This window comes from Alligator mississippiensis, chromosome 3 (assembly GCF_030867095.1).
Source record: "Alligator mississippiensis isolate rAllMis1 chromosome 3, rAllMis1, whole genome shotgun sequence".
Classification (NCBI taxonomy): Eukaryota; Metazoa; Chordata; order Crocodylia; family Alligatoridae; genus Alligator; species Alligator mississippiensis.
In genome coordinates, this window is record NC_081826.1 from 291,051,738 (window position 1) to 291,195,916 (window position 144,179).

At 45.7% G+C, this 144,179-nt stretch overlaps 1 protein-coding gene and 1 long non-coding RNA gene across 3 annotated transcripts; both read left to right on the forward strand.

The window, feature by feature from the left end:
- Positions 1–1,499: 1,499 nt before the first annotated feature.
- Positions 1,500–21,410, forward strand: LOC109285260 (uncharacterized). The gene is made up of 3 exons (XR_002092946.2): positions 1,500–1,568; positions 10,882–10,910; positions 21,031–21,410. It is a non-coding gene; the product is annotated as an uncharacterized LOC109285260 (long non-coding RNA).
- A 4,761-nt stretch (positions 21,411–26,171) lies between these two features.
- Positions 26,172–97,158, forward strand: ST8SIA5 (ST8 alpha-N-acetyl-neuraminide alpha-2,8-sialyltransferase 5). 2 transcript variants are annotated; one of them, XM_014594140.3, is made up of 8 exons: positions 26,172–26,368; positions 48,962–49,069; positions 63,710–63,802; positions 75,605–75,691; positions 78,640–78,784; positions 82,024–82,136; positions 85,441–85,533; positions 86,772–97,158. In XM_014594140.3, the coding sequence occupies exons 1-8, from the start codon at positions 26,238–26,240 to the stop codon at positions 87,238–87,240; spliced, it is 1,239 nt and encodes a 412-aa protein (XP_014449626.1). In that variant the 5' UTR covers positions 26,172–26,237; the 3' UTR covers positions 87,241–97,158. The 2 variants fall into 2 exon arrangements, with proteins under 2 accessions (XP_014449626.1, XP_014449627.1); XM_014594141.3 differs by lacking the exon at positions 48,962–49,069.
- The last annotated feature ends 47,021 nt before the right edge of the window (positions 97,159–144,179 follow it).

Below are 144,179 nucleotides of genomic sequence, written 5' to 3' on the forward strand. Positions count from 1 at the left end.
CCCAAAGCTCCTCATTTATCATACTTATTCTACATGATTGCTTTCTCTGTAAAAATTTAGCCGCATCAATTTTTTAAACACGCGATGTCCCAATATGTTGTCAAATTTTAGGACTCTAGTCTCTGAATCCTGAAGTTACTATTTTGAATCACAGGCTCTAATGTATAAGGGAGTTTGTGTCCTTCAAGGTGACCTTAGCTGGCTTTATTAAAAGGAAATCCACCTGATGCCATTAACAGCACTCTACTGGATTAATGGCTGGCATCTTCATCAGAAAGACTTGTTTACGCCAGGAGTTTCTAGCGATGTTGTTATTTTGGAAGCTGAAATTTGTTGCTGTTGCCCAGCAGAGTTTAGCTACGCTGCGACATCAGGTTCTTAGTGACCTTGCATTTTTTCCTCCAATTTTCCAGCTGGCTGAACTAAGTCACAGTAAGGTCAGTGCCTTGCTCAGGGTCAGACTGTGGGTACCTGGCTCTGCTGCAGTCAAAATACAACATCTTTTTCTTGCTTCCAGGTCTTTTGCTGTAACCAGTAGAAACACAGTCTTATATGCTCTGGCTGAACAAACTGGCTGGAAAATCAGCCTAAGCTTTTTAAAGGTAAAATATAAATATAAATTATGGATGATGTTGTGATGTGGTCTAAAAGTTTCATCAGCACTTGTTTGGGAAAGCCATGAGTCACTTATTCAGGCCATTCCAAAAATGGACCATTAAAACCTTTATGCCTCATCAGACCATCACTTAGTCTATAAATGCCACCTGTATTACAAAAGAGTGAAGAGTGAAGCTACAAATGCCTCAGAGGGTGTTTCAATTTTTTTTTATTAGTGTTATATTTTATAATCTTCTGCCTGTAAAGCCAGATGCTTTCATTACTATGAAGCAAACTGTGAAGGCGTAAGGGAGGTTAATCAAAACATCACCTGAAATAGCTTTTCTACCCCTGAAATGTCACAGTATTTTAGTTCTCCTCCAGAGTCAAGATGAATGCTGCGTATCCCAGAAATGGGATGTGGTCAATTCTGCAGTACATGGGCACAACTGCACAGGTGCAGATAGGCAGCTTTGCAGGCACAGGAGGTGTGGACAGAGAAGGAATGCTCTCTTGGGCTAAGTGCAGACATTTGTGGGTGGGGGAGTGGTTAGGGGGAGGCTAGATTGGGTTTAAAATGGCCACCTGATGTAACTTAGTTCACCCTGGGTGGGGACCTTGCACTCAGGCCCGGTGTCAGTGATTGGAAATCAATCTAAACCCATAAGCGTACAGAAGTTCCACGCGCAAACTTGGTCTAAGATAGACCTGGATCGATGTAGTATCAAACTTACTCAATGTAGGTTAGACTGGGCCATGGGACTTCTGCACAGTTACCTGCAGAGCCCCAGGGCTGGAAAAGTCTCTCCACTGGCCCCAGCCCCAGGACTGTGCTTTTCACACCCCTCCACCTGGCACTGGGCATTTATAGTCCCCCTGCCAGCCCCTCTCCTCCCCCTCAACCTCCATCCTGCATGCCACTCTGGCTGCTGCTGGTTTTATCGGTGTTTGCTACTGCCAGAGCTGAGCAAGTAAGTACTGGTGGAGGGAAAGGCAGTAGGGATGGGGGTGTAGGTTCATTGTGGGAGGTGGGGGGCTAAAAAGAGCACCTGGTCTGCCCCCCAACCTTCTCAAGGACCCTATGAGCCCCCCTGATCCTGCCCAGTCCCCCTGCAGATGCCACCTGCCCCCCCATTCCCTTGCAGATGCCACCTACATCTCTGATCCCACTGATCGCTCCTGCAGACACCACCTGCCCTCCCATCCCCCTGATGACCCCCCAATCCATCCAAGACTGCTTGTCCCCCTGTCTCCACAACCCCCTCCCACTAGCCCCCCCATCCCGACTTACCTTACATGGATTAACCATTTTGAACCTGATCTAACCTCCCCCTAGTCCCCCTGAATGTCCACACTTAGTCTTGATGGCTGCCTGGAACTGAAAGAAAACAGTGAGAGGTCTGAGATGGAGGGGTGTCCTCAGGAGTCATCTCAGCAGAATTAGATTTGTCAAGTTACATAAAACATTTCTCCAGTCTCCTCTCCAGGGCTCAGGGTGCCTCTGTCACATGTTAAAAAAATACAATTGAAATAACATGATAAAAATTAACTTTTCTAAGCTTGAGGCAAGACAAAGAACCCTCTGGTCATAGATCCTGACAGTCAGGGGAAAAACAGGTCTCGGTGTACCCTGGATAGAAAACTGGCTTGATTATTGGGCTCAAAGGTTAATAACCAATGCCTTGATGTCTAGTTGGCAGCCAGTATCAATTGGAGTGTCCCAGGGGTGGTTGGTCCTGGAGTTGGTGTTTTTTTTAATATCTCCATCAGTGATCTGGAAGATGGCATAGAGTGCACCCTCAGCAAGTTTGCAGATGACACCAAGCTGTGGGGAGAAGTAGATATGTTGGAGGGTAGTGCTAGGATTCAGAGTGACCTAGACAAATTGGAGGATTGGACCAAGAGAAAACTCATGAAGTTCAATAAGGACAAGTGCAAAGTCCTGCTCTTAAGATAGAAAAATCCCATGCACCGGTACAGGCTGGGGGCTGTCTGGTTGGGCAGTAGGTCTGCAGAAAAGGACCTGGGAGTTACAGTGGACAAGAAGCTGGACATGAGCCAGTGTTCCCTAGTTGTGATGAAGACTAATGGCTGCACTGGTAGAAGCATTGCCAGGAGATCAAGGGAAGTGATCCTTCCCCTCTATTCAGCACTGGTGAAGCCACATCTGGAGTCCCGTGTCCAGTTTTGGGCCCCCCACTACAGAAAAGATGTGGACAAATTGGAAAGAGTCAAGCAGCGGGCAATGAAAATGGTTTGTGGGCTGGGGCACATGATTTATGAAGAGAGTGTGAGGAAACTGGGCTGATTTAGTCTGGAGAAGACAAGACTGAGAGGGGATCTAATAGCAGCCTTGAACTCCCTGAAGGGGGGTTCAAAAGAGGATGGAGTTGAACTGTTCTCAGTGGTGGCAGATGACAGAACAAGGAGCGATGGGCTCAAGTTGCAGTGAGGGAAGTTTAAGTTAGATATGAGGAAAATTTTTCTCACCAGGAGGGTAGCAAAGCGCTGGAACAGGCTGCCCAGAGAGGTGGTGGAATATCCATCCTTAGAGGCCTTTAAGACCCAGCTAGACAAAGCCTTGGCTGGGATGGTCCTGCTTTGAGTAGGGGTTGGACTAGATGTGACCTCCTGAGGTCCCGTCCAACCTTCATTTTCTGTGATTCTACCCAGGAGGCCTCAGAGAAAAGAAGTCCTTTGTAACAACCCAGAAAATAAGAGTGAATTACCACAAGCAGTCCTCCCTCTTGAGAACGTCCCATGGGCAACTCTCATGTCTTCGATATCAAGGTTATTTCCAGTTCAGGATCACAACTGTGGCAGCATGTCATGTGGGAGAGAGACTAGCTTTTCATGGGCTGCCCAGAAGGCCATGTCCAGATGAGTGTGGCCGTGTGGCATGTTCAGATGTTCTCCGTGCTGCAAGAGAGCAGCGTGGAGGGGGTTTATGGGGCCAGGGCTTAAAGAAACCCATGGAAAAAAAAGCAGAGTGGCGCATGCGATGGCAGTGTGCACCACCCAAAGCCGGAGCCTGGCCATCCGGAGCTGCACTCTGCTGCTGGCCAGGCTCCGTGCGGCAGGACGGCCGGTGCTGCAGCCCCAAGAGGACCCCAGATTGGGCTGCTGTGGTCAGTCCAGTGCTGGCCTCAGCCTCCTCTACCTCCCACCAGGGTAACTTGCTGCACACCAGAGTGGTCTCTGGGCACAGGTGTTCCCCAGGGACAACTAGCAGCAGCAGCATAAGAAGTACACCACTAGTCGTCCACGGGGAACCAAATGTCTACACATGGCTGGATGTGGCCAAAGAGGTTAATGAAGGACCTAACGCTCCCCACCCCTTCAGTTGTGACCAAGGTGACAATAAGGAGACTGCTGGTAAGGCTGCTTCCCAGGCAAAATGGGGGTGATAGTAGGTAGAGAGGTGATGGTGGTGGTCTCAGGAGGGTTTAGGTGGAGATGTTGTGCAAAGAACCATGCAGAGACAAGGATTGCCAAGCTGGGGAGGTAGGAAAAGGGAAGCCAAGAAGTTGTTAGGAACAGGAGGGAGATCTCTGATGCTTTCCAGGGGTTGAGTTTAGTGTCTCTCCTTTGTAAAAGGAGAAGTGCAAGCCCTTGTGTGAAAGGGGTTGAGTGTTGTATTCTCCTTCCACGTAGTGAAAAACAAGATGACTTAAGTCACTGGTGTAGGTAAGAGTGCCACCTTTCTCACCAGCATAGAATATACTGTGGATATAAAGTAAAACTATGAATCCGTTCCCAACTCAACAGCAAAAAGTTGAACCTTAGCATCTCATAAATACATTCAAATATCTCACAATGAGGACCAGTGAGCCAGAGGTAGGGAGAGGACCCAGGTTTGGCATACAGTCCTCTGGACTATGGGCCATGACTTTGAACTTCCTGTTACACCGAGGAGGAGTGCTCCTAAATTATATAAACAGAAGGGTCTCGGGCAACGACTGTTATGCCAGATCTGGGGGGGGGGTGTCTACCATGGGCAATGAGGAAGCCCTTTGGTTTTGATGGAGTCCCAAGCATGATTTGAAACCAGGCAAAATGGCAAAACCTGTTCTGTTGCAACATGCATCTTCTGCAATGGGTATTGGCAGAAAATCAACTGTGTTAAAATTCTGCCTAGTCCCTGGTGATTCCCTGTGGTTTGTCCTGGTGATGCACAGGAGAGCAGAATTTGGCCAAAGAAAATATTGGGTAACGATTCAGCCTTTTTTTATGTTACCTACATACACATTCGTAACAATGTGGTTGCAGATAATGTGCCTTTTCAATCAGACAGCTGCAGGAAATCCACTCTATTTTCCCTTTCAAAATAAAAGAAGTCTTCTTGGACAGCCACTGACATCTTTCTTTCTCAAAAAGAGCTTCTCAGAAAAAAAATGTATTGTAACATCCTCCCCCAGCCCTGCCCTGAGAACCTAGCATGTATTCCCATTGTACAGAAAAATGCAGCACGTTAACATTATCAGGGAATGATCTCAGGGACAACTTCTCTTCCTACTGAAGTCAAGGAAAGTTTAGTCACTGTGAGTGAAAGTCTGTCGTCCTTCATTGCCCACCCAGAGACACTTGCGGTGAATCAACTGGCTTCTAATAGCGAGCACACCTCCAGAGCCAGCTGCTGAGGAAAGTCCTTTCCACTAAGGGGAGGTGGCTTTCATAATGGTTTCCCGTCCAGATGGGATCAGGCAGAAGCAGCTGCAGGCAATGCCCCCAGAGGAATATTACAAAAGTACAATTAAAAATAATCAGTCAATGCTTTTATCAGCGCTGTAATAAACACAACAAAAATAGGTGGCCTGAACTGACCTTTCTGGATACTAGTCCTGTAAGGTGTTGTACGCATTGCAGGCACTGTTCAGAGCCCTCTATTCCACTTGACTTCAATGTAGGTTAGAGGGGCTTTGCTTCATGCAAGATTTAGGTCCTGTGATCATGACCCAGTACTGTTGACTTCAAAGGAACCAAGATTAGCTCTTGTATCGCATGCTGTGATCTGACCTTGTACCACAGAGTCAGGACGCAAAGCCTCCTCCCCACCGTGCAAGCCTGAATTGACATAACACGATCCTGATGCTGTTGCTACAGTTGCTTGCAAATCAATATATAGGCTTGTGTGAATATAAAAAGGAGTTGATTGGGGCCTCGCATCAGTCGAGGTGTAAAATTTGGCCCAATGATTGGATTTTATAGCAGCAGTATGCTTAGATTCTGGCCCAGATTCATCTCTGGCATAATCTCAATTACATCTGGCATCGACTCTGTCATTAAGTACTTATTATTAGAGAGTCTGTTTCTATAAAACCTCTGAATGATGAAGAGGTTGAATATTCCATTTGTTAGCAGCTGGCATTTTAATTTCTGTGCTTGAAGTATTTATAGCAAGCATGGCTGTGTACGCCAGGGCACATGGCAAGGGTGTCCAGACTCTAGCAACCAACTTAGCAAAATGGGACATAAATGGTATACTTCAGTGACATATTTAAAATATTTTTTTTAAAAAAGGGGGGTTATTTCAGTTCTCCGGAGACTGCCCCACAGAATGAGATAGGGAACCTTCATACAGTCACAGCCCTAAGAAGTATAATAGTTTTATCCTTGGTTATACCTCTCACTTTACAGGGTGGTTATCCTTCAGGATGGGCTAGGTCCTAAAATATTATCATAGAAGGCTAGGATCAGCAGAACTATACTACAGTTCCTCAATCCACTCACAGACCATCACCCTAAGTAGCTGTCACAGAGCCTGAAAGAAAAACCTAGTTACTCAGCAGAAAGCTTCTCATAATTTTTTTGTTGGTGTTCCTGGCTTCTGTGGTACTTCAGTGCAGCAGCCTGGAAATTCACTGGTGGCTTTGCTGAAACTAAAACATAGATGTGTTTGGAATAAAAGCCTGGATTTGATAGTGCTTCATAGGGTTTTTCAGATATAAAATCATAGAAAAATGAGGGTTGGAAGGGACCTCAGGAGGTCACATCCAGTTCAACCCCCTGCTCCAAGGAGGACCAGCCCCAACTAGATCATCCCAGCCAAGGCTTTGTCTAGCCGGGTTTTGAAAACCCCCAAGGATGGAGATTGCACCACCCTGTCTGGATAATATTGTTCCTTCCAGTTGTGAGGAAGACTTTGAAGTGGCAATTTTGGGGATTCCTTGGGTTAAAGATCCCCTGTGAACGCAGGGGACTGCATTCAGTGGCCCAGGGGCCGTTTCCAGTTGTATGTCCCTATGTAAACCTTTTTTAGAATAATAGTTGACATTGCCTTGCCAGATAATTAATGGCTCACCTCTTCCCAAATCTTGCCTTTAACAATGTCCAGGACTAGATGCTTCAGAAAAGGTGCTAGAAGAAGCCCCATGACATATAGTTACAATAAAAGTCTGCTCAAAAGGCAGTTTTAAGCCTGAATCAGGAGGGTACTGAGAGTGCAGACAGATGAACAGTTATACTGTTTTAAATATTTTAAATGTGAGGGGGGACCTAAACGGTTCAGCAGTGCATGTCAGCTGGTCCACTGTGACTGCTTCTTTTGTCTGTAATTCAATCATAGAGAAGTAGGGCTGGGAGGGACCTTTGGAGGTCATCTAGTCCAACCCCCTGCCTAAGGTAGGATCATCCCTATCTAAACCATCCCAAACACATCTTTGTCTAGCCTGTTGGCAAAGCTACACAATCACCCCTGTCACACAACGACAGGGGCATAGTATTTTAACCTGCCACAGGTAAATCAGGGGGATACAAGTGGTCAGTGTCATGCTGCTACAAGAGTTGCAAATACTCTTGAGAGATCCCAGGAAAAGGTTAATGCATCTCCTGCCCCACTACAGAGGAAGGCAAAAACCCCTACAGCCCATACAAATCTGACCACGGGGTAATTTTCCTTCCTTCCACTTACGGTGGAACGGGAGTAGACAGAACAAACAGGCAAGAGTTACAATGGTTTCAGCCAAACTGTGCTAAGTTCCCCTCTCCCTTTAAAATGGTATAATTGTCCGTATCTGTACACCCTATGTAATTGCAAACATTATTCGTCATTCAAATATGCAGTCAAATGGGTTCCTATATTCCAGTGAGTCTGTCATCTTGTGGCATTGATTTCCAAAGACTATATAGTGTATACACAAGCCTTTTCTTTACCAGTTTCAAATGTATTCACTTTTCATTTCAATTGCATTCTGAATTCTGTTAGTGCTATGAAAAAGGAGCAATAAATTAAGACACACCTGTCTGTGATTACTCTTTGTATCTCTTTCAAATACATAGGAAAATATAAGGCTCCCAAACTCATAACCGTGTATGTTGCTGAGGAAAACTTAAAAAAAAAATCAATTAATTGCGAAGATTCATGTAATTGTGAGAGCATGAGGATTGATCATGGGAGGGGAGATTCATAATGGTAAAAGGAGTGCTAACAGCGAAGGGCTGATCCATATGACAAGTCTCTAATTCATTTGCTGGCTGCCATCCCAAATGGCCTTGACAATGCCTGAAAACAAGACCCGAGTACTTACAGGAAAGTGTGCAACCAATTCGGTGACAATGTCCCTGGCTTCTCTGTAGCACTGTAGTGTAACAGCCTAGAAATTCAGTGGAGCTTCACTGAAGTTAAAATACTTCCAGTGAATTAAATATGAAAGCAAAATGCACAATCAGTGCTGTAGTCCCACAGCTCTTTATTTGGATACAGCATAAATTCAGCTTCAGGTTTGATACTGCAGCCGTATCATAGCAGCTGAAGGATTTATCCATTTACACTTCTGTATGTGGTTCCTGTGTGTGCATATCATTCTCCCCTGCTTGTGAGGTAGGGAAGTGTCTTTATCCCCATTTGCAGATAGGAAACTGATGTGCACAGAGACAGACTGACTTTCCCAAGGTCATGATAAGAAATCTGCAATGGAGCAGAGAGCAGTCTCCTGGCTTCAAGGCTAGCACTATCTTTGCTTTTAGCAGACATTAGGCAAAGCAATAATTTTGTACCCTTCTGGAATAGCAGTTGCTGCTTTTGCCCTTTGGGGTTTGGAGTTAGTGCACAAAATTGATCTTTCTGCTAAACAGTTAGCTATAAAATAATGTTAATACTCTGATTGCCATGGCTTGGTTCCAGAGATAACAACCTACTAAGCTGAGCAGGGCAGTTTGCACTACTTAGGCTGATGTGGGCAGTAAACTGCTGCACTGGATTATACTCACTGGGCGTTTCTACACGTGCATTTACGCTGTCTTAAATTTACTGCACAGCAAGTCACTGTCTAGTGAGCGGGAATAGCCTGGCATCTACACATGCAGGCGTTAAAGCGCATTAACGTTGTGTGGACTGACTTGGGACTATAGTTAGTCTGAAGTCAGTCCACGTGCACAGTGCTACTGCGCAGTCACGTGTCTACACATGCCTTACTGTGCAGTAACTGATCGGGTGTAAATTTGATACCTGCATGATGTAGGTATCAAATTTATGCTCAAATCAGCGTAGGTCGCCATATTTACTTCACAGTATGCACGTGTAGTAACATGCCAGTACCGCGCAGTAATTTTGGGTACTGCACAGTAAATGCACACAGGTAGTCATGCCCACTGGGTGTGTCTACATGAGACGCAAAGTGTGCAGTAGATTAGTTCTACTTTAGCGCTTTAGCGTGTCATGGCAAAAGCTATGCTATTGCGCCAATGCACAGTAGAATTAGTCTACTGCACATTAGCATCACTTAAAAAGCATGCACCAGTGCTGCTGCACAGGAGCACCGGTTACTGCATATTTAATTAGTACCTGTTAGTACCACAGTGCATTAAGGCATGTGTAGAGGTGTCCACTGTGCATTGCCTAATTTATCTTCACTGCAGGATCTAGAAACAATATTTTTAATGAAAGTTTAAAGTCCAGAGCATAATTCTGTGGCCAGATACAGATTTCATGGCTGATGACATTCCTTGCATATATCAGAGAAGGATGAAGTGCTGGTCCTAGGCTGTGGCTGCAATGAAGTCAAGGTCTTGTTTAATATCCAAGGTCAGTGCCTGGTCTCTGTACCTTCCAGAAGAGTCCTTGCCCCTCAGTGTGTGTGTGACTGTTTAAAAAAAAGACATTATCTGTTCATGTGTCACAGCCCTATGGTTATAATCAAACTTAGGTGAAGGAGGCTGGCCAGCTATCACTTCTGTGCCAATCAACTCCAAGGTCTCATCAGCTAGAAGGGGCTGTATTGAGAGAAAGGATGTGTTCATGTTTTGTCTGAGGGCCAGGCATGCTGTCATCACAACCACAGTTTCCTCTGAACCAAACCCACAGTGGGTGTGTCTATACATTCATTAATACGCTATAGTTACTGCACATTAGTACTTGCATAACCAAGTACTAAATCAATGCACAGTAACTAGCGCTGCTGTGCAGTAGTGCTGATGCACGGCTTTTTACAGATGCTAACTGTGCAGTAGCTTAATACTAATGTGCAGTAGTGTATTAGTAAGGGTTTTGCCAAGCACACTACTGTGCAGTGTTATTAGGCTACTGCGTGTAGATGCACCCAGTGATGCATAAGGTGCTGTTATGCATGTGTTGAACGGTCCTGATTCTCTACTCCCTTGTGTCTTGTGCTGCCTATTACACTGTGTAAAGTGGGCCAAAATGCACTAAAAATGGGTGTGATGGAGTGGAGCATTCAATTCGGTAGTGTTATAAACTGACTTTCCACTGGTGTGAAGGACACCACCTGTTGCCCAGCTGCAGGCCAAGGGAGAAAAGGGAAATCACACAGGGCTGGGCCTAGAGAAAGATATGCATGAAAGCTGGGGGAGGTGTAGTACTTTGCAGTGTCTCTTGCCATTCTTCAAAACGCTTTTCCCAGCATCCCCATTTCTTCTAGTTCCTCACTGCAAAAGTTCCATCAGTTTAGACGCCTGCTCCCGGACTGGCATATAAAGATATAGAAAAAAGTGATGATTGTATAGCTGTTAAAGGATATTGATACAGGTGGTTACAATATACATGTAGAAATGCAGTTGCTTCATCCAGGGTCAGAATTTGGGTGATTTAACCTGCTCGTGGCCACAGGATCAGCATAACAGCTGCTATGTTCTCCCAGGAGCTCTTCAGCAGTTACAAATGTAGGTTTGTTCATACCTCAGCTTGCCTCACCTCTTCATCAGGTCCCTGCCAATGGGCAGCCATGAAAAAGGCATAATTCCCCAATGAATGATTGCTCCCTTTGATTGGACAATTAGCTACTTTGCTTCTGGAGGGAGATGACCTTAATGTTTTTGTTTCTTATGCAGGTAGCAGCGCACAATGGAAAAGCCGCACGGTAAGCCAGCTTCCCCCAGGGAGAAGTACACCACTCAGCCAACTTTAGCTGTCTGCTTTGTGAATGAACTGGAGGGGTGTGTAATAGCTTTATAAGGCCTACAAATAGTGATTGCTTTTACTATCTCAGGAACTATGTTTTTAATTTAATCTCAAGGGCATTTTCTTATGCCATGTAGTCATGTTTTGGCCTTGAATTTCCCTTTTAGACTAAAAAAAGGGCACAGTTCATCTGCTGAAGCAGTGCGTGGATACAGAATAAGGATGCTAATTTTTCTAATCAGACACCCTCCTGAACGTTGGAACAACTTATGTTTCAAATACAGGTCCAAGAGATGTACTATTGTATGCTACCTAACTGCTAAACGCTGTCTTCAAGTGACTCTCACTGATTTCAGTCAGGGTTAGATGTGCGAACTGGAGAACAGAAAGGAGTTTCTGGTAAAGATCTTATTCAGAAGGTGTATTAGGTTACTTTTCCCCTCAAACAATAGTAGAAATCTTGATAGTAACTAGTGTCACACAGGTGTGATACAAAGGGTAGGATATAAAGGGCTTAATGGCTCCTGTGGATTTAATTTGATGAGGCCAGATTTTGGTTAGAGACAAATTTTCTAAAATATTTCCAGCTCAAGAGGAAGAATGACACTGTCTGGGATTTCCAAAACCATCTGATAGTGTTAGGCACCTAGTTCTCTGTGAAAACAATGGGGATTAAGCACTTTTGATTAGCAAGCACCTGATTTACTGGACCAGTCATATTGGTGCAGATTGTATGAAGCTGTAGTGTAGCACATCTCTAGCAGATATCCCAGTTATGCCTGGAAATAACCCCCAAGTATAATTTTGCAAATGTACATGCTATAATTTGTAGCATTGGAATTGGTGTTCCATTTTACGGTAACAGAAAATAATTAAGTGAGCTGAGGCTCAGATCTTGCCCTATCCTCGTAATCTTAGTGCCAGGACCTGTGTGATCAGTCACTCTTCGCTTGGAGACATTTTATTCTTAAAACATCCTTAACACCAAACAAATGGGCTTCCACTAGGCTTGAGGTCCAGCTTTGTCACCTTGTTCACCAAGGGCCAAAGCCTCTCTAGCACTTATACAGCACACAGGCCGTGTCTACACGTGCATTTAAATGCACCTAAGTTTAATGTGCATTAAGTGGGTTTTGGCAGACGTCTACATGTGCAGGCGTTAAAGCACATTAATGCTGTGTGTCTGGACTGACTTGGGACTAAAGTTAGTCCCAAGTCAGTCCAGACACACAGCGTTAATGCACTTTAACATGTCTACATGTGCATTAATGCACTTTAACTATTCGCACCTAAATTTGATACCTGCACTTTAGCCTACAAATTTAGGCACAAATAGCCTAAATTCACCAGTTTGATGTGCATTAAGGGTGCACACATGTACATGTGAACACTTAATGCGCATTAACTTAGGTTAATGTGCATTAAGCATCATGTGTAGATGCGCCCACAGAAACAACCTAGGGCTGAATGACAGTCATCCAGCGAGGGTTGGCAACTTTTTGCCACTGCAGTCCAGAGCTTGGGATCCAGTCCTCAGTCCCAAGTCTCCACCTCCTGAAAAGCCCAAACCACTTGCACAAAACCTCACTGCTTATCCCCAGCCCCACCGCCAGCAGTGAGGGGAAGCACAGTTAGGAAAGAGCAGCAAGGAGGGCTTCAGAGGGGATAGGAAGCCTGGTACAGCTATGTGCTACCCAGTCCCCTGGGCCACCTCAGTCTGGGTTGGACCTTTGAGGACTAGATTCAGCTTCTTCCTGGGCTAGATACAGCTTGTAGGCTATAGGTTGCAGATCCCTGATGTACAATGCTTAAGCTCATCCATTCACTGCACTTAGGCCTTAAATAACAATAGACAATTCCACTGTCCAGATGCAGGAGGGAGCCCCAGGGCAGCGTGTGAACTACTTGGCCTGCATAACAAAACATTGCAGGGATTCAGACTGTAAAACCATGGAGCGGACATTTGGAGACATTTTCCCATAAGACCTGTTCCCTTTTGGGAAGGGGAAGAGAGGCAGCAAGAGCCAGGAGTGGTGGGGAGGGCAGCAGTGGCGAGGTCTGGAAAAATTCCTTTCCATTGCAGCCTGTTGCACTGTGAAGCATCTCTCACCACCTCTCATGCTTCAGTGACCTGCTAGTTATTTCACTGCTGTTAGTTTATGCTGACTTTATTGTCATTTGTCAAGGAGGGAAAAATGCAGCCCACAAAATGCCATCCCACTGGGAATTGGTTACCTGCAAGACTCTTTTAGCTATGTTGTGACAAGACAGGATCAGAAAGTGCCAGGAGAACTTTTAAAAAATTTGCTGCCTTCATGCTAAAACAAGGCTTAATTGATTGCAAATTGCTCTCAGGCTGACAAGCCATATTGCTTTGCATTATCTTTTATCAAGCTGTGGATTAATGTGAGTTAAAGTGACTGAATTATAGCGCTTCCCCCCCTCTCCCCCCCCATGAACCTTCCTACCCATTCCACAGTGAAAACCACCCACAGACCTCTTAGCTCCAGAGGAACTGCTGGATGCAGCTGGCATGGGATGTATAGAACTGATTGAAAGCGGGGTTTGAAAAATAAGAACTATGATGGAAAGGCTTAAAGGCACAGAAATATTTGGCAAAAACTCTCCTGGCTAAGCAATATGATCTGCTTTCCTTTGCTCAAACCACAGCTCGCCTGGGGCGGTGTGTCCTTGTCAAAGGCATTTCTGTAATGCCTGCTTAGGCAGCACTTCAGCCTGTAGCCCAGATGCATCCCTGAATGTTGGCTTAATAATGGGTTGTGGTTACCATCATTCTGACTCTCATGCTGTCTTTTCCCTTTGTCAAGTTAAAAAGAAAAAAATAGCCCACACACCACTAAAAATGGCTGCAGTCTCAATTATTTAAATAAATGACATGTTACAGGCTCCCCTGCTGACTAAATAGCAAAAGGGCAAAAAAACATTTCAGGGTTGTTTCCATGTTGCTAAAGGCAGAAAGCATTTCACCAATGAAACAATGCTGGTTGCTGCGCAGTATTGGGTGGAAGTAAGCTGCTGGGGTATGTGGGATATGGCTCAGGAGAGCTCAGTGTTGGGCTTTCTCCTTGGCAGCAGGTCACAGATTTCCAGGTCAGGCCAGGGGTGTTTTCTGAGTCAAAGACTGTGCTTGATCCCATTGATCTCAGAGTTAAAGGTACTGCAGTCCCCTGTCTACCTCTCCCGGTACCAACCTGGGTGGAGTAGTAGATCCTAGAAACCATGACAAACTGGAGAAAGAAGAAATCTTATGAGGTTCAGCAAGGATGAATGCAAAATCCTGCACTTAGGAGTGAACAATCCCATGTAGTGATACAGGCTGGGAACTGACTGGCTAAACATCAGCTTTGCAGAAAAGATCCTCATGATTACCATAGGCAAGGCCCACCTGGCTAACTAGTAGCCCCTTTTTACGGGGGCTAATGGATGAATGGAACAACTAAATTCTTGGGACAACTAATGAAAAAAACAGGATAGGAATGTCGTGTGGGTCAAAGGGTCAAAACATGAAAATAAGATAATAGAGGAGTTTGAAACACACCATTTCCAAAGATCCCGAACTACTGTGAGTTTAACTCTCAGTATGGATTCTGATTGAAACTGGACCATAGAACAGGTCACTCTGTAGGTGCAGAGAGAAATTACATTTCTCATGCGATTGGCCCCTTGAAAGTGCTCTACAGCTGTGCCCAAACACAAAGGCACAGCTGGAGAGCACTCTGATCGTGCAACAAATTAACCCTCAGTATAAGAGGGTTCAAATGAAGATGCTTCAAAGCAGAGCACCTTCATTAACTTGTGTTTGCTCCAGTAGCTGGGCTGCTGTAGCCCAGCCCCATCCCCGGTACTGTCTCAGGATGGGAGGGGGAGAAGGCAGGGGAGGGAGGTACATTTTGGGGTTTGTGCCCATGAGGTGAGGGACTCCAATCCATCTACCCCTCCCCCCCCTCCAGTGCAGCTGGACAAACCCCAGAACAGACTTCCTTGCCCTGTGTATTCCCCTCCCATCTTGAGACAGCATGGGGGAGGTAAGGAGGGTGGGAGATAGGGAGGGTGGGACTAGGGGAAGAGGCTGCAGACAAGCAGCCTCTCTCACTGGATTGACTCCAAATTTTAGCTCAATCCTCCAACCTTTCTATGAAGCTCCATGAGTTAGACCAGGGAGCTGCACTTCTGTCTGTGCCTTGTGTGCCTCAGTTTCTTGCCTGTAAAACTGGACACTATACTTTTCCCACCTTTTCTATTTTGATCCTATACTCTTCAAGACTGGGTTTTTTGCTATGCATAGGTACAGTGCCTAAAACAATAGGGACCTTGCCTATTTGAGGCCTTCCTGTGTGACAAAAATGCAAATAAAGGGATAAGAGCCTACAGCTGATTCACAGATCCATTCTAATCCTGCAACCAAAGACCCAGTAGGGTTCCAGTTTGGCTTGAGTGAACAGTCACTGTGATTGTGTGTGCAAGTAAGGCCTGGCATGATGGGTCTAACTAATAAATTGTGCTCAGACAATACCCTATTAATTGGAAAACAGGGCCTGAAGTTGTGTGTTCTAACCATGGTGTTAAGTAAGGGGAGACTTCTTCCTTTTAGGCCAGTTTCAGTGGAAACTCTGCCAAGCTTCTACTGAACAGAAGGACATGAAAGTCCAAGAAATATATTTTTGCATGGGTGGGAACTGTTCAAATCTACAAAGAACAGATGGAGATTTTTAAAATTGACTTCTGCCTTGGACTGAAAACTTAGGAAATGGGATTGGTTTATTTAAATATAAATATTTAGCTTTCTAATACAGTATATATTGGCTTAGTCTAGGAAATTAGCTCATATGTGGTCAGAGGTCAACACATGATGTCTTCAGCATATGATTTCTAATGTCATGTGAATGGTATAATGGAGTGGCCTGAAGGAGCAGTCTGCCATTCAGTGATCATTAGGCAAATCTCAATTACGATGGGACAACCGTAGAAATTCAAGTAACATGAAGCTGATAAACCTTGATTCAAAGGAGATCCAAAAATTAATTCAACATGATGATGAAACAGGACCATAGTGACTTTACTAGAGGCAAAGTCATTTCTAATATCTGATTTCTTCTTCTGACTGCTCAAATGTATAACATCTGATTGTTAGACACTCGGTTCATCAAATTTTACTGGTTTCGGGTGGGGGGGAACGGGTGGTGGGCACAAGAGGAGGAAAATACTATTCTATTCTCCCCCTCCACAAACTTCAATTACTACAGTTCACTGAGGGCGCATCTACATGAGACATTTACTGCATGGTTGACTAATTAACTGTGCAGTAAACGTCTCGGAGTCTATTAGGGCATTGGCGATGCGTAGGGGCTGCATGCGGGTGCATGTGCACCCCCTGAGCTTGGCAATGCACACCCTGCAAAAAGGCGCCATTGACACTGCCGGCGGTGCCTGTGGGCAGTTGCTACTCGCCACTCCCTCCTCGCTGCCAACACCTCTGGCGGTGTCTGCAGGCGGTCCCCACTCACCACGGGTCACTGCCGAGACTGCCGGTGGTGTCTGTGGGTGTTTGCCAACCACTGGTCGGCACTCACCACTTCCCCACCCCTCCACTGCCTGTGGGAGCTCACCGCTCGCTGCTGCCACTCTCCCGCTGCCGACAGTGCCTCCACCGCCTGTGTGAGCTTGCCATGCCACCCCAGCCTCTGGGGGCATGCGGCATTCATGTATTAGGGCACATGAAACTAATAAACTCCACAGCAGGGTAGGACTTGTATTTACAAGTCAGTTCAAGTTTGTGACCCGGTTCAAGTGCTGATGTCTGGGTGCACGTGTAAACAGTGCACCTGGGAGCAAGAAACTGCAGAGCAATAAGCTCTGCAGTTTATTGCTGCGCACTAATGTCACATATAGATGCTCCCTAATACAGTTAAACATGTTCAAGGTCAGATCTTAGCCATTTTGTTAATCGCACCATGCTTTAGATATATCAATAATCCTGATTTAAATATCCTATGATATGAATGAAAATGTGTGTAGAATATTACAATAACATCAGAACAAATACACTATAGGCTCTTTGCTTGTGGAGGCCTGTTAGATAATGCTTGGTTCTAGCAGTAGTCCTGATTCTAAGTTCATCATACTAGCGATGTATTCCAAATGGAAAAGGAAATGGGAAGAACATCATCTGATATGTAACAAGTGCAATCTTGGCCCCATTGAAATCAGTTGGAGCTTGCCATTGAGTTTGGTAGGTTTTTAACCAAATGCTCTGAGCCAGGTAACATAGGTCACTGATTGCCATGCCCTGCAATGGTACCACATTCACTTAAGTGGCCCCTCTCTGTAAAGTGTTTCAGACCCACACATATAACATGCTACATACATGAGAAAGCTCTTCAGTACTGCGAGGGTCATGTATAAGTATTTGAAGTTGTGAATACCTCTCAGACATCTCAGTCATTGACGGCTCAATGTCTAGTTGAGAGGAGGTATTAAGAGGGATTCCTCAGGCATCCATCCTGGGCCCAGTATTGTTTGACATCTTCATTAATTATTTGGACAATAGGATTGAGTGCACATTTAGCAAATATGTAGATGACACCAAACTGGGTGGAGTTGCAGACACTCTGCAGGGTAGGGCTAGGAACAAGAATGACCGGAATAAACTGGAGAAATGGTCCAAAGCCAAAAATGAAATTCAGCAAGGACAAGTGTAAAGTTCTGCACTTGGAAGGGAATAAGCATGCACAAATACAGCCTGGGGAATGAGTGGCTAGGCTGCAGTACTGGAGAGAAGGGTCACAAGGGACCATGAGTTGAATATGAGCCAACAGTGTGCTCTTGTTGCAAAAAAAGCCAGCAGCATACTGGCTGTATCTACACCAGATGCTTTACTATACAATAGTGTATTGCACAGTAAATTTACTACCCACATATGCAGGTAGTAAATTTACTGTGCAGTAGATTTACTGTGCTGTAAAGCCAAATAGCATTTATTGCATGTGTAGATGCACCCACTGGGTTGTATCAAAAGGAGTTACAGGTAGGGTGGCCAAAATCTGGAACCAACTTCCCAGGGAAGTGGTCCTCGCCCCTACCTTGGGCATATTCAAGAGGAGGTTGGATGATCACCTGTCTGGGGTCTTGTGAACCCAGCATTCATTCCTGCCTGTGGCAGGGGGTCAGGCTAGATTATCTGTTCAGGTCCCTCCTGACCCTAGCTACTATGAAACTATGAAACTATGAGTGTCACCAGGAAATCAAGGGAAGTGATTCTTCTACTGTACTTATCACTGAGGCCTCACCTGAAGTACTGTGTCCAGTTTTGGGCCTCACACTTCAGGAAAAGTCGACAGATTGGAGAGAATCCAATGCAGAGCAACCAAAAAAATTAGAGGCCTGGGAAGCCTGATTTATGACCGGGGATCTGGGTTTTCTGTTCACCATGGAAAAACATGGTAAAACACAGATTTTTTTCATTTTAAGGAGAAAAACCCAGATTTTCTCCTTTAAAGGAGAAAAATGCGGGAAACGTTGGGTTTCCCCTAAAAGGCTGGCAGAGTTCCAGCCTGCATGAGGCTGGGAGGAGCAGGACAAGGGCGATCAGGCAGGAGGCACCATGTGCATGTGCATAGGTACATATGCACGTGGTTGCCAGGCAGCTTGGAGAGCAGCTCCTGCAGGTAAGTCTGGGGGAGCAGGGGTGGGGAGATTGAGGTCCCCACAGGGAGGGAGGGAGGGAGCTGGGTAGGGCTGTGGCTGGGGCTGGTGCCCAGTTGAGATGGTGCATGGGAATTGAGGCCTGGGCCATGTGTGGCCACCAGGCCTGGGTGGGGAGTGGGATGAGGCTGTAGGCAGCTTGTCCAGGGGGTGGAAAGGGGCTGGTTCCCCAATACTACATGCGCTCCTGGGGCAGGGGGTGGGAGGCATGTGCCCCCTAAATTTGAGCTTATGGTGAAGGTAGGTGTATGCTGCCTGCTGTGGGCTTGGGCTCCCCACCCTGCTGCTCTTCTCTCGGGGCCTCCGTGGCCCAGCAGTTGGGACCCAGTGCAGCAGGGCAGAGCGGGTCCCAACTTCCTGGGCAGGGAAGCTTGATGCCACCACCTCAAGCCCCACACAGCCATGGTGAGGGGCCCCCTGCCCACCCAGCAGCAGCAGGAGGCACAACTCTGTGCTGCTACCCCTGCTGCTGCCAAGCGGGCAGGGGTCCCCTTTCCATGGCAGTGCTTGGCAGTGCTTCCCCAGCCCGCTCTGCCCTCCCATGCTGGGTCTTGCCTGTTGGGATGTGAAGGTCCACGGGGGGAGGGTAGCAGGGCAGGGAGCTTGAGCCTGCAGTGGACAGCCCACCCCCACCCCCCATGGGCGTTGTTCTGGCCATGCTGCCTGTGGGGTAGGAGGAGCCAGGATCTGCACTTCACTCTGCCGCAGCAGCTACTGCCTCCCACAGGTGGGGGGCTGTGGACCTGGGTCCCTGGCCCCATAGCCCTGGCAGCTGGGGGCCCCCTCTTGCAGGGCTGGGGGAGGCAGGGGGCTGTGGGTGGGGAGTGAGGGGTGTCAGAAGGGCCAGGAGGCTGTGGGTGGCAAGTGACCTGCAGGGCTGTGGGTGGTGAGTGACAGATTTTGGGGTTTTTATTCAGAGAATTTGCAATTTTCATCAGAGAATTTGTAATTTTTAAACAGAGAAAACCAGAATCCCGGCTTATGAAGAAAGTCTGATGAGAAGAGAAGATTGAGGGGGGGATTTGATAACAGTTTTTAAATACCTGAAAGAAGATTACAGAGGATGGAGATAGGCTTTCCTCTGTGGTCGTAGAGGACAGGACTAGGAGCAATGGTCTCAATCTGCAGCAGAATAAATTTAGGTTAGAGATTAGGAAGAATTTTCTGACTATGAGGATGGTCAAACATTGGAACAGGACACCTAGAGACATGGACAACTGGTGCCTCCTGAGTCTGGGGGGGCACCAGATTGCCGACTGGAGGGGTCCCCCAGCGGCTGATTGCCAACTGGGTGGGTGGTCCCCCAGCAGCTGATCACCAACTGGGAAGTGCACTTCTGGTTTTGCAGCTGGCGCTTCCAGGGGGTGCACAGCTGACCTAAGGGGGTGCACACGCACCCATGTGCACCCACTACGTGTCGCTAATGCCTAGAGAAGTTGTGGAATCTCCATCCCAGGAAATTTTCAAGAACAGGTTAGACAAACACTTGGCTTGGATGACTTTTAGTCAGGGATGATCCTGTCCTGAGCAGGAAACTGAACTAGATAACTAACTCCATGTGATCCCTTTCAGCTCTACTTTCTTATGAGCCCATACAGCACCCCAGCACAGGACCCTAATTTTGGGTGCAGCCTATACTGGGGTATAAAAGCCCTATCTGGGGTATAAAAGCCCTATCTGGGCTGCATAATAAACAAGCAACTGCACTTGCTGAAATAGATGGCGGTTGTCAAGTGTGAGGAAAGAGCTTGGTTAGCTCAGTGCTGGCTGAGGAAGGGAGATTGATGAGCTGTTCTCGTTTCTGGAGAGGAGCCTAGCTAGATCCAGAGACTGGGTAGCTGGTCAGGGGCTTCCTGAACCATTTGGATTTTTCTGATCCATGAGGTTAGTACAACTAGGTTGACAGCTGAGCCCAGAAAGCAAGCAGATGAATATAATTTGAAGGGCTGAGAACTAAGATGGGCTGAAATAAAGACTCCTCTGGTTGGTTTTGCCTTCTGACTTTGCTTCCTTAAGAGGTACTTAGGGGGAGGGTAACTGAACCTTCATTGTTCCCTGCCCAGAGGCCGAGCCATTAACCAGCAGATGGGGCTGGAAATGCTGTTGGGAAAATTGAAGTGAAGTAGTTCCAGCAGTCTGAGAAAAAACTTTCAGGGGAATAAACCGCTATTCTACATCCTCTGAGTTTCTTTTCTACCTAAGAGGACTTTTACAATATTTGATTCCTCCTCAGCCTGAAGAAAGGAGTTTGTGCCTGAAAGCTTGCAAAGAAAGGAATTTTTTTGCTATGATGTAGTTGGTCTAATAAAAGATATAGCTTCTGAACCAAAAGCTTTGTGTATCTCTTTTTTTCTCAGACCAACACAACCACAACATAGATCCCTCAAGCATGGAAGATATTGTGTTTTAGCTGTTTTGGAAAAGTAAACTTCATTGCTAAACAAGAAACAAGGATTTTTCCCCTCCCTGTCTGCCTCTAACATCAGACACCACCAGGGAAGATGACAGCCTAATCTACACATCAGAAAGCAACACTCACAAAAGGACTCAGGGATACCCAGAGGAATACACTTCTACTCTCTACATCTGCTGAGCAAAATGGAGTTTCTTTGCTACCTAAGAGGACTTTTACAATCTTTGACTCCTTCTCAGCCTGAAGAAGGGTGTTTGTGCCCAAAAGCTCGCAAAGAAAGGCATTTTTTGCTACTATTTAGTTGGTCCAATAAAAGATATTGCTTCTGAGCCAAAAGCTTTGTGTATCTTATGGTTTCAGCAGGCTTTCCATGCACTGTTGCAGTACAGAAAATCATTTGTTGTATACAAACCTAAATCTGGTCTGCAGAGTAGTTATAAGGAAGTGTAAGACAGCCTCTGTAATAAGCTGCCATTAATGGTAAAAATCAGTGACTATTGCTGATGAATCATGGCAGCAGCTGCACTTGAGCTTGCTACTCCCAGCCCTTACTGAGATCCCCGGTGCGATGTGAGCATGACATGTGGTTCACCCACAGACAGGGGCTCATGGGTGAAGTCGCATATGACTGCCACATGAAGGGAGCCGCTTTCATGCCAGCTCATGAGTGATCTAATAGACATGTGATCTAATAGACATCCAGTATAGACACCAAATGCTTCTTCTAAGTGATCTCCACCCAGCCAGGCAGTTCCACAGCTAGAAGACCCAGAACTGAAGTGTCTTTTGGCTGCTGTTCATGGACTTCCACAATACAGACCATGGGTATTTGTGGCTTAGCTGCACCCTTTCTATTAAATCCAAGATACAGATAATGTAATGATGTGGGATTTATGGTACCCCTGGGAACAAGATGTTATACTCAATATTAGATTGTGCTACTGTATGTGGTTTTGTCTGCATTCTGTTTAATACTGGTAAGTGCATCCTTCATTTTAAGAATTTCACATTCAGTGAGTGCCAACGCATATACCTTTGTGACTCTGCTTTGCAGAATCAGGCCCCAGTAATTAGCACAAGGGTAACACACATTTAAAATAGTCTTCACTTAACCCTACTGTTTCAGAGCCCCATGGGATCAAACATGTTGCACTGGAATCTCTTGCATTGCGGGTTGCTCAGGTATAGTGCAGGGATGTCCTTTGACATGTGTGACAGTCATGAGCAGTTCAGCAGAAGGGCCACCAAACTGGCAGAGTGGCAAGAGGGAAAGAAACTCTTGAGTTTTTCTTAATTTTGGGATGGCACAGTTGTGTAAATCTGTGATTTTGAGTTGCATGTGAAATACTGGTTAAATATAAAGCACCTTTAAAAAAAAATTCTACCCCAGATGCTAGGTGCCCTTGCTTTCAGATAAAGTTAACATAAGTGCACAAGAACTGCCATGTACTGGATCAGACCAGGATCCTGTGTTACACAGTAGATGCTGAAAGGGAGAGTGAACTGGTTATGACCCATGGTTTTCTCCACTGTTCCTCTCCCGCTTGCAGTTTCCAGCATTTAAGATCATTATAATCTACCTGGTTCCTTCAAAACTCTTCACTCCACAGGTGTTAAGGACATGCTCTCCTTTTTGGATGGTCTTGATGTTCCACTAATTAAGCTATCCTTTCTTCTGTAATTCTCTCGTTAGCTGTTCCTCTGAATGTAGCTTCTATTTCACAGCTGTAGGATGTTTTTACCTCTAGCTAAAAACAGTAATTTGGGTGTGGAAACGTTAACTCAGCTGAACATCAACTCAGGTGCAGAAATAACTTTCCGTGAAGCACTGGATGTACTGTCAAGATGCCCAAGAAGGCTGGATTTTGTTTTATGAACCTGAAAGAGATGTACATTTAATTCTAATGAGAGCAGGACTAAAGAAAGAACAACTTTTGATTATTTTTTGCCTAGTTTGTTGTTTTTTATACATAATATAAGACACAACAAATAAACACGCATTCCAATAAGGTTATATTTGTTTTTTGCTTAGATCGTGGACCCTAGTAAAACGTCTTGTTTATTTTTACCTGGAAAAGAACGTGTGTCATGTTATATGTGGTGATGCACCACACCATTTGCACCCCACTTTTCAAAATCCTAGATCCACCCATTGACACTGTCTACAGGTCACATCAAAGTCCACAAAACCTTGTATGCAGCATGGCTTTTATTTCAATGCATATGCACAATGCAAAGTACTGCTTTCCAAAACACGGGATGTGTTTCTTGTTTTTTGTATGTTACTTTTTAGGCATAAATGTATAAAAATTTAAAGAATTGTATCCTTCATCCCAGAAGCATAAAGATGGTAACAGTTGCAAAAGCCAAATGTTCAAAGGGCCTCTGAAAACAAATGTGCAAATAGACGATTCTGCCAGCCATTCACTATTTTGCATGCATTTATGTGGCTTTTCTGCTCCTGCAAGGATCCTCCAACAAATGTTGCAGGCATATTGTTAAATGCCCTTTGAAAATGTGATGCTAGACATATTTCTTTGTTCCTAATTCTTTTGCAATGTTGCAGTGCTGGCTGGAAAACAATAAGCATAGGTTTCATGTTACCAGGCGCAGTATTTGTGCAAGATTATGTCTGTCACACAAAATCTCTCTATTTATTGTATGTTTCCAGTGCTTCCTGGGCACAAAATTCTCCTGAGAGTGTCAAACTCACACAATCCTGTCAAGTGCCACATTTCCCTGCTATCTCTGCTTTCACAGATGAAGGTGAAAAAAGTCAAACCACTCCTGAGTGACAGCACACATATTGATGTTGGGAATAGATTATGGCTGCTAATGCTGGTATTTAGGCTAGGATCAGGAATAAAATAATGGAATTTACTAGTTTGGAGCAATAAAATATTGTGTAGAATGGTTTCTTTTTGTGTGTGCTAATGCTACTCACTTTGGGCATTTGGTATTACAAATACAGAGAATATTAGGATTGGCAGAATTGCAGGGTCTCTCGCCCACCTAGGATGCTGAGATTGCTACTACCCCCTGAAATATATAAGTGGGCAAATTCTGTGCTCTGGTGGCTTGTGCAGTTCTGGAATATCTTTGCCAAAGTCAGCAATACACATGGATATCAATTTGGGATAGCAGCAGAATTCATTGCAATGACACAGTTTTCTAGGGGGCATTTTCAAAGGCAAGGAAAAGCAATTTGCTTGGAAAATGGATGGGAGCCAGTTTCCCTCTCTGTGCCTTTAAAAATATCTTCTAAGCTTTACAGAGAAGAGCTGACCCTGTATCACTTGAGCTGTCAGCCCAGTGCTCATGCTGACCACAGTGCTATTATATCAGTGATTCCCAACCAGGGTACCATGGCCCCCTGAGATTCTGCGAGAGCCTTTTAAGGGTGTTGCACAGTATTAACATGACTAGGTGTGCAAACACCCATACATGATTCATAAGACAAATCCAGAGATTTCAAACAGGAATCCACAGTGTCGACCATTCTGGCATGTTATGGTTTCTCTGGGGTTTTTTTGCAATAGGAAAATCAGTTTATTATTTTTCTGTAGTCAAGAAAGAACAGAAAGCTAGGTGCTGGCATTTTCTTAGGGGCCCCTTGAGTCTAAAAAGGTTGAGACCCTGCACATTATATTATTGCTAAATAGAAAGAGGGTACTGGTTAGATCCCAGCTAGATAGGAGAGGGGTCCTGGTGCAGAACAGGTGGCTTGTGATATAGGCTTCAGTGAATAAAATGCTAAAAGAAGCATCTTTGGTTCTGTGGTTGGTTGACTCTGACAGGGACTCACGGGCGGCTGTGACTTCATTAAGCAGCTATCAATATGTGCATCCCTCTAGGCAGAATACAAATGAAAACATTCCTGTCATGTATTTTTGCGGTAAAATATGAAAGGGCCAAGATGAATTGTGGATGATGTAAATTGTCAACTTTTTACATTATGGGGCCAGTACGACTTTGATTCAAACAGGCCATGATTATTAGTATCTGTATTTTGACTGTGCCTAGAAGTGGCAGCCGGGCCCCTAGCGTGCTAGCTCTTCACTAGCACAGAATGAGAGGGCTCTGGCCCATAATCTGCTTGGGTTTTCACTGCATTTTGCTGCCCTTTGGTACACTCGGCCAGGACACGCTGCATTAACAGGATTGGAAACCAAGGAGCTGCAGTCTCTTGTCCTGAACGCGGGCTCTTTGTTGGGGCTGTTGCGGACGCTGAAACTCCCTTGTCTCTCTGATCCCAGACTGAACGAGCTGGGCTGGCATGAAAAAAAAAAGCATTTTAGGCTTCCTAAACCTGCCATCCCAGAGGAGACCCCTGCCGGGCCACTGCCAGTCCGGCTCTGCATAGGACCTAGACTCCTGGCAGCCCCAGGCGAAATTTGCAGGTATCAAACGTAGGCACAAATAGCGCATTTGAACGACACGCATGGTGCACACACGTACAGGCGCACCCTTCCCGTGCATCAACTCAGACGAAGGCGCGGTAAAGCGCCGCGTGTAGACGCACCCGCAGAGACACCCAGGCTCCTTCTATTCGCTCTCTCTACTGAGCTGTGGATACGACCAATGCAGCCTAGCGCTGAACCACTTACAGGCACTTTTGGGGTCGCCGGCCCCTCTTTGCTAGAGATAACCATAACAATAGTAATAATAATACAAATGACCATTTTCAAGCCCCCCGTTTGCCTATGCCTGGCCCTGCTTAGGACTCAGCGGCTGGGTCTCATGTAACCCCAACCCAGGCAGGAGGGGGAAAGGGCTGGCTGTGTGTCTGCATCCCTCCCTCCCTCCCCCTGCCTGGGTGCCGGGAGCGGGTCAAACTCCCTGCTTTGGGAGCGGGGGCAAGGCACAGGTATCCGATATCCCCCCTCCTCCTGCCCCCCGCCAGGCACAGGGGCGCCGTCCTTGAAGCGGGATGCGGTGACCTTGCCGCGCGCCGCCTCCTGCGGGCGGCCCCGCACCGCTCCCTCCTCCCGCATCGCGCCCGCCGCGCACGTCTGTCTGCTCGCGCTTGCGCCGGGCCATGGCAGCGCGGCGCCCCCAGCCCGGCTCGCAGCCCCGCCGCGGCGCAGCGCCGGGCCGGGCCATGGGGCGCGGGGCGCGGGCGGCCGGCGGCGGGCGCTAGGGGCTGCGGGCATGGGCTACGCGGACCCCTCGTCCAGCAGGGACCTGCTGGGCAACAGAACTTTGTTCTTCATCTTCCTCTGCGCCTTCGCCCTGGTCACGCTGCTGCAGCAGATCCTCTACGGCAGGAACTACCTCAAGAGGTAAGAGGGGCTCCTCCTCGGGGGGGAGCTGCCCCTGGTGCTGCCCTGGGGGCGTCGGGGAAGCACCCCTCTCGCCAACAGAGCCCGCTTTGGCCACGCGCCTGCTGTCCGGGGCCCCGCCGTCTTCTCTCTCCTGTCCCGAGGGCTGCGGAGGATGCAAAGCGGTTGGATTCGGGCTCTGACTTGTTAAGAAACTGCTGCTGTTTTATTTTGATTTTGTGTGCGTGTCTGTCTTGCTGTGTCCTGGCTGCTTATCCCGGGCGCTTGGAGCAGCAGGGTACCGCAGGCAGGTGTAGGTGAACGGCTTGCTGCTGTGGATCGAAAGGATCGCATGGGTTCACCCCTCTGCTCCCTCCCCCCCAACAAGCCACTTTTCTTCCAGTGCTCAGTGGGGCTGCCTCCTGTGGTAGGCTGCTGGTTTCCCCCCTCCCGGTGAAATCAAAGAAGGTTGAAGGAGCTCCGGATGTGGCAGGATCAGGCCCTTAGACACTGATTATCTTTCTTTCTTTGCTGGGGGTGCAGTCACCGTAATGCACTTTCTGGCCGCTCTCTGCTATTCTCATTCCCTTGTTGTGCTGCAGTGAGTTATGGCTTGAATTTGCCTTTATAGTCAGCCAGCAAAGTTCACCCTCAGCTGGTTTTCTCACACCTCTGCTCTCTAATGAGAGCTGCAGAGATCCCCCGTTCCCCCCCAAAAGTTGTCTGGTGTTTTTCTGACCCTCCATGACCATGCTACGCAGGCCCTAGAGTTCATTTATAGCATGCCCCCGCTGAGAGCACGCTCCAGCCAGTGGCTTCCAAGGACATCTTCCATGGAGAGGAAGTAGGATATTTATAGTGGCAGCACCGCTTGCCAAGCTGGAGCTTTCGGATGCAGGGTAAATAGGAGGCGAGATACTTTCCAAGATTCAATATGCTGCATGTTGTGCCATGGTCCGTGCTAGGGCTACTGATGCTCAGCAAAAACAGGCCTCCTGGATTTCTCCCAAAGCAGCCTAGGGTAATTAAAGAACTTGGAAATTGAGCCCCGTGACTTGGAGTAAAAACACCAGGTTTTAAAAGCATAAACTTAAGATAGGTGTCTTACCAGAATGCAGTCTGGCCCGAGAGGAATAGGAAGGGGACCACCAAGATAGGAAAGGTGTAATGCTGACCACCCTGGAGATGGCAGGGGGGAAGGTCCCCCATAAATTCTGGGCCCCTCCAGGAAAGCGATTGCCATCACATGCCTGGAGGCAGAGTGCCTTCATTTGCTGCCTTGACTCTGGCCTGGTTCTCAAAAGCTGTTACTGAGTGAGTCCCCTGCTAGCAGCATGGTAGCATGGGCCAAGGAGGGTGGGAGAGGTTAGCTTGGATCCCAGGTTTGCTCCCTGTTGTGTCTCCACCTGGGTGGTGCAAGGGAGGGGAGCCAGCCAGGTGTCCACCTCTCTTCAAAGTCCCTACTATGTGGAGCAATAATGGACTTGAGGATGAGGAAAGAGACCACACTGCAGAAGAAGCCATCGTTACTCACAGAAACTCAAGAGAGAGCCCAGGCTTGCCCCAGGGAACCAACTTTCTTCTCTTCCCTGTGCCAAACAGATGCAGAAACTCAAGTCTCATGAAGAGGGCGTGCAACAGGGAAGCAAAACCAGGGGCATGAGTTAGAATCGAGGGAACAGATCTGGCAGGCCTCACGTGGCTACCTAGCACAGCGAACGTTGGGCTTCATTGGGAGTCCTGCAGGGAGTGCCGAGCCCCGGGGGACTCTCAAGAAGAAGAATGGCAGTTCGTATTCTATGCTTTTAGGACCTGATCCAAAGCCTGTTGAATTCAATGGAAAAGCTCCCTTAGACACTGGAAACAGCCACTCAGTGGTAATAGCTGCATCTTCCCTTGTTTTTACAGTGTTGCTAAAAATTGGAAGGCTATATCCTGTCCACTTCCATCCCAGAAGTAGTTCACTTTAAGGAGATGCATCTGCTTGCCCTAGGAAGGCAGGCCACAGTCAGCTTGAGGTCTTTCATGGGTGGGTTAAAGTCTAACACACGGCTGGAAAATTCCTCAGGAGAGGTGATAAAGCAAGAAACAGCAGCCCCCTAGTAAGGGGATAAAAAAGCAAGTGGTAATTAGGCTTCTTTAACACAGGTCCCTGGGGTAATTATTTTGATTGGAGGATTTATAATACAATTACAAATATCCTCCCTCTTGATCTGCCGACGTAGGGTAAATGCTGGGGGCTCCTGTTCAGACCCCAGACTGCAGCCTGCTGGAGCCTGCGCTCTTGTGCTGACTCATCCTTTGTGGGATTTTTTTGTTTTTGTCTTTGGAGTCTCCTTCTCGGCTGAGTCGCAGCTCCTTCGTCTGGGCCAGAGGTCGCAAGGAGCCTGAATTCTGGTCCTGCGTGGCTGCCAGGACGTTCCCTGATGTAAGGGAACTCCCTGACAGTGTCCCCGGTGTCCCCGTCCCATAACTTGTAGCATAGGGACATGCTGTGAGGAAGTGGGCAGAGCAGATGTGAGAATGGCACTCGGTGACACCCATATTCCAGTAGCCAAGGCTGCTAAATAGTGGCCTTCTAGGTCTGGGGCAGAAGTGCCATAAACCAGTTTGACCTAAATCAGTTAAGTCTGATGCTGCATTTAACCAGGTTGATCTTAAACTGGTTTTGGCCATTTTGAAACCAGTTTATGTGCGCTGAACTTCTGTTCTGTTACAGCAGTGGTCACCGACCAGTGGATTTTGATCCACTGGTAGATCTCAGAGCCTCTTGGAGTCGATCCAAGGCTGGGGGGTGGGGTGGGGGGCACTCTTGGAGTCGATCCAAGGCTGGGGGGGAGGGCTGAGTGCCCCCGTGTGTGCACATGTATGCCCCAGCCCAGCAGGTCAGTCCATGGGGAAGGGAAGGGGCAGGGGCTAGATTGAGACCCCAGCGGTGAGGGACAATGTTGCAGAGGCAGGAGCAGGGGTAAGTCAAGTGGGGCCCCGGCTGGGTGGGACTTACCTGCTGGGGAGGTGTGCCTCCGAATAATTTTTATTCCCTCTGCCTCGATCTGCCCCCTCCTTCCCTCCCTCCCCACAGACTTACCAGCTGGACAGGGGTGGCAGCACACGATAGATCCTGGGTTGCTTTTAAATGCCAAAGGTGATCTCCTACTTAAGAAGGTCAGAGACCACTGTGTTACAGGTTTAAACCAATTTCTGATCACTTAAACCAGTTTAGGTGTAACTTCTGTCCCTAGCCCTAGGGCCTGACTCCTGCACTGGTTGGGGAAGTCAGTGGTGTTGGCACACAAGTAAACAATGGTTTTTGAACGGTGACTAAAGAAATCAGGCAAAGCTTTGTCTTGAGCCTCCATCGAGAAACGTATCTATAAGTTTACCAGATCATCGCGTGGTGAGCAAGAAACAGTAAACTGCCCTGTGGGCATAGATATTTAAAGGCTTTATGCATTTGAAGTGAGCATCAAATGTCATCCATGTATACACAGAGGAACCCTTTGTTTACAATCGTCCTCCTTAAAACAAATACGACAGGGACATTTGGCACTTCTGCAGCATCATGCGAGGAGGGGAAAACAGTTAACCAAGCCTCACAACACTTGCAAGAGGTCAGTGTGTTGTTATCGGCATTCCCACCGAGTAGGAAATGGGGTACAGAGATACAAACTGGCTTGCCTAAGGTCACCCCCATGAGTCAGAGCTCCCGACTCAGTCCTGTCCCGTCTTCGCTCCCACCCTGACGTGAAATAATATCTGGGTGAAATGAAACACCACCAGCTAATCTCTGAAATGACTGACTCCTAGCACATTACTGATTGAACTGCAAGACAAGCTTTGCTTCAGGTCTGGTTTCCGGAAGCACAGAAGAGTATTGGAAATCACAGATGACAGCACCCCAAGTCCCTGTCAGTTCCCCGGTTTGTTAGGCAGGTCTGTCCCACTCTAGACTTTATCTAACCCCTCTTAAAAACTGTCTGTACTAGTGGCTGCTGCTACTTTATTAATAGGCGGAGTATATAAGGGTTCCTTTTTCTGTAACACCACCTATTTGTTATCACTAATAGGAGAGAGTGACATATCCACATAATACAGCCTGCCAGGGAAAAGAATTGCTGGTGGCTTCGTTGTCTGTTGGCGTAGCTGCACTGACTGCCACAGATCCACACTGATTTACCCCACTGGAGAATCTGGCCCCTTACACTACATTGGCTGGCCAGCACAACTCCTTGTGTGCCAGCAGCAGTGGGAGCACACGAGCCACCAGCAGCCACTCGTGTTATAACTGTGTCATCGAATGCCAGCCTCTGGGCTTCAGGGCACTGCTCAGCCGCATGCTCAAGCTGAATAAACGATCGCAACTCCCTAGAAATTATGTTAAAGGGCTGCGCGCCGCTTGTGAAGTTCCTTACCATCCCTCCTCCATCTACCTTGCTGCTAACTTTGAGCTGACACATGTAAGTGCAGTGCTCATCACCGTCATGGTGATGGTGAAAAATGGAGAGGCCAGATTGCTGACTGGTGTGAAGTGGGGTGACAACATTGACGCAGGGAAACTACAGCAATTTTCATGGTCCATGAGAGCTACATCAATTTATGATTATGATTCAGGAATGTGAATCTGGAAAGCATCCATGAGATAAGGGCTCACAATTCTCTGTTGAAATAACCATCACTCATGTTATTTCAACCCCCAGATCAGCAGATATGTCACAGGCACTTTTCCTTGATCAGAGCTCCAGGATACACAGAGAGGGCTTTATTTTTTAATGAAGTCATGCTTTTAATGTGCATTGCCAATGTGGTGTACTTTTTAGGGTCTAAGTATTTTAAATAAACCTATTTGGGTTCACCAAAAGCATGTTGGAAAACAATTCTGAGAAATTAAAAACCATGATTATTTTTTTGGTGTTTATAGGTAATTCAGTAACTTGCAGACATTTAAGAATAGATTAAGCAAAACACTGGAAGTTAGACTATCGAGTAGGCAACAATCCAGTGCTTTCAGAGACCTAATAGATCTGCTATACATGAACAGCCAAGTAGATTTTTATCCATCTTGGGCAAAAAACAAGCCCAGGAAACCATAGCCCTAAAGTGCTAAAGTTTGAGGAATAATTCAGTGTGTACTTTCTTTAGGGGTCTTTAACCAGATTTTGAGTTCCTTGGGTTAAAGGCAGTAAGTAGAAAGTATTACTACAAAGTTGTTCTTATGTTGTAATAGTCTTCCAGAAGGTGATTTTTAAAATGTAAGTAGTAATTAGATAACCAGTAAGAGGAGAAAGAAAAATACAGAGAAACAGAAAAAGTGGGAAACAAGGAAAAGGGAGTGAAAGTAGGGAAGAGAAAAAGGCAGAAAACATAGGAGAGTGAAAGTAGCCTGAACAGTGTTCTCCTTATATTACTAATAGTATTGCTTCTGCAGCAGGACATTTTCTCTGACTGTATTAAATCCTTATGTTAAAAAATCTCATGGTTTGCAAACAGTGGGCAGTTTTAGGATCAAGATCTAAGTGTTCATAGCACAGCGTAAGTCGGCTAAGATAGAACGTGGCAGGCAGGCTGTAGTATCTTCCCTTAGAAGTCATTTCTTACTTGCGTTCCCCCTGCCTTTTTTAACTGGTGTTGCCAGCTGCTTTACATAATGTTTTTTCCTCCATGGACCAAATAAAAGGAGAGCGATCACAAATACTTGGGTTGTGAATTAAAACTCTGCAGAAATTTGCAAATGTTCACAGCTCTATCCAAGGCTGCAGCTGAGATTTTATAGTTAAAATGTCTCACAAAGCAAAAATCCCAGCCCCAACTTCAGTGGCTTGCACAGGGCTAGAATAATTTCTTCTGACTCATCGGTTCATTTGCTTTTAAAAAGAGAATAAGAGCATAATGGCAAAGGGTTTTTAGAGCTGTAGCTGCCTAAGGGCAGGATGCTGAAGTCAATGGCAAAATTCTCATACACAGTGGTGGGAGTAGAGATTGGCAGCGAGAACCTTCTGTTCCGTGTACTTTTGGGTGATTTTATTCACAGCCTTAGTATCTTATACGTTTCTTTACTGAATTGTGCAAACCACGCATGGTCCCTGCCCGTGTCCTCTACTTCAGCTGATTTTTAACGTTCAGGTTCTTGCATTGTTACACCGGCTATGCCAGTCGGGATAAACTGGCAAATCATCATGCAGGAGCCCAGTACTCGGTGCGTGTGTTACAGATCCTCTACGGCTCAATATAGAGAAGGTGCCTTGTTACAGTCCCAGTGCCAGAGGCTTGCTGGGCCCTTTAGTTCGGTCCGCAGCTCAGTCACCTGTGGGTTGGCTACGACCAGGTCATGGCATGGGACTGGTTTGGGTCTGCATTGCAGTGGGCCTCAGAGGCACAGCTTCCTCTGAGCAAAGCACTGAACTCACTGCAGAGAGAGAGGAGAGAGAGAGAGAGTGTGTGTGTGTGTGTGTGTGTGTTGGCCAAGAAATACTCATCAGATGCACGCCCACCTTCAGCTCGCTGATTAATACAGGAACAAATTCAATTCAGATTCTGATCCCTGTAGTGCCCACATATCCCCCCTGCCTCTTTCCTTAACTGCTGCTCCTGTTGGTATCTAAGCCAATTGTCAGTCCGTTCAAAAAGCTGGTCCTGATTGCTTAATAACTGTGGGGTAACTCTTTCCTCTGTTATTTGCAGGCAGACCCTAGTGAAGGCATTTGGACTCACCTGCATGCAATTAGACAGATCAGTGACATGCCCCTTGCAAACTTCCAGTGCGCAGGAACCCTGAGTCAGACCCTCCCCCCCAAGTCAGGAAATTGGCTTAAAGATCAGGAAATAATTTTAAAGCTTTTATATTTATCATTTGCTTTCTCTTTTTGGAGCCATTAAGTTTCAATGTGCATCCACCTAAGTCCTTACAAGGGTGCGTAGTGAAGTATAGGGGTAGGCAGTGAGGCCTGGTTCACACCTTGGCTGTGCTAGGATTCACAGTCTAGGTGTTCCCTCAATTGTCTTGCCTGCAAGGCCCCGTCTAGGAGACTTTTTCTGAACATGAGAGATGGAAGCTGCCTGCCCTCAGTGTCTGGATTCGCTCATCCTTGTCTACCAGATGGGGTAATGCAGCTGCCTTTCCATCCCCTTTCATTCCTTTCTCTTATCCTTGTGATTTTCTCTCTGTCTCCCATCTCTTTTTCCCTGCCCCATGAGTCCCCACTACTACTGCTTCCCTCCCAGTCTCCTGTCCCTGTCCTCTCTCCACATTCACTGTACATTCATTTTTGAATGCTTGGGGAGTGGCAACATGATTCACTGTTGCCAGCTCTTGTGATGTTGTGCTTTTTTATCACTTCATTAGGTGCCTTTCTTAAAGCCCTAGAGCCTGGAGTCATGTGATTATGTGAGACTCTCAGCTCTCATTAAAAAAAGAACTTCTATTGCTCATGCTGATTGTTGAATACATGAATGCTAAGCACTCAAAACCCAGAAGCTAAGAAAGGATTCTCATTACCATTACTCTAATCTTTTAATTTATGGTTGGGGTCCTGACTCATGACACTTGAAAGCTTAGAAATGACAAGGCAGCTTGTTCTCATGAATGGGAAGTTATACATTTCATCCACTGGAATAGTAATCTTCACGGTGCAGGAGTATTAGCCTCTGCAACCCCAGCTCAGGTGAGGTGGCAGAGAACAGGACCTAAAATTAATCATCATGTTATATCACTGGGGTCAGGAGCCGTACTATTGAGAACGGTGCCTTCATGGGCTGAGTATCTTAGTTAGAGGTTCTGGGTTGGACATTGCAGAGCTCTTTTAAGCATTAAGAGCTAGGTCCGCAAATAGATTGAAGTGCCTAACTTCCACTCGAGGTGCCCACGTCCAAACCTTACATTCTCAAAACCCTTGCTCATTTGTTGCCTAATTTTGAAGGCACCTGAAATCCTGCAGTTGTCTGAGTTTCCCCCACCAATGTACTCTTGGTATGTAAGCTTTTATGTGCATCTACCTAAGTCCTGACAGGGGTGGGCTATTTTGGGATTCACTATCTACCACAGATGTTCTTGCCTATGAGGCCTCCCCTAGGAGGCTTTTTCAGAGCCCCTGTCTAGGAGGCTTTTGTTTGTTGGGCTGGTCCTTACATCGTAGGAATGGAGTTTGTCCGGGAGTTTTACCAGTATCTCCATAGTTAGTGCACTTGCTTGACATATGGGAGACCAAATCTTATCCTCCCAAATCCTATTTGGGAGACCAAATCCTATTCTGTGTGAGGCAATTTGAACCCCAGCTCACAGTCTTCAGGAAACTACCCCATCTACCAGGCTGTGGGTGTTCTGGCCTGGGACTCTCCACTTTTTTTTCTGGTGGAGCTGTTGAACTTTGCATGGACTATTTAAGTATTTATTGACAGAGGGGTAGGAAGCCAAGATGAACCCCTGAGCCCAGTGAGCACCCTAACCATTATCTCTTGTTCTTTCTCTGGGCTAAGGACTACCTAATTATTCCAGGCAGAACAGAACAGCTTCAAGAGAGATTGAGATTATGCTATCCCGGCATACCCAGGGGCTTGATGTGTCTTGATGGAGAGATGGGCCTTCTCAGGCAGCGGAGAAGATTTCCCATACCCCATGTTGAGTGTTTTAATCACTGGGCTAATGGGGAAGAAAGCACCACCCTCCCCTAGCTGTGTTTTGTGAGGAAGGACCAAGCTGATTTAGGCACTTAGTATGAGAGAATGCCAAGCGGAGTTAGGTGCTTCTTTTCCTCAGGGGGATAAGGAGTAGGCTTCAACCTTCTTGCTAGCCTTTCTAACCGGCTCCCTGTCTGGTGCAGAGCCTTTTGCAGACCCCATTGTGGAGGACCTAACTCTCTCCCTGTCTGTTGTATGTGGAGCCTCAGAGCCTGCCTTTGGGTAATTTATGCCTCTTGTGCTCTTGGCTAAAAAAAATGTCATGCGGTTGCCTTAACACAGCTGCTGGGCAGAGCCAGGGCCACCCAAGACAAACATTCAGATGGCGGCCGACCCCATCAGCCACGCAACATTTTGCTGCAAGTGGCTTGTGTGGAAGTGGAGAGTGACCAAGGTTTTCTCTTGGGATGGCCGTGGAGGGAGTATTGAAGTGCCCCCCAGGCCCTCTGTTTGGCTAGATGGGAGGGTGCCTGCGTAGGAAGCTTTGCTGCAGAGCACTGAGACATCCACGTCCTTCTATGGCTCCAGCTAGGAGCAATCGTTGCCCCCCAGATACCATTGCAGATCTCTGTAGTGCTCAGTCAGTGTCTCTTGTTCTTGGCCTGATTTTATTTTCCGGATTGTTTTTACACTCTTTGAACTCCATTCAGTCCTAATCTTTGTGCAAAGCTTTGGATTTTCCTGGTTTGATTGTGCCTTGGTCTTACCCTTGATTGCCTTTTATATCTCCTCTTCATTTTTTAATTCAAGTGTAGCCGTTGCTCAGCAGCCTGTGTAACCCTTAGGCACGCTGTGGACTTAACTTCCCTTTTTTCATGAATGCCCTGCCGGCTGCTGCTTTAATCCATTCTCTTTTGTTCAGCCTTTCCCCCATACTTCTGTAATGCCCATCATTGTCCTTAGACTTTCTCTTTGTCATTTTGAGTCTAGGCTTAATTACACCTTGTGGAGGAAACCATCAGAGATTGAGCCCTGTCTGCTGTGCTGAGACCCCAAGTGTCTCACAGAACATTTTATAAAAAGGGTGGCTGGGGTCTGAATTTTTGAACCCAACTGAAAACTTGGGAAGCCAGCTTTTGGGGTCCCCCAAACTGGTGGAAACAGACCATGCCCTCTGGTTTTATGCATGAAAGGGCAGACTATGGAGGAGGGTCAGGGGACTTCATGCTTTTCAGCACATAGAAAAGCCCACCTGAGTTCTCCATGCAGTTGGAGCTCTTGGGGCCGTGCTGGCACCTAGGTAGGTCTAAATGAGCTACCTTGAGTACATCCCGACTGGTACTCCATTTGCACCATCATATGCCAAGTGAACCAATCATATGCCAAGTCCATAAACACTGGATCCAGTCTGCACTCATTGACTTTGGACATTGTCCTCTGAAGAGCCCCACCCGGTTTATTCCTTTATTTTAATGAACACTACTCTTGGTGTTTCCCAAGATCACATACCTTTTCAGTTCCTTTTCCCACGGTTTCCTTTTGTTCAACCGGCTGATAACTAGCCAGCTGATGAGGAAATATTGATTGACTGATGACCGACCTATTCTACAACCAGATTTTAGCCATAAAACTTTCTTGGGGTTGGCCCAAAGCACAGACTGCCTTCATTTATCTTTCTGACAGTGAATCTAAAGTAGGTGGTAAATTCATAGGTGAGTTTTTTATCTTTTCCCAGCAGTCTGGAGTCTTGTAAATCATATGGTCAGCCTTGCCCCAAGTGGGAAGTTAGATCATTGAAACAATCGGCTCAGTAAGTGGTTAGCGTGTAGCAGTGTATATTAGTGTGGCAGACAGGAATATATAGGTGTAGGCATCCAGATTAAACCTGGCTTTGGCTTGCTTTACCAATGGGTGGAGCATGCTGTTAAATTAGATCTGAATCAGTTCTCACTGAATATAAATGTGAATTTTACCTGGGACTTTAATGAGAGGAAAAGCATCCAGTCAAGGACATCAGCAAAGCATAAGATCATCTGACATATTTCCCTGTGTTGTGTAATGTGGGATGTACACGTCTGAACAAATCCTGAACAAAATGGAGCCACATTAATATTTGACATCATTCTGGTGATTGCAGAGATGTCACACAAGGGCTATGACAAGCAAACACATCCTTGTGTCTCCCTGCTTTGTCTGCCTTGCTATTTTTCTGCACTGCTGTGCCTTGATGGCATATTAAATGATGGCTATGAGCATGAGGACAGATAGCAGGAAACTATTAGAGGGGTCATACAGCATGCCTTTCACTTGTCACATAATTTTACCATTGAGGCCACTTAATGATACCACCCAGTGAATGTCTTCTGCCTTGACTGTGCCTGTTGTGTTTATCAAAGGGCATTCAGAAATAAAATGACTTCGGCCACAAGTGTGGGTAGGAGTGCTGCCATGCTGCACTCCTACCTAGCTCTGAACAATTTTGGGATGTAAAGTAAAGTTAGTTGCCATTAGTTGCTGTCAGTAGATTTGACAGAACTAAAAGTTAGGTTGGACTCTAACAAGCACATTCAATACATATTTTATACTGCCAGTATTGGTTAGATGGCAACGTGTCATTATTAAATGTTGCGTGGACACTTTTATTCACAATATGTAGGAATCAGAATAACAAGCCAGTCTGAGGTCTTTTTATATCAGGTCAGGCACCACGTGAAACCGAACAAACATTTGGATGGCAGTCCACAAAGCAACCTGCCTCATGGCAAGCAAAGTCTGATCCCTGCTCTCCTCCCAGCCTTTTTGCCCTGTCTCTGTCTCCTCCTATTCCCTCTCTCCGCTGAGCTGTGGATATGACAAATTCTCCTTCCCCCTTTTTAGTCTAAACCTAATTTCCTCTCTCTGATCCATTTAAAATGGCCGTTTCTTAATCCTTGTCTCAACCATGTTTAAGCATGCCACGGTTTATAATGAGTTTATTCCTGCTCCCCTCTCTCCTCTGCAAATGGAGAAAGCGTTGCTTTATTTTACAGATGTTCAACCATGTGATGTACCTAAAACCAAGCAGGAAGCTTGCCAATGAGCCAAGAAAAGCATTTTTTATTTTCAGAGGGTGAATTATGACTGTTAACTAATGAATCATCCCCGCTTCGCTGAGGGTAGGAGTGATGATTCCTAACTAAGAGAGTGGGAAACTGAGGCACAGAAAGACAAAAGGGGACAACTTCACAGTAATTCCAAGGTTGCCCATGAGACGCAAGCCCTGCTGGCTCAGCCCCACTCTGCACCGTGAAGAAATGTCATGTGGTCACACCCAGCACCGCCCTCAGGAGGATGCCCGAGGCCAAAATCCCGAGTGGCTCAAGACACATGCCAAAAATGAAATCCATGACATTTTTGGCAGCTGGCATATTCAGACCAGGAGCAATTGGGCAAGCTTGTTTTTTGGTGATGATTTTGGGATCATCCCCATGGCCCAAAGTGGTGGTGGTGGCAGGTGGGCGGATGGACTGGGGGGAAGGAAGGGAGGGTGGCGAATGGGTGGGAAGGTAGGCAAACAGCAGGGGAAGGGTGGCAGTGGCGGCATACAGGGGTCGGGGAAGTGGGAGTGCTGGGGGGGAGTGATGGTAGTTGGCTATGGGGAGTGGTGGTGACGGTGGGAAGGAGCAAAGCGGCAGCTGGGTGGGAGTGCAGGGCCCATGCTGCTGCCCCAGAGCCAGCAAGGACCCAGCACGGGGTGGCAGGAGTGCAGAGCCTGGCCTGGCAGGGGCATGGGGTCTGCCTGGCTCCATTGTGCAAGGCTTACATGCAGTTCCCAGGTTCTTCACTGGAGCCACGTGCCTCTGGGGGGAGCCCCACATGATGGAGCCAGTGGCCTGGCCTCACTTACTGCTATGTGCAGGTCATGGGGCATAGCAGGGAGCTCTGCACTATGGATCCGGGCTGGCTTCACCCTCTTCCTGCTGCCCCAGCTGAGCCCCATGGTCTGCACTGCCGGCTTTATCATGTGGGGCTCCCCGTGCCGGCGCAGGGCTTGGGCATGTGAGCCCTGCACGATGGAGCTGGCAGCCTGGCCACGTGCAGTCCTGGGGTTCACTGGGACCACACTCTGCCGGGGGGCTCTGCCTGCTGGTGCTACTTAGGGCAGGGGCTGTGTGCAATGGGGGGGCATGTTTGTAGGGGGGGGCTCCAAACATACACCCCACCATACACATGCACTCTTCATCCACAAACCCCATACACATCAACACCCACACATCCCCACAAACACATCCTCTACAAATCCCCGTAGTTCCCCACATACCCTTCCCCCCCACCAACTCTATACCCACCCCCACAGCTACCTGCACCCCCATCCCTCCCCACAAACCCCACACACACATCCACACACACCCCCACACCCTACCACACAGCCCACCCCCCCCACACACATACACCCACAGCCCCCCACATCCCGATACCCACCCACCCATACCCCTCCACAATTAGGGTTGCCAAGTCTGACTGAAGCTATTCTGGGACATTTTTTCCCCCAACATGACCTAATTGTACATTCAACACATTCACAACATTAATCTCCCGGATTGCTTTCAATAGTCAACGGGAAATCGATGCTAATTCCAGTAGACTCCCGGGCAATCGGGGAGGGTTGGCAACCCTACCCACAATGGCTTCATTTTGAGCTATTATGCAGTCACCTCTAGATACATGACACAAACCCACACAAATCAGGACATGAATATTTTTATTAAATAAAATCAAAACGTGATTGTAGATGTTTGATTTTGAGAATATAATTTGTTCTTTTTCTGGTGCCAAGATAGCAAACCCCCTTCCCAAAAGGAGTACTTCTAGGGGCAAGCAGAGGGACTTCTGGTGGGAAAGGTCAGGGGTTAGGGGCAGGACTTTCAGTTCCAAGTTGGCGACCAGGGGGCGGGGCACCTGTCAAGGTGCACAGCTACCCTTGTGGCCCTCAGTGTCTCACCAAAACTTGTTAAGCGGCCCTTCAGCCTGAAATAATTGCCCAGTTCTGGGTTAAGGGTTATGTCTTGTGTTGTGTTAGGGTTGATGGTAGTTTTTCTAAGAGGTTAGAAAAAATGATGAATTTCTATAGAATCGTTTGGATAGGGATCATCCTGCCTCGGGTGGGGGGGTGGAGTAGATGACCTGTGGAGGTCCCTTCCAGTCCTATTTCTCGATGATTTCTTTGATCTCAGAGATGATCTAGATGTACCCAAAGTGGCACTTCCCTATGATTGCATGGCATGTCAGTGGCAGAGTTCATGTTGGAAACTACTTGGGATAAAGACCATCTTTTGGGCTTGCATTTATACTGCCCCTTGCATGCAGTGCTCCTACTCCATGCCTCGTACGCAGAGGCACTTTGATAACACTAATTATAAATAAAGCTGGGAGGGGGAAAGCCAAACCTTCTGGCTTCTGTTCCTTTTGTCTGGCTACTACATAATTCTGCCTCGAGCCAGGACCTGACATAAGAGATGTAGAGGAGAGAAATGAGGTCAGGATGGAAGTGAATATGAGAGGAAGAGGGAGGAAAAGAAATTGATAGTTAAAAAAAAAAAAAAGAAGGGACAACTCATTAATTTCTCTCAGTGTTGTTGATAAACTGCCTCTCAGAGGACAATCCTTCTTCCCCGGACATTTGGAAGAGGAGCATCCAGCAAATGTTGGTGCTGCGCCCGGCCAGCCCATCTGTGAGATCAGCAGATTGAGTCAGATTTCAGGCTTGCTTAACGGCACGCATTTCCACCGGGTTTGCTCCATTTATGCTTGCCTCTGAGTTTATTCTGTCTGCCTGTAGTATTTGCAGCATGGGAGATAGTCCAGATGTCAGCCTGACAATTTTTTTTGTAAATTTTCCTGTCCTTGAGATGAAGCAAGGTGAACTGGAGGTTTCTTTTGATGAGCTGACATTAGCGGTAGATGCTTTCCCCTGCCTATAATTTGCTGCTCACTTCTCCTTGGAGGTGGAGAAGGGCCAGCACATCCTTCATTTCCTTGTCTTGTTCTGCTCCACGACGTGTCGGGGGCAGACCATTTACTATCAGGCCGATTCTTTTGCAGAAGCCGCATAAACAAACACGGCCGTCAAGTTATTTAGGGGGTCAGAAGGCCACCTACGGCCCGAAGAGCCTTCCCTCTTCTCAACCAGCCACACCTGGTTCAAGCGCAACTTTTCCCTGTTTACTTGCAGACATATTGTACCATCAGGAAAGCAAAGGAACAGCCCTGATCTCTGTAACCCAGTGTGATGGGAACATGAATCCTAATCACCATAGCTTGGTTCATTCACTTTCATTGCTTATCTTTGCAATACAGATCCTATAATAATTTGTCATCCTCTGCTACTAAACCCTCAGTCCATGCAATACTTGTATCTTGTTCAGATTATCACAAGGGGCTTTTTGCTAGTCTCCCTGTTGCTTTTTGACAGCTGCTCTTGACAAGCCCTCCAGAATTACACTGCTGGTTAATTTTCTGTTTTCCCATTATTCTTGCATTCCTCCAGTGCTTATTCAACTGCACAACCACCGGCTCAGCTTCCGATTAGGATCAAAATAGTCCTTTCCGTGTTTTCTTCTCCTAAAACTTGGAGCTGCCTTTGTTCTTACAGGGACTAACTTGTGGTACTTTCTGGTGCAAAGGTATCGTACTCCTTCTGTCGATAGGGTCAAATTCTGTGTTTTATTACATCCATGAGCCAGGCAGAAAAATCTGTACCATGTGCTCCCCTTCTTTCACCATACAATGCTCACTGGTGTCCATGGGGGTTTTGCACAGAGACTAAGAATACAACATAATACTTTTGTAGGAACTGAGTTTCTAGTAGTCATTTTATGGCACCTGTTCAAGAATTTTATTGTTATGTTCAGTGTTATGCATTGGGGAAACATGCTAATTTAAGGAAGAAATGACATTTTTGACCACAGATCCGTCTCATCCAAGTTCCACACAAGAATGATTGGAGGGGGTTGTTTTATGAATATTTTCCGTTTTCTGTTTAAATTATAGAGGGGATTATTATTGCTGCCCTGGCTTCCCCCCCTTCCAAACACTCTTTTATTATTTCTTTTTCTCTTCTTTGTGCTTGTTTCTTTCCCTCCCGCCTTGCCCTTGCTTCCTTGTTGAAACACTCGGATTCTCAGAGGCTTCCTTTACCTTTTTCCACGTCTACCTGCTACAATGATCAACAACAAAACAGTTAATGCTGATGGTTTAAAGCCTGGCCTGTAGGTTTTAGACATACTCCAGTGTGATGCTGTTGTTTCAAATTATGTGCAGACGGGGGCAGATACCACTCCATCAGTTAGCAGTTGCCTCATGTTAGCACAGTTTCCTTCACAGAAAGGGAAGATAAGAAACTTGCTTTCCTTTAGGTGAAATCAAAGATACGTAAGCACTGGCTTAACTCTGAGGCAGGTGCTCTTGGATAGCTATAATCCATTATTGCTGTAACTTGCAGGAATGGTTTATTTAGAAATGTAGGTATAACCTAGAGAGGTGGTATAATCTCCTTCCTTGGAGGTTTTTAAGGACTGGCTTGACAAAACCCTGGCTGGGATGATCTAGCTGGGGATGGTCCTGCTTTGAGTAGGGGCTTGGACTAGATGACCTCCTGCGGACCCTTCCAACCCTAATTTTCTTGTATTTATTTGGTGAACCTGGCTCCAGCAAATACATTACAACAGTCTCTTTCCAGTCCTGCAAACCCACCATCATGCAAGTAATCCTAGGACTGTTCAGTTCTCGAATATTTGCCCAGCACAGCAGTCGCCAATGCTTTATGATGGCAGAAAAGACTGGAGTGGCCCAGTGTAGGTCCTGGGTTGACTGGTGCTAGGACCTAGCCACCCCTACTGTCACGGCTTCTCCCTGCCACCTCTTCTCTCTGCAACCTGGCTGCAGCAAAGTGTGGCACAGGAAAGCTCCTTGCCGCTAGCTGCCTGGTCATAGCATGGGTGGTGTGGCCCAGGGGAAGCCCCTGCTGCTGACCACTGCTGAATCCCCAGCTCCGCGGGTCAGATCCAATGGCTCTGCAGGCTGCATCTGACCTGCAACCAATGGGTTGCCAACCTCTGGTCTGGCAGGTGGTTGCATGGATCACTTGGCCTTTGAGGGATTCTGACACCTTACTTGGCATTCTCAACTGTCCTTAACCTTAAGCTCAGCTCACAACCTTGTGGCCCGTTCTTCCCATGTAAGGGAGCAGACACTTACATAACCCCCTTTAGATGTCTGCTTCTGTTTATTAGATCCCTTCTCTGCCATTTCAGGGCTGCGCATTTTAAGCCTTTCGTCCTAAGACATACTCATCATTCCCTAAAGTTAGACTTGCTGATCTCTTCTTGGATCTTTCCCAAGATGTACGTCCTCCTTTAAACTTGGGGCCTCAGCTGCAGCAAAGAATCCTCCAAATAAAGGAGGACGTTATGGATTGGAACGATAATTTCCTATGCTTCATGAATAGACACCTTTTGTCATTTGAGCATTTCTGCTTCTCTCCCAGCTTTTTATGAGGAGCGGAGATGCACAAAGGGGGAGAACTTAGCTTCATATTCTGGAAGTGCTGCTCAGAGTTGCCAAATTTAACCTGAAGTTTAATTTTGAAAATCACAACTTCAGCTCAGCTCTCTGAAGTCCCCCTCATTCATATACTGTCTCTCCCAAGCCACTGTTAATTCAAACACATTAGCAATGACAGAAAACCAGATGTTTTTGACACTTGTTGAAATGTAAATCAAAATCTTAGTAGTACAGAGTTAAGTGCAGTAAATAATGAACTACACTGGGGCTTTTGGAGGAGAAGGAGTCTTTATTCCAACCAGCATAACATTTAGGGTGGGTCAGAAAACTTTCTCATGTTTGCTTCACACTTAATATACCACACAGAAAGAGCCACTTTGGGGTAAATCATCAATGAAGCTGCCTGTGGCTTCCACACGTAGCTCCATTGAAGATGAAAGGGCTGCTCAGATTAGCACCAGCTGAAGACCTGGCCCTTGGTCCCTCCATGCTTTCACAGGACTGCACATGAAAATATTGTGCAACATTGCCTTTCCCTGGAGATTTCATAGATTTCATAGATATTAGGGCTAGAAGGGACCTCAAAGTTCATCAAGTCCAGCCCCTGCCCCAGGGGCAGGAAGTCAACTAGGGTCAAAGGATCCCAGCAAGATAAGCATCCAAAACGTTTCTTGAATGAGTCCAGGGTAGGTGCCTGCACCACATCTGGAGGGAGTCTATTCCAGGCCTTGGAGGCTCGGACAGCAAAGAAGTTTTTTCTTATGTCCAGCCTAAAATGGTCTTGTAGGAGTTTATGACCATTGGTCCTTGATTTTCCTTGGGGTGCTGTGGTGAACAGATGTTCCCCCAGATCCTGATGCAGACCTCTTGTGTACTTACAGACAGCCACCAGATCTCCCCTGAGCCTATGCTTTTCCAGACTGAAGAGTCCCATAGCTCTCATCATAAGGCCTGTTCTCCTGCCCTCTGATCATGCGCATGGTTCTCCTCTGCATGCTCTCAAGCTTCTCCACATCCTTCTTGAATTGTGGAGCCCAGAATTGGAGGCAGTACTCCAGCTATGGCCTCACCAAGGCTGAGTACAGCAGGACAATGGCATCCTGAGATTTACTTGAGAAGTATCTATGGATGCAAGCCAGAGTTTGGTTTGCTTTACCAGCTGTGACATAGCATTGGTGGCTCATGTTCATCTTGTGGTCAGTCATGACCCCCAAGTCACTTTCAGCCGTGGTGCTAGCAAGCATGGAACTGCCGAGCCTATAAGTACGATGCAGATTTTATTTCTCGAGGTGGAGTATCTTGCATTTATTGGTATTGAACGTCATCAGGTTTGTGTCCTCCCACTTACTAAGTTTATCCAAGTCAATCTGGATCACTAGGCTGTCCTCAGGTGTGGACGCTATGCCCCAAAGTTTAGTGTCATCGGCGAACTTAGCCAGTGCGCTTCTGACACCAATGTCCACATTGTTGATAAAGATGTTGAAGAGAACTGGTCTAAGGACAGAGCCTTGGGGGACACCACTGGTCACGGAGCGCCATAATGACTCGCTGCCATCGACCATAGGCCAATAGGTGCATTCGCAGAAGACATGGCGCAGGAGATTGTCAAAGCTGTTGGCAGACTACCCACTAGTAATTTCTAACACTTCTGCAGAGTTCCCATGGACTTGCGTGATTCTTCACCTCGGAAGAAAGGGGTAGGCTGTTGTTGCAGGACCAGAGCCTAAGGCAGCACTCCCCCCCTCCCACTCCCCCCCTTCCCCACTGGATCTGCTGTATTTTAATGTGATACATGCAGAAATTAGAATGATCTCTTTTGGTGCCAGGATTTTTTGGTGGTGGAGGGAAGAACAGCCAAGATAGACTGATTTTTATATTTTGGTTTTTCTTTCCAATCCATGGTGTAATGAATTGCCTATTAAAAGGCATAAACCTTTCTTGGTGCAGGCATAAGTGTCCATGACTTGTTCTCTGGCTGATCCAATGAACAGTGAAGGGTTCAGCAGAAAGGCTAAGGAGCGCTTTGCTGCAGAACAGCCTGTAGTTCATGGTTACAGCCCTCTCCAAGTGATGTGGATATGACTCCCCTCAGTCAAGTGTGGAAGTCAAACCTGGGATTCCCATGACCTGGTGTGTGCTCGAATCACTAGTCTAGTGCAATGGTGCTTACAAGTATAGCCCATGGAGCCAAGTCTTTTGGGCCATGGGGCTCTCCACCGGTCTAGAAATTTGGTGGTGGGGGAGTGGTGGCAGCTTTAATTATCATCACTCTGGGTGATATCTAGAAATTTGGTGGTGGGGGAGTGGTGGCAGCTTTAATTATCATCACTCTGGGAGTCACGTGGCAGCTAGCACTGCCACTGCTCCTCCCCTGCTAAGTTTTGGGACCTGTGGGGACCCCCATGGACAGGATGACATGGTCCATGTGCCGGAGGACTGGTGTGTGGGGCTCATCCATGACTGGACCTGGCATGTGGCCCTGGACCTAGCATTCGGCCTCAGCACTGGTACATGGGGTTGGACCTGGCACATGTCCCAGACTTGATGTGTGAAGCCGGGCTCTGGCCAGACCTGGCATGTGGCTTCAGATCCAGTGTGTGGGGTCAGTCCATGTGCTGGATCTGGCTTATGGACCAGCTGTACCTCACTCATCTGGCACTGGAAAGATGCAGTACCATGGGTCTAGTGCATAAAAGTACATCCCAGCGGGGAGCACCACCACCTCCGTTTTAAAAGAAAATGGCAGGTGCCACTGCAAGTCATGTGCAACTGGCCCAACTAGGCACGTGCTAAGAGATGCTGCTGGATTGAGTCCCTTAGGATTAGTTGGAGCAATGCCTCCTTTATAGCTCCTGATTGGGCTTAAGTGGGAGTATGTGCTGAGCTGCACCTGGCCCATTCAAGGCTGAGGTGCTTCTGTCCATGTTCAAAAACTGAACTTCAGGTGCTTGGGGGATTTTAAGGTAAAGAACTGCATGTAGGCTTTCAGGGTCACAAACTTGGATTGAGGAGGTTAAATTTCACTTAAATTCTTTTTGGGTCCGGCCCTAAGTATTAACTCATTTCTTCGCTTGATAATGGATCCCTTTTTAGTGAAAATCGGCTTGTTCAGAACTCAAAGTGGGTCTACTCTGAGCAACGACGTGGCTTCTAGGTATGAAATGTTGACATTTTTGGATGATAATGTTTGTAAAAAAAAAAACCCCAAACAAACCCAAAATCTGAGTATTGGAAAATTCCCTGAACACAAAACTGCAGGGGAAGACAGAGAAAAAAAACTTTTACCATTTTCTCAGAGATCTGCTCCCATTTTCAATTCAGAGGGGTCCCAGATGGACCTGTTTTATTCTACATCTTTCAGAAACTTCGGACAGCTCCAGTAATGTTAGAAACGTTCTTCTAACATCTTCTAAATGTCTAACATCTGCAGCAATAAGTAAAATTAGATCATTGAAAAGGTACAACGTGTGGATGAACAGTGTTGACAAATGTTTGCAAAACATTACGTTTTAGGGGGGAAGACATCAGATTTTGTTAAATCTTTTCCTTTGAAAATTTCTCCTTGGTTGTAACGCTAGGGTGTTGGGTCAGTAGTTGATGTCTCCTGTTCAGTTGCGAGAGTCTGCATTTGCCATCGAGCGAATGCTGCTGTATTCGCATGGTTCCCAGTAGCCTAGAGCACATAGAAAATAGATTAGCAGTGACAATGCGATTGGACTCTATAGGAGACTCGTTAGTAAAGTATTAACATACTATACTAGTTACATGTGTACTAGCAGCTGGCAATCACCTGCTAGTAGGCAAATAAAGAGAGTCAACAGTAAGAGCAAGCCAGATACTGCAAGACCAGCCCTGTGAATGTTTCCCTCTGGCTGTTTGGTTTGATCTCCTTGCTCGCTGTTTGCACCAGTGGGATTTTATGCACACGCGTGTTTGGAGGCTGGCTGTTTGCCTCAATGCCTGCATCAGGTTGTGCACAAGGGTGTTTCTGGCTAGACAACAGGGCTGGTTGTTCACCGTGCGCTGTTCATCATCCCGTGAATGACTGCGACCACAGCACCCAGGTTAATTCAGTAGAAATCGGTGTCAGTTATCCAACTGGGATTCATTAGTACTTTAAAACAACAATGACAATCAAGGGAGCAAAGAATTTGCCTGCCGATTTCTTCAGTCTGGAACAAGCAAACTACTACCGTCTGGCAGAGAAGCACGTCAAGTTGTCCTCTTTCTCAGCTCTGGGGAAGAAGAAAGCCCTCAATTTAACATGCCCTAATGGGCTTCTCTGCTTCACTGCGTGCTGAGATAATAGTTCTCGCTCAGACCAGTGAAAGGAGATGAACTGGTAACTTTAACCAATCTTGCCGTAAACCAGACAAAACCCTACGCAACTGTTTCAGTTTCCCTTTATTTTTTGATTTATCAGCTGACAGTTGTGTACCCCTAGACTGTCTAAACCCTTCTCCTTCCAACCAACCCAAACTAGTAACTATTTTTTACTGAGCATTGCCAACATCAAGTATTAAACATTAGAGCCTCTCCCTGTCCCCTCCCCTAATCACACACTGGGCTTAAAAAAACATATTTTTAAGCCATCAGTGGGAGTTCTCTTTCTATGCCTTTTGGTTTTTTCAGTGCTTACATGAACTTGGGGATCATGTTCAAAAACATATCCTTAGAACCGTGAGAGCTAGAAACCTAAAAAACCCCCAGGAAAGGTGAGATCCTCCACAAAATTACCTAAGTCCCAGATCCCAGATTTAGGGCTTCAAGGAAACCACCTTTGATCACCAGACTTGCAATAAGATTCTGAAAGTGGGCAACACTAAGGAAAAAAGTCATCACAAAAGTGGATGCATTTGTTGAAATGTTTCAGTTCTCCAATCAGAGAGCAAAACCAGTATCAAATGATTTGGGCAAGCAATCGGAGATCATGAATAATGGCAGGAAGTGGATCTCACGCTGTTTCCTAGTGTGCCCCCCAAACCAGTGAATGTACTTGGGTTCTGTCATTTTTAACAATTCATTTTGGCAGTAAAATTGCACTGTTTTTAATATGTGTACAGATGCCCCACCATGCCAGATTTCAGTGCCTGGTGTCTACCCGTTTGCATACGCAATCACTTGTTTTCTCGTGCACCTTCCTATCTGTGCAAGTGACTTACCCACTTGTTTCAGGCACCCATATCTTTATGTGCAGGATAGATGCTTATCTTGAAAAGATTTCTTTTAATTCAAGGGGCGGAGGGGGGATGTATATGTTGGTATTAGACAAAAGTGTTAAGCAAAGTGAAAGTTAAAGCTGTAACCACCTGCAATTAGATGACGGTGAGTTGTGGTTCTCAGTGTTTCTTTTCCCTATGGGTATCGTATTCACGGTGTTAAGAAAGGGGCAACAGAACACATACTTGAAAGAGTTAACCAAATGAATGACATGAAATATCAACTGCCTCATTTTCTTATTAGAGGGCTGCAGTTTAGCTGGGCGAATGGAGAGGAATTGGCAAATTGGACCGGCACCTTTAATTTCACGGATGACGGAGCAGTGAAGAGTGGCAGTGACACAGGTACAAGGTACAAACCCAAGAGAATGATTCTGGAGGGGAAAAGGCTGACCAGGGAGGTCTCTCTTTGCACAAGCTGGGAGTATTGTGTATGTAAAAGGCCTGATTCAGCAGTGCTCTCCAGTGTTTTTGCCCTTTTCCTCTTAATGCAGAGGAACCAGAACAGACTGATCAATCTGTCCCAAAATATTTACAGAGGACTATACAGAAAAGGCATGCTTTTGTGATAGAATGGGTGATATCTTGATCATTATAGCAAGACATCACCAGATGACTTCCTTTATTTCCACTGCTTTGAAAATCTCTTAAGGACTATCTAGTTGAAATCACAAAAAGGTTAACTTCTGTATAAGCAACACTGAGGCCCTACCCCATTTGTAGTGTTTGTTAGTCTATATGTTACATAACACAAGTAGGGATTCAGTGGAAAACCAGTTGTATAATAAGGTAATTTAAATCATGTGGGCCTGAAGTATACAGTCAGCTTTTTGGGGTGCCAACACTTAGGTCCATATAGAGTCCCTTAGGTGTCATGATCCACCTACACAGGTCCAGTTGTGGGTTGGGGCCAGTACTTGAGTTTTCTTTATGGAAGTCTCACTTTTAGGACGTGGGTTTTTGTTCCTTTCTGGGGGCTGGCCTACCTGATTAATGAGTCTGCTACTGCACCTAACTAGGGACTGATTTGTTTAACTCAAGCCGCAGAGGTTTCTTTGTTTAGAGCAGAAGCTCTCATTTTCAAACCCTGCTGGGGGGTCTGAGCAGAAGTGGTGAGTTTTATCAAAGGGGGACTTAAACTGCGAGTGCCCTCAACTCCTGCTGACTTCAAGGGGAGGCAAGTGTGCTGAGCACTTCACAACTCCAGGTACAGTAGCAGGGATGCTCTTAGAAACGCAGAAAGAAAAAAATAACACAGTAGTAATCAAAATAATAAAAGAGCCTGGACTTACTGCCCAGGTATAAATGCAGCTGTAGTCTTCTTGGATAAATTAAGGTCTTTGTGAGAAGTATCCAGCATAGAGTATTTTGGTAACCCCAGCACACTCCAGCTGGGAACTGATAGTATTTCAAAGGCGAGCGGAAGTACGAAGGCTGCTTTGCCAAAAATCATGCAGTTGCACTCAACTCAAGCAACCCTGCAATTCCTGTTACGGCTCCCTAAGCTGCAATGTGATACCATATCAGTGCTACCAGCCAGTCATTCTGTTTAAATAGACAAGGGAGCTTTATAGGAAGAACTAACTCAGCTATGTTTTTAACACAGGAACAATGGAAAAAAATAGGTGGTTTACATATATATTTCATTTTTTATTGAGCTTAAATGACCTCCTTTGTGTATGCATTCACAGGCGATGTATTGAAAGTCTTCCGCCTGGGCACTTGACATATGAGAAAACCGAATGAGACACAAAGAAAGAAATCTTACTGCTCAGATGAGAGACTGAATAAATATAGCTTTCCCCCTTGAGGCACCCATGATTGAGACAGCATCCTTCAGCACGGGGTTGAGAAGGGAGATAATCCTTTACTGTGACATATAAACCAGTTACAAACCAAAAAAAGAGATGCTGCATTGAACGTGATCCTCAACCCACTTACTTCCCACCAAATTGAGGGGTGTGTAGGATCAGGCTTATTCTGTCATAGAAATAGGCTCTAAATGTGTAGTGCAGATCCAAATTTCAAACCTGTCTGAAGCCCATTGCCAGGTGCCCATGCATGGACCTGAGGCATTAGGATTTTGTGCTACAATTAAGTCTGTACCTATGTCCGTATTAGCTCTGTCCGTTAACTGGACATGCATAATGCAGACAAGGATGCTGTATATGTGAGCATGAAACGGAGGTCACATGTTGAGCAGCAAAGCTGCACGATAGATGGGACTTACTCTGCACTTTTGCCCACCTCCCCTGTCCGGTACTCACTTGATATTGCCTGAGGGTTTGGTCCTAATTTTCAAGTCTACCAGCATCTTCAAGCTTCTGACATTTATTGAAAACTACCAGCCATAAAAATAATTCATTCTTTCTATCATACATGGAACTTGCTTCCTAGTTTACATGGGGCTGATTGGCTAGTTATACACACACATGAACATTTTTATTCAATAAATGTCTCTCTCTCTCTTTTTATTTTTATATATATATAGAGAGAGAGAGAGAGCGAGAGAGAGAGCAGATGATGTGTTAAGAGAGACATATATATATATGTATCTCTCTCTCTCTCTCTCTCTCTCTCTATATATATATATATATAAAATCATCTGCTCATTAGACATAATCTTCAAAGTTCATTATACATATATGTATAATAAGCCTTAGGGGTCATGTCTAATGAACAGATGATGCGTTAAGAGATGCATATATGTGTATATATGTATCTCTTTCTCTCCCCTATATATAGAGAGAGATACATATATACATATATATGTATCTCTTAACACATCATCTGCTCATTAGACATGACCCCTAAGGCTTATTATACATATATGTATAATGAACTTTGAAGATTATGTCTAATGAGCAGATGATGTGTTAAGAGACGTATAACAAATACAATCCATTGCATAGCTCTGCAATTTATTGTGTGATAGCATGTTCTTATAAAGTGTAATGTGTCTGGGTTTGGAGCTATACATGTATGAGTATGTGGATATGTATATGTGGTATATGTACACACATGACTCCACATACACATACATACACATGCAATTTGAATAGCTATAATTATAATTCCATATCTTTCCATTGCTTCAGGTTCATCAGAAGTGTGCTTGCTTGTATCAGTTATATATACATATAATCATATGTCTATATATTATACAAACATGTTAATTATATCACTGTTGTATGTCATATATAGTGTTGTAGTTTGATAGATGGTTCCAGGTTGCGAGCAAATTACCTGTTCCACAAATAAATAAGGATGAAGCTCTTCTGTCCTGCACAGGGCTGTTGAAAGGATAAATGTATTAAACATTGCTCAGATGTTGCTGTAATGTTAGTCATGCCAGCACCATAGACAGAGAGAGAGCGTTCTGCAGACAGTCGCATATTCCTCAGGCAATATAACAACACATTTTTTAAGTAAAACCTTCGATCCACGTTTGTGGCATTCAAGTGAGAGGTACTGATATGCACAGGAATGCCCTGCTTTCATGTTGTTTCTCAGATTACCTGATCTAATACTGGTCAGTTCTTTCTATACCCTTTGATTTACTGTATAAAAATGTGTAGGAAGCAGTATTGTCAATATTCAGAGTTAAAAAAAATTAATCACTCTTCAATCCCTCAAAATCATAAGACTGGCTTAAAAATTGTGATTAAAAAAAAAATGAAGTACCTTTTTTTTTCTTTATTTGCCTTCTTGTTACTGAATCTTTGGGGGTGGGGGGGCACATTTTCAATTTTTTCCCTGCAACTCATGAGGGATCTGGGACTGTTCAGCCTGTGCAAAAGAAGGCTGAGAGGTGATTTGATAGCTGCCTACAAATATGTCAAGGGACCTAGGTGAACAACTTTTCCAAAAAGTTCCCCCCAGGAAGATGCAGACCAATGAACACAAGTTAGTCGAGGAAAAGTTTCAGCTGGGCACAAGAAAAAGCTTCTTTTCTGTACGGGTAACTAGAATCTGGAGCATCTCTGGCAGTCTTTAAGAGGAGGCTGGGCAAATACCTTGGTGAGTTTGTTTGAGCCCGATTACCTTTTGCCCATGGCAGGAGACCGGGCTTGATGATCTTGCAGGTCCCTTCCCATCCTCCTGCCCATGTTTCTATGATTGAATGTAATGTGATCCCATGACTCCAGGAGCTGAAGCTTTGGGACGAATGCCAAATATCTGGAGAATTATGATGCAGTTGGGGGAGCTGGCAACACTACACAATATTTATTTCTTGGTTAGATGATCGACATAGTTGTTCTACTTCAGGTTCCTTACTTTCTTATTTTTTGATACAGTAGGAACCAGGGCGATGTACCTGCTATTTCCTGTTGAAATGTCTTTGGAAAAAGAGAGAGTGTATTAGTAATCTCATGTAATCTCATGTCAACCATGTATTGACTCCCTTTGTTACTAGGGGAACAGTGCATGTACAGTACTTGAAATTTTAATCATTGCCCTCATCATCCTCTGGGTGGGATGCTGGTCTTTGGTGGGCTTTGGAATTGGTTGAAGTCTTTGAGCCTTTGGGTCACTAGTGTTGTCATTGCCTGGGCACCATATGGCCTCTGACTACTGCCTTTGTTAGCTGATGTTGTATCTCAGAGAGCAGCTGGGTTATAACATCTTTATCTGTAATATCTCTGCTGAAGATCAGTGTGTTACCAGCTGCATGGTTGGACCAGAGGATACCCATGAAGGTCTTAAACTTCTGCAGCTGCAGGCTTGTGCATATGCATATTGCCACCTCCTAGGATAAATCTGGGGTGTTTCATGTTGCTAATACAGTATCAGGAATAGTTGCATTGAATCACCTTCCATATTCTTGCATCTTCTAACAAATGCATTGATTTAAGCTCTCAAAACTCATTGGCCAGAACAGTAAGACTCACCGTATAGGACTGGGCTCTTAACACACAGAGGACCAACATTCAGTTGGAAGGAGAAACAGGAGGAGCCCAAGCCATGGCTTGTGAGATGGAAGAGCTCAAGCAAGTGATTGGGAGTAGACATAAACACGTACTCGAAAAATGCCGTTGTTCACACATTATGTTGATGTTATAAACCCTGTCTCATGCTTTGAGGTGCCCCTTAGGGGGTCATATGGATGACAAGATCAGCTGCTTGTTTCAATCAGAGCGATGGGAACAAACTGATTAACATAAGCAACCAGTAGTGTATTAAACAAAGAGAGGTCTTGGAAAAGACAACAGGCTCCCTGCAGCATGCCCCATCGCTGCATCTCACAGAGGAGCCGATGTCTTGGTGCAGTGACCTTGAAAACAAAGAGAAACCAAAAACTCTTCCTTGCCAAAAGTTAGATCAAAGATATTATTTTTAGAGCCATGCTGATGTTGCTATGTTGTGGTCTGGAAAAATGGATGGAAGAGCATACATTAAATATCCATGTTACTAACCAGGAGTCCTCCTCAATACAATCCAGAATTGTGTAAGATGACTCTGAAGATATGGATAGCTGTAGTATTGCCACCAGAGCTAGTCTATTGGGTTGCCTGCAGACCGGGCTTACTATGGATGAGTAGATAAACAGAAGAGTACTGAACTTCCATTTTTTTTCCTCAAGAACTGCTATTTCTTTATTTCCAGATGAAACCTTTACCACTGTTGCAATATATAGATGTAGAACAGTGTCTGAACAACAGCACAGCTGAGCGAGCATAGGGAACAATTCTGCACTGGCAAGGGTGGAGAACATTAAAACGTTCATGGAAATGGAAAGAAAGTTAGGCAAGCATTTCTTAGAAGGGTTGCTTCTGAAAATGGAGGGAGGTTTCGGGCGATGGTTCTCAAACTTTTTAGACTCAAGGCACTCCACAATAAGCGCAGTGCACCCCTCGGTAAGCTTGAGGTTCCCCTTGATAGAATTGAGACTCCCCTTGGAAAAAGTCATCTCTTAGTTTTCACTCCATTTTTTACTACAGAAAGATAAGAGAGCAATTCTTGTGTTGCAAAGAGCTCAGAAAAGATCACAGCAGGTCAGAACATTTTTCATACTGTGGATTCTTATTTAAAGTAACTAGGTTTATGTTGTGAATCACGTTTGCACACCTAACAGTGCTAACACGGTGTGGCACCCAGAGGTATCTTGAAAGGATGTCAAGGCACCCACAGCACCCTGGTTGAGAGTCACTGGTTTAGGGGGTTCAGATCTGAGAGGAACATTGTGAATGTCTCATCTGACCATCCGCATTGGCCAGGACATCGAACCTGATCTTCAAGCCCGTGGCTTGTGTTTGAGCAATAGCATTTTTTTAGAAAGTTCACTAGCTTTTAAGTGACGGAGAATCCACCGTGTCCTCCAGTGGCTAATTATGTGCTTTGTTAATGGCCATGATATTTATCATCTGAGTTGGCTAGCTCCAGCTTCCAGACGTCAGAGCTTGTTATGCCTTATTCTGCTAGATTACAGAGCCATCTGCTATCCGAATTCTCTTCCCCGTGTAGGTACTTGTCACTGCTTAACCTCTTGGAGAAACTGAAGTAGATTTGACATCTGAAGGGTGGGTTTTTACATCTCAGAACATTTTTGCAGCTTTTTTCTGAGTCCTTTCCAATTTTTTTTTTCACATCCCTTTCCAAGAACTGATACTGAATCTGGACACAGTATTCCAGAAACTGTGTCACCGGGGCAGCGTGCGGAGGTGATGTCCCTCCCTTCCTTTACATGATATTCCCCTGCTTAGACATCCGAGAAGGGCGCTTGCCCCCTTAGCTTCAGCATCACAAGGAACTCCTGTCCAGTTGAATATCTGTCACTACCAAGGCCTTTTCAATGTCTCTGTGTCCCTGTGGCCCCATTTCCAAATGCACCTACCCATCCTTATCTGCTCTTGCTGCCACTGTCCTAGATTGTTGTGATATCATTTGGCAGGAATCATCAATCATACACTTATTGATCTACAGTTAGTATTGCTGCTTAAGTGCCATTGATTTTCATTAGAATTATTGTAAAGACCTGATAGTTGCACAGCGGGTCATGGTGGCAGGGGTGGCATCAGGAAAGATGATATTAAATGAGAGATTTGCGAAGAGCAAACGCGTCGTTCCCCTGAAGGACAGTTCATTTCTGGGGTAATTCTAGTGAACTCAGTAGAGTTGCACTGGGGTGAATACTGACTGATCCAGGAGGAGCCTGCCAGACACTTGTACTTGCATCTGTTTAAGATGGATTCGTCCTTTGTGACTTCACTTCTCAGCCCACCCTCGGGATAATCATTATAAGCAGCCTTCCAAGCACCAGGCAAGCAGTGACAGGTTATCACCGTTGCTGCGCTGTTTAGCAGACTGCAAGAACAGCCTCCAAAGCAAGGTGACATTTCTCCCCTTAGAGGAGGGAAGAGTTTACGTTGATCCATGTGCTCCAGTGTTCCCACTCCTTTACCAGTTCTGGGAGCAGGAGATCTTATTTAACAACAGTACATCTCCAGGTGTCCCCTGTCACAAGGGACCTCAGGGTTATGGTTGATCACAGGATGAACATGAGCCGCCAGTGCGATGCTGTAGTCAACAGAGCTACTAGCATACTGGGATGCATTCGCTGATGTGTTGCGAGCGGAGCTAAGGAAGTGATACTTCCTCTCTACTCGGCGCTGGTGAGAGCCTGCATTTCAAAAATGATGTGGAGAATCCTGAAAGGGTCTGGAGAAGGGCCACAAGGATGATTAAAGACCTGGAGGACAAACTTTATGAGAAAAGACTAAGAGATCTGGGACTGTTCAGCTTGGGGAAGAGAAGACTGAGGGGGGACTTGGTGGCCACTTATAAGTATGTAAGGGGTGAATATCGGGAGCTGGGAGAAAAACTGTTCACTAGGGCGCCCCAGGGGAGGACATGGAGCAATGGCTGTAAACTGTTGGAGGATGGTTTGAGGTTGGATGCAAGGAAGAGCTTCTTTACAGTAAGGGTGACCAGAGTCTGGGGAAGACTTCCCAAGGAGGTGGTGCAGTCCCCAACCTTGGAAGGCTTCAAAAGGAGACTGGACAGCCACCTTGCTGGGATCATTTGATCTCAGCAGTATTCCTGCGCAGAGCAGGGGTGTTGGACTCAATGATTTTTCAAGGTCCCTAGTTCCAGCCCTTGATTTCTATGATTTGATGATTGTGTGCTGGACAACAGGGTGTTAACCTCAGAAGCCAGACCTCAGTATTATACGGGTGCATCCCTAGACCCCATAGCAGGTTTCTGCTCATGTACAGCAGCCCTTGGACTTATGACAAAATTGGTTCCTGAAAACCGCATCTTAAGTCGAAATGTTGTAACTTGAAACCGATTTTCCCATAGGAAACAATGTTATAAATGTGGGATTGGTTCCTGAGCCAAGGCCTGATATTCTATTTTCACCAAAAATAACCCAGAATTTTGTACAGTACTCAGTCAATTATAGATGAGTAATATAGATACATTTATTTATTTTATACTGTACTGGGACGTATCTTGTTTCAGTACAGGTAGTGCTGTAGTGGTGGCAGCGGTGATGAGCGAGCACCAGACGAGCTGCCCAACAAATGGCTCCCAGACGAGCGGCATATTGCTGCTCTGGCTACGTGTTGGGAAGGGCATGGTGGGGGAGGGCATTTGCCCCCAGATCTGTCCCGAGCGCAGCCCCCCCCACCTCAACCAGATCTGGGGGCACATGTCCCACCTTGCCATGCCCTCCTGGACAAGTGGCGGGAGCCACAACTTCTCCCATGCCTGCCCATAGCCTCCACTCCCAGTGCTGCTGTGGGCAACTGGGCAGGGAGGCATGGAGAGGCTGCCCCACCATCAGGGGCTTAAGCCTCCAAAAATGCACTCTCCCAGGCTTAAGTCTCATATACAAAATTATGAGGGGGCTGTGGGTGGCTGTGGGAGAAGCTGGTTTTTTAAAGAGGGTTTTTAAAGAGGTTTGATCCTGGTTTTGCAGTTATATGATTAACAGCAGGTTAAGCACAATGTTCTTGTTCCATCATAAAAATCCCGGAGTGATAATTTTGTACATGAGCTGGCACTGCCGGAGCAGGGGCTGTGGGCAGTCGTGGGAGCAGCCCGGCACTGCCTGTCTCACCGCAGGGGGAGCAGCTGGACGAGTCGCAGGTTCTCTCGCAGCCACCCCTGGCCCTGGCAGGAGCAGCCAGATGAGCCACAGCTTCTCCCGTGCCCACCCATAGCCTTAGCTCCCAGAGCCTGGTGCAGCCCTGGCTGGGCAGTGCTTGCCTGAGCCTCAGACCCTCCCTCACCGCAGGGGCCTTGATTTGCCCCACAGTGCCCCTTCCCTTCTCCCTCCCCTTCCACCAGGACACGCTGTAAAGTTGAAACCCATGCCAGAGCTTCAAAACCAGGTGTCAATTTGCAAGCATCGCAACTACCATTCATCTTAATTTGAATGGTCGTAAGTGGAGGACTGCCTACAGTATTTGTATATCACAGAGCAGTATTTGTATAGCTGGCACTCCTGGGCCCCTAGTTCCACTGAATCGCCAATACTTTGCTATTGCATTGGCTTCTGTAAAATGGGGACAATACCTGCCTACCTTTAGCACCAAGGGATAGGGTAGGGATTACAGTCCTCGGAGTGGGAACATGCTAGGGGAGTGTTAACTGTATACAGTCTTGGGGTCCAGAAAACATACACAAAGCCAACATATTGGGGTGAAACCCTGAAATTTCTATTTGTGGCCAAACCCTGCAAGACTGATTCATGCAGCTGCATGAAGATATGCATGGGAGTAAGGCAAGCAAGATTTGGCCCTCATGTAAAGGCTTAATGGCAGTCAATGGGATTTTTTCCTTAACAGAGTTTATGAAAAGCCTGCAGGACTGGTCCTCTGCTGCTTAATTTCTCAGTCCCCTGCAGGGGTTGCTTTTGGAGAAGAGCTTTGCTGTTCCTGCAGTGAAGTCATCATCCTGTCCATGTGGACTCACAGTCCTTTGCTGTAATCAGGCCAGGGTTGTCACAGATTTGGCAGGCTCACTTCACTACAGGAATTGGCAGGGTGGCTTATAAGGGGAGAGAGAACTTTTTTTAAAGACACAGACCATATCTTTACCCTAAACAATACTTTAAAACTCTGGACAGTATATCGAATGAATCCACATTCCTTTTCTCTGAGGAAAGACTCGAGCTTCAGACTTTTAATTTACAGAGCATGATTAAGGAAATTGTACTTGTGATCAAAGCAAAAGTAACCTGACTGCAGCTGATCAAAGAGCTGAGAGTTGCAATAGCTAATGGACTGCTACTGAGCTAAATCTTGCTAGCAAACTCAATAACAGGCAGAGCTATAAATGAAAGCACAAGGGGAGAAGCGAAGGTTAGAAAAGATGAAAGCTACTCGGGGCTGGAAAACCACAGAGCAAGTCACATGCCACTTCTGGGCATTTAGTACTCGAGGTCGGAAGGGAAGAATTGTCCCTCAGCACTTGTACCTTGTGTGGTCTTAAGATCTGGGATTCGATGCTGGAAAGAGCTGTGAGACGGCACAGAGTCAAACCTGACCTGGATGTGCATGCAGCTGTATGTGAATTCAGAGGATAGGATAGAGAGCTACAGGAATAGCTAGCCCACTGCATAGATGTGCGACGTGCTCAGTTGTGAGCCTTATGATCTTTTTTGGTGTTTTGGTGAAGTTTTTTTCTGTTGCTCAGGGATCCCCACGGGAGAGAAATTATTCAGGTTTGAGCAGAGGAAGCATGGACTAAATGGGCAAAGGGTATTCTAGGTGGGCAGTTTAAACTCTAGTGAATATAATACGAAACGATGATTGTTCCTGGGGATGTTGAAGCACAGGTCCCTTTTGCATAGGAGGGTGGTTGTTGAGTGTGTCTGTTGTTACTGAGAACATGAACCTGGCTAACTAATCAGCTGCCTCCCAGCCCACCCCACCCCTGCTTCTTGGCTGGATGTTAAATATAAATGCATGAACACAACAGGAAGGACAGACTTCTATACTATTACCTATTTGTGCTATTTATACTCTCTGATGCATCGTCAGTTTGCAGGGATTCATATCATGTAGAGTGGGAGTTAATAGGCAGAACATACACTTACAACAGCGAGTGGGAGAGGGTACAGAGCTCCTCATGGAGAAAGTACAGCACGCGGCGATGCCGAGGGAAGAGGCCATTCTGCACGGTGCTGCCCGGCACTGATCCATCGACAAGGCGGCAGGTGGATGTGATCTGTTTGTAAAGCCAATAATGCTGGGAAGAAAGGGTGGAAAATGGGACTTAATTCTTTGCTCAGTAGGTGCTGCTTCACTGACTCCTTAATGGTGTTATGGCCTGGTTATGAAAACTGACTGGCACAGAGGGCAGGAGCCTTTCCCCTCCAGCGTCATGGCTCAAAGCCAGCTGGGGGCCATGCTGAGGAAAGTCCAGGTGATGGTTCAAGCGCTGTTGTGGGTTGAGCTTTCACTCAATTTCCCGTTGTGCCAGTGTCTACATGGCAATTAGCATCCCATAGCATCCTGTTTGGCAGCCTCAGCAGAAAGGCTAGCGATCAGACTGTCTTGGGGGCCAAACCAACTACTTACCCATCCAGTAGACACTGGCACAGGCACATACTGTCAGGATGGCCTGGAGATTGAGGGCCACCTCCTATTGTAGCTCCGCAGAGTTTGCACTCGCCAGGCTTTTCCTCTGGCCCTTTGCATGAGCTCAGGAAGCAAGATCAGGGACCCCTTATACCCAAGTAATCCACTGGAAACAATTGGGCTGCTTGTGAACAGGATATTTCTCATTAAGAAAGGGTCCTATAATCTTCTAAAATGTCACTGTTTATACATGTGACATGGATCTGGGGTTTCCTTCATATTGCAGGTGCACTTTAATTTTTACATGATCTCTTGGCCCTTCCATTGCCTCCCTGCATCTCTTTCACCTATTTTGGGGCTTTGCTATTTGGTTAAGCAAGAAACAATCCAAGCGAATCCCTGGGGCTCAGGAAGTGTCCTACCCAGCGCCACGGGCTGGAGCCAGCTCCTCCCTCCGCAGGATTCCCATATGGTAATGCAAGCTGCTCAGCACTGGAGCTCGATATCTAGAACGTGGGAACCCGGACACAAAACAGCACAGTGACAATAGAGGTATTCATCTGGGTTTCTATAGTTCCTGCCTCTCTTCAGGGACTTAATATGTCTTTCCTTCTTTCGGGGTGAAATTTAGCTTTGCGCAGAAGGCCGGCACATCACTGACACACCATGCAAACCCTGAGGGATGTTGAGTGGCACGGACCTCGTGCTGGATATCTTCACAAGGGCACGTTTCATCCTTCAGCAATGGTTCAAAGTGGGCATATTCAGGGACTGAGTCCCTTCCCACTCACAGTTGTTTAAGCAAGGAAGGGCTCCTACAAGATCGACAGACTTTCTACTGTTAGGAAAGCTGGCAGCGAGGGAGTGGGAGGTCAGGCCTTTGTTTTGCAGTTGCTGTTTTATTCTGCCACAAAGCTCGACTGTTGTCCATTCAACCTGCCTGCCTTGTGGTGGGAAGAGAATGCACAGGACCTGACCCCGTAGCATGTACATGTAACCCAGTGGAGTTCAAGCTGGGCTCCTAGGACATGCCTATATTAACTCCAGAACAAGCCTGAAAGAGAAATCCTGCCCACTCATGCCTGAGCCTGCAGATCAGGTAGCTCGGGCAGCTCGTAAGCATTCCTGAGACACAGAGTGGGCAGGACTTATTCTTCAGTGCCCTTCAGAAGCCGTGGAGATACTGCTTTAGTTGCCCTTTAGCGGCTGGACATGTAAAGAGGACTGAGTCAACCATTTCCTTTGAGATATGTCCTTTAGTTTAACCATCAGTGCACCATGCTTCTCAGAAACAGTGGCCTTGGGTCCAGATCCCACAGATGTCTCAGCTGATATTACATGCAAATGCCCTGTGCTTAAATCAGGCGCAGTAGAAAAGCACTGGGTTGCGCCTTCCAAAATAGCACCAGGTAGGATGTGCTAAATTTCCTAACTGCAGTTCCCGTCTGGCAAGAGCTGCTGCATATGCGTAGTAGTAAAGGTCAATTGGCATAAGCCATGTTTGAATCCAAATGTGCCCTGAAAGGTTTTTGATCAAATCAGCTGTTCAACCAGTAAAAATTAAACTGGTGCAATTCTGTATATAAACAGGGCTCACGACCTCTTTGTCTTCAGTTAGATTTGGCGTGCCAAATGCAGAGTGGATGCATAAGTACGGGAGGATTCACCTACATTTTGATAAGACGATATGTAGTCGAAACTTGTGACAAGTCTAAATTAGAGGGTGATAGGATAAGGGGAAAATGGAAGTTATACCTTCTTGGGCTTTCATCTGAAAACACTTTCCAACAAGTGGGAAGTTCTTTCCGTATAATAATGCCATGTTATATAGACCAGAAAATATACACGCACCTTTATGAAACTCAGAAAAAAGCCATGGTTGTTGCCCTGCAGTGTCTGCAGACACATTTCCAATTGGTTGCTACATTTGAATGCCTCAGTCTTCGTGGGGGTTCATTTGTACCTGGAGATGTATGAAGTATTTGATTTCTAGAGGCTTTGAGCACCTCTAGCTCCTACTGGCTTCATTAGGAGCTTTGGGTGCCAGGCCCTTTTCCAGATTAGATGCAGGGTGTCCTAAATGAGGTTTGCAAATATAAGGCACTTATTTTTAACTCCAGACTCAAACTGTTAAGGGCAATCATTCCATGAGATTTTTTGGGAACTCTCATAGGAAATAACTCTCACAACGTTAATTGATAGTCCATGAGAGTTTCAATTAAGTGGTTATTGAAAACTTAATATTTTGATGCCATCTTACTTTAGAAAAATCTTTGAAGTATGTTTAACCCACATTTCAGATCCGTTCCCTATATATAACCCCAATGAAGGAAATCTTTATGCTTTTTCTTTTTTCTTTCCTTAATGAAAATACAAAATATCTAGAAGAGGTAGTATGTAGTTACCGACAAATCAATTTGAAGGCCATGAGAGACTATTACTGTCACTTATTGCTAGCTCTTGCATTAAGCTTCTGTTCTCACTCACTCTCTTAGATATCACATTTTGATTAGTGATGAAATGTGACTTCAGTAGCTAGGCTGATCAGGAGCTTGGTTTTATATCTTTTGTGGTTTCAACATGTTTTCATTACATTTAGTGGACAGCATGGGCTCCCTCTGGTGTTTAATTTCAATACATGACATGCAGTTTAATTTGCCCTTTTATTCCAGCCCAATCAATACGGTGGGAGTGTTGAACTGAGAAAACAAAGCCTTTGTTTGTGCTTTCACTGAGAATTTGATGTCCACCCTATTTGTGGTGCGTATAAGTAACATGTAAATCCTGTTCCACCCTAAAGTAAAGGGGTCATATATCAAAAACATGTCCCCCGAAAACAAACAGTGAAAAAGGTCAAATTGTATAAAACTGTGGAGGAAGACCCAAATAAAACATTCTCTCCTTGGCATGTAGAAGCTGCAGAGTTTAACCTGAGGAGGAAGAATTATAGTCAGATTTTCAAAAAGTACTCAAGCTCCTATGCAGACCGCTTGGGAGAGGTGGCAGATTTTCAGAAGCACCCAACGCTCCCCGTTATTCATGGTCAAGGAGGGGCTTTGAAAACATGGCTGCTTCACTTAGGTTGGGGGATATAACCAGCTGCCTATCTCGGTACCTACATTAATGAGACTTACAGTGTGTAGAGCATTTTTGAAATCTGGCCGCTTATTTTGAATTAGCTGAATGGAAACTGTTGGGTATTCTCTCTTGAAAACCTGGCAGTTAGCACTTTTGTTTCTAGAGTGATAGGTACGCTTGGCAGAAAAGGCATTTTGAAGTCACAGATGAGATCAGATTTTCGCTGTTGAGGAATATCCTTGTTCTAGCCTGGGGTTAGATCATGCAGCCGTGAATTAGGCGGGGATCACGGCACAATTCTCTTGATTCACAAAGACATACTTTAAGGTCTAGGGTTGGTTTGTAATTTTTGTCATTCTAGTCATTGCTCTTTTTTTTCGCAGGTACTTTGAGTTTTATGAAGGTCCTTTGGAGTACAACTCAACAAAATGCCTGGAGCTGAGGCAGGATATAATCGATGTGAAAGTGCTCTCTATGTAAGTATGAGCAAATATTTTATACAAGAGTTGCCTTTCAAACAGGCACAAACGTGTTTAATGAAGCTGTCAAGGACATGGGTGTCAGAGGTCACGACTTCATGGAGCTGTGATTTCTGCTTCATCCAAGTAGAGGGGATTAAGCGCATTTGAACTATGGGCATCTTTCCAGTGACTTCATTGGGCTTTGATTCAGGCCCTTAATCATGATAAGTATTTTGATTAGCGATAGGGAAAACAGATACTTTCTTTTATATGAGAGCACTCAAGGCACCCCACTGATGTTACAACCCACGTATTTCAGATTTCAAAGGAGTTTGAATAACTTATTAGAGTCATAGATTCATAGATGTTAGGGTCGGAAGGGATCTCAATAGATCATCAAGTCTGACCCCCTGCATCGGCAGGAAAGAGTGCTGGGTTCAGATGACCCCAGCCAGATGCCTATCTAACCTCCTCTTGAAGACCCCCAGGGTAGGGGAGAGCACCACCTCCCTTGGGAGCCCATTGCAGATTTTGGCTACTTTAACTGTGGAGAAGTTCTTCCTAATGTCCAGTCTAAATCTGCTCTCTGCTAGCTTATGACCATTATTTCTTGTAACCCCAGGGGGACCTTGGTGAGTAGACCAATTCCCTTCTGCGCCCCCATGATGAATTTATAGGCAGCCACAAGGTCGCCTCTCAACCTTCTCTTGCGGAGGCTGAAGAGGTCCAGGTGCCCTAGTCTCTCCTCGTAGGGCTTGGTCTGCAAGCCCTTAACCATACGAGTGGCCCTTCTCTGGACCCTCTCCAGGTTCTCCACATCCCTCTTGAAGTGTGGTGTCCAAAACTGGATGCAGTACTCCAACTGTGGGATAGGTATTCCAGTTAGGATAGGTATCATTCTGCCAGTCAGACAGTATGGTGTGCATGTTCTGTCTGCCATCTTTTCACAGGTATATCAGGAAATGTATCAAAGGAAATGGGTACACAAATGGTCAGTTTTCAGGATGGAAAGAAGTAAACAGTGAGATTCCCCCTGGATCTGTGTTGGGACCAGTGCTGTTTAACATATTTATAAATGATCTGGAAAAGGGGGTGAGTAGCAAGGTGGCCACATTTGTGGATGACACAAAATTATTCAAGTGGTAAAGACCAAGGTGGACTGGTAGGAACCGTAGAAGGATCTGGCATGATTGAGCAAATGGTTAACTAAATGGCAGATGAAAATCAGTGTAGATAAGTGTAAAGTGATATACCTGGGCAAAAATACCCCAAACTGTGCCTACATTATGTTGAGCTCTACATTAGCTGTTACTATACAGGAAAGAGATTCATAGATTATAGAGTCGGAAGGATCCCAGTGGATCATTGTGTCTGACCCCCTGCCCCTGACAGAAAAGAGGACCGAGGTCAGACAACCCCAGCCAGAGATCTGGGAATCATTGTGGACAGTTCGCTAAAAACATCAGCTCCACTCTGAGCAGCTGTAAAAAAGGCAAACAAAATGTTAGGCATTATTAATAAGGTAATTGTAAAGAAAACTGAAAGTATTATCATGCCCCTTTATAAGCCCATGGTTTGCCTATACCTTGAATACTGTGCCCAGTTCTGGTCCTTACACCTTAAAAAAGGATCTAGATGGACTAGATGAGGTATAGAGAAGGGCTGTGAGGGTGATGAGTGGTATGGAGGGGCTTCCATATGAGGAGAGACTAAAGAGGCCAAGCCTATTCAGTTTAGAAAAGAGACACTTGTGCAGAGGATATGATAAAGGTTTACAAAACACTAAATGGCAAAAAGAAAAGAAGTAGGGACTTATTACCATATTTATTATTCCTCACCGTGCAGCAACTAGGGGTCACAAAGTGAAACCAGTAGGTAGTAAGTTTAAAACTAAGAAAAGGCAATTCTTTTCACACAGTATATAATTAAAGTCTGGAACTCGTTGCCACCAGATGTGGAAGCTGACAGTGTAGCCAGATTCAAAAAGGGATTGGACAAATTTTTGGAGGAAAGGGGCTACGGTAGCTATTGAGCATGGGAGCTAGGAGTACAATCTCTGAATTAGACTTTCTTAGACCTTAAATGCTGGAGGCTGCAAGTGAGAGAGGAACAGTGGAAAAAACCTCTTGTGTAGCAGGAATCCATCCCTGCTATGCTTACCTGGTAGTCGAGCCGATGCCGGGGAAAAAGTGGCAAAGCCGAAAGGAATGCAAGCGCAGCCCCTTTTAACTGGATGCTGGAGAATGATGTCAAGGGTGTGCGAAAATTAAAAGAGGAATAATGAGACTGCGCAGGGGGAATGCCCAGCTGCAGGGACTGGAGGACAGATCCTGAAACTGGGGTCAAGATGTGGATAGCATACTTACTGGCGGCAGCAAGGAGATGCTGGCCAGGGAATGCCAAAGCTACAGCAGAGACGTGGTCCAGTTTATAGGAACCCTGGCTGGGGTAAGACAGTACCTGCGAGGGGCAGTAACCTCAGATAAAGTGGTGAGCCAATAGCCATCAGAAGTGGGGCTGTACTCCTGTTGTGAACAAGAACAACAGGGAAGGGCACCCCGAAGAGATGGTAACCCCACTGGAGGGAAGAATCACCTAGTGGCTGAGTGTGCCCAGGGATTTTGCAGCATATGACAGCCCAGACTATCTCTAAAGGATTTCATGACATTGTAAGTGAGGCCAAAAGAGCTCTCCTCCAAAGGGGGAAACCCAGAAAGAGCAAGATTGGGGGAGGGAAGGATACCAACCCCTCATGGTATATGGCTGCTTTGGTTTAATATTATGATGAGTGATGACAACTCTTTATTTTAGCACACTACCTCCATTGGCAGTTTAATAAAGGCAGGGAACAAGCTGTGGAGACTCATAATCATCTTTGTTCCCAAGGGCAATCGAGATCCTCACAAGCCCTAATGAAAAGATCTACTGACTGACCAAGTGTTGTTAAGATTACAGGGTGGAGACGGACATGGTGTAGGGGATTGTGGAGCCGTCTACTTAGACCCCCAAACCAGGGCCATAAGGCAGCCTCCCACAATATATTCGTCCAACAAGTAAAGACATCAAGATGTGGTAGGTGAGTGTGAGACAGGCTGCCCATACAGGAGAACCCCATACCCCTGTTACACCTCGTCCTACCCAGGTCATTCTCCTTTTCGTTCCCTGTTCTCTGCCACTGTATGACACAGCATATTGGGCAAGACGAGCCTATGGTCTGACCCAGTAAATATCAATTATTATGTTATTATGAAATAGGCTTGAGAATTATGCATCCTCCAAAGGGATTGCAATAATAAAAAATAATAGGTGTCCTCTGGACAGAATCCTTTTCTTCTTTTTACATCCCTTATACAATCAGAAGTGACCTCAAGGGTTATTTGGCCCAATCCCTGCCTCAATGCAATTCCTAAATCATCCCTAGCCTGCTTCTTCCACTGTCTCTTGAAAGCCTTCAGGTGAAAGGGATCAAGCTGCTAGGGGTCAGAGCAAAGCACTGCATTTTCTAGCGTACAACATGCCCCAGAATAAAATATACACCTTATTTTTTGAAAGGCAGAATGGAGGAAAAAAGATCTTTTCTTGAAAACCTCTGCCAGGGCTGAAAGAGGAAGTGTTCATAGCCAGCAACAGAATGGGCAGGGGCAGGCACTGGCATGTCACTGCCCCCCATCATATTTCCCCCCCACACACAGGTGTCCTCTTTTTTGAACCTGGGAATTTGGTAACCCGAAAAGTAAGAAAAACTTGAATCCAGGTTGTCCTGTTTACTAATCGGGCACCTTAACCACCTAAGCCATATATACCCACACAGGCTTTGTTCATTCCCAACGATACTCCTGAGTTCTGCTTGCGAGACAGACTAAAGCTGAGCTCTAGAAGATTAAATGACCAGTTCTCCTCTACCATACCGTAACAAAGCTGGAGAGATTCCCTGCATAAAAATAGTCCAGCCGTTGGTATTTATTATTAAAAACAATGCATCTGCTACTATAAATTTGGAGGCCACTTGCACACAGTATACAGTATGGCCCAGTGGATGGTGCACCTGTCTTCTGGGTGATCTCATGTTAGTCTCATTCCATTTTTGTGCCTTGGTTTCTTCATATGTGGACTGGGGGAAAAAGACCTTTGTGAGGGACTTTGAGATCTGTAACTTGAGTACTAGCAGACAGGCATTTATTATTAATAAACAGAAATAAGACATACCCCATGCCCTGTGCCCTCATTCTGCTATGCAGCTAAGCATGTGCTGAAATTTCATTTACTTCGCTGAGACTATTCATGAAGCCAGGCTGTGAAGGCTCTCATTGTAAGCAAGAGCAAACAAAGGAGACAAGACACTGGGTGACATGTCAGATGAGGAAGGGCTGTGGGCACAATAGATGAGAGTGAGGCAGAAGGGACGCTGCACACAGTCTTTGGGGGTCATGTCAGAAGCAGAGCTACACCAGTGGTTTGCTTACATCTGCACTAGTATAAGGATGTAGGCTGGTAGTGGTCCTATCTTTTGACAGGACATGTCCGTAACGAGTATAGTTGTACAGGAGGCTCTTCCCTTCCCCTGTACCTTTCCTGCTTGCCAACATGATTGACATTTGATTTTAAGTCCCCAATACTGGGCAAGACCCCAGCCAGCTGAGAATCTCATCCAGAGGTCATGGTGGGACCAGGAAACCAACTGAACATTCATGGATGCTGCTGGGATCAACCTCACACCTCATTTCCTTGCAAAAGAAAACTGATACCTGGCCAGTACAGTTCAGATTGCTGCAGGAGCACGTGTCCCTGTCCAGTTGCTGTAGGGGTCACTGGTTCATTCATAGGCTGTTTTCCTGAGAAACAAGCTGCTTGGGGTCAGAGCAAAGCACTGCATTTTCTAGCATACAACATGCCCCAGAATAAAGTATGCACCTTATTTTTTGAAAGGCAGAATGGAGGAAAAAAGATCTTTTCTTGAAAACCTCTGCCAGGGCTGAAAGAGGAAGTGTTCATAGCCAGCAGCCAGGGAGCCCTTCATGCAGCACATGCAGCTTTATTTCTTCTTTCCCCTGGCAAAGGCTTAAGCAGCAGAAACTACCTTTACCACATTTCCATGATGATAATGAGTACCTCAGTTTCCAGCAGCTGAATTTTTGGGAAAGAGTGTATGTTGTACGTGATAAAATATGGTACAGAATAAGGCTTTCAGGGCTCTCTTCTCAGTTTCATTGTTGTTAGCGTTGGATGGGACCTATTAAATCATCGAGTCCGACCCCCTGCCCTGGGCAGGAATGAGTGCTGGGATCAGATGACCCTAGCCAGGTGTCTGTCCAATCTCCTTTTAAACACCCCCAAGGAAAGGGTCAGCACCACCTCCCTTGGAAGTGTATTCTGTATTTTGGCAACGCTCACTGTAAAGAATATTTTCCTGATGTCCAGTCTGAATTTGCTTTTTTCCAGTTTGTGGCCATTATTTTTAGTTACCCTGACAGGCACCCTGGTAAACATCATATCCTCTATTTCTGGCTGGCCCCCCCGATGAGTTTGTAGGCGGCCATGAGATCACTTTTCCACCTCCTCTTGCAGAGGCTGAAGAGGTTCAGGTCTCCCAATGGGTTCACATAGGGTTTTTTCTGTAGGCCTTTAACCAGACAAGTGGCCATTCTCTGAACCCTCTCCAGGCCACCCACATCCCTCCTGAAATGCGGCGCCCAAAACTGGACACAGCACTCCAGCTGCGGCCTGACCAGTGCTGCATAGAGGGGAAGTATCAGCTCCCTGCACCTGTTTGTGGTGCACCTACTTATGCAAGAAAGGGTATGGTTAGCTTTACTTATTGCCTCATCACACTGGTGACTTGTGTTCATTTTGGAGTTGATTACGACTCTGAGATCCCTTTCCGTGGTTGTGCTGCTCAGTATGGTACCTCCCAGGCTGTAGGAGTGTTGGTGATTCATCCTCCCCAGGTGCAACACGTGACACTTGTCCTTGGTAAACTGCATCCTATTCTGTTCAGCCCATTTCCCCAGCCTGTCCAAGTCAGCCTGGATTCGCTTCCTGCCATCTAGTTTGGTGTCATTAGCAAACATGGACAGGGTGCTTTCTACTCCCTCGTCCAAGTCACTAATGAAGGTATTGAACAGTACCGGTCCCAGGACAGAGCCTTGGGGGACTCCGCTGCCCACATTTCTCCAGGTAGAATCCGACCCGTCCACCACCGCTCTGTGGGTGCATCCCATAAGCCAATTTTCTACCCACTAAGCTGTGTAATCTACATTGCAACTGATTAATTTATTTATAAGAATTGGGTGTGACACTGTGTCAAAGGCCTTTTTCAAATCTAAGTGAACAATATCTACCTCTATTCCTTCATCCAAGCATTTCGTGACCCGGTCATAAAATAAAACCATGTTAGTCAGGCAGGGTCTGCCTGCTATGAACCATGCTGATTACCCCTTAGCATCATTTTACCTGCAGGTCCCCCACAAATGTGATCCTTAATAATTTTCTCAATGATCTTGCCAAGGATACAGGTGAGACTAACCGGCCTATATTTACCCAGTTCCTCCTTCCTCCCCTTCTTGAAAATAGGGACCACATTGGCCCTTTTCCAATCCTCTGGGACCTGACCTGAGCACCACAAGTGCTCAGACAGTTGTGCCAGCTAATTTTGTAAGTACCCTAGGATGAAGATCATCAGGGCCTGTTGACTTAAATACATTCAGCCCCACCAGGTGCCCCTTTACTAGGTCAGCTCGAACAGTTGGCAGGTTGGTATACCCAGTTGATGGGTTGGTATACGGGTCTTACCTAAGGTCCCAGTGGGGTGTGTATTTGTATTCGTGTCCAGGAACACAGATGCAAAGAAATCATTTAGAAGCTCTGCTTTGGCCATCCTATCGGTTACCAGTTGCCCTAGTTCATCCTGAAGGGGCCCTAAGTTACCCTGCACCTTCTTTTTGCTTCCTATGTACTTAAACAATGACTTTTTGTTATCCTTAACTTCTGCTGCCAGCCTAAGCTCCATTTCCGCTTTAGCACTCCTCACTGCTTCCCTGCAAGCTCGAGCCAAGCAGGTATACTCCTCCTTGGTGGCAGCCCCCTGTTTCCACAGCCTGTAGGACTCTTTTTTTTTTTCTCCAGGCTCTCCTGGAATTCCCTGCTCCACCAAGAGGGTTTCATTGCTATTTTGCCCCCTTTTATGTGTACTGGGATGGTCCTTTTCTGTGCCTGCAGGATTAGTCCCTTGAGAAAAAAAAAAGCTATGGGGAGAAGTGGACACGCCGGAGGGCAGGGAACAGCTGCAGGCAGACCTGGACAGGTTGGACAAGTGGGCAGAAAACAACAGGATGCAGTTCAACAAGGAGAAATGCAAAGTGCTGCACCTAGGGAGGAAAAATATCCAGCACACCTACAGCCTAGGGAATGACCTGCTGGGTGGCACGGAAGTGGAAAGGGACCTTGGAGTCCTAGTGGACTTCAAGATGAACGTGAGTCGTCAGTGTGACGAAGCCATCAGAAAAGCCAATGGCACTTTATCGTGCATCAGCAGATGCATGACGAACAGATCCAAGGAGGTGATACTTCCCCTCTATCGGGCGCTGGTCAGACCGCAGTTGGAGTACTGCGTGCAATTCTGGGCGCCGCACTTCAAGAAGGATGCGGATAACCTGGAGAGGGTCCAGAGAAGGGCCACTCATATGGTTAAGGGCCTGCAGACCAAGCCCTACGAGGAGAGACTAGAGAAACTGGATCTTTTCAGCCTCCGCAAGAGAAGGTTGAGAGGCAACCTTGTGGCTGCCTATAAGTTCATCATGGGGGCACAGAAGGGAATTGGTGAGTATTTATTCACCAAGGCGCCCCCGGGGGTTACAAGAAACAATGGCCACAAGCTAGCAGAGAGCAGATTTAGATTGGACATTAGGAAGAACTTCTTCACAGTTCGAGTGGCCAAGGTCTGGAACGGGCTCCCAAGGGAGGTGGTGCTCTCCCCTACCCTGGGGGTCTTCAAGAGGAGGTTAGATGAGTATCTAGCTGGGGTCATCTAGACCCAGCACTCTTTCCTGCCTATGCAGGGGGTCGGACTCGATGATCTATTGAGGTCCCTTCCGACCCTAACATCTATGAATCTACGAAACGCCCACCCTTCCTGGACTCCCATCTCTCCAAGGCTTTTACCAGTCAATCCCTCCCTAACTAATCTCCTGTGCTTGTTGGAAGTTGGCCTTCTTGAAGTCTAGCACTTCTGCCCTACTAGTTATCTTCCCCACCTTTCTCCAGATAGTAAACCCTATCAATAGGTGGTCACTATCCCCTAGGTTACCTTGCACCTGCAGATCCCTCACCAAGTCATCCCCTGCAGCCAGTACTGCCACCAACTTGCATGTAGGTGCCTTGCTTCTGCTTAAGTCCCACTTTATGCACTTTTATTGGGCTCTAGCCCACGATCCCTGCCCCAAGGTTTTTGCAGTCACAGTAATACTGACCTATGAACAGACCTAATAAAGGTTGTTAAGTGCTTGGTGATTCAGAAATGCACAGTATTAATTGAAACAGCAATTATGGTAACATTTGGCTGTTACAACACTGCATGAAACTTGGATGCAAGCCTCCCTCATTGACTTTGCACAGATAAAAATGGTGGTTACAACTTCTTCCTTCATAATTGGCACTGGATGAAGGACACTGGAGTAACAACTTTATCTTCTTTGCTGACTCACAGTGCTTAAAAATAAATAGCAAGAATGAGAACTTACCAGTGATCATGTTGGAGATGGTGAGTCCTGGATATGTGATTTTCAAATACTCACTAGGTGGCATAGAGGGAAATTCCTTCTCTCACTTACCAAGTGGTGTTTAACTGTTAATGGACTCTGACTTAATGGGATAATATTAGATTTGGATGTACAGTATATGTTGTTTAACATAGTAAGGCTTTTTTCTGGGCTGTGTTTTTCTAATGTGCATACAGAATATCCATTTTTCTTTAGAGAGCTTGGGGGGATAATGGAAGATTTCCAAATTAGCATGCTCTGGTAGGCTGCAGAACGACCTAGTTCTTTATGTGTGATTTACTCTGGAAAATCCAAAGTTGCATTCAGTTTAAGTATAAAACAGCTCTTCAAAGCCTTCTTTTATTGAAAGGCAGGATAGAGAGCATTCAAAGCCCTTAACCCCAAAGGGAATACACCAAGATCCAGCAGATTCAAAGAATCCAGTAATCCTAGTCCCTCTCCTTAGTTATTAAAGGCCGTATATTGGAAAACTTATATAAAATGTGAGGTAGAAATAACTTCTGGAAATGTATTACAGTTCCAAAATGCTGATCCTTACGGGTCATAGTCCTCAGCCTTGCCCTGGAGTACAATATTGTCTTTCACACATCTGTCTACAGAAAAATCTGGCTCATTTCTAGCAGAGGACTATAGTATACCTTGCTCTATGAGATTACTTAGCAATAAGGATGTTTCCCCACTGCTAGGTACTTCTTCTTTTGGTTCCTCTTATTCAAACTGTTTCCCCATCACTACCTACAACTGAAGCCTGAAGCGTTGGCATCATATTGGGGCGACGAACTCCAAGCTGCAGTTATGCATACTGAACACAGGTTTATGGCTGCAGTATAGTATATAGTATATGGGAGCAGAGAAGTTGAGCTGTGAAGGCATTTATTACAATGCATCAAAGCATGACTAAATGAAGTTAAGGCTATCTGCAAAATGTATGTGTCATCCTAAGGTTACTGTGTAATAGCTTCTGAAGTGAAGCCTACATTAGACAAGGCACTAACAAGAAATGAAGCAGGGAAAAATGCCTTGTGACAATGGTATGGTTCTCTTCTATGCATCTCCTTGCAGTCTGAGATGGTGCATACAGTGCACATTTGCTTGGTCTTTGTTTTTCATTTGGACCCATTCAGGATTTTACACAGCAGTCCATGTCCTCTAAGGATCTTGTTCTTTTATAAAGTTCATCAAAAAAACCAGGAAGGCCTTCACCCAGGCATCTCAGCAGAGAAACATCCCTCAACAAAGTTTAAGTCCTACTTGGACCCTTGGATCTGCTCCATGCCTTTCATCCAGTTTCAGGGATGTATTTGGTAGCCGTGTTGGTCTGAGACAAAAAGAAATGCAAAACTCTAAAGCTCTTGGTTCAGAGATGATACCTTTTATTAGAGCAACTAAGAAATAGCAAAATATATCCATATATATCTATATATATATCTTTCTTTGCAAGCTTTTGGGCACATGCACTCTTTTAGCCAATTTTGGGAACTTCATTGCTAAACAAGAAAGAAAAATGTCTACTGCCATCTGACACCACCAGGGGAAAAAACTGCCTTATCTGCGCATCAAAGAGCAACTCACACAAAGGAACTCTCCTGGACCCAGAGATACAGACATCTGCTTTCAGCTTCCTCTGTGCAAAATGAAGTTTCTTTTCTACCTAAGGGGACTTTTGCCATCTTTAATTTTCCCTTAGCCTGAAGAAGGGCCCGTGTGCCTGAAAGCTCGCAAAGAGAAGTATTTTTTTTTTTGCCATTTCTTAGTTAGCTGAATAGAAGGTATCATCTCTGAACCAAAAGTTTTGGAGTTTTGCATTTCTTTTCATCCACCAGGCAGTCACCTTGATTCCTCCCCTGATTCAGAGCCTCTTCTCTACTGTAGCTTCTCCCCAAGGAGCACACAGGTCCTCCTGGGGTTTCCCAGTCTCTTGTTAGCAGCCTTGCTCAGCCAGAGCACGAGTGGCACGTACAAGTTAATGCAAGTCATTCTTCTGCTCTGTTCAGCACTGGCGAGGCTTCACCTGGAGCACTGTGTCCAGTTTTGGGCGCTGTACTTCAAGGAAGATGTGGACAGTTTAGAAAGAGTCTAGTGGAGAGCAACAAAAATGATTAGAGATTTGGGAAGCATGACTTGTGAGGAAAGGCTGAAAGAGTTCGGGCTATTTAGTTCAGAGAAGAGAAGACTGAAGGGAGATTTGATAACAATCTTCAAAAGCTGAAGGGTGCTTACAGAGAGGATAGAGATGGGTTTGTGTCTGTGGTTGTAGGGGATAGGACGAGGAGCAATGGCCTAAGGTGCAGCAGGGGAAATTTAGGTTGGAGTTTAGGAGCAACTATGAAGGTGGACATTGGCACAACAGACAGTTTCATTCAACTTCAGGGTCTGCCTTTAATGAAAAGTGGTAACCTTCCAGTTCTCGGGTTCAAGGTACGGGGCTGGGACCCTGTGTGATGCACTCTTTCCTGATCACTGATTTTTTTGTACAACACTTAGGCAACTCACTTCACCCTCTGTCTCCTGCTTCCTTTCCTGCTCTAAGTCTGCTGTGCCGACTTAAACTGTAGGGGCTGTTTAGGGCACTGGTTTTCAACCTGTGGTCTGTGGACCCCAGGGGGTCTACAGACTATGTCTAAGGGGTCTGTGAAAGATGACTATGATCAATCAAAAGTATGTGAATACCCACACTTACAATTCAAAGGAGTCCACACCTCCACTCAACATTTCCAAAGGGGTTTGCATCTCCATTCAAAATTTCTAAGGAGTCCGCAAATGAAAAAAAGGTTGAAAACCACTGGAATAGGGAATATTTTTTTTACAGAGCCTAGATCAGTGGATTTCCAGTAGTGGTTGAGGACTTCTGGGCAATGGAGTAATGGAATTCGTAAGAACCGCTGGGATTATGTTTTGGACTGAGGGGATCCTTATGGCTCATCCAGCTCTTCCTGCTCCGTGACTGTCTCATGTCTGCCTAAGGAAGTGTTACCAGTAGTGCCGAATGCATTTAATAAAAGCAAACTCTGACTTCCGCATATCTTTTTTTCTTCTTCTTTAGGGTGAAGCAAACTGAATTGTTTGACAGGTGGAAGAGCTTGCAGATATGCAAATGGGAGATGAATGTAACAGCAGCTAACCTATTCAAGTAAGAAGGGTTGCTACCCAATGGTAGCTGATGGGGCTGTCTTTGACCACAGCTGGTTGCAATCAGATGAAATGATCACATTGATAGCTGTTAAGGAGCAAGTAAGACATCAGGACCTTGTTACTCTTTACCATTCATTATGGTCTGGGGTGCTGATGCATTGAAATTAGAATTGACTAGGGTTTATAAAAGGAAAGCTAAGTAGCAAGGGGCAGGTTGCTATTGAGGCATCTAATATAGAATCATAGAAATGAGGGTGGGAAGGGACCTCAGGAGGTCACATCTAGTCCAACCCCCTGCTCAAAGCAGGACCAGCCCCAACTAGATCATCCTGGCCAAAGCTTTGTCCAACTGGGTCTTAAAAACCTTCAAGAATGGAGAGTCTGCAACCTCTCTGGGTAACCTGTTCCAGTGCTTACTACCTTTCTCATGAGAAAGTTCTAATATCTAACCTAAACTTCCCTTGCTGCAACTTGGGCCCATTGCTCCTTGGTTTGTCATCTGCTGTATAAAATATAAAATATCCGCTTCCCTGTGAAAGAGGGGAAATCAGTCTGTGACAGTCTCCCCCAACCTCATGCCATGCATGTGTCAGGGAGTGGGGAGACAGCGTGCAAGCTGGGCCATGGAGCACTTATCCCAGGTTTCAGTGAGTCTGTGGCCAACCAGAGAACTGAAACCTGGGGCTCTGGCTCTCAGTCCTGCCCCTCTGTCAGAAGTGCCACCCTGCTCTTTGTGACCAAATTCTCCGCGGGCGTCACTAGAACCGCTGGAGACTCACCTTGTCAGTGTGAAAGGGTGCGTCTACAGTGACGGCACTTCCTTTTAGGGGAGGATTTGGCCCTGTCGTCATCAGAAACCTCACTGTGTAATTCTGTATTGCTGGTTCTGTATTCAGAGTCCAGGTTGCTGTATCCCATCCCGCTGTATCCTTTATTAACCCTGCTCAGTTATCTTTCCCTGAGCACCTCAGCCACTTCTCTGCCCTCCAGAGACCTCTGCTACTTATTCCTCTGGTGCCTCTGTCTCATCTCATGCACCCGCCCATTGCTGAAGTTCAAATGAAATGGCCTCAGAACAAGCTGAGGACTCCAGCTGTGTAGGAGCAATGTCTGATTGGAGCCAAAGTCTTGTTTCAGCTTTGTGCTAGAAACTTGTTTGGCTCGGTCCTGGGAAGACTTTCATTGTTTTAGAGCAAGTGGAACCTCTTGTGATGAAGATATGGATTTCATAGATTTCATAGACATTAGGGCTGGAAGGGACCTCGGAAGATCATCGAGTCCAGCCCCCTGCCCAAAGGATGAAAAGAAGTGATTCCTCTCCTGGTTAAAAGTCACTGGGAGGGTTCATAAATCTTCCCCTATAATAGGGCTGTCCAACCTAGGCCTCATGCAGCTCATGAGGGGTTCATTTGCAGCCCCCAGCTCCCACATGGACATGTTCCTACCATTGCTGGTCTGAGCTTTTCCTCCCACCAGTTTCCATGTCCAGCACTTGCCCCAAGGGGTGGGACAGGGAGGTGCAGTGCTCTGGTGGTGAAAGGTTAAGACTAGAGCAGACCTTCATAGTGGTGAAGTAGGTTGATGCTCCAGGAACACTAGTTGGGGTTGTAGGATAGAGGAGAAGGGGTCTTCCCTCACTCCCCTGGTGCAGAAATAATGAAGGAGCAGTTCTTTCTTGTATTACCCTCCTGATTTGATTCAAGCATCTCTTGTAGTTATTTGGTAATTTATTCCCATTCATCTGTTGATTCACCCTCATTTATGACCTTGATTGGAGCATTGTATCATTCCCTCAATTAGCCTTGTCAAATTGTAGAAGTTCAGCCTTTGCAATATGTATAGTTGATTCTATATTTGTTTATATATACTATATAAATAACATCCACAAAAAGCATATAGAATCGGTTTATTCTTTCAGTTTGTAACGTGGGCTATTTACCCGGAGAGCAAAGGTAATTCAGCTGGGAACCAGTTGGCCCTATTTGTAAATGTGTGCATTTGTCATAACCTACTCACCACCAAAATATCAGATGCATTAACTCAGAAGGAAACCTCTCCTGGAATAGAAGTGGAGATGATGACTGGATTTTGGATCCAAAGATAAAAGCAAACAAGCATTAAATGAAAGGTGCGGACCAAGAAACTGGCTTCCTTTTTACATACTACATATGTAGTATCTGCATATGATGCATCCCTGCATATTGGAATTGAACATGACCTCTGTAGTGAGTGATATCAATAGTGTCTTCAGGGCTGGAGTTCAATGGAGACTATCCTCTGAAATGTTTCAGACTTTCAAAATGTTTCTTGTTCCACAGAAGGATGCAAGTAAGGATTTTCTTTCAGAAATGAGAGAGACTCCAGAAGAGCTGGGGCAGGGAGAGAGGGAGGGAGGCACTCCTTGGGGTTTGGGAATCCCAGGGACAAGTTCCTACACTGCCACTCTCCCACATCCCAGGTGAATGCCCTTCCTACTGCCCGGTAGAGATGGCCTCTGGTCCCACAAATGGTTGATTAATACAAAGTGGAATGATAACAGGGGAGACTGAGAAAGGCTCAGGCCATTGCCGATGTGTAGGGGGTGCACGCGGGTGCACATGCACCCCCTGCGATCGGCCGTGCATCCCCTGGAAGCATCAGCCACGAAACCAGAAATCCACCCCCCTTGGCGATAGGCCGCTGGGGAACACCCCCCCCAGATATTTCAACCAGATATTCCTGGACCTGAGAACATTTTTCATTGTAAAAGTGTTCATCAGACCTGGTATATTCCAGTAGGGCTTTGGTTTTGGTGCACCAGCATTTTCCTATTAAAAAAGCATATAACCAACCCCATATCTATTGTTGAAAGATTCCTTACCATTTGTAAGGAATGGGCAGTGATTTCAACGTTAATTGTAAGACCTAGTTTTCATACATAATCTCTTTTTGCTGTTTATATTACAGGTCTACTCTATCCAGATGTTGCAATGCCCCTGCATTTCTATTCACCACCCAGAAAAATACTCCTCTGGGAACGAAACTGAAATATGAAGTGGATACGAGTGGGATCTTCCATATCAATCAAGAAATCTTCAGGATGTTTCCAAAGGTGCTTTACGTGGCTGCCTACATGTGTTGGAATCGACTACACTGTCATTGCTATTATCAGATACTCCTGTATGGTAGTCAGACTTCAACCAACGAGTAGACATTTTTTGCAAGGGTTATTACAGTCTTATTACAAGTATGATTATTTTCCATAAGAGCATCTCTGATTATTTTGCTCTGTAGTATTTGCTTAAGTTGGCATGCGATGTGTCTGCTGTTTACAGCAGAACATTACTGCCCCCAGAGTTAAGTGGCTAGTGAAAACACTTCAGAAATTTGTCTATAAAAGCAGATTACTGACCAGAACTCAATGAGGATGTATTCGTGTTCATCAAACCCAATGTTTAGCTGGCTCTGATTTTTGTTTTTATTTGAAATATCTAGAATTCAATGAATAGTTCATTTAAATAATCATTTTTTTTTCCCTGTTTGAAGACTGTTGGTGAGCAGGTTACAAAACGGTCAAATGTATTTGCCATTTTAAATTATTCACAAATTTCTTCCGTCAGCAACTCTTGACCTGAAGTGTAAACAGTCTAATCTCGTGTTCAGGTCTCAATGCATGCTATAATTCATGTGACTCTGGATTATGCAACAAAATCATGCTGTGCAGAGGCGTAGCCAGGCAGCTGCATGCCTGGGGCAGCCGTGACGCACAGAGTAGCCTGGGCTGCTGCCAAACTGATTGCGACAGCATGACTGGCTACCATTGCAGCAGCACCTGTTTTTGTGCTTCCCCAAAAAGGCAGACCCCCAAGGCTGCTGCCCTAGTCACCCTTTCAGTTACACTACTGATGCTATATGAATTTCAATTTGTGCATTTATGGAATTCATCCCTTTCCCAAAGGCCAGCAACATGACCTATTTTAAGTGTTTACATGATTTCTGTTACTGCACTATCTGAATGCAGCATAATCTATAACGTGTATTAGTACAGTCCTCCACAGAGATGTAGCATATATAGCATTACTATTAACTTTATTTTACAGATGGGGGAACTGAGGCACAGAAGAGCTAAGCCTGATGCCACAGAAAAAGTCTGGTGGAACAGGGAGCTGAACTCAAATTGCCCATGTTTCCAACTACTGCATTACTCTTCTCCAAGGCTGAATAGCCAAAGTCTCACTTAAATGCTGTATTGAGGGCATAGCTGAAACTTATATTGGGCATAAACCTCTGCATGAGAGGTGAATTTCACCCACTGTGGCCTCAGTTCAGGAAAGGACTTAACCACATGAGTAATCCCATCTCTATTCCATTGAAGGACATATTTAATTTTATGCATATGTCTAGAGCTGACAGATATCAAGGGGATATATACATATGCTTGAAGTTAAGGGTGTGATTAAGTGCTTTGCTAAATCAGGGCCTAGGCTGGTTAGCTGCGTCACTCATCCAATCCGAGATCAGAAATAATAACATGCGACTTGGATGACGAACCAATGTATGTCTGAAGTTTGTGGAACGTGGCTAGGAAAACCCTTTCCCACTGTTTGCTCAGTTCTGCAAAGGTCTGTTGTGTGAGAGCATCAAGACTCTGTCTGGGTGCTGACAGAAGTGACATATGTCATGTGACTGGCCCCCTGAAAGTGCTCTGCAGCTGTGCCATGACACATGTGCACAGGTGTGGATCACTTCAGAAGCAACTGATTGCGAGACAAATTAACCCTCATCTAATGAGGGATGAGATGAAGGTGCTCTGAAGTGGAGCACCTTAGGGATCTTGTATTCCCTAGGGTCAGTCTGTCAGTGTGTTTGGGGCTGGGCTGATGCAGCCCAGCTGCCCCCTGCTCCCCTCTCCCCCTTGGTGCTGTCTGCAAGAAGGGAGGGGGAGGGGAGGGAGCCGTGGAATGGGATTTGCCTGAGCTGGAGTGGGGAAGAGTGAATTGAAGCCCCCCACCCGCTCCCCCTCCAGCTCAGGTCAGGCAAACACAGGCAGGAGGTGTGGTGGGAGAGATACTCGGACAGAGAGATTGCAGGCAGGCTCCTCCCCTGGATTGGCTCCAAAGTGGAACTTGATTTTCCCCGCCACAACCCAACAGGCAGACATCTTCTGGGCTGGGGGGTAGGCGCTCTAACTCATGGTGCTTTATTTGAAGTGCCACGAGTTAGAGTGGAGACCTGTATGTCTGTCAGAGCCCATGTTTTTCGTGGATGGACACTCTTGACGCTCTTCAGCCTCAGGTTTGTTGAACCCATGGAAAGCGTACCATAAATAATCACTTAGGAATACATTTCCCATCCCAATTCTATCTGAATTTTTCTGTCTGAAATTATTGATAAAATATGTCTGTGGCAACAGAAGCATTTTCATGCATACCTAAGCACATCTCTGCATATTCATAGGTTGTCATTTCTGTTGAGATTTTACTGCATGCTTCTCTCACCCTCAGGGCTCCAATCTGCCTGCGCATACATGATTATAGCTCCCGTTGACTTCAGTAACACCTACATGCATGTGTGATGGCAGACTTTTGCCCTTCAGCGGAGAGAAGAGATGCTTGCGACCCAGGCCTCAATCCAGCAAAGATTGACCCACATAATTTATCTCTGTCAAGGGGACTAGTCAGCATTCATGACATTCAGAAGTTGTATATGTTTTTATAGGTCAGGGTCTAAATTGTCAGCTTTTTAGGGCAGGAATTACCTTTCAGTTATTTTGTACAGTTCTTAGAACAATCTTTGATTAGGGCCCCTAGGTATTGTCCTAATTCAAGTACTAGATAATAAGCCTAATGCTTTTATGACAGCTTATGATGGTTGAATATCAAACCCCAGCATTCAAGTTCAGTTTTGATCAACATCCAGAATATCTCCCCTTCCTCTGAAGTTTGTGGACCTGTTGAGTACTCTGAACTGGGCTGCATGGCTTATGTGTACAGATTTTTGGCTTTTATAAGCAGGAAGTCAATTTGTGGAGACAGTATTTGTAGCAATTCAGAATAAAGTGCCTATGATGGATTGATTTTATGGTTCATGTCCCCACCTGGAAACCAGAAATGAAAGAAAGTCATTAAGAGAATAGGCCTTTACAGAATCAGTTGTTGATATCAGTGGAAGGGTAGGGTTTTCTCCATTGAATTTATCAGTTCAAATAAACATGGGATTACAAATGGCTGGGGATGATATCCTTGGTAATTCCCTATCTGTATGAACCTCTTTGGAGACACAGTTGTAGAAAAGAGACCCGCTACAGTCATATTTCAGGAGAGTAACTGCTTTGTTCTCATTTTGTTGTAGGATATGCCATATTATCGCTCCCAATTTAAGAAATGTGCTGTAGTTGGGAATGGAGGGATTCTGAAGAACAGCAGATGTGGACGGGAGATCGACAGTGCAGATTTTGTATTTCGGTAATCTTTCCTATGCAGCAATTTTAACATTTTATGATACTAAATGGAGGATCATGTATCTCATCTTTCTGACCTAGTAGCGCAGGAATTGCCAGGCTTGATCAAAACAATATTTCACCTAATGTTCTACCCTGTCTCTGTCAGTGGCCAGAACGATATGGTTCAGATGAAAAAAACTTGCCTAATAGACAACTGTGAAATAACATACTTGTCTGGTGATTTTTTCCTAACCAGAGGTGACTGGTAATTGGCTGATGTCCTGAAGGTCGAAATTCCTATATATTTTTATCTTCACTGTAGTAACTAGGGAGGAGTCTGAATTCCACAGTTCGGCTTGTGTGTTGGAAAAAGTATCAGGTATTTCTTTATACATACATTAGGTCAGATTCTGAACTTGGTATAAATCCAGACTAATTCCAACTAAAGTCAATAAGTTATACCAAATTTAAACTGGTGAAAATAAGAGCAGATTAATTATTACACTTGGTCAAATAATGAATAGAAGCACCTTATTGATATTTCTTTACTGTTCAACACTTTTATTACTTTCTCCAAGCAAAACAGTTGCAATGTTTGTAACCCCATCCCTCAGCTGGAAGACCCTGTGTACCTCTAATTAATATCTGTGGTGTTTCACTGTGGTGATATACCTTTCCACTTTTGGTATATCCTTCTAGAAATAGGATGGCCATACCAGAATACATGTAGATGCCCATCTATTTATACTGCTCAACACTGTTTCTAGCACTGGTTGAAGCAAGTACTAGTTCTATGGAAGAACAGCTATGAGGTAGAGAAGTGGAGTAACTTTAGTGAGTGGATAATAGGGCTGTGTGAAGCTTCAGGTGCTGATTCAATTCGGAGGAGATTCGGCCCAATTCGATGGCTGACTCTCCGAATCCAAATCAAATCGGGAGACCAATAAAAAGGTCCAAATTGATTCGAAGCTCTCCGAATCTATTCAGAAAAGATTCAGAGAGCTTCAGAGATTCAGGCAGTCCTTATTTGCCACCGCAGGGAATTGGACCTGGACTCCATGCCGGTAAGTAGGGGGCGGAGTGAGAGGGGGCTGGAAGAGGAGAGGGGGGACCCCACCAGGCCCCATCCCATGCCTGATCCCTCAGCCGCCTGACCCCCGTCCACTCTCCCAGCCCTGTCAATGGCTGCCCTGCCCAGCCCCAGCATCCTGCTTTTTTAAAAAAAACCAAAAACCTGTAGTCACTAGCTGCTGCCAGGCGGGGGGGGGGGGGGGGAGTGGCAATCCCCTGCCCCTCCACTACTCTGTACTGCATGGGGGGCTCTGCCATGATCCCTCAACCCCCACTCACTCCTCTAGCTCCTTCCATGGCTGCCCCGGCTGCCCCAGCTTCTGGTTCTTTAAAAAAGAAAAAAAAAAGCCTAGCACTCACCAGCTGCTGCAGCAGCCCTCGGGGCTTCTGGGGGCTTGTGGCCAAGCTCTCCATGCAGCACGGGGCAGTGGAGGGCAGCGGGGATCACCCCCCCACCTGGCAGGAGCCGGTGAGTGCAGGGCTTTAATTTATTTTTTTTTAAGAGCTGGGAAGCTGGGCTGGGCGAGGCAGCCATTGATGGGGCTGGGAGAGCAGGTGGGGGATGGGACCTGTTTGATTCGGAGATTCGGCCAATTTGGCAGCGGCCAAATCTCCGAATCAGATTTGGCCAAATCGATTAGGGACAGTGATTCGAGTCACTGAATCGAATCACTGTCCCCCAAATCGTCCGAATCTGAAGTGAATACTAGCCGCTTTGCACAGGCCTAGTGGGAGACCTTATCAAAAGCCTCGCTGAAGTCAAGGTATATCACATCCACTGCTCTCCCTGTAGCTACAGAACGAGTCACGTTGTTGGAGAAGGCAATCAGGTTGGTCAGGAGTGACTGCCCGTGGTGAATCCATGCTGACTGTTCCTAATCATCTTCTCCTCCACGTGCTTAGAAATGGATTCTTAGAGAATCTTGCTCCATGATTTTTCCAGGGACTGAGTTGAGGCTGATCAGATCCTCCTTCCCTTTTTTCAAGATGAGTGCTATATTTGCCCTTTTCCAATCACTGGGAAAGTCACCACAAGTTTTCAAAGATAATGGCTGGCAGCTGTGCAGTCACACTGACTAATTCCCTCAGCATCCTCAGGTGCATCATGTCCAGCTTGTACACATCCAGCTTTTATAAATAGTCTCTAATCTGTTCTTTTACCATTGTTGGCTGCTCACCTCCTCCCTGAACTGTGCTGCCCGGTGCAGTAGTCTGGGAGCGGACCTTGCTTATGAGGATTGAGGCAAAAAAGGCATTGAGCACTTCAGCCTTTGCCGCATCGCCTGTCAAAAGAGATCTGAATTCAGTGGTATCGTGTTGAGGCCTGTGCATATTTTAATACTGACAGGAAGACTTATGGGCAGGGGGATTTAAAACATTTTCTTCTTGCATAAGCAAATATTTATCACAAAGAATTGTCTATTTTATGCACTTATGGAAATATGCACTGGCCAGTAGCTGTCGCCTAGCTCCGCCTACTGCCCAAACCGGCAAACTGCACTGAAGCACATCAGACACGTGCGGGGAAGAAATGCCTGGGCAGGGACTGCTTTTTTTTTTTCATTTTCACAACAAAAATATCCTTGGAGTAAAAAGATTTCATAATTTTTATACAGCGTATGTAACCATTAATTATCTGGTCTATCAGTGTATAAACATCACTGGCTTTTTAGGAGGCCCTAAGTCACGTATGTATCTTTGAAACATTTACCCATTGAATGACCATCTGCTGAGACATAATGCTTTTCTGATTTGGTATATTGGATGTTTTTTATAGTAAAGCATGGTATGTCCTGTAACTTCATTGAACTTTTTCACAGTTTAATTTTAGCTTTTGGGCCAAATGTATAAATAACCCCTAGCATTACAGTTGACACTAAAGAACTCGATGGCTTTAGAGATTATTTTTTATTGGAATTTCAGCCACGTATTTCTGGACAAAGATATTATCAAAATCAAATCAATGAGCCATCAAGAGGGAAATATCATCAATGAGCAATGAACATTGCTACTAGAGAGGTTAACGTTCACCATAGCAGGAAAGAGTAAATATATTTCTTCTGACAGCTGCTAGCGTCACCAGCTTGTTACCTGCAACACGCAGTTTGAGCATCAGCACAGTTTGGTCAGGATCTAAATTCACAGCATGTTTCTAATTTTGCTTCTTGGAACAAATGTTTAAACACGACTTCATACCGCAGTCATGAACAGCTGCAATGAAATATTTAACATACTTGTTTACTTCTTTCCTTTAGATGCAACTTGCCTCCTATATCTGAGAAATATACAGTGGATGTTGGGGTGAAGACAGATGTTGTGACAGTCAATCCCAGTATAATTACTGAAAGGTCAAGTCATTTCTTTTTTAAACCTCTCTAGACTTCCCTCCCATATCTTTGCAAAGCAAACAGAAAAGTATCACACATCTGTCTTCAGTGGTTTAAAAATCCTACACTGTTGATCATGTATTTTACTCTTCACATAGTAACTGCAAGAAAAATTACTTCCTGATTATTGTATCTAAGCACTGTGATAAATAGCAGCACCTGGGCTTGCATTTTAATACTGAAAAGTGGGTAGTTGATGAACTGAAAGCACCTTAAGGGAAGCCCTCTCCTAGTCAAAAATGCCATGTGTACACTGCAGGAATAAATCCTGTTTAGTAAGTGTATTAACTAAGCTAACACTTAAGTATGTGTTTTAGATAAAATGTAGTGTTTAGTGTAGACAAAGAAACTTCTTTTTTATGCTAGTCAGTTTGAGTGCCACGGGTTGTCCAAGGATACTAAATCTTGCTAATTAATTAGCCAGTTTGCTAAACCCACATTATAGTCCTAGTTTAGACTAGGCATAGGGGCCTGATTCTCTGCTATGCTGGGATTCTGGCTATCATTCACCAAGTCACTTAGGCATCTGCATATGTCCCATTATGGCCAGTAGCATATATATAAAGTTAAGCAGAGTCTTGTATGATCCTGTTGAATCAAAGACACCGTTCCTATGTGTAAAGTTAATCATACAATAGGGGCCTTACTGTTAAATCTTTAGTTAGTCAATCTTTTCCTTCATTATGTCATCATCCATGAATAATCTGAGTGGGATTTGGTCATAACAGATATATTTGATCAGATCTAGGAATTCAGATATTTCATTAACTTTCCTGTTCTGATGTGCAGCTTATTCATTATTTTCCATAACCCTATGCCAATAGGGGTTAATCATTTATTTAAGGAATAGCTGATCAAAAAATTTCAAGATCTTAAAATACCGATATTTTGAAAGAAAAAAATTATATGCAACCGACCATGCAAAGGCCAGTGAACTTACTGATCAAGGGCCATATGTCCCTAACTTTAATTTCCTCTCCCTTTATGCCAAAATTTTCAAATGAATATGTACCCCAATTGCTGAGCTAAATATATTTTTCATCTTTCACTGGAACAAAATGTCGACGGAATTTTTTGCAACCAGCTCTACTGAAAAATCGGGAATGAGTCACGCAAAATTTCCCCATCAGCATAAGAGTTTCTTGCTGGTTTGTTTAGTCGTGCCCATTTGATTGTCATTTGCCTCCTTGTACCTGCAGGTTCCATAAACTGGAGAAATGGCGCAAACCCTTCTACGACGTGCTCCAGGTTTATGAAAATGCATCGGTGTTGCTGCCTGCTTTCTACAACACGCGCAACACGGACGTCTCTATCCGGGTCAAATACGTCCTGGATGATTTTGAATCTCAGCAAGCTGTTTACTACTTCCACCCACAGTATCTCATCAACGTCTCGCGGTACTGGCTCGGTCAAGGGGTGCGGGCCAAGCGTGTTAGCACGGGGCTGATTCTGGTGACTGCTGCCCTGGAGCTGTGTGAAGAAGTCCACCTGTTTGGCTTTTGGGCTTTCCCCATGAACCCCTCAGGGATTTTTATAACTCATCACTATTATGACAATGTCAAACCTCGCCCTGGCTTCCATGCTATGCCATCAGAAATCTTCAACTTCCTTCACATGCACAGCAAAGGTATTCTGCGGGTTCACACGGGGACCTGCAGCTGCTGTTGATGGTTGTGTCTTTTTCCTCTGGTGTAAAAGTGCAACAGGAACTTACTGTCTGTGTTTAGTGTAGAAGAGTTTTCTTACATCATGAGATTATGCAATAATTGTTTGATACAAATTTCTCAAGGCATTGCGTTTCATAGGAGCTGGGATAGCAGCATCTTTCCTGCTAGCTGAGTAGGGTTCACGTTGATTCGGGTACAGCAAAACTCTTGTGTCACAAGATATGCCCTGCCCTAGAAATCAAATCAAGTAAGAAGCACATTTCTAATAGGTTTTAGAGATGCACAAAGCACATCAGTGTAGGTGTCATTTCACTTTCAGGAAAAGCACCCAACTGAACTCACTGGTTGAGGAGGATTTTAGCACACAGTGGATGGCATTACACAGATGCTTCTGAAGCAGACACCACTGGACATCGGCAGTTTTATTGCAACAGTGGTTCTCATGCATTCAGATTTTAAAAGGAAGTTCTTTATGTATCCGTGTAGTTCAAAGGGCAAATGTATAAGTTGTGATCTTTATTCCGTCATGTCACACCGTGCTGGCAAAACGCATCTGCTAGATGTGATACAGCCAAGACGGTTGTTTGAGAAGAATTCAGGCAAGATGCAGCGGGGGGGCTAAACTCTAGTTCCCAGCTACGCTAACTATCAATATCAAGTCTTACTGAATCAGTAAGAGCATCACAGATTTTTCTTCCCTGTGCCTCCCCCCATCAAGTCTCCTTCTCTTCTCCAAATGCATCTGTCTTTCTCATAGGTGTAATACTTCCTTCCAGCCAAAAAGGCTAACAATGTCTATGTATGTCTTCTTCTGCAGTCACCAGCTCTGGCCTTCAGACGTTGTTTCCAAGCAGAGGAATGCATTGTCCCCTCTGAATTCTGCCAGATAGTTTTCGAGCTGAATGGCACTTGTATCGCTCTGTTGAGCCATCGAGACGATTCTGCATGATTTGGGCAGAATTGATGTTTTGGGATTCAAATGACACAGAGCATAGAAGCGAATAAGGCTATTCTGAATATTTTGTTGATTTTGATGAAGTACCAGAACTGTGATGTGCTGTCGTGTAAATTGTCTAGTTATGTCATATTTGTAAGTACCTCCTGGGAGGTGCTCATGGGTGAGGGAATGATGTTAGGACACAATGGGAAACCTTAGTTTGATGAACATGAAAATGATGTACTTGAGGACCTCAGGTGTCTTAATTAGACACTGCTTTATGCTGAGGGCATCCTTACAATTGTTATCCTATTTAAGGTTAGTTTAGACTTAGAAGATTAACCAGTGTGAGTGTGTCAGTTGTGTCAGGGGGATTGTTTTGCTTCCATAGATAATTTGGTAAAAGCTGTAATGTAGATGCGATTTTCCTGGTTACAAAGGCATTGTGTATCATCATATTTCGAATAATATTAATATGTTATCCGATATAATATATTAATAATTATATTTATTTTGGTTCTGAAACTGGTATAAATGATACTGGTATATGTATTCTCATGCTGGCATATCGTGTCCACACTAAGATGGAGTTTGCTGCTTTTAGTATGCCGTTGTAATTGAAAAGGCAACATTTTGAAGTGCAGACAAACCTTTAACCTGAAGCAAATGTTAGCATCCTCTGGCAGAGTATACTTTTGTATAGTGATTATGGGTCTGTTAAGGGTAGAGGATAGCACCTGGGATCATGCCTTTCCCCAGGACTATCAAAACTTACAGCTGAATAGTTTAATATTTTTGCAGGCACCCTATCTTTGTAAACTGTTGCCATACTGATTTAGCTACACCTTTTCTGGCCTACGTGGAAGAGGCCTCCTTTTAGAGACAGGCTGTGTGTGTGGAGGTTGGATCCAGAAAAGGTTTCCTTAGCCATCTTCCTCAAAAGCAGCACTCACCCAGGTCGGACAAGCTCTGCCCTTTCCCCAACCTATCCCACCCCACCACTCCCTCCCTTATTCCTTTATTTGAGAGCTTTCTTCTGCGTGCCTGGCTTTAACGCATCAACCTGTCTCCTTCCACCTGTTTATCCTATTTCTAAAGGTGCCATCAACTTAATTTCTAGCCTTTCTCAACTCCTGTCATCCCAGTGTCCACTTCGAACGACCCAGATGATGTCAGAGACAAACTCTATTGATTTCAGTAGTAGCAGTTTTTGGCCCTAATTCTTTATCTCCATAGACACATGTACTGTGCTTCCTGTCTATTGGGCTCACAATCATTGGCATTGCTTTACAATCATTGGTGTTGCTCACAATCACTGGGTTGTTTTTCACTCTCTGTTTGCTTTTATTCAGGCTCATCAAATCCTGTAAATTTTGCTCCATGAATATCAGCAACCGTGCCATTAATAACCTACTTGCTGGTTCTCACTCACCTGGCTATTGCAACAGGTTCCTGTCTATTTTTCCTGACTTTTCCCCTCTCCCCTTTGGCCTGGACAAACAAAAGTGCTGCTAACATCTTACTTGGTTTTGCTTCTGATCCTATTGACCTTTTCCCTAAGACCCCACTATGGTTCCCCAGCTCTTACTGTATCACGTCCAGTCACCTATGCAGCTCTACATGATCTTGTCTCTTTGCTCTCATTTCTCCTGCTCCATCATCCTCTTCCCATGCATTTCCCATGGTTGCCTGCATCTTCATAACTTCCTCTGCTTCATGCCTCCTTCAGCTGGGGCAGTCTTGCCCTCTTCCCCGACAGTTCTCTCTCTTCGTCATCTTCACGTCTTTCCATGCTTGATGTGCTGTCCAGTGTTTTGTCTTGTCTAACTTAGATTTCAAGGGCTTTTATCAAGGAAAATGTCTTAATTGGTGTATGGATTGGGAGTTTTTAAATGCAGGTTATACGAATGTTTGTCTAGGGTGGCTTAGAGAGAGATGAGTCTCCCTGGGGGTTGGACTAGAGGGTTTCTGAGGTCCTTTACAGCCCAGTTTATCTTTGATTCTGTGCAGTGCTGTGTAAATGTACGTGCGTTATATGTGATGATTAGTTTCGGGGTAAAGTTGAAGTCTGAGCCAGAGTTTAGGGTTTTTAGTTTACAGAGATCTAATAAGCTCACAAGATGTTGTCTGCCTCCCTTTCAGCTTGAAGGCATTCTGTTTCGAAGCCCCTTTCCCATCCCTGCAGCTATCAAAATGGCTTACCTTACACACAAAACATAAGGATTAAAAGGAAATAAAATACAGCAGATATTATTTAAAAAGTCACTATTGACTAGCAGTGACCAGAAGGGGACTAGAGATACTACTGTAGCTCTGTCTTTGGAATAGGAAATGCGATGAGATTTAAGGTCACAGTCTGGTGACATGAGAGTAATAGAGTATAGATTTCAGAAGTCCCATAGGAGAAGGATAACTGGAATCGGGGAAGATGCCTGTATTTGGGGGTCCTGCGTTTCTTGCTGCCAGGCTGTAGGCACTGGAGGTGTATTACTTTTTAGTGGGCATTTCTTTGTAAATAATAAGCATCAAATTCTAAGCACAGTGAGTGCGAATTGATGGATGTCTGAGTGCATGGTATGAGTTGCCTTGATTTTGCATATAAAAGAAACGTGTGTCTTTGATGTGTTTCCTAAAATGATGTCTAAAGGGCTTTGATGATGAAAAGTGCAATGTAATCCAGTGACTTGGAGGTTAGGATGGGAGTGGAAAGGGTCTGAGTTCTGTTCCCATTTTTGCTATAGATGGCTGGTCTAAATGGGATTAAATTGGATTGAATTAAATGGGATTGAATGTCTGGGCCTTGGTTTGTCCAGCTGTGAAATGGAGATGACATTGGTCAGCTACTGTCTACAGGATACTTTGCGATCTAGGATGAAAAGTGTTACATAACAGCAGGTAGCATCATTAGAACATGCATAACATTGGTCATCCTGACAGTATCCAGCAAACACCAATCAACTAATCTTCCCGATACACAGATTGTCATGCCCTCTTATTAGAGCTCAAGAAACCAAGGCAAGAGTCAAGTTGATGAATTGCTTGAGGCCAAGGGGTGAGTCTGTGAGAGCTGGGGTTAGCACTGGTGGCCCAGCCCTTGTCTAGCCCACTAGAAAACAACGCCTCTCGTTATGCATTAAGCTTTATAATAATGGGAATGATCCTGAAGCCCTTACTAAGATTCAGTCATCATTTCTGAGCAAAGTGTGAGCAAAGGAGTTCAGGATTTGGCTCAGTATTGCTGTGCTGTGGGTATCTCCAGAGGTGTAGCAGCACAGCTCCACGCCCAGGGCAGTGCCGGCTCCTATCCTGATTGTGGCTGGATTGTCAGCCACCACTGGGATAATGGCTGCTTTTCCACCTCCCCATAAAAGCAGTGCCTGGGGGTGCTGCTCCTGTCACCCCTCCTCAGTTACACTACTGGGTATCTCTGTGGTGGAGGGTATTTTTTTCTGAATGAAGTGAACAGTGATTAGGAGCCTGACATATTGTAAAAGACACTAGTAAAAGGAGGAAAGAACTGGAAAGGTACCTGCAAGTAGGAAGATAATGGTGCAATTCTCTTTTTTCAATCTCAATTTCAATTCACTTGGATTTTTAGGACAGAAACTTGACTCTTGGATAACGGATCTTCCTTCCCTTTGGTCATTTCACATGAATGAATAATGTACCTAAAACAGTGGTATACTGTAAGAAGTACAGTTTTGCCATGTTTGGTGATGATTCTCTAATTACTCTATTTTTTTAGTGATTTAAGAATTAATATGCATGATGCTTCCAACCAACATAAAAGGCCCAGACCAGCAGTGTTCATCCAGGCAAAAACTTGTGTTGAAGGAAATGGGGGGTTGATTTGTGTAGGGACTGTGGAACCTGGCCCCAAACCTATGCTTCTCAAGCTTTTCGTGTTGGTGTACATAAATGGGTGGACTTAGAGATATATGATAGCATATGGAACCCATATATATATTTTTAAATAATTGTATCATATGTGGTTAGTCTATGATGTGAAATATATGCTGTTTCCTTGAGAGTTTATTGTTACTTATCTTGTTCATTTTGCAAATTATTGCTGGAAAAGGGACTTAAGAAAAGTTCTTGGCATTTTGAAAATGCCCTGAATGGCATTTCTTTGTCCTGGGCTCAGGTCTTGCACCAGGTCCCCAAACCTCAGACAACTACCTGCAGAAAACAATATCAAGGGATCACAGTTGCAGGACTCTGGCAGTATGGAGCAGCTTTCAGGAACTAGGTCTGAGAAGGCCGTATTGTTCTCTGTGTGCAATACATAAATGAAGGGAATGCTCCTCTTCTAATGCACAGTGCTCATTGCTTGTGAAATGTAGCTGCAGAATGGGTAGTTCAGTGTTCAAACCAGCCAGAGTTTATGGCAGGATGGGTAAAATGGCAGATCTGGCCTCTGGTCGGACTCCATTTCCTAGCAGCCCCTGCCCATGCAGCTCGCGGCTGGTCTGCGTGGAGACCCCAGGATCATACGGCTGCAGAACCAGGGCTTTGCCCCAGCCCTGGCCCATTGCTGTTGGAGCCCCACAATCCTGGGGTCTCCACCGGCCAGGGGCTGCTCTGGGGCTGTGATCTTGGGGCGGTGACAGCCCAGGGCCGGAGCTGGGGCAGAGCCACGGTCCATTCCCTGCACACCCGGCCCATGAAACCCACGCTTGTCACACGGGCGTGTGGGCAGCGGATCTAACCCTAAACCGAACCCAGGAGGAGCAGCTGCTGGGAAATGAAGTCGGCTGCGATTTTGCCCACCCCTGATTTATGGCGCAGCAGCCCTGCCTAATGTTGCCAGTTAGACAAGAGGACAAAAAGGGCTAAAAGACTGTTAGGAAAGCCACACCATTGCTCTTCAGTCTTTATTTTGTTTCCCACTTCAATCAGTGTTAAGCTTCAGAAAACCAGGAAATTCATGGTAGTTGATGGTATCTGGCTCCCCCACGTCCAGTGAAAACAACAAAAATAGCCACTGTTAAAGGACCCTCTGTTTAAATGTCCTTTTACACCTGGTATATCTGGCTGACCCTCGATGGCTGTAAATGAAGAAGTCAGCTGCTGGCGAGTTGCCCACCAAGGGCTCCTATACACCTGCCAGATTTTGGGGCCAACGCGTGCTAATTAGCACACATTGGAACAGACTCAATTTATCAAGTTTACTGGAGCGTGTTAATCAACATGCTCCAGTAGCCTCCATGTCACCTCTATTCAGCGTCCCTGTGCTTCAAAATGATGGCAGGGATGCTTTAACTAAAGCTTCTTGAACGAGTTTTAGTTCAAGTGCCTTTGCCACGATCTTGAAGTGCAGAGCACTGAACGCACGTGACGCTGCGGGCCCTTTAATTAGAGCAGCTCTCAGAGCCGCTCTAATTAAAGTGCCCCCCTCATCCCGGAGCATGTGTGTAGATGCTACCTGCGTGAAGGGGATCCTTTTCCATTTTAAACTACTGACATTTCACACGGAAAAGGCTGCAATAAACATCTGACTTGTCAGAGCAGGAACTTGCTCAGCAATTTAGCATCACTCTGGGAGGTTAACGTCGACTCTTAGCCACCTTGCTGAGCATAGGAAGAGCTGGGAGAGGGGCAGAGGAAATGATAATATTAGCAGTTATTTGCTGGGTCCAGATATTATTTATGTGAAATTCTGAGGGAGGTGGTATTAGGTTAACATTACAACATAACAGTGGTAATTGGGCATGGGACACATGGGCTTACACTGGATGGCAGTGCAGGATTGAGGGAGGGAAGGGTTGATGGGACTGCTCCTTCTTTAGTGGCTGGTCCAGCTAAGAGTGTCAGTCATTTCAGGATAAGCAGTGTAGTCTCTTGCTTTCAGCTCTATAGATCTCATGTTCAAACCCTGGTGTTGATCAAATGTGATAGATCAACACCAGGGTAAATCCTCTGTTGTGTACTGCAGCATATCCTTTGTGAGTCCACTGGTGCGTGGTAAAGTCAGCTCACACTGCCTACGGGTCTCTCATCCCTGGGCTCCAAGATGCTCCTTGGAGGCTCCATCACATGTCAGTACCTGGGAGTTACCTAGGGCAGGCTTCAGGATATGGCAAGTAAGCCCATGAGCTTCACTGAAGAAACCCTAAGGAGAGGGTAGCAGGTTGTAGTGATGACTGTTGCAGGGGCACTACATTTTGGAAGCTGCAATAGCAACTGCATAGTTGCTGCATGGTGCTTGTATGGGAAGATGCAAGTTTGACGTAGACAACCCCCATGCACAGAGGGAATCATTCACCCAGAGTGATTGGGTGATGTGAAAGAGGGGCAGAGAAACCCAACTGGAGAGATGCATTGTGCCACGAATAATTTACACTGAATGGGTGGTTTGTTAAATCAACAGGGACTGTGGCTTCTGTTTGTAACGCAGCACAGAGATAGAGCGGTCCTTCCTGTTAGATTTTATGCTGTGCGCAATGGGTCAGTGCTTTCTGGAGTCGGTGTGTGAGGGGGTTCCTGAATAAACACTGCTGGAACGAGCGGCTAGGGGACTTGCTTCTTCTCTGGGCCTTTTGTGGCATAGACCTTTGCAATCAGAACCCTGAATTTCCAAAATGATACAACCCTGAGGATAACCCTGCTGTTCATCTGGCTTACATCTCATTGCGCAGAGAGCTCTGGGACTTTTGCATGTGAATCAAAAGGGAAACCCTTGCAAAATTCTGCAGCCCTTATTCTGCCCAAACTCCCCTGGGAATGTGGGAGTCACTAGGAGCTTGGCTTGACTTTGGAATAAAAGTCCAGGCCACAGTGGGCATTAGTAGGCATCAATATGCCACAGGCCAGATCCATAGCCCGATGATTTATGGAGTCAAGGGGATGGGATTATGGGGACTGAGCCCTGATTGCAATGGTGCAAGCAGCTTATCATTTCTCAGCCAGTTGTATAGATTGTAAATATTGGATAGTAGCATTACAGTGTTTTTAATTATGTGTGTGCAGACAAGAAGCAAATCTTACCTGGGGACAGAAACTTTGCGTATCTCCCTTTCTCCTCCAGATTCCTGCACCTTCATCTCTGGGAAGCATCATATTTCCAAGCCATCTATGCAAAGCATTTCATGGAGATAGCGCAAATTGCCATATAAAATCGCAGGCACTGTAAATACTAATCAGGCTTCCCTACCTGATTGGGTGCATGTAGGAATCACACGCCTTGAGGAAAGAGCCATTTCCTTGGATCCGGGTGGCGTTCCTTGGTGATTCTAAGGTGGGGTGCTCAACCTTTCAGCCCCGTGGACCAGATGAGGGGTGTGGGCTGAATTGGACCCCGCATGCTAGATTTGGGCGCTGGAGTCCTGCACCACCTCTGCCCGCTGGGATCAGGCCCCAAAGCCTCCTGCCACCCCTGCCTGGTCCTGCATGCTGAGATTTGGCTCTGGTGGGTCCCACGTCACCTCGGCTCATCCCTATGTATGAGGTTTGCCACGCTGCGCTCCCAATTTAGTACACAGGGCAATGACCTGCAAGGCTCCCCATGGACCTGTGGGAAACGCTACGGGCTGGATGATATGGTGCTGGGGGCCAAATCTAGCCCATGGGTTGAGGATTGAGCAAACCTGTTCTAATGGGTTTGGGACAAGGGTGAAATCTCCCTCCTTTAAAGTCCTCAGGAGGTTTGCAGTTGGCTTCTGTGGAGCAGCAATAGGGCCTCACAGCTCTCAGTTAAAGTTATAGATGAATGGATAACATATCACTGGAAAAACCACTTCAGTATTATGCTGTGATCCCTGTAATGGGAATGGGCAATTCAGCGTAAGCGTGTTATTTGCATGGTATTGGAAAATCAACAGCAGTTGTAGTTAGGGAAGTCCTTTCCAGCAACCCGAGGGGAGATCACACTGTGCGCTGGTATGACAGTGCAGGGGTCTGACATTTCATGCTTTGCGCACATCAAAATCCCATAGACTGCCCTGCGTATGTGGGGTACATTTGGGATGCAGGCGCGAGCCTTACTGGGAAACTTTGGACAGTACAAAAACCTGCCTTGAATGTATGCATGGGGCTGGAAGCTTGTAAATAAATGACTATGCTACTGATATGTCTGAGTTCCCTTTAGAAAGCCATACGTGTTCTCTATGTTCAGTTTGGTGAGCTGATGTGCATCCTTTTAACACCCCTAGTCACTGTAACAAGCTAGTGCACAACATGGTTACAAGTTCATGCAACGGATAACCAGATAACATGTTGGATGGATCTAAAAACTGGCATCCTCTCAGACTCCTGAGGGGAATCAAGGCATTGAAGTCTCTTCACTGTCCCGTAAAGTTTATATATACCATAATTAATACCAACATTATTGGTAAGGAACACCCAGGACTGAGCTAGTCCTGTTGGTTGCATCACTGGATGCTGTAGAAGTGATGCACACCGGAGACCCTGTGACTGAACCTTGCAAGGAAAACTGCTTGCTACTGGTGGTGACCTTCATTTCTTTGCTTAGGGTCTACATCTTGCAAAATGTAGTAAGGTCTCTTATCAGATGTCAGCCTTCAGCTAAGTGAAATTGTACTGTGTTTGACAGAGACCTTCACACAAAGGAAAAGAGAAAGGGAAAAATGCTGGTTCAATGTCCTCCATTGTCATCTGATAGAAACAAATATTCCAGTCCATTGGAACAAATGTCTGTGTCTTCAAGCTAATGGACGTGGGCTACTATTAAAATAAACTGTGTTCCTGTTTTCTGTCATGTTTAGGTGGGGGAAAAATCAACTTGATTTATGCCTACTTGTTAACAACCTCATGTTCATGGATTTTTGGTTTACTAAAATCTTCCACCTTGTAATTTTTGCTTATTGTTTTTGTAGCTGTACTCCAATTGTGATAGAAAGCCTATCAATTGATGTAAGCCATAACTAAAACAGTAATCAGGGTACTTTTTTTGGTCTGTGTCACTGTGTTTGAAAGACAATTTAACTCAGTCCAATAAACCAGTCTAACAGTTTCATTTTAAAAGCACTTTGTGCCATTTTTTTTTGTGATTCCATATTAACACGTATCTTTTTCAGTCCATAGTCTTTGAACTTAGCCGAACTGTCAGCTGGGATAAGCTGGCTTGGATAAATGGAGACAGGCATTTAAATCAGCGGGAGATTCAACAGCATCACCGTTGAATGCTGAACGGTAAGTTCTGGATTGGAGCCTTGAGCACACCTAGACAAGACAACGTAATGCAAAGGGTTGCTCCCAGCAGTCCTGAAATAAATAACCTCTCAAAAACCTTTGCGATCTACCCCCTCCCCACATCTTCCTCCTTTATCTGTGTATCTGTGATGGTTCTGTGCATGTAGTACCCTGGCACCTCCCATCAAACTATGAGCAACATCATTTCTGTCTGTAAAGGACTGTTGTCTCTACTGCTCTCTTGTTTGAGATTTGCTTCTGGAAGTGGGATTCATTCCTTCTGGTTGCTCTGTTGCCAAACCCCCCAAATTGCTCTTAATGCAGCTGTTTGTGCAAATAAAGGGAATTTGCCTTATGCGCTAAAATAAGCTACTTTGGTGTACATATTTTATAGGCACCCTCTGTATAGAGAGGTGGACGGGGACCTGCAGGTCATCTAATCCAGCTACCTGCAGACTTGCAGGATTGGGTATGCCAAAGCAGATGCTCCTCCACTTTCATGAAATTTGAAAGCCTTCAGTGAAGGAGATCCCATGGCTTTCCTTGATAGTGTATGCTGCTGTCTTACTGTCCCACATCTGGGAAGTTTTCCCTGAGTTTGGATTTCAATCTGTTTTGCAGTAGGGACCTGCTGCCTTGTGTCCCTGTTCCAAGGGAGAATAATGTTTTCATCTTTTTATAGCAGCTTTCAGATATTTGAAAACTACCAACATGCCTGGCCCGAATCTTCTTTATCATGTTTGTTACCCACCTTCACATCCCCTTCAGGTTCTCTATATCCTTCTTATAACATAGTGCCCCAAACTGGACCTAATACTCCAGCTAAGACAGGGGCAGGCAAAATGTGGCCCATGGGCCAGATGCGACCCATCAGGCCATTGCATCTGGCCTACGGGACCCCTAAAAAATTTAGAAAATAAATATTAATCTGCCCCCGGCTGCCTGTCATGCGCCCCTCAATGGCTTGCCAAAACTCAGTAAGTGACCCTCCGCCCAAAATAATTGCCCACCCCTGAGCTAAGACCTAGCAGCACTGATCCATTATGAGTTGCTTTTTCCTCGCTGGTATTCAACCAATCATGTGTCTATACCATGGTAATGTGAACTCTTCCACATTTCTCAATCTTCCTTCCGAGAAGCATTTAACTAAAGCTCAGCTACATGTCCACCATATTCCCCTCATCCACCGAACTAGTCACCCTGTCAAAGAAGGAAATCAGACTGATTCAGCATGATTTTTTTGTCTTATTGGCTGCTAGTGATCACTTGTTCTGCCTCCAGGTATTTACCACTTTACTATATAATTTACTCTAGAAACAGCCGAAGTCGGTCTATCGTTTTCTCTGTTTTCTTATTTTTTTCTTTATAAAGACGGGTGTACAGATATTACAGGTACCCTTTGGGGGTCTCACATATCATCAAGGTATTTGCAAATATTATTGCCAGCGATGGCATCGTTTCTTCAGCTGGTTCCTTTAGCGCCCTGGGATGGGTGCTTTCAGGTCCTACTGACTTCAATTCATTCAAATTAATGGAAAGTGTTCTGGTGCATTCCTTACCATGCTCTACATCCCCCATTCCTTACCGTGCTCTACATCCCTCCGCCTTCTTTGTCTATGCTCATTTTGCTAGTCATCTGCTGGCAGTTTACTTTCTTTTGTGAAGACTGAAGCAACAGAGACATTTTGCATCATCACTGTCTTTATGTCTTTCAGTGATGGTTTGCTTTCTCCTTTGAGCAATAGTCCCTGCTTCTCTGATCTTTTTCATCTGACCTATTCACCGGACCTGCTCTTGTTGTCTTAATATCACCTGCTGGTTGTAACCTATTTTTTTGCCTTTGCCTTCCTGGTTTTGTCCCTACAAATTCATGCTATTCCTCTGTGTATTTTGTATGTGTGACAGCCTTCCTTCTGTTGCCTGCATGCATCTCTTGATTTGTAGAGTTAAATAATTCTCTGTCCAGACACATTGGTTCTCGCAGGGTTTTTTTAATCTTTCCTCTGCATTGGAATAACTGGATGGTGAACCTCCAGTATTATATCTGAATACTTCTAGAAGATTTGGTCCCATCCTGATCCCTGCGGTGGGGAATGATTGAGCTGGAAGGCCTGTTACCTGAAATCACCAAGCCTGAGTTCACCAAATCTTACCCTATGGGAATTTGCCCTCTTTCTAAGTCCCCTTTCCCTGCACTAGTAATGTGCACTAGTAATATGCTCATCATTGCTGCTTCAAAGCACCATGCAAGTCAAGACAGTTTGTTTACCATTAAGTAGTTATCCACACTTAAAGCAAAGAGTGCCGTCAGATACCATTACTGTTATCTGCATTGAAAAAACTAAATCTCAAAATTGTATCACACTTAAGTAATATTGAGCAATTCACAACTTCATCTTGGATTTAATTTTAGATATTCCCTGGATGCAGTATTGAGCAGGGAGCGCTGTTAGGTATATTGCCTGAGCAAACCTATTAGCTGGCAATTTCTGATACAGGAATCAGTAACCAAATAGTTAACTGTGATCAGGCTGGAAAACTAACACCTTGAATAGGTTAACAGGGGAAAGCTTATGCCTCCCTAGATGTGATTTGTTTGGTCTGGGTAAAGTCACAAACTGCACAGCATCCACTTAGTGCATCAATGGTATTTTCACAAACGCTCCAGATAAAACATCATTTTTAAAGCTTTTTTGAGACTTCAGGAAAGTCTGCAGGAAGACCATCCTTTTTTTTTTTTTATGGAAGTCAGATATTTTCCATGCCTCTGGGTTTCTATTGTTCCTGGTTACAAGCAACTGAATTACAGCCCAGTAATAGAACTGATGCCATCTCAGTGTTAACTAACTGCGCCAGTATAAAAAAACCTGAAATTGCTCTGGAGAAGTAGAATTATGATGAATGCTGGAGGAATCAGCTCTCATTCTTGCTGACATTAAAACTGATGGGTGCACTTCCTTCCTACAGCTGCTTGTGATTATTGTTAGTGATTATTCAATCAAGAGGAGGAAACGTGGAGAGGAAGGGAATGAATAGACAAACTTGCTCTGTATGATATAATTGCAGTCTATCACGTTACAGACTGCTCAGCTAAGCAAGCAATCAAGAAAAGGTTCATTTCCTTTCGATCGCAGGATCTGCAAAATGTTATTCCTCATAGCCGTGTATGCCACCCATCATGAACATCAAGGGAATCGATCGGTGTTGCATGCAGAGAGGAATTCAGAGCAGACGCCTCTCCCTCCTCCTGCTGTGGGGACCAGCTCCAGCCAGCTGCCCCGTTGGAAGTGGCTACAGAAGGGCCGGTGTTGGGCTGCATAGCCATGATCTCCTTTTCTCCCATAGAGGGACACATCCTTGGGGCAGCTCAAAAGAGACTCAAGTCTGGAAGCCAGGGGTGGTTAAGGAGCCTATTTAGCTAAGTAAGGACACCTGGACAGGTCTCTCTTCCTCCAGGCAGTGGCCAGGTGACAAATGAAGGCAGGATTTAGGAATATAAACCCAGGCTCCAAATTGGTGGGGAAGGAAAGCTTCAGTGACTCCAGATAGTGGTAACCTTTGCTGTGACCCAGGAGGGTTGGAAGTAGCTTGTAACGAGGCGATTAACCTCTTTGTTCTGATTCTTTGTATTGGACTTGAGTTTTCAGGACTGGAGGACGGGGAGTGGCTGCAGGGCTGGAGAAGGCCATGAGCAGGGCACCTGGCAGGCATTCTGCTGCACGGCTGAGACCTGGAGAGCCAGGACTCAAAACAGTGGACCTGAGCTGAAGGGGCCGAAGCCAAAAAGGCTGAAGCCTGAACAAGGGCTGGGACTGATCTTGTGGAGAGAGAGCATAAGGGAGAGAGTCCCTACAAAGGGGCAGGGAACAAAGTCATCAGCAGGGATCCTGGTTTTCTCCAATTTAAAAGAACCCGTTTTTTGGTTAAAAGTAAGTAACCCCAAATCCACATTTTCCATGATTTAAATGAAACACCACTAATATACAGATAGATAGATAGTGGTGTTTCATTTTAACCACGGAAAAATGGATTTGGGGTAACTTTGTTGTAACTGAAAAGTGGGGATTTTCTTAAATCAGAGAAAACCAGGATCCTTGGTGTGCGCATGGCTGTGGGGTGGCAAGAAGGCCACGACAATAGCCCTAAGGCACCAAAGGAAGGGCTATCCTGGTCTCAAGGGCAGCCTCCCTCTGCTTACATACAGATTATCACTAAGTGGTAGGGGGCAGAGCAGGTTGGGGAACAGTCAGGAAGAGGTGGGGACTAAAGCCCAGACCGGTTGCACAGCCCTGCTTCTCTAGGATTCACTTTGGGAAAACTGGAAAATGAGATCCCTAAATGTGCAGGGAAGGGTGGGACTCCTCTCCCAAACCTTCGTATCACCACCGGCATCCCAGTTAGGCTCCCAAGGTGCTATGCCTTTTTTTCAAAGAGCCTCAGCCCTACTCCTTTAGTTTGGGGCACTATCTTCTGATCTGGATGGCATTTTGCAGCTTGCTTGCTACTCAAAAATAAGTATTATTTCCCATTCTCTCTCTCTCCCCTGAGACAGGAGCATGCTGTCAACACTGGTCGCTTATTAAATAGAAATGGGCTTCCCAGGCTCCTGACACACACCTTACTTAGCTTCCCCCTCACCTAGCATTAGCTGCTATAATTATTTCTGCGGTTACGCCACCGTGCTTCTAGCACACTTACCACTGCTCCAGGAAGAGATTGCTTCATCAATCCTGACTTATCTACATCCCACCACAGCATAACGTAGCATGGATTGCAGCAATGATCTGTTTTCCTGTGCTGCTTTTCCCAGTGGAAAAAAATAGTGAAAAATATGCAAAAATAAAGGGAAACATGTTTTGTTTTTGAGAAGTGGATTAAAAGGAGGGTGGAAACTTCTTTAGGTTTTTTTTCTCTATTCAAAAAAAGGGGCAAACACTTTAAGTACAAGAGAAAACTGGGATTTCTTTTCTATGGAAACAAAACAAAATAGTTTATTTTGAAATTTTCTAGTAAACCCCAAAACACTTTCTGAAAAAAAATTTTAAAATCATAAAACATGAATTTTAAGGGTAGATATTTGGGAGTTATATTAATCTTTTCTTTTTTCAACCACTGCCCCTTCTGTACCAGTGTGCTAGCTAGCAGGTTATTTCAAATGTATCTTAGTTTCGTAGTGCTTAGGGTCGGAAGGGACCTAAACTTATCATCAGGTCCGACCTCCTGCCCCGGGCAGGAATGGGTGCCGGGATTCATATCATCCCAGCCAAATATCTGTCCAGCCTCCTCTTGAAGACCCCCAAGGTAGGAGAGAGCACCATCTCCCTTGGGAGCCCAGTCCAGAGCCTGGCAGCCCTAACTGTAAAGTAATGTTTCCTGATGTCCAGCCTGAACCCTCCCTTGTCTCTCCTTCCCTTCTAATGTCTCTCCCTTCCTTCTAATGCATCTATACAGGGGAATGAATAATTCAGCTTCTTAATGTTCCTGAATGATGTATATAGGGGGTCTTTTGCCACAGATACATTGAGACAGCCATAGCAACCTGTGCCTTCAGGGGGTTATGAATCTGAGAGGATGCATTGTCATCTCTCTGAAATGAATGGCAAACAACATAGGTATGGGCTTCGTCCAACATCCAGTGAAGTCAAAGAAGTCCATTTGCTATAATTGGAGCTGATGAAGCATTGTAGCTATAGAGGCAGACGAGTGATCAGCTCTCCATAATACTGAGTAAATAATATCACTTATTAGTCCTTGGTTTCTAGCTGAAAGGCAGCTACAGCAAAGAGATGGGAAGGGGGACGCGAGGTAAGTGTGAGACAGCTACCATTAACATAATGAGCCATCCTCAAAACTTCTGATTACGCTGCTCATGCGTCATAGTACTTGCTTATCAAGGATATAGTAAGACCAAATCCATTCATATTGGTAGAGAACTCGAAGACCCCCAGTCGCACCCCTAATCTGCTGACCCCTAGAAGAACACTTGCTGAAATCCACTGCTAAGGAAACAAGTGAATAGGAAAAAAGATATTGCATGGAGGGTAAATGCAAGAAAAATCTTGATCCAGTGGAGATAGATTGCCAACTCCCATCAGGTTCACACTGTTGTCTGAATTGGGTATGTAGAGCCAAATCCATTATGCATGGGGGGAGTTTGATGGCCGTTACTGTTGTCACAGGTCCCTTCATGAGAAGACTACTACAGCGGGGACAGCAGCATGAACATACCATGGGAAGCGTGGAGCCAAACTATAGTCGATGAGCTGAAATAATTGCCTGTTGATCTTGCAGCTCTGTGAATGAATGCTCTACAGGGCTTTGGCCAGGATCCAGGCAGGTTTATATGGCAAGGCAGGGTTTCCTGATGTCAGATAAAGGCAGGTATTTGTCCTCCTGAGGATATAATGTCCCTGCCTCTAATCATGCACTGCGTATCAGAGGAAAAGACCTAGGGACTAAGCTTGTTCAATAAAACTGAAGAGGAAGTGTAAGAGATCAGGATAATCTAAGTACACTTTTGATACGTCGCCTTCAGTGCGAAAAGCACAAACCGAGGACACACAAACAGTGTGAAAAGCACAAACTTAGATTATAAAACGGTTGGGGGTAGGGCCTGTCTTCTTAGTTCAATGTTTGCCTGTTGTTTAGCCCAGGGAAGTCTTTGATTTATTTAAAGAGGCCTCAATTCACTACTATTGAAGTCAGGTCAGGTTTGCCTGCTACCCTAACTTACAGGAGATAGTACTACCTACGACTTACTGCTGAGCACTGGGCAGTGGTTCACATAGCTGACAGCTGCCTCCTGAGTCTGGGGGGGCACCGACAGGGCATGACTGGGGGGGATCCCCCAGCAGCCAGCCGGTAACCAGGGGTGGGGGGGCTGTCCCAGGACTTCTGTCACAGGCACTTCCGCCACCGACATCCTGCCAGCAAAGCCAATTTCAGGGGGGTTGGGGGGCACGAGCGCTCTCTGTGCCCCCTACCAGTCGAAGCACTCGCTCTCAGGGTGCGGCACATGCCCCCCCTGTACTCCCCCTACACATCGCCTATGGTGGTTCAATAACCTGGCAATCTCTAGGGTGCCAATGGCGTCAGGTAGAAGAGCTCCTTAGAGAGGGGTATTACTCTTACCCCGGTAGAGGAAATGCCACCAAAACATCATGGAACTGAGGTCCGCTCCATGATAGGGAAGACCAGGCTCTTTAACCCTGGTCAGCAGCCAGACTAGGAGCGGAGCAAAGGACGATCTCCTTTGCTCTGGCAGCTCCTGCAGCTAAGCTGATTTGAAATGTACTGGCACCTGCTTTTCCTTCGGATTAAACCAGTAAGGCGAGGGGGCACTGGTGTACAGGCAACTTGGTGTCTCCATATGTACTGCTCATACTTCTGTGCCCTGGAGAGGTCATTCCAGCTCCAGAGGTCATTTAAGCAAGTACTAACTGACTGCACAGTAACCAGCATTACTGCACAGTCCCAACGCTGCACGGGCTTTTCCCCACGCTGCTGCGCAGTAGCGTTGGCACCACAGTTCATGCTTGCTGATGCTATGTCACTCTAGCTATGAGCTATGGCCATGTAGCTCATTGCTACAGCGACATAGTGCCTTTTGTAGATGAGCCCCCTGTTTCAAAATTTGCTGTTTAATCAGGCTTGGACAGCCCTCAGAGTGAGAGCGGGAAGAAAACTAGCACTGAAGACAAATCTTTAAGGCCTTCTTTATGCATCATCAGGAAGTACAACAAACCCCATGTTCTTTTTTTTTTTTTTTTTTGGAAGCAGGGAAGAGCATAAACTGAAAATGTCTTGCTTCTGTTCACCTTTATATTGAAATGCAGGAGCTTCTGGGAATGAAACCCTTGCAGCTCTCTGCTAGGCTTGCAGAAATGCAGAAGTCTTTCCTTGTGTGAATGAGGTAAGTGAGGCGCTTGCTTCATGGCTTATGCCCCAGATGAAAGTGTGTGCAAGAGTGGTGCTAGAGTGTGCACTGCACACTGCCTGCTTGCCTGGCTTCAGTGAACAAGGGGTGGGAGCAAGAGTGCTGAAGTCTCAGATTTTCCTCCAGACCTAAGGAAGAATGCCTCGCATTCAAAAGCTTATTCAACATTATCCCAACTACATAGCTCTTCCAATAAAAGAGGTCACCCTAAGCAATCCTTGCTGTGCACATAATTTCTGGACCATGATAACTACGGCGTCATTCCTAGGCTATATATAGCCGAGGCATACAACCCTCAGCTCCAACTCCTGTCATTACCATGCAATCCATGAAATCAGCCTCTTGCATTTATCTCTAATCTCCCTTCAGGTATTTGAAGATGGATATCAAATCCCTCCTGCATCTTCACTTCTCCAGACTAAATAACTCTAGTTCTTTCAGCCTTTCCTCATCAGTCATGTCTTCTAGGCCCCTAATCATTTTTGTTGCACTGTGCTGGACTCTTTATAAACTGTCTACATCCTTCTTGAAGTGTGGGGCCCAAAACTAGACACAATGTTAACTAACTTTAAATAGGGGTGGATGGGTGAAAAACTCAAACAGACCCATGGGTCATTCCAAACAATGTGAGAGGTTTATTAATTGACACAGCAAGATTGATAGCAAAGCATAATATGATGGCTCTTGACTGCTACAAAGTGAAGCTGGCCAGGCTTTCAGTCTCCATCAGTAGGGGATTCTCCAAATGCTTTGGCAGATGTTGTGTTAGGGGGTCTCCAATACTCCTCCCCCCCAGCAATGCCCAGTATTTATGGATGACTGGTAAGCACAATTTCAATATATTAAAACCTAATTTCTAATTGGTTTTATTTACATTTCTTTGTTTCATTGACACTTTTAGAACTGGATTTAACTAGATTTCTTGGGCTAAGTAGAGACAGCCAAAAAGCCTGAGGCTGAATAGATTCAGCCTTTGCAGGTTAATCTAAAATACAGAGATTAAACTAAGGAACAACTGGACATATGTTCACTTTTGATTCAAGAAATGCAGTCATGTGTCTGCAGTGGCTCAGGCCAAAAACCGAGGGGCACTATAGCACAGCTCTCTGGCACATAGACAGCATGGGCTGTGCATTCACTGCCTCTTCCTGCTGCCCCCAAGGTCTCTGGGATTTGCAGTCCATAATCACATCAGTAGGACTCTGCAGGGTTGCTCATCACTTCCTCTTCCTGCCTCTGGGATTTGTAGTTGTGATAAGGCACAGCTTGTGCCTGTCACTCAGAAGGGTGTGAGCAAGCAGCAGAGCAGCTGCACTCCCAGTTGGGATTCAGGTGGTTGCACTCCAAATCAGGAGTCAAACAGCCAGTAGGAGGCTGTCTGATTGGGAAGTGGGGCCAGCTTCTAGACATAAGAGCAGCAGGGTCAGTAGTTTGCTGCAAGTAGCTGGGGAGAGCATCACCTAGTTGGAGTTGCTGCTCATGCAACATCTTGGTGGTACAGAGCAGGAGCTGTGGGGATGGTAGGGGCTCCTGGTGCTGGGGCATGACCTAAAACTGTACCCGACTGGGGCTGGATGGTGTGGTGGGGCTGCTAGTGGTGGGGCAATCTTCAGGAAATACTCCATCTGTGCCTCCCTACTGAAGAGTATGGGGAGCCAGAAAACCTCAGACCCTGCTGCCTTGCAGGTTACCCTGTGGAGGGGAAAGGCTAGGGGAGCATACCCCAAGAACAAAGCAAAGGGCCAAGGTTACTATGTGGAAGCTGAGGCAGGGTCCAAGTCAGGTAAAGGGGCCTGAGAGGAGGCCCAGGTCTGCAGCGAGGCCTGAGGCTGATGAAGGAGTCAGGTGTGAGGCTCCAGGGGTGTGGGCTTGCAGCTGGAGCCCCAAGAAGGAGCTGGCTGTGAGGCTCCAGGGGCAAGGGGATTAAGGCCCAGTGTTGGGCATGGGATGAGAGGGGACCAAGAGTGTCTGGAGCCAGGCAGGGAGCCTGAGGGGAAAGGAGGTATTAGGTACCCCAAGTGGATGTGAATAGAGACCCTAGTAGGGGTGGTGTGATTGTGAGCCCCAGTGTGAGGGTACAGGAGAGAGAACCGTAGTGTGGGGGCATGGGATTGTAGGCTGGATGATAGGCTGATTTAGGCTGGGTGTGAGGCCATGGATGCTAGCTGCGAGGCACGGGACATGGTATAACGGGAGGTTCAGAGCCATGTATAGGCCCTTGGCATCAGGGCAATTAAATGGTCAGCCTCCTGCCTGGGCGCATCATAATGATCCACCAAAGGCATGGCAGATGAGGCAGGTGGGCGGTTAGCCCTAGACAAATGGGTGGGCCAATGATTACACTGGCCCTGGGAGCCCTGCTTGTTACACTAGTCCTCAGTCACAGCCAGCAGTTTGTTTGTTTTTTAGTACGGCTACTTCTAATTATTTTAAGATGAAGCTATGATATTGAGCATTTGGATTTTTTTTTTTTTTTTTGATGTATGGTTCTTTCTTTATAGTGTTTCTTTTTAGGCCTTGTGCTGTTTGATTGTGCCAAATTAAGCACATGAGTGGCTTTATTTGCCATGCTAACTAGGCCAGGTGTTGCCTCTGCAAGGGTCTATGCTATGGTCACTCAGACACCGGCTTTTTGAAGCCTTTTGCTTTTAGCTATACTCCTGCAGCTTTGGCTTGGGTCTCTTGAAAATGAACAGAGCTGGCACCAACACATCCCATTGCCTTACAACAGCCCTCACCAGTGCAGAAGAGGGGAAGAACTTGCTCATGCGCAGGGCAGCTTTTCTTTGTGGATATTGAGGAGCTTTCATCATCAATTAATCAATTAGCTCTATGACTATGATACCTCATCCTTCCCTGGAGCAGATTTAATTTCCACAAAACACACGCAAAGAAATATTCACTGAAGTATTTGTCATCAAGAGCTAAGGCTACTGAAGACAATGTCCTCTTACAAGAAGGAGGATTGTACAGTTAGAAACAGGGTGTGTGATTGCTTCAATTTGTCTTTAGTAATTTCTAGAACCCAGAGAGTTACTGGTGAAACTGTAATACCAATAGATGAAGAAGAGGCAATTGGGGGATGGATGTCGCTATTGCTTCTGAGAGGCCTAAACTAATCCAAAGAGTGTCATGCTTCTGTTGCCCGAATTAACTGATATGAAGAAAGCTCTGGTATCCCTGCTCAGCACTGCATACTGCTGTGTAGTTATATCCTAAACAAGAAATAGGAAACACTGGTCTGGGATAAATTATCCCACTAATAAATTTTGTAAAATCCAGGTATACCAGCAGATGTCATGGAACATATAGGGATTGCTGTATAGTTCTAGATAAATTATATAATAATAGGAAGACATGTCCTTACATACTGTACTTGCTCTAATATGTTTTTAATTTATTTTATGCCTGTAGCCCAAATGTTAAGTGCTGGACTGAGTGGTGCTAGGTTTAAAAATCAGTCATGCAGATATGCTGCCCAATGTTCAATTTAGTGAATGATTCCCACTTGTTCAACTACTAGGCCAGGAAGTCTGGACTGCAACCCAAATATCTCCCAGCTGTATTTTTTTTGTTTGCTTGTCTTATTCCTATTATAGTTGAATAGAAAATAATATTTATGCATTATATCACCAGTCACCCTGAAGATTTCCTAAACCAAAGCTATTAACTGTGTGTGTGTATATAATGTGTATAAACATAGGACAATGTTCACTTTGAGTCATTTAAAATGCAGTCACTGCTGGACTGAAATGCCGGACTGTCTAACAACCGGCAACAGCACAACCAAACACTGGATAAAATAATGCAGTGTATGAACTGTGGGAGGACTTTAAGAAGAAAAATGTAACACTCAAACTAGAATATGATCAAAATGTAGATTGACACTTATGCTGCTCTAAAAATGTCATGCGAGACTTTTAAAGATGGCAAATAGCTAGTACCTCAGTCCTTGTTTTGACTTCTGTCCTATTCTCTTTCAGTTGAGTTTAGATAATAACGTTTTGGCATCAACTTACTATTTATACCTTTATAGCAGTTTATTGCTCAATTTTTTTTTAGAAAATTCAATGATAATATAGGAAATATTTTTATACCAGCAATTCCAGCTGTTTAAAAAACCATCAGAAAAGGGGTGCTTTGTTTGTATATACCAAGCATGGCCTTGCTGTGATCCTCCCAAGAAAGAATAAAAAGCCATGAGAGGATTTTCAGAAATAAGAAAGGTGCAGAGACTGATGGCAAGGTAAGGACCTTCTAAGGGCACTGACAGAAGTGATGTTTTGTTGTGCGACCAGTCCCCTGAAAGCACTCTACAGCTGTGCCCTGGCCAAAGCACACTGCTGCTGAGCACTTTAAAAGTGCCTGATCACACAACAATTCATCACATGAGGGTTCAGATGAAGGCGCTTCAAAGTGGAGCACCTTTATTAACTTCTGTCAGCGCTTGCCTAGGAGCAGGACTGGGCTCATGCAGCTCGGCCCCACCCCCAGTGCTGTCTTCAGGATGGGAAGGGGAGGGGTTTGCCTAGCCTGTGCTGGAGGTGGGGGCAGGTGGATTGGAGGCATCTCCTGAGGCTGGGGTGGGGGGGAGAAGGGTTCAATCCACCTGCTTCGCAACCTGGGCAAACCACAGACTGAGCTCCCTCCACTCCCTTCCTCCCTCCCAAAATCCTGAAGACAGCACCAGAGGTGGGGGTAGGGAGGGGGGGAGATGCTGCAGACATGTATCTGGTTCCAAAATGGAGATTGATTTCCCCCACCCTGCTGGACCCAACAGGGAACATCTCTTGGATCGGGGGATGGGGAGGGGTGCTGTAAGTCATGGTGCTTTATGCCAAGTGCCATGAGTTAGAGGGGAATGCATGTCTGTCAGCTCCCTAAATGTCAGGGCCTTCAGATGGATAGGTTCTTTCCTCACCATGGGTAGTGCTGTTGGAGAATCTGTAAATATAAAGTTGATTTCAGCTTTAAAACTTCAGCCATTTAAACATCAACTATTGGACACTTTTAAAATTACAAACATTCACTTTAGGTAATTGCTCCTATGTATGACTGTGGCCATAAATGCATGCCTGTTCCTACAACTGGTGTTTCAGAAACTCTTAAAACAAGAATTGATTGATACCCTCTAATCTAAGGTGATATGAACTGTCACGCCCACTAGGGGGTTCAGGAATAGGTGTTGACCATTTTCTACTGCATCACTTCTTAAACAACCATAATCACAGTAGGAAGGCAGGAGGATTATGGGTTCTGGTTGCTGAGGAGGCAGCTAGGTATTTAATGAAAGGCTCTAAGTGATCCCTCCATAATTGATAGAAACTAAAGCTGACCCATTTTAGGTTCTGAAAGATTCCATATGGCTGCTGCAAACAATAAATAGGGAAAAATCCCTGTATCCAACTGGAGAAGGCCCCCATTGGACCTTGTCCGTTCTTTACCTTTGGGCAGATGAGGAATGCTGTACTGAGTGACTGCATAGCTTACTCTTACACTGACATTGATACGCTGTTCCTTGACAGGATGGAGAACTACTGCAACGGAAGTGGGTCCCTGGCAATTGAACAGTGTAGCAATTCTGTGCTGCCTTCTAGCTACTGATCTTAAACAGCTTCCCACAACTGGAGAACTGGGCCTGATAGTTATGGCATACTTGGCATGTAGGCAGAAGAATAAGAAAAGAGAGGTTTAAGGCTGCACCTCTTGTTCTGAAGCGTTGAGCATCTCGTAACACCAATTTAGGTCTCTAAATACTGACAGAGGAGCCTAGCTTTAAGCGCCTGTTTTTGGAACTCTTGCCTTATGGGACTGAAAACTGTCTCTCCTCTCTTCCAGTAGTGATTTTGTTATGGGTTGGGTTTACTAGGCCAAGTATGATGCACTTAATAAAATTACATCAAATGTAAAATATTCTGATGGGAGGAGAATAAAACATGTATGTCGCATTACATCTGCATTCTGGCTCATACAGCAGCAAATGGACCTCAGGGTCCTTGGTTGGAAGAATTGGTCAGCTAGATTCAGGCCTCACCTGAGAGCATACTGGAATTTTACAAGTTTTAAAACCTGATTTATTTATTTATTTTCAAGAATTCACAGCTGGTTGCATAGGTCTTTTTACTCTTGCCATCCAATGCATCTATGGCCATTGTGATCACATAAAGGCAATATTTTCAAAAGCACTTTATTTCTATTTCCAAAAGAGCTTTGGCACTTGATACCCTACATCCTACTGAGTACATCTACACGTGCTATTAACATGGAGCAATACACTCTGGTGCAAATCCTGCTGGAGTTTATTGTTCCCAGGTGCCATGTTTACATGTGCACCCAGGACTGCAGCATGTTGAGCTAGGTCAGAGCAGCCCTGGCCGGCAGGGAGTCCAGGGGGTCAGCTTGCCAGCCCAGAGCTGCTCCAATCCAGTTCAACGTGCTTCAGAGGGGCTGGCGGGGGCACGAGGGTGCTCTAGTGCACAGCCAGCCAGCATGCAGCCCCCACACTGAAGCACCCTCATGCCCCAGCCAGCCCTGTCGGCATTTACATGTGTTGCAGCATGCTAAAAAAGTCCGCTGTAGGATAGTACTTGTAAATATATGGATTAACCTGTGGCAGAGTGTATTCATTTACTGCAGCCTAATAGAGCTGCACGTGTAAACACCAAGATGCTTACTGCAGAGCTAATTGGGCAGCTCTGCAGCGCACGCCTTGTGTAGATGCGCCCATTGGAAGTGGCCGGGATGTTGGCTTCTCTGAAGCTCTACTCAAATAGTCATGTTGCACCCATGTGCTAGGAGTTGCATGTGGAAATCCGGCAAACAGCTTAAGCACAAAAATTGCATGCACATGGTTTTTTGAAAGTCAGGTTTGAAGTCTGTTGCACAGTTACTTCTGCTTACCACATGTCTGTAATATTCAATTAGCATATACCAGTCTTAATGACTACTTTACTTAATCTTAATGTAGGTTGGGAACACTTAACATTTTTTTTCTTGTCTCCTACCTTGTGGTTTTTTACTCTCTCCCTGCCTCCGAGTGATATTTTTAGAACTCAGAACTGAAATCTTTGGTATTCTTGGCACTCTGAAGCATTTAATTCTAATTGACTCAATGACTGTGATTAGACAAGGGTGATATAGTCGATACCGTTTCTGAAACATTTTTTCCTGAGGCAAAAAAGAGATGGATGTGAGAGGACGGGAAACAGAAATTCAGTCATTATCTCAAGCCCAAATCCTGCGAACATCTACCCCTACTTAGCCCTGATCAAGTGAGGTTTCACACTGAGTGTAGCAGGCCTACTCGCACAGCCAGAGACAAATGCAGGATCAGGCTCTTTGCTGAATGTATCTTATGTTCAGCTGAGCACCTTATTTTATTGCATACCATACACCCACAAATCAGATGTGTACCTTGTTTCTAGAAGGAAAAATTTGAGTTGTGACCCAGAGCTGGCTTTTTCATAAAGAAACTGTGCTGCAAAAAGACTGCTGCTTCTCCTTGTGAGTAAAGAGTTGGGATGGAGGCCAATGTTAACCCTTTCACAGCAGATGCTAAATTGTCACCGTTTGGCATTGGCGGTAAAAGGGTTAACACTGGACTCTGCCCCTGCTGCTGACTTGCTGAGAGAGAAGCAGCAGCTGTTTTGCAGCACGACTTCTCCCAGCTTCTCCTCCTCCCTGCTTCTGGTCCAGCAAAGAAAATCAGCTTCCCTGCTTAAGATGCCCACCCCAGTTTTGGGGGACTGATCTTGGGGGAGAAGTTGCATGTGGTATGTGAGTCAATATGATATTTGTTGATGTGGGGACTGAGAAGTAAAGGCAAATCTTACATATTTACAAAAGTTATAATGATTGCACAGAAATGTCAAACTAAGGCCTCCCTGAGCCTAAAGGCCGATCAGGTTAGCACGGGTAAGACACAGCAGTTTCTGCACTCAGTGGCACACAAGGCATTGATGTGGTCAGCTTTGCATCCAGCATCACATCCCCACCTTGAGAGACCAGGTGCCAGTTTACAGTGGGGCCTACATAGGCTATCTTCAGCACCAGCCTTGCATGAGCCTTGAAATACACTTTCACGGCAGGGCTCCAGCTACACAAAGGTATCCCTGTCACCTTTGCTGTCACCAAAGGATGCTGCAGTGCCGTGCATTACAAAGCTGAATTTGGATTCATCAAGAAGTTGTGCCTGACCAACCTGAATGCCTTCTACGATGCAGAGAAAGCAGTAGACATTATATAACTTGGCTTTAGCAAGGTTATTGATACAGTCTCCCACAGCATTCTTGCAAGCCAGCTGAGGAAGTGTGGGTTGGATGAATGCACTGTAAGGTGGATAGAAAGCTAGCTGCATCATCAGATTCAATGGGTAGTAATCAATGGTTTCATGCCTAGTTGGCAGGTGGCATCAAGTGGAGTGTCCCAGAGGCTGGTCCTGAGGCTGATTTTCTTCAATATCTTCATTAACAATCTGGAAGATTGGATGGAGTGTATCCCAGCCAAATCTGCAGATGACACCAAGCTGGGGGGTGTAGTAGATATGCGGGAGGGTAGGGCTAGGATTGAGAGAGACCTTCACAACTTGGAGGGTTGGGCCAAAAGGAATCTCATGAGGTTCAAGAAGGACAAGTGCAAAGTCCTGCACTTAGGTTGGAAGAATCCCATGGTAACAAGGGGTTACTTTTTTTAACCAAAAATTGAGGATTTTTTTTTTAAATCGGAGAAAATCAGGTTCTTTGATCACCACCACTTTACAGACAGGTAAACTGAGGCATAGATGTTCAGGGACTCGCTCAAGGGTGGATGACAAGTGAGTAGCACACTGGAAAGTACCAATCTGTTAGGACCTACAGCAGTGGCTGCAGTGTATTGTAGACATAACAGGGTTAATTTTAAGCTGGATCGTTCTGATAGTAGTTACAGCCTTGCTGTGGCAGCTGGAAGTTTGGCACGGACTAATTTATGTTGCTTCTCAGGCAGGTTTTGCAGCCTGTAATATCTACCGTGCTCTGTAATAATATTTACAATAGGACTGGTCTGGTCCCGATGGATCTAGCTTGCATTGCAAAGCAGTGGGATTTTGTTTCTTGGGTCTAAACATTGTGGCTCATTTGCTTCTGTGTTATACACATTATTTACACCCTGTTACGGTTCAAGTCGGTGTCAAAAGTCCTAGAGTTAATATAAGCCTTAACAGAGACACTGAGGGTCAGATTCTAATCTCAGTTACCCTTATGTAAACAACCCTAGTGAAATCAATATTTCCAGGGCTGTGAAACCGGTGTAAGTGAGATCCAAATCAGGACTTGAAAGTATTAATTTACCTTATTACCATACCTTGATAGACAGTAAAATAATAAGCACATCAAGTATTTATGTAGCTGATTTATTAATAATAGAGGGGTTCCTTTAATTTCATTCATTTTGGATTTCGTAAGTAGTTCTTCAGATGGAGGGCTCTAAAGGAAAGCTCAACAAAGCATGTTGGTATGAAAGACCTGGATCTAACGTGTCTGAACAAGGAGCTGTATTTAAACTCTCCAGAGGCTCAGTTTGTATCCTTTAAAGTTTATAGTTCAGAAGCTGGAGATAGCAAAGACATCACCCTGGAGGTAACCATGGTTTGTGGCTTGAAATTAGAATAACTTCGTTAAAGGGAAAAATGTTATAGATTCGAATTGGTCACTTCTTCTCATGTCCTACCTGAGATCACTTTAGATCACTATTTGAAAGCGAAGATCACATAGTTAACTAACAAGGGGATGAGATCACAGTCAGATTGACACACGGGTTGAAGAGAACACTAAATTGTGGCTCCTAGCCTGTACCCATGCTACCAAGTCAAAGGTACTAGCCCATTTGGTTCACATGGTTGAGACATGCCAGCACCGTACAGGGGAGTGACTCAGGCAGCATCACATCCAGCCGTTCTGAACTCCTCGGCCCACAAATGACCCCTTTAAAGCTGCATCAAATAGGGGCAGCTTCTGACAGAGCCAGGCTTGAATTCGTGCTTGTGGAGCTGTAACAAAGCATCTTAACTGCTTTGCCACGGCCTCCCCCGACCGATGCTACACAAAGGCATAATAGAAACAACGCAAGAAGCACCCTGATGATATCAACTGATGATATCAACTTCTGATAATACAGAAGAAGCCCATCAAACTTTTAAAGCTGGAGCTAGACAAGCCTTCAGGCCGCAGCAATACTGCACAATTCGGCCCCCAGCTGGATCCTGACTTGCGTGCTCACTCCAGCCGAAGAGGGAGCAAGAAACAAAATGTGAAAACCAGGTGTTTTGGTGCAGCTGTCTGCAGACAGCTTGGAAATGCATCCTAGCATATAAATTTGTGCCCCTTTCTCCCAAATCGTTGTGTATTCAGTTACTGGGGTTGCATTTTGGATCCAGACCTAGAAATAGTTCAGCAATTATAGCTTTTATGTGAAAGCTCAACTTGACTTTGCGGGCTGTTGCTGGGGAAAGGCACAAAAAGGAGAATATTGAAAAAAGAAAGGAACGTACACTTCGTTTTGCCATTGCCTTGCAGGGGCCCAGACATTTCAGCATTGTCTTGGCTGAATACCAATACCCGAAGCTTTGAAAGGAAGATCTGTGCATTCTGTAGCCCAGTAGTATATATGGTATTATGGCAAGGGAGCGGAGCTTTCTTCCTGCTCTTCTGGGTGGAGATTCTCACTCCTATGAATATCTAGTCCCATCTCTTCCTTTCTCAAGTATGCTAATCGGAAATACCACATTGGATTTATTTTCCTTGCTGGCAGGCTTTCTGTTGGAACAACTGTGAAGGTGGGTAATACACATAAGAAATGTTAAGGTCCATCTCCTGACTCTGCTGCCTCTCTCTTATGCACACACAACCCGCAATCCCTCTGTCCCTGCATTTGAAATATACTCCAGGGAGCCCCAGAGACCCTATGGCAAACTTTTCTCAGGCTTCACCAATCAGCCACTTGCCTTGGGCACTAGCTCCCATCATCTTCAATGACCTCACCCTTTTATTTGGTATGAAAGAAGGGTGGTTTCATGCCTGTCAGTGTTAGCAGGTCTTGGACTAAGCATAGATCAGGGACCCGCCGGACAGCAGCCATTCACACGTTCCTCCAGAACTGTAGGTTTTTAAAACGGCTTTTCCCATGTGTGTGTATATAAAAAAGAGAAGCTGTAAAAGGAGGGATCCTATCCTGTAAAATCATCCTGGCATTTAAATGGGTCCTACTCAGGGTTTGAGGCCACAGCATGAACCTCTCCAACTGGAGCTGACATGTCCTAGTAGCAGTAGGAGCCTATTCTGCACCCGGGGTGGAGGTGAGGGTGGCAGTTGCTGTGACTGGACCAGCACCAGGGGCAGCCGCTGGCCTTGTGCCCCCTTTAGGTCAGCTCCCAAGTCTGGTGCCCTGGTTGCCCAGGCACAGTTACGCTATGGCTGTTATCCTGTTTGGAGCAGCAACTAGAGGGCAGAAATACACAGTGCCTGTGCTTTCACAGCTAGGCAAGAGAAGAGTGCAGATCAGTAGTGCTCAGCCTCCAGCCTGAGGACCAGGTACTGCTGGCAGAAGTGTGAACAGCACAGCAGCGTCAGGGGGATGCTTCTGCTGCTCATCCCTTTCTTTCCTCTGCTGCTGAATTAAGTGACAGGGGCGAGGAGGGTACGAGAGGAAGCAGTGTCACCTGTGTTGACATGCTGGTAAGCTCAGAGCCCTGGAGCTGAGGGTTGCTGCTGCTCAGCCCCTCTTTTTCCTACTGCTGAATTCAGCCTGGGAGGGAGAGGTGAATGGCAGCAATGCTCAGCTCCTGGGTTCCAGAGTCCCATGAAGACTTGGGCAGCTGGAAGGGGAAAGGCAGCAAAGACCTGCCCTTGGCAGCCCCACGCATGTGCTCCCACAGGCTCTGGTGCAGCACCACAGCACCTGCAAAGCAGTTAAAAAACAAAAAAAGCCTCAAAGCCCGGAGGCGGAGCGTGGTCCCACTCTCATCGTGTCCAAAAGCACACAGCTGTCTCTTCAGGAGACACTGGTAGGGCACTGGGAAGTGCAGGGAGCTGATGTCCTGTGCAGTGCTGCCCGCTGGGCCCTCTCCACCTGTCGTCTGAAATATTTTTTTTACTTATCCCATGTAATAATTATGATGGGTCTTACTATTTTTTAAATGATTCTAAAGTAGAATTAGTTTTATAATGTTTTAAACAATCCTACAGAATATTGAATGTTTTACTTTGCGTTAATAAGCCTGAAATTACTTAACGGGTATGCTTTCCTCAGTGTGACTTAAAGTACTTGAATACAGGCTTCCCTCGCCAACCATGGTTTTTGAGTATCCATGTTTCAGAGAAGGGGGGGGTACAGTGAGACAATACCCCCCACTGTCCCCCTAGCCCTGCTTGTGCCTCCCACTTGCCCCCACAGCCTTGCTAGTGCTCCTCACCCCCCCACCCACAGCCCCTGCTCCCCAAGTCCTGCTGGCTTTGCCAACCATGGTTTTGCCAACCGTGGGAACTTTTCAGGAACCTGTCTTGGGATGTGCCCAAGTGTAGGATTATAATGCTTGCCTATATGGCCCTCAGCCCATTTCTGATTTAAGGCTTGGCCCATTTGTGGCAAAAAAAGGTTGAACTGATGTAGACAGTCAAGAACCTTGGGTTTAATTCTAGACTCCAGAAGTGAATATATTTAGTGGTTAGACATACCGTCTCCTCCCAGGACTGTAATCCTTCACATCTGCTCCTGACTACCCTTAGCAGGCCTCTGGAAGTCTGCCCTCCTTTTCTCCCCATCTCACAATCCTGTATTTGAGCTAGTCCCTGTATTTGAGCTTCCTCCTCATCCATGGAAAGCAGAGTGGGGAAGGGGAGCACTGGGAAGGCAGGATGTGCACAGGACAGAGATCCTTTTTGCACTGGGCTAGAGGATTTGTCACCACAACTGTCTCCAGCAACAGGAAGAGCCCCTGCTAGAAAAAGTCCCGCTCAGCACCTGAGCCCTGGGCTGGAGCACTCCAGCTCTTCTGTTGCGATGGTTTGATGCAGCTCAAACTGGAGGAGCTGTTGGAGGATGCCGATGGCTTCTTTGGGGAGTTTAGCAGTTGGCCTTTAATAGATTTTAGCTGAACATGTGTAAAGTGCAGTTTACAGATGCTTTTGACTTAGTTGCATTGACTTGTTCGCACAGGTCCATACCCCAATCCATTTGGAAAATGTTTGCCTGAAGAGCTGAGGCTTTCCAAGTTTGGGGGATGGCAAGAGTCTTGTGTCTGTACAGTGCTGTGCAGGCATGGGGAGCATATGGACATTATGGCCTACAGAAGTGTGCATATATATGGATCACGTGCACTGTGTGTACCAAGCAGTTTCATCAACCTCCCTCTCTGCAGTCTCACTCTCTGTTTGAGCATGATGGTCTAGCAAGGCAGCAAGCCTGGTAGGTGGAGGAGTGCTGTGACTAACACAAGCTGTGAGAAGACTTGCCACTTTGCTTGTCAACAATGGCTGGCACCATATTGCCCTGACTGCCAGCTCAGCCGCACCTTTACTTCTGCTAGCCAAGGCAGACATGCAGTGTAGAGGGAAATCCCAGCCACACAGGTGCAGAGTGTTTTCATCTGTGGGCACTGGAAGCATTCATCATGTCTGCACCAAAGGAAAAGCAATGCTTATTTCTATAGTGGTACTGTTTCGACTGAGTACATAGCTGCCAGGGATATGTTCCTTTTGTTCACGTTACTCATTCCCTATATTTAACTGCACATGTTGCAAAGCTAACTAGAAATATGAAGACAGCTGGGCTAAGCCCTCTGCTCCTGACTGCATTTGTCATCTCACAGATGACAAACGTATACTCATAGTGAATCTATCACTGGCATGACTTGTTTCATTCTTGTATCTGAGAACCAAAACCAAGGCCACTGCACTCGCATTGCATTCCTGATCACGAGTACAAAGTTGGATAACCTCCAAACTTATGTGCCTTTCTGTGTTTTTCCTGGGAGATTTTGCTCGCAGTAAAGGGAGAAAAGCTCACATAAATCTTACCATGCCTAGGTCTGTCTCATATATATTTCAGCAACATTCACATTTAAACATGATGGGGCAGGTTTGCTCTAGGACTGTGCATGGTGGAAAGGCTATCAGGAAGGTGGCCACTGGGGGAGGAAGCAGCAAAGCCCCGATGTCCAGGGCAGGTGCTAGCTCAGCACATCCTTTGGAGAACCCAAGGCTGCCTCTCATGGACAGATCTCTAGAAGTCCTAGTGGCACAAGTGCCATCTCTTCTGCAGGAGAGAGGCTGCAGAGATTTCTAGCTTGACCTGGAAGGTGTCATTTGTAGCTCCGTCTGCCAGTGGAAATGAATGTGGCCTAATCTCTCTTGCTTCATAAAGAAAAAGAACAGAGGTTGGGTTAGGTTCCCCTGAAGAATGAGGCTCACTAGTGTGAACCGTAATTGGATATGAGGTCATCCCGAATGTGTTGCCTAAACTAGGATCAGCTGGAGATGTCTTGCATTATGTATTGATTAGAGTAGGCACTTACTGTTCAGTGCTTCTCCCAGAAGGTGGTTGCACGGTAGAAAGTTAGTGCTTTTGTTTCACCCAAGACATCGCCAAGAGGGACCTTTAATCATGGCTGTTCCAGCTTTGGTGCTGAGAGACTGCATGGTGCTCAGCACTTTTGAAATCCAGTTCAATTTTTAGGTGGGATCTGTCGAAAGAATCTAAGGGAGTTGGATCCTGAGATCCCATTGGGTTTCTCTGAGAATCGGACCCATAGCTTCCTTGGGCTCTGTTGAAAATCCCATATATGAGCTTTGAAAGCATGAAAATCAATGGGACTTATGCTTTATGGCCATTTGTGAAAACCTCCCCCATGAAGGTTTGGATTCAGGTGCCTGTTTGATTTTTTAATTTTATTCTTTTCATGCTATTTGAATTTAATTCTTGTGTTAAAGCTGGAGTCTTCCCTGGTCACCAAACGGGAAGGATGCTCCATAGTAATTGCACGTCTTGTGGAGCTGTGGGTTTTTACATGCACATAAGACAAGTGAAATGAATCTGGTTTGGGATAAAGGAATAATCCGGTTAACAGAACAGTAAAATAATGGGTATTGGGAGAAGATCATAGGATCATAAAGAAGTAGGGCTGGAAGGGACCTCACAAGGTTACCTAGTCCAGCCTCCTGCTCAAGCCAGGATCATCCCTGACTAAACCATCCCAGCCAAATGTCTGTCTAACCTGCTTTTGAAGGTTTGCAAGTGTAGCAAGCCCACAGCTTCTCCAGGTAGCCTGTTCCAATGCTTGATCATCCTCATAGTCAGAAAGTTCTTCCTAATCTCCAACCTACATTTTCCCTGCTGCATCTTGAGGCCATTGCTCCTAATCCTGCCCTGTACAGTCACCGAGAAGTCCATCTCCACCATCCCTGTAATCTCCCTTCAGGTAACTGAAGATGGTTATAAAGTCCCCCACCAGTCTTCACTTCACCAGACTAAATAACCCTACGTATGTCAGCCTTACCTCTTCAGTCATGCCTCCCAGGCCCCCAATCATTTTTGTTTCTCCGTGCTAGACTCTTTCCAAACAGTCCACATCCTTCTGGAAGCGTGGGGCCCAAAACTGGACACAGTACTCCAGGTAAGGCCTCAACCGCATTGAATCAAGTGGAGGAATCGTTACCCTTGATTTGCAAGTGACACTCTTATTAACACAGACTAGGATACTGTTGGCTTTTTTGCATCTTGAGCACACTATTGACTCATATTCACTTTATGGTCCACTGTAACCTCTAGGTCCTTCTCTGCAGTACTGCAATGAAGCTAGTTGCAGATGAATAGAAGGGGGAAGTATGTTTTACCAAGCAAGTACTGAGGCCCTTAAAACTGTGCATATTTAAAGCAGCTGGATGGATGTGCCCTTACAGACCAACAAGATTTTTGCAAAAAAAAAATCTTTAATCGCCAGCTTTCGGGCACAAACGCTCTTCATCAGGCATCGGAGAAAAGGTTGTAAAAGTTCTCCTGGGTAGATATGAAAGTTCATATTTCATAGAGTTTCACAGAAGAGCCAATAGATGGAAAACTCCTCTGGGAAAACCTTTTGGCTTAGGGGTTGGAGACCTGCAAAGAAACGTGTTAAATGAACTCTTCAGCTTGCTGCCAAATATCAGCATTTGCAATCAGATAATCACTTCCCCAAAGTAATCCCATGTTGTGGGGGGCATGAAGTTCTGCTTGTCTCTGGAGTCCCCCAAGTTACTCCTGGGTGGGGGGAAATAAGCAAGGGAGGAAAAAAAGCTCCTGTTAACACAGTTTGGATATCGCCATTGGAAGAGACATATTTCAGCACAGATCGGTTCAGAGCCAAAGTCAGTTCTGACCAGGACTTTAGGTTATCACAGATTCATCAGAGCAAACCTATCTTTCCTTACTGGTGTGAACAAGGACCACCCTGACGCCTGCTTTAATATTTCATGACAAGTTTTTTTGCATTCCTTAAGTATAAAATCAGAGCCCACAGCAGTCATGTCTCTGTGCGATGGTTGTATTTTGAGCCGGTGATAAAAGCTTTCCAAGATACTCTATTCACTATTCAGTCTATTGTAGAAACAACCAACCTGCCCTTCCCGCATATCTTGCCTCCCCCTGCCCCAACAAAGTTACAGCATAGTGTAATAGCATCCACTATGCAGCTCAGCAAATGTTACACACATTGTTCTGATACCATTGAACTAACTTCACGGTTAGATTTTCTTCTTCCTCGGTATTTCAATGCAGCAAATCTGTTAAAGAATCCTCATTCCTGTTATGAAACAAAAGGTTTGGATAATTGCCCAGAATTTAGCCAAACTAACTTATAGGAGAGATTCTTATATAGCATTTCTTATCCATTTTCCAAAATGCCTTTAGGTTTGACGGTGTTTGAGTCTCAGACTCTAGAGAATAAACTCATTCATGGCCCTCAGCCTTTTCCACTTCTGTTTCCAGCCAAATGCATGAAATCTGAAGGCAAGTGAAAATTTAGAATAGCAAAACATATAAAAAGTTGTGTCTACAATTTGATTTTCATCGCACTCCGGTTTTTGCATCTGTAGCGAAGGAACCTCTATATCACTGCACAATGTATCAAGGGATTGCACCGTTACCTAAAAGCTAGCTTCTCTAGATGTTTTGCTGAAACAGGCAGATCTCTAAGCAAACTAAAGAGTAGTTTTAAATCCTTATTCAATCAGCATAATTACAGCTCTGAATTATTATGAATTGCCATGTTCTTGCTTGAAAATACGAAGCAGTTTAACAAATACAGGGGGTACGGCTTTGTAGCATGGTTTACAAGTCAGGAACTCTGGCTGGGGAACATTGGACTTCACTACTTTGTGCCTCAGGTTTTCCCATTTTCATGATTTAAAAAGTATCTCACAGGAGATTCAGGGAAAATAAATTCATTAATGTTTCATTAATTCATTAAATGCATTGATGTTTGTAGAGGACTCTACAAATGCTTACAAGTACAAGGTTTGTAAATCGAGGTTGATTTTCTTGGATGGCATTCTGGCTGTTACTGCTACCTTTAATTGCTTTTTGGCAGGTTATAAACAATTGGAGTTTTAAACAGATGTTGCCAAATAATTTAAAGCTCCAAATGTAATGTTTTTTAAAAGACTTTAGAAAACCTATCCGCTGTTAGTCCAGTTCTACTCCTTAAAAGTGATGGTATAGTAGTGATAAAGTTGGCTTAAGCATTCTTCTCATGACTTTTTATACAACCACATATCAAAAATCATGAATATGAAAAATGGTGGAACACGCACACATTTTGGGGTACAGGATGTGATCATTTAAATATACACGATTCAGCGACTTCCCTTGATGTCACTGTCTTTTGCGCTCAGAAGGAAGACAGGACCAGGGCTGATGCTGGCTTTCCATTTTTAATAGACTTTTATCTCCCCATTGCAGTATAACTCTAGTGCTTTTGTTTTGTGGTCCCCTTGTGTTGGAGGCAATGACATAGCATAAAAATGCTCATACTTGTCTTTTAGCACAGCAGGTATCTTTTCCTTGGTGAAAATGAACCACATTCGCTCTATCCGTTCTCCCTCATTTGGTGGGGCTCCCTGTTTCCATGCTCTTGCATTCACACTGACAGCTGTTGAGATAAGGTAGATGCAGAGATCTGTAATAATCCATGGCTGGAGGCTTAGGAAATATCCCAAGAAAGAAAATTGTGGCTGAAAGAAGGCGGACAAGTCAGCTATTGTGCCAGAAAATGGTTTTATTTTTTTACAGATATCCAGACATCCTGTAGAAAGGGGCAGTTCTACCACCCATGCGTGAAGGTATCCTTCATACCCTTCCAACACAGCAATAGTATGTTAAGGCTACTTTGTTAAGTCTATATGTAAGGAGATATAATCAATTTTCATGACTTTTCTAATTTCCATGAAAACTTTTTATATTTATTTTTTAATGAAAGCACGTCTGGCTGGCTGTGAACTCAAAATGAACAGCAATGTGCTACAAAAAGTGTCTGGATACCATGCTGTCTCTGTTCTCTCTCCAAATGGTTTTGGATGAGATTTACTAATATTGGCCTAATTTTGCTCTCGGTGAAAGAGGCAGAACCATACTGCCCACTGGAGCTAAAAGAGCCAGGATGGGGTATTTTCAGAAACCCATCCTTCATTCTGCCCAAATAGCAGGGGTTTGGGAGTGGGAGAGAAATCTATGTGATGTTTTTTTCCCTAAGTGGTCAACAGCATGGCAGGAGTGGAGAATCACTCTGCTGGGATCGAAGAAATACAGCCTGGAGTTAGCAATGAGAGTTCGGTGCCAAGGAAGGGGAAAAAGTGCAAGTGCATGCAAGGCTGAAGAGTGAAAGCAAACTAACTTTTCTCTCTCTCAGCTTTAAGAATCACGATCTTAGCTGTCGAGGCAAGGATGCTTCAAACAAATATCCGATTAAATCCTTTTGACATTCTCTGCTGTGACATTAAAAGCTTCAAACCTGAATTCCCCCCTGGAAAAAAAACCCCACTCATTAATACATGGGTTCAGACTCAGGTTCCCCATTAGTGATCTTTGTAAACCAGCTTATGTAAGACTTTACTGTGTGAAGATGGTGGGGAATCAGGGAGACGGGACCGGTACACAAAATACTCTGAGCCATTCCTCTTAGTTTTCACATTTCTCCTTTTCCCTGTATCTATTGAAGGTCGATAGGTCCTTGCTGGCTTCATATTTTTTTAAAGCACTCATTAAGTCTGAAAGGGCTCTCCATTGCCTGACGCTAGCACTTCAATACCAGAAGTGATAGCTGGTACATCTTGACTTCTCTTGCTGAATCATTCGAGCTCTTTTGCCGACAAAGCAACTCCTGAGAGGAGGTGAAGAGAATTTCCTTTCTGTTGTGGTCGGGGCAATCTACCCAACACCAGGACCTGAACCAGGCAGAAGGACGAGACCTGTGTCAGACCAGTTGCCATGTGGTTGAAAAAGAGACTCCTGTCTTCTGGTGGGCTTACCGGTAGGGTAACCTTTCTGTCTTTTGTCTTGTATGGTTCCTAAATGACAGCCCCATGCAAAGACCCACCCCCCCAAAAAACAGTGTGGCATAATTCAGAAGTGTGTAATGTGGCTTTGTTTGCAAATAGAACATGCCAAAATTTTTCCCATATGCAGGTGGTCTTTTATATCTTTCTGGACAAAATACTTGTAGGTGAAGAAGGCAATCAGGACTTGTAGTAGAGATGATTTATTTTATTACACCAACAAGACTTTTGCAAAAAAAATTCTTTAATTGCAAGCTTTTGGGCACAAACACTCTTCATCGGGCATCAGAGAAAAGACTGTAAAAGTTCTCCTGGGTAGAAATGAAAGTTCATATTTCATAGGGTTTCACAGAGGAGCCAATAGATGGAAAACTCCTCTGGGAAAACTTTTTGGCTTAGAGGTTGGAGACCTGCAAAGAAACGTGTTAAATGGACTCTTCAGCTTGCTGCCAAATATCAGCATTTTCAATCAGATAATCACTTCCCCAAAGTAATCCCATGTTGTGGGGGGCATGAAGTTCTGCTTGTCTCTGGAGTCCCCCAAATTACTCCTGGGCGGGGGGAAATCAAGGGAGGAAAAAAAACTCCTGTTAACACAGTTTGGATATCGCCATTGGAAGAGACATACTTTAGCATAGATTGGTTCAGAGCTGAGCTCAGTTAGCATTGCTTTGCTGCACCTGACCCTTAAAAGGAAGTCCATTTATTCAGGTTAATAATTCAGAACTAGAAAAAAGACCCTGTTTCTGTTTGTAATAAATTCATTGCAACTCCGTGTGGCTCTTGAGAGCTGCAGACCAAGCCCTTGGAGTATAAAATAAGCAGGCTTCCAGGTTAATTTTTAAAACAAAATGCTGGATGAAAGCACCAAGCCCCAGCTGCTAAATCCCCCTGAAAATTCAGGAGTGCTGAGACGAAACAGGGTGAAGCACCGATTTTGGTTTTGTTTGCCTGGTTTTTTGTAAGTGAAACAGCTCCTTACTGAGCATTTCAAAACACTGGTGGTTGAACAGTTGCAGCTACATGTTTTACAATCTCTGCTAATATTTTAATGGGAGATGCCTTGCTCCTCCCTTTATTCTTCTCATTAACAAAACAGCCCATCCCTGCTACCTCCTAATGGCAATTAAAATATTGACCCCCCCCATGCAGGTTTTTTCTACAGAGGTGATTGAAATAGGGGTGAGCTATACCAGGGCATGCTCCACTTTGCACAGGTGCAGTAAGTATCCACAAGGAGTTTGCATTAGTCCAGATACACCAGGGCAAGAAGTGCTCATGCTGATAAGGTCTCAGGCTGTGTTTTTTAGAGCTTGCCCTAAGTGCACTCTGCATGTGTGAGTGCGATCAGGCACAAGATAGTGTGGACTCCCCTGTGAAAATACCTGGCTGTTAGGTAGGATGAGTTTCAGGTCTGGAGCCCGATGCAGCACATCAGTGCTGCAGCTATGAGATGGCACCTGGGCCTCAGCTCATTTAGGGATTTATAGCTAGTAATTAGTTACTATAAATAGTAATTAACCTTGATCCACATAAAAATGTGGTCAGGGACCCTCTACCAGCAGGAGCCATCAACAATAGCGAGGGAGAGGGAACCAGGCACTGACCTTCTGGACATGCTTCCTTTTCTGAAATATTTTACCCATCAGGGGAAAAAAAAAAAACAGATAATTTTTAGACCGGTCATAAAACCCCTGAAGTGACTGTATGAAAAGATACTTTGCATCTTCATCTGCGGGTTTCAAGGTGCATCACAAAGATTAGTGCCACAGAACCAGGCTGGGTAGGTCAGTATTTAGTACCCTAGTGTTCGGTAGAAACCAAGGTGCTGATTCTGCAAACCATTCATATGTTCAAGTACTTTGGCGTCACTGAGACCTCTAGGGAGGTTAGCATGAGGCGCATGTGTAGACACTCTGAGGTTTAATATAGAAGTTAAACGGGGGAAAAGTCAAACTTGAAAACCTGAAGTTAGGCGCCTGCTTTGATAGCTTCAGGAACCTAACCTGACCTTCAGATGTGCCGAAAACCTGCTGCGTTCCACTGAAAGCAATGGGAGCTGCGAATATTCAGTCCTTGTGATATGCGTAATCTTCCTATGAGCATTTAGCTTGCAGTGACTGCCCAAAGGCTAAACAGTGGCAGTTGGTAGTAAGAGCTGGAAGTGGATGTTATGAGATGCTGACTCCTTGCACCCTGCCTTAGGGCTGGATCCTTCCAGCAGCCCGATCCACCAAGGGATTTTGGCGCTTGCACCGTTCTGTTGAAGCCCATGGGAAAATTTTAGTCCTATTGAATTCAAGAGGAATTCTGCCATTGACTTTATTCACCCCATGGCAAAATGATGGGCTTGCAGTCGATTGCATGCTAAAGTGCTCCACGATAGAGCCTTTGCGCCTAAGAAAACACCATGAATTAGATTGCTTTCAATCTGCCTCCTAAGTACCATCGTTATATGTGTATATATATCTAACATGGCAGAGCACGTATGGTTTATGACAGTACAATTTATGAGCGACTTTATAAGTATCTTTCTCTCAGCCTGTTAGATAGGCTGGTAATAACATTTCCATTTCATCTTGCCTCGTAAAGATGCCCTCTTAATTTGCCATAGAAAATTACTGAAGCTATTTGACATTTTATCTCTGTCATGTTCTTTCATATTGCACCTTTCTAGGCAGGCTGCAGCTCCAACCCTCCGCAAAGAAAGAAAGGATTGAATTACTTCTTACCATTTTCTTCCTTTTGAAGTATTTGTGTGCATATCTCCATTGCTGTTGTCCCTGTGATATTAGAAGCTCCAGATGCCATTGCCCCTCTTCTGGTGGTTGGCAAATCAAAGCAACGGCATCTCTCCGCTCTTATTTCTGGAGTTCAGCTACTTAGTAACATAGCATTTATTTATAATCTTGTGAAATCCTCCTTTCGATGATATTCTGGATCCAGTCTGAAATGGTTGTTTCCAGGCGCCCGACTGTTTAGCGCTAGCAGTGTTGTTTGCTGCTTGACAGCTGTGCGCCGAGCCCTGTTAGCTGGAACTGTAGGCATTTCTCTCCAAACATTTCTGGCCGTGAAGTACAGACTAGTATGGGAGCAGCTGCTTGTCAGGCCTTTTCATAGGTCCATTCTGGGGCAGGGTTTTAGTGGGGTGCCTTTGGGTCTAGAGCTACAGTTCATGTACTGAAAAAGGATCTTTTAATTGATCTGTACAGACCAGTACTAAAGAGCCCAGCACACACTTAACAGATGGCAAATTCAAATTGCAATTGTGAACAAGGAAGCATCAATGGCACATCCTCTGGTATCCCGGAAGGGATCCGTTCTCAGCCCTACACTAATATTATCAGTGATCTGGAACAGGGCTGTCAAACTTATTTGGGATGAATTTGGACCACAGGGCTTCCTGCAGGCTGGATGATCCATAAGCAGCAGCTGTGATGGTAACCCCCATGGCTGCTGGAGCCACTGCTTCAGCTTGGCTGTGGAACGAGGGAGTTAATGCCATTGCTGCTGGCCTCCCTTATCTCCTGCTGCTGATTTTTAGTCCCCGGGGTGAATAAAAGCAATGGTTTTGGCAGCAGATAAGGGGTAGGAGACAAGTACCATTAACTCCCGGGGTTCTGGACCCATGCTGGCAACTGCAGCGATTAGTACCACTGCCACAGGGGCTCTGGCAGTCATAGCAATGATCCACAGGGTAGGTAGTCTAGCTTGTGAGAAGCCCAACGGCCCAGGTGGCCCACCTCCCTGGCCAAATACAGCACGTAGACGGCATGTTTGACACCCTTGACTTAAAAGAAAGCATAAAATCACTATGCAGAGGACTCACAGACTGAGTGAAGAAATAACAAATAATGAAAAGGTGAGCTCAGAGTGACTTGAGTTGCTTGGTTATCCAGGTATAAGCATACAACGCATGCTGTAATGCAGCCAAGCGTAAAGTCATATGTCTTGAACAGAGAGTATAGGCCATATTTAGAGGAGAGGGGGACTCTCCTGTGGGAAAGAGTGACACTGAGAAGGACTTGGGAGTCACAGTGGTTAGGTAGCTGTTGTAGTCTGGCTGTTGCCCTAATGCCATCCTTGGATGTATAAACAGGGGAATCACAAGTAAAAAGGAGGTATATTTGGCACTTGTGCAATCCCTACTGGATTACGGTGTTCAGTTCTGGTGTTCACAGTTCAGGAAGGACGTTGAAAACTTGGAAGTGACTCGGAGAAAAGGCAAGAGAGCAATGAAAGGGTTGGAAAGCACGCTTGTGTCTTGGAAAAGCCAAGGAACTCAACTGGGCTTGACAAAGAGAGGTGATGGTGTAACGTGCTGGAAGTCTGTAAGGGCTTCCACGGGGAACAGAAATTAGACTATAGAGCTCACTAGGTTTAATGTAGTAAACTTGTAACAAGATCAGGTGTCTGGAAGTTGAAAGTGGACAAATTCAGATAAGAAATGTTTTTCCACTGGAATGTTTAACTATTTGGAACAACTTAATTGTTGATTTGTTTTTTACAAACCCTGGACACTTTTAAAGTAAAACCAGGGGGTTTCTTAAAAGCTGGATCCTCCACTTCCAGTGGTTACTTATTTTGTGGTCTGTGTTAGACAAACAGTCAGGCTAGAAGGCCTCCCTGGGTTTTTTTGGTTTTGTAATCCCTGAATTGTGTAGCCACTGGCTGGATTGCTGGCAAGTGCAAATTACAAGTATTTTTGGGTACATGGCTCAGGTACTGCATGAGAAATAGGACTTGGGATATTCAAATCGAACATGCATGGCTCTCCTGCTGGAGAAGGAGAATCAATGTCATCTTTTAGTGCTGCAGCTAATAGAGCAGGTCTGATCCTGGGCGGCAGAAGGCAGCGGCACAGTTATTGTCTAGCCAGGGTGGTGTGTGCCTTCTGGGTACGGACATCCGGCACATTTACTCTGGAGTCATCTTGCTTTACACCAGAAAGATAGAGAAGACACCTGGCCCTGGAGGCAATGTTCTCCAATGTAGCATTACATCAGAGGTGGCAGAAGTCAATTTACTCCTGTGTCCGTGTCGTGTGCTGCAACCATTGTCTTTCACTCTGGGATGGCCATTGGCTCCCTTGACACCCAGTGACCAAGTACTGGCATAGCACTGGCATAACTAAGGGGGTGGGAGGGTGGGTAGCAGTCCCCAGGGCCACTTTGGAGGGGGCATAAATATAGCCATGACCACAGTGGTGGCTGATTGTGTCACTGCGATTGGCACTGTGGTGGCTGGTGCTGCCCTGGATGCCAGGTGGCTAGCCGGGGCATGGAGCTGCCTGGCTATCGCTCTGTGCACTAGCGCCTGCTCCAGGAAGTCGGCTTGGGAGAACTGATGGTGCATCTGCTCTGTACTTTAAAGTAAATTCACAGCAGAGTCAAATCTGGGGTAAACTTCTCCGGAGCAAATGTTTCATGTGAACACGCCCTATACAATGTCAGCAGACGCCTTATTTCTTGATGGCCTGGATGCTGTTTCTTCACTAGCTGCTTTATCATAGGATCATAGAAAATTAGGGTTGGAAAGGTAGTTGAAGGCTGCTATTAAATCCCTCCTTAGGTGTCTTTTCTCCAGACTAAGTAAGCTCGGCTCCCTCAGCCTCTCCTCATAAGTCATACGCTCCAGCCCCTTAACCATTTTGTTGCCCTCCACTCTCCCAGTTTGGACTCTCTCCAATTTGTCTACATCCTTTCTGTAATGTGGGGCCCCAAGTTGGACACAGTACTCCAGATGTGGCTTCAGCAGTGTGGAATAGGGGGAAGAATCACTGCCTTCGATCTGGTGGCTGCGCTCGTACTGATGCAGCCCAGGATGCCATTAGCCTTCTTTGCAACAAGGACACACTGTTATATTGGCTCATATTCAGCTTACTGTCCACTAGAAGTCCACAGGTCCTTTTCTGCAGAGCTGCTGTTTAGCCAGTCGGTCCCCAAGTTATCCCCAGCCTGGTTATCAAGTCACATTTGTGTTTTTTCCAGCTGCCCTAGCTGATGTGGATGTTAATGGGGGTTATTCTTGCCGGAGGAGAAATTGGATATCATGGCAATTAGCAGTAGGTAGGATTGTTGGGGGGAAGGGGGGTTCATATGGTCCAAACTAAAGACTGGAGTGGGCTGGATAGCACGAGGACACTCATCCTTGGGTCTTTTTTCTTTGTCTGCCTGTCAGGGGCTTGCAAGAACTTGGGTGGCAGCATGTTCAGCCCCTAATCGACATGCTGCTGAGGCACATTGGCACACTATGGCATTGCTGAGTAATTTCAAGTGACAGAATTCCCTGTGCATTCTGGGAAGTGTATTTGCATGCTTACAGCTACAGAAATCCATATTCAGATAAGATTTAGCAGGTGGCAGCTACTGCAGGAAATAATTAGATCAAATATGACAGCCTTTAAGTCAACCTATTGCCAAGGCAGATAAGAGGCATTCATATTTCCTGGTTGGGTTAAGTCAGCCTAATGGAAAGCTTCCTATTTATTTTCTGCTCCCTGGGCAAGTGCAGCTCCAATTATTTTATTCTCCAAGATAATTTCTGCCCTCCTGATACTTTTTTTTTTCTTTTGGTAACAATGTATCTAATTCCTTCTCCTCTGGGCAGAAATTTTCTAAAGGAAACCATTCCTTTGGTGTCAGGTTTTCACTGGCCTTAATATTTTTCCAGTCCAGAGGCAGGGATCAGGTTAGATGAGTGAAGAAGCAGAGCCCACAAGTTTGCCTAGTTTCTCTCCCTGTCCATTGCAATGTGGTGGTGGGGCCTGGAAAACCTTCAGGAAGCTCCTTCAGGCTGGATCCCCATCATCAGGGAATCTGTGTGAATGGACTCCACCAAAAGTGAGAATTAAATCCGCTGCTGGACGACAGTCTCCTTCAGCTGGGAACACTGAGCCTGCCGATGTTGCTCAGCCAGCAAGACATAGAGCATCTAGTTTCTGAAGAAAGCAAAAGAGTATTCCTCGGCCAACTAGACCCATCCTGGGTCACACACGCTTCTGAAAAGACTGTTTTGTAAAGAGAGAGAGTCATCACGGGTATCTTGGCTAGGAACCGCTCACGTAGGTTCCTAGCCGAGATACAGGACCTCCATCTAACCCAGGAGGTGCACAGCCCCACCAGGGGAGACGCCTTGTTGGGTCTGGTGCTGGCCACAGACAACAACCTCATGAGGGCTGTGGGTGCTCGACCACCTGGGTGACAGCGATCATCGCCTGCTGCAATTCACCGTCCAGCGCAAGGTGGCAAAAGCCAGCAGCAAGGCAGCAGCCCTCGACTTCAGGAGGGTGGATTTCAATGAGGTAAGAAGAATAGTTGGGGAAGTACTGAGGACCCGGAGGGGAGGGGAGTCGGGTGTCCAAGAAGAGTGGTCGTTCCTTAAGGAGATGATCCTCCAAGCCCAAACGGAGGTAATCCCAACACGGCTCAAAGGGGGCAAGAGGGCGCAAAAGCTCCCGTGGCTCCCCAAAAGCATACAGGAACGTCTCTTAGCTAAAAGGGAGGTGTACACCCGATGGAAGGGAGGGGCATCACCAGGGTGGACCACACCTCAGTTGCTCGGGGCTGCAGGGGGGCGGTCAGGAAGGCCAAGGCAGAGCTGGGACTGGGACTAGCTACCCGGACCAAGGACAACAAGAAATCCTTTTTTAAATACACAGGGGGCAAAAAGAAGATACCAGGTAATGTGGGGCCTCTGCAAGACACGCTACGAAATCTGGTCATCACACCAGATGACAAAGCTAACCTATTTAACAATTTATTTGCCTCCATTTTCCTAAGCAGGGACCAGAACAGCCTGTCTGCTGGGACCCCCGTAGGCCCTGGGGGATGTGCACCCAGGCCTAGGGTCAGTGAGGACCTAGTCAGGGAACTTCTGGAAGGACTGGATGTATTTAAATCAGCTGGTCCTGACTATCTCTACCCCAGAGTGCTGAGGGAATTAGCAGAGGTCATTGCGGGACCCCTGGCATGGCTTTATGAGCACTCATGGTGCTCTGGTGTGGTGCCAGAGGACTGGAAAAGGGCCAATGTGGTTCCCATTTTCAAAAAAGGGAGGAAGGAGGACCCAGGGAACTATAGGCCAGTTAGTCTTGCCTTGATCCTGGGTAAGCTTTTTGAGAGAATTATCCCAGCGCATGTCCGTGAGGGGCCAGCAGGGGAGGTTATGCTCAGGGGCAACCAGTACGGGTTCATTAGAGGCAGGTCTTGTCAGACCAACCTGGTGGCCTTCTACGACCAGGTCACAAAATCCTTAAATGCAGGTATAGCAGTGGACATAGTCTTTCTGGACTTTAGGAAGGCCTTCGACACTATCTCTCACCCCATTCTCATTAAAAACTAGGGGACTGTGGCGCCGACACCTACACAGTCAAATGGGTCACTAACTGGCTGGAGGGCCGCACCCAACGAGTGGTGGTGGATGGGTCTTATTCGCCCTGGTGGGATGTGGGCCGCACTTCAAGAGGGATGTGGATAACCTGGAGAGGGTCCAGAGAAGGGCCACTCGTATGGTTAAGGGCTTGCAAGCCAAGCCCTATGAGGAGAGACTGGGGCACCTTCAGCCTCCGCAAGAGAAGGTTGAGAGGCAACCTTGTGGCTGCCTATAAGTTCATCACGAGGGCACAGAAAGGAATTGGTGAGGCCCTACTCACCAAGGCGCCTCCGGGGGTTACAAGAAATAACGGCCGCAAGCTAGCAGAAAGCAGATTTAGATTGGACATTAGGAAGAACTTCTTCACAGTTCGAGTGGCCAAGGTCTGGAACGGGCTCCCAAGGGAGGTGGTGCTCTCCCCTACCCTGGAGGTCTTCAAGAGGATGTTAGGTGAGTATCTAGCTGGGGTCATCTAAACCCAGCACTCTTTCCTGCCTATGCAGGGGGTCAGACTCAATGACCTATTAAGGTCCCTTCCGACCCTAACATCTATGAATCTATAAGTGCAAGGTGCTGCACCAGGGGAGGAAGAACCAGCAGCATACCTACAGGCTGGGGAACTCCCTTCTTGTCAGTGCAGAGGCAGAAAAGGATCTTGGAGTCATTATTGATGCCAAAATGAACATGGGCTGACAGTGTGGGGACGCAGTCAGGAAGGTGAACCACACCTTGTCGTGCATCCACAGATGCATCATGAACAGGTCCAAGGAGGTGATCCTCCCCCTCTATGCGGCACTGATCAGGCTGCAGTGGGAGTACTGCATCCAGTTCTGGGCGCTGCACTTCGGGAGGGATGTGGACAGCATGGAGAGGGTCCAGAGGAGGCCACCTGCATGCTCAGGGGGCAGCAGGGCAGGGCCTACGAGGGGAGGCTATGGGACCTGAACCTGTTCAGCCTCCACAAGAGAAGGCGGAGGGGGGATCTATTGGCCCCCCTAGCTGGTCCCCCCTGACAAGCTAGTCAGGGGGGACCAGCAGGTATTGGGGGAGTCCCTGTTCCCCCGAGCACTACCAAGAGTGACAAGAAATAACGGTGACAAGCTGGCAGAGGGTAGATTCAGACTAGATATCAGGAGGCATGACTTCACAGTCAGGGCAGCTAGGATCTGGAACCAACTTCCAAGCGAAGTGGTGCTTGCCCTTACCCTGGGGGTGTTTAAGAGGAGGTTAGATAAACACCTTGCTGGGGTCGTTTGACCCCAGTACTTTTTCCTGCCATGGCAAGGGGTCGGACTTGATGATCTACTCGGGTCCCTTCTGATCCTACCAACTATGAAACTCTCAAGAGCAATGTTTCTCAACCTTTTCAGATTAGAGACATCCTTCAGAAAATGCCGGCTCTTAATTTTCACTTTTTGAGCAAAGAACTCAGAAAGACCTCACCTATGGATTTTTCTGTTTGAATCTCTGGGTTCATTTTGTAAACCTAACAGTGGGACGGTAGAGGAGAGAATAGATGGGACCTGTTCTTGAGCACTGCAGTTCCTATGTTTCGAAGGATCAGTAAAGCTCAATGGTCTCCTTCGGCTAGTTGCTTTGTACATTGGCTCTTAACGGAGGCAACATCCAGAATTTGTCTGGAAGGAGGATCACTAATTCAGCATGAGCTGGGGTTTCTGGGGACAGTTGGTACAAGGGAAGGCTGAACAGTTAGGAGATAACAAAGGACCCACCAAGGAGTACATATTGCGTCTCAAAAACATGACTTTCATTGCTGACACATCTGCTCAAGGGCAATTCAGCTGCACTTCACGCTTCCTTTCCATGAATCGTGCAGGGCTCAGGTACAAGCTTTTCAGCTGCTCTTGGAGAGGTAGCTAAGATGCGGTGCTAGAAATGGAGGCTGCAGGCAATAACACCAGTCTTTGGTGTGCTCCATTTCCAATGTGCGGAGCAAGCCAGTGCTAAAGAGGAGACAGCCTGGTCCCATGCAAAGAGCATAGTCTCCTCACTGTGCCACAGCCTTGCAGTAGGAACTTGGGTAACTCCTCTGGGCATATCTGTACCATGTCTCTGGGGCTCCTGACTATACCCTGCCTACCTACTCTCACTCACATACACCAAATTCTGGAAAGGCAGCAGTGAAGTCACTCCTGAAGGCACTGCAGCTGTTCTCAGACAGATGTTTGGAGATCCTGTAAGAGAGGCAACTTTCTGCAGGGATTGCATTTAAATTGCTAATAAAGCCAGGCCCCAGGAAGGGACTGCACGTGTACCTTCTCTTGAGCAATTCTTCTGTGTGAGGAGCAGGGCAATTATGCCACCTGCTTGTAAAGCATTGAAGAATTATTTATATTAGTAACTTCAGGAATATATGATTGGGTGGGACATCCTGATTCTGGCCCCTGCTATCGTAGGCATCTGCATTATACAATCCTGCTCATGAATTTATTAAGATCTACCTACTGCTGCACAGAGTCTGTTTCAAGGCTTTGCTGCTGTAAGGTTAAAAACCTCCTTCTGATCTCCAGTTGAAGCTTCTTCATGGACAGTTTATACCCACATGTTTTTGTGCCAGTGTTGTCTTTTAGCTTAAATAGCTCTTCTCCCAGACTACTGTTCACCTCTCTGGTATGTGTAGAGCGATTTTGCCCTCTCTTCTCCTTTGTGCGGTATTTGTGAGTGCAAATGGCTGAAAGCAACATCCTCTGCCAGGAGCAAATTTGCAGTTCCTGTGCAATTCTGGTTGTGATGTGCTGAAGAGGAAAGGGCATGTGCTGGGAGCAAGGAGACCCAGGTCCCGTTCTGCCTCTGACCTGTGGCATGACCTCACTTCCCATCTCTGTGTCCTCTCTTGCCTGTTTTGTCTCCCTAGGGCTAAATCCTGCTGACCCTTCATGCCCCAAAGTGGCACATATATACTTGCATAACTACAAGTCTTTGCATTTATGTCCAGTTCAGGATTCTGGTGAAATAGGATGTGTAGGACTTGTGGGAAGTAAGGGCCCTCCCACCTTTTTGGTCCATGGCTTTTAGTGATTAGGGCACTTATCCAGTGAGCAGAAGACCTAGGCTCAAGGACCCCTCACTCAGAGGTGGGGTCTGACCCCATGTCACATACATCCTAGCAAAGCATTGCAAGCATGAGGCCATGGGCTGGGCACCGATCAGTGTGCTCTCCATTCCTCCCTTTGAAACTGGCCCTCTGCACTTTGCATTTAATATGTGTTGTATAAAGTAGATAAAAGCACTGGAATAGCTCCTGGCTAGAACCCAGGACCCCTCCCTTCTAGGGCAGTATCCGCCCCCTACAGCCTTGCTTCCTTCTTGGCCCTTTTTCCTCTGCAAGTCATATTTTTTCTGCAACCAACATTTCAGGACTTGCCTGGCATTACACATCGGCCTGGGGGAGTCTCTTCCCTCCCTGGACAGTTGCACGTGTGCGGGCCGGGAGCGATCCGGGGCCCTTTTTTCGCGCGGCGGGCTGTGGCCAGCAGCCCGGACACGCCGGGTCGGAGAAAGCAGGCAACACGCTAGAATTAGGCACGGACGCTTAATGGTTGATTCAAGATTGTTTACTTACACCGAAGATGGTCGCGGTGTAGGCTGGAAAGACTTCCAGGTAAAGCTCCGCTTAAGCCCCCAGTTTAAGGACTCTGAAAAAACTCTCACTCACACGAAGTTTTCGAGGCTCCGTGGAACTTTTGCGCGCAGGGACGGGTACGTCGAGGATCATTCGGCGACGGGGAGAAGAATCGATAGGTGATCAGTCTATCGATCAGCCAGCCGCAGGTCAAATCTCCGTAGAGGCACTCTGCAGTGTGCTCAAAGTTCTCCGACTTGGGCGGAAACCACCCAAGTCTCTTATACGGCCAGCAAGCCAATCGCTAGCCGCCACGTGGGAATAATTTAGAAACAGCCAATAGTGGGGCACAAATTTGAATACAAATGGCAGGAACTCCTTGCAATGTGCATTTCTATGTTGCAACGAAGAAATGCACCCTGCAAAGAAAGCTTCAAACGGCAGGAAAATAATTCAGCGGTGCCAAAGCACACACAAACAAAAATCACACCCTTGGGTTGTGACATCCCCCCTTGCTGAAGGCACAGCTGAATTATGCTGCACGCTCGTCATTCGAGTGATTAAGAGTTTTTATCACGAGTCGTTGAACAAAACAAACACAAAATTTGCTAACATAAGAAGTTCGTCCTTCAGGGATCGAACCAAACAATAACCAACACAAATACACATATTCAAGATTCATAACAAAAACTGCACGATCAGGGCTTCAGTGGGCGTCATGGCGAAGTCGCGCGTCAGGCCCTCACTTCTCGGTGATGTTAACCTTCTCAGGGCTTCTCTTCGCCACGCGCTCTGAATTCTGGATCTGTAAACACAACTCTCCAAAAAAAATAAGTTAACGTATCTTAACATATTTACAACGTTTCCATGGAACTACACTAGTGTTTATTATTCTAAACTACCCTCTCTTATACACCCAACTAGATGAAATCATCGAGGAGCCGTCGTCTAATTCTTCTAGGTAAGGGAAACCTAACTCATAGGCCAGTTAGTCAAGCTTAAACTCCATGGACATGAGGTCCAGCCATGAAACTATAGCCTCGTCAGACTCCATTTCAGATTCTTTGTACAGCTGCTGTAACTCCGTCCAAGCACGAATGCGACTGGTGGCGGCATCTTGTGCATCAGTTACTTTGTCGATCGTGGCTGTAGGACAAGCTGCTCTTTCGGGAGTCGATGTTGTTGCAGGCTGAACTGCTGCCGCAGGAGTCACTGCTGCTGTTGCTGCCTCAGGCAGGAGGGGCGGATGCACTCCTCCGCTCGATTCTCCCTTTCGTCGGCAAGAAGATGTGGTCGTCAGAGGCGGCGCTGCATTGATGGGCGGAGTTGCCGGCGACGATGCTGCGTCGATGGGCGGGGTTGCCGGCGACGACACTGCGTCGATGGGCGGAGTTGCTGACCGAACTCTCGCGGGTTCCTCCGAAGCTCCACCCTTCTTTTCCGGTTCTTCCACGCGGTCTCCCTCTTGCTCAGCGCCATCTTGTCGTGGCGTCTCAGGATTCCTTTTCACAGCTGCTTCTTTGACCGCTCGTACAGCCATACGCAGCTGGGCCTTTAAACTTAAATTCTTATTCATTAGATCAGTTATAGTACGAAAAGTTGCAGTTAACACTCCCCCCTTGTCGTACTGTGGGGCCACCCTCTCATCCACGGCGCGTCCCTCCATCTCCAGATCTTCGCAGAGCTCGGATGGAAGCTCGCGACCCCTTAATCTAGACGCCACCATAAAAGGGGAGAACCGGCCGATCGGCACTGGTTCGTCACTCTCCCGAGCATATCTTAGGCAACGGGCACGCTCCCGGGTGAGGGTCGGGTTCACTGCGCCCGGTTGACTCTGGCGAGGGACACAGTGTCGAGGGGCCTGAACAGGACCCGCTCGGCGCTCATCATACACCTGAATGCTGCGGGGTGCAGATACACTTCTCTCTCTTTCGGGGCTCCGTCTTCAGAAGCTCCCTCTTCTCCCTTCAGCGAAAGGCGTCCGCTGATAAACCTCTCACCCGTTCCGCCCACCTGGTGGTAAGTGATATGCGCCTCCAGCTCCATAAAACTTTTCACTTGGCGTTTTTCACTGCGCCAAGGGCAGTTCTTAACTATTTCTAGCTTCAGCGTGCCTTCCCCTGATCCCATCCTCGTCGCCATGTGCGGGCCGGGAGTGATCCGGGGCCCTTTGTTCGCGCGGCGGGCTGTGGCCAGCAGCCCGGACACGCCGGGTCGGAGAAAGCAGGCGACACACTAGAATTAGGCACGGACGCTTAATGGTTGATTCAAGATTGTTTACTTACACCGAAGATGGTCGCGGTGTAGGCTGGAAAGACTTCAGGTAAAGCTCCGCTTAAGTCCCCAGTTTAAGGACTCCAAAAAAACTCTCACTCACACAAAGTTTTCGAGGCTCCGTGGAACTTTTGCGCGCAGGGACGGGTACGTCGAGGATCGTTCGGCGACGGGGAGAAGAATCGATAGGTGATCAGTCTATCGATCAGCCAGCTGCAGGTCAAATCTCCGTAGAGGCACTCTGCAGCGTGCTCAAAGTTCTCCGACTTGGGCGGAAACCACCCAAGTCTCTTATACGGCTAGCAAGCCAATCGCTAGCCGCCACGTGGGAATAATTTAGAAACAGCCAATAGTGGGGCACAAATTTGAATACAAATAGCGGGAACTCCTTGCAACGTGCATTTCTATGTTGCAACGAAGAAATGCACCCTGCAAAGAAAGCTTCAAACGGCAGGAAAATAATTCAGCGGTGCCAAAGCACACACAAACAAAAATCACACCCTTGGGTTGTGACAGCATGGTCCTCTGTGCACGCTCTGTAGGAAAGTGCAGGGTAGGCATCGCTATGCAAAGTCCCAAACTGTGATTAAGTGCCAAAAACTGCAGCAACATTGCTACAAAGGTGCCACTTAGGCTTATGAAAGGGGAATAGGCTCTGTCCCTTAGTAAACTGTTTGGGGCAAGATGTTTTGTTACAGTTAAGCCCCGATTTCCAGGACAGGCTCTAGTTTGCACTGTCTTGCAGATAATAAATGGACACAGTGAACTTTTCTGTTACCTGCGTGTAGTATGCAGACTTCCATCTGATGCTGACTGCATGGTTACCAGCAGCCTGGAAGTTAAGGCACCATCTGTAGCAGTGGGGCAGTGGGTACCCCATAGTGCTGCAAGCCAGGCTTCCCAGAGCGCTTCCTTTCCACACCTGCCTTGTCAGAAGCACTTCATGTGGTTTCCCGTAATGGGTGGAGAAGATAATCCCAGGTAGGAGGATGGTGCTAGCAAACAAGATTTTGCAGCCATGTTGGCAGGCTCCCACGAAGTGCTGCCAGGATGGTGTCTAAGGGAGGAAATCAATGGCTATTGCAAAGCTAACTCAGCGACATTTTAAGTGTGAAGGGCTTTATCTCTTCTGCGAGGAGTGTCTTTGAAAACAGATTAAGAATGGAGGCTACCTTGGCTTTCACTCACTGTGGGATGAAGACGACGGGGCTTGTTCTGTTTCAGCAGGAAAAAACGTTTAGATGGAAACGCCCCCCTGTAGATTTTGGAAGTAACTGTACAGCATCACTCTGCTTTAAGCTCTCCAGTTTTACATTTATTGAATGAGATTTATGTTCTTGGGATCTCTTAAAGGGAAGCAAACCCAGTTGGCCAGTTGGGCGCGTGCACAGGGAAAAGCCCCGAATTGTCACCTCGGACATGCTGTACCCTAACCCAGGAGTCCATGACTCCTGACTGCGATCTCTTGTACTGTGGCATACTTCGCTGGCTTTGACTCGGTTATTCCTAACTTTCGGCATGGTAGGAGGGAAGTCGGGGTCTGTGTATTTATCTCTGATGCCGTCAGCGATGTGCCTAGCTTCTGCAAACATTTACTTCTGTTTTCTTTGGTGTTTGCTGTTATTGATAGTGCCCATTGGCTTTAGTAATAGTAGTAAAAGCATAGCTGGTAGTAAATACCGGACCCTGCGGCAGCACGTTGCTTGGGTTACATATGTTTAATTTTTACAGCTTGGGTGACTGAGTTGCTTAAAATCCAAACTCTGAGTATTAAAAAAAATATTAAAAAAAAATATAATAAGTGTTTTAATGAGGAGAATGGTAAAAATGTCTGTCAGCTTTTATTTTAATTTGCAGTGTAATGGCTTCTCTCAGACGAAATGATGCCGAATGATTTAGATTTGGATTTGAATTTGAATTTGCCAGTCAATTAACAACCAATCAATAGAATGTAATGCTAGCTTTGCAGTCAAAATCAGGCTATGTCAATCAGACTTTATATTATTGAATTTAAAAGCCGTGAGTAGGTACTGTGCTGCTTGCATTAAGTCTTGATGCTGTTTTTGGTTGAGGTAATATTACTTCCATGGAAGTGTGTATTGAAAAAGGTGTTTCTACTAAGAAAAAAAATCAATTGAGGATTCAAAGAGAGATCAGCATGTGCTTTAACAAAAAGGTCAGATACTCACAGCAATAATTTAAATCTGTTCTGAAATAAAGGGTCTGCTGCCCTTATTTTACACCTGGTGTCTTTTAGCATGTTCTTAGTGGAAAATTGGAGAATAGTAATGAAATGGTCAAGTAGCTCATCATTTAAGATAATCCATTAACCTCTTAATACCCAGGCTACAGAATGAATTGCAGACTGTTAAAATGGATAGGTGCCACTCTTTATTTTGTTGTTTTCTTTATTTGCATTGCTCTTAGACTGAGACCCTGCCCGGTTGAATCCAACCAAACTGTCAAGGATGTAGACAAGTCACATTCTCTTTCTCTTTCTTTCTTTGTATCTGTAAAACTGAAGGACTATTGCATTAACCCACTCTGCAGTCTTAAATCCAGGGTGCAAAGCTTTAATCCTTCCTTGCACAGGGGAAACAAATACAGAAGGTGGAAGAAGGGGACCGGGCTTGGGACTTTTCACTGTCTTGACTCTGCCACTTCGTTAAAAAAATAAGCCCTGGGCAAGCACTTAAGGAAAAGACCCCAGGCCCTGCGCCTCAGTTTCACAATTTGTAAAATGGAGTTCGTGTCCCTCTTCACGGGGCATTGTCAGGATTATTTAATGTGTACAAAGTGTTTTGACACATTTGGTTGGGAGAAAAAACAGTATTTTCTCCCATGCCACATGCCATCGATTAGGCACACACCTTGTTTTGGGAAGGCAAATGAAGGGAGGAAAAAAAAAGATGTTTTTCAGAGTCATGGCTGAATCCTGACTGCAGGTGTCCTGACCTCATGGCTGAATCCTGACTGGTGCAACCAGCTGCTCAGCCAAAAGCTGTTGCCAATTTTGCAGCACCTGTGAAAGGGTTAACACTTTAGCTTTGCCCCTGGAGGGTGAACTCCACCCCCTCCATCCCTGTGGCTGGCAGGGGAGAAACACAGTAGGCATTTTACAGCATCTCTATGCTTCCATTCCAGTGTAGAAAATCAGCTTTTCTGCTTAAGACACACCCCCCAGTTTTGGAGCCCTAATATTTGGAGGAAAGGTACGTATACTATGCAAGTAAATATGGTAATGTGGCCTTGGCTTTAATGGTAAAAAGAATGGTGCACAATGTATTTTGTACTAGAAAGTCCTTGGGTCTGATCCTCACTTGACTAACAGCAGTTGATGCCCTGATCCATGACTATTTTTTGGGTAGCCCACTACTAAGCCAGGCTTCTTTATTTTTACCTGTAAGCCTGTCCATGCCTGATGTAATAGAGGATGGGGCTATTCAGTGACTGATGGAAATCATTCCAGGTTGCCAACTGTCAGTATGTTTAAGGATATTCAGTTAAAAGAACACAACAAAACAAGCTAAAAACATCCATCCATAAAGTCTGTGAACAATTTAACCTATCCATAAAAACTCTAAGTAGTCAGAGCTTGATTGAAGATCCTTCTTTGGAAAGAAGCTGGGTGCAGTGCTGAAGGGCAGACAGAGCACAGCAGCACCCCCTAGTGTCTGAGAGGGAATGAAGTACTTTGCAGGGAGCCTTCTTTCGGTGCTTTGTAGACTCCTTGTTCCCCCAGCCATGTGCTGCTGCTGTTGCTAAGTCCCATTGCCTGCCTATAATAGTGCTGGATTGTAGGTAGGCTTATTTGGGGGTCCATGCTGGGACAGAGAGAGTGGGGCCCCCAGAAGTAAGGCCTGAAGTGTGGCCTGGCAGGATGGCATCAGGGTGGTCGGGGGCATCAGGGTATAGGGGTGAGTAGGGGATCTATGCAGTGGGAACCAAGTTTTTTTTTTGTTTAGTTTTTCTTTTTACTGCAAACTTTTTAATAACAAGCAAACATGTTTTAAATTCTTTTATTTTTGGGGTTAAACCCATAAATCTGAACTCAGCCCTTCCACCAGGCCTGGCAGGAGGGCAGAGCCTGGCAGAAGAGTTCCATTTACATTATGTAAAACAAGTATCAGTAAAAAGGTATCAGTTAAGTTATCAGTAAAAAAAAAAAATGTTTGAGAGAGAAAGTTCCCAGATTGCCAATAATAAAAAAATGTTCTTGGGTTGGCAATAGGCCTGTGCAAAGCGGCAGGTATTCACTTTGGATTTGGATTCAGAGGGACAGTGATTCAATTGATTTGAATCACTGTCCAGATTTGATTCGGCTGAACTGGATCTGAAGAGTCAGCGCCACTTTGGAGATTCAGCCATAGACTAAACTAGCAGCAGTCCTTACCACACTGGACACAGCTGCCTCCAGCTGGTAAGTCTGTTGTGGTGGGTGGAGGGAAGGAGCATGGAGAGGGAGGGATTGGGGCTGGGACAAGCTGCCCAGTTGGGGTGGAAGGGCAAGGGACTTGGGGAGGGGTGTGCAGGATGTGGGTGCGGCAGTGCTGGGAGTGGGGGTTATGCCCTGTTGCCGCTTGTCCCCTTCTACCTGGAGCAAGCCACACCTGCATCTTACCCCCCCGCCCTCCCACCCTGGCTAGAAAAGCAACAGCAGGGCCTAGCCCCCACTCCCAGTTCTGCTGCGCCTACATCCCATGCCTCCCTGCCCCTCTCCCAGAGTCCTGCGCTCCACCCTGCCCTGACTGGGCAGCTTGTCCCAGCCCCAATCCCTCCCCCTCCCGTGCTCCTTCCCTCCCCACTTTGCCCACCACAACAGACTTACCAGCTGGAGGCAGCTGTGTCCAGCGTGGAGGACAGCTGCCTGTTCAGTTTATGGCCAAATCTCCAAAGTGGTGCCAAATCTATTTAGAATTGATTTGGAAGCGTCCGATTCGATTTGGACCTTTTAATTGGTCTCCTGATTTGATTCAGATTCAGAGATTTGACTGCCAAATCGGGCCGAATCTCCTCTGAATCGAATCAGCTACCGAAGCTTCATACAGCCCTAGTTGGCAACCCTTAACTGATTGTTAAACTGTCATTTTAATGGGCTTCCACTGCTATGAACATAAAAGGATTTGATTTT

What these genes read in the sequence shown, in the direction of transcription:
- ST8SIA5 (XM_014594140.3), top strand. Translation starts at nt 26,238, where the DNA reads ATGGGCTACGCGGACCCCTCGTCCAGCAGGGACCTGCTGGGCAACAGA. An exon ending in ACAGCAGCTAACCTATTCAA is followed by an intron (nt 75,692 to 78,639) that starts GTAAGAAGGGTT and finishes TTTATATTACAG; the next exon opens with GTCTACTCTATCCAGATGTT. An exon ending in CCCAGTATAATTACTGAAAG is followed by an intron (nt 85,534 to 86,771) that starts GTCAAGTCATTT and finishes TTGTACCTGCAG; the next exon opens with GTTCCATAAACTGGAGAAAT.